The 127,573-nt window shown below is 36.6% G+C and overlaps 4 protein-coding genes across 6 annotated transcripts; 2 read left to right on the forward strand and 2 right to left on the reverse strand.

Annotated features, from left to right (window-relative positions):
• Positions 1–889: 889 nt before the first annotated feature.
• Positions 890–29,918, forward strand: ace (angiotensin I converting enzyme (peptidyl-dipeptidase A) 1). Its single transcript, XM_051914668.1, is given in 26 exon segments — positions 890–1,263; positions 10,781–10,951; positions 11,043–11,130; positions 13,183–13,326; positions 13,417–13,608; positions 14,671–14,768; positions 14,850–15,022; positions 16,265–16,488; positions 16,568–16,712; positions 18,321–18,419; positions 18,527–18,649; positions 18,759–18,970; positions 19,432–19,574; positions 19,650–19,808; positions 19,922–20,009; positions 20,809–20,952; positions 21,183–21,374; positions 23,484–23,581; positions 24,076–24,248; positions 25,213–25,436; positions 25,519–25,663; positions 27,507–27,605; positions 27,709–27,725; positions 27,728–27,830; positions 27,951–28,138; positions 29,455–29,918. Coding segments are annotated over 26 exon segments (3,852 nt in total). The 5' UTR covers positions 890–1,053; the 3' UTR covers positions 29,655–29,918.
• Positions 29,919–29,972: 54 nt separating this feature from the next.
• itga3b (integrin, alpha 3b) lies at positions 29,973–100,889 on the reverse strand. Of its 3 annotated transcripts, XM_051914670.1 has the most exons (26): positions 79,419–79,848; positions 58,151–58,287; positions 55,415–55,491; positions 54,194–54,440; positions 53,950–54,054; positions 52,192–52,396; positions 51,492–51,685; positions 50,677–50,765; positions 49,365–49,501; positions 48,082–48,162; positions 47,893–47,960; positions 47,674–47,810; positions 44,659–44,805; positions 44,459–44,556; positions 43,433–43,589; positions 43,089–43,166; positions 42,825–42,904; positions 42,578–42,655; positions 41,978–42,080; positions 38,634–38,810; positions 38,443–38,550; positions 38,241–38,354; positions 38,059–38,157; positions 36,044–36,169; positions 35,194–35,353; positions 29,973–32,869 (listed from the first exon to the last, which is right to left on the reverse strand). In XM_051914670.1, the coding sequence occupies exons 1-25, from the start codon at positions 79,589–79,591 to the stop codon at positions 35,243–35,245; spliced, it is 3,126 nt and encodes a 1,041-aa protein (XP_051770630.1). In that variant the 5' UTR covers positions 79,592–79,848; the 3' UTR covers positions 29,973–32,869; positions 35,194–35,242. The 3 variants fall into 3 exon arrangements, with proteins under 3 accessions (XP_051770630.1, XP_051770631.1, XP_051770629.1); XM_051914671.1 differs by lacking the exons at positions 35,194–35,353; positions 79,419–79,848 and adding an exon at positions 100,652–100,889; XM_051914669.1 differs by lacking the exon at positions 35,194–35,353 and having other exon boundaries at positions 79,419–79,849.
• A 3,867-nt stretch (positions 100,890–104,756) lies between these two features.
• dlx3b (distal-less homeobox 3b) lies at positions 104,757–108,139 on the forward strand. The gene is made up of 3 exons (XM_051914691.1): positions 104,757–105,239; positions 105,948–106,132; positions 107,214–108,139. Exons 1-3 carry the CDS (start codon positions 104,918–104,920, stop codon positions 107,517–107,519), a joined length of 813 nt encoding a protein of 270 aa, XP_051770651.1. The 5' UTR covers positions 104,757–104,917; the 3' UTR covers positions 107,520–108,139.
• A 5,694-nt stretch (positions 108,140–113,833) lies between these two features.
• On the reverse strand, positions 113,834–121,088 carry dlx4b (distal-less homeobox 4b). The gene is made up of 3 exons (XM_051914692.1): positions 120,406–121,088; positions 118,943–119,136; positions 113,834–114,471 (listed from the first exon to the last, which is right to left on the reverse strand). The coding sequence occupies exons 1-3, from the start codon at positions 120,725–120,727 to the stop codon at positions 114,220–114,222; spliced, it is 768 nt and encodes a 255-aa protein (XP_051770652.1). The 5' UTR covers positions 120,728–121,088; the 3' UTR covers positions 113,834–114,219.
• Positions 121,089–127,573: the final 6,485 nt, after the last annotated feature.

A 127,573-nucleotide genomic window follows, 5' to 3' on the forward strand; every position in this document is an offset into this window, starting at 1 on the left:
TTTCAATGTTGGGATTTGGGAGAAACCGAATATCCTTAGAAGGACTTTTTTTTTCACGCTAACATATAACCAGATATCATTCCAATTAATTTTTTTGTTTGTAGACCTACTGTAGCAAGTGTCAACCACAAAATCAAGTCTAATGCCATTTTTTTTTTTAAGCAAAAAAGACATTCAGCAAATGTCATTTGGGGTCAAAAAGACCCCAAAAGTGCACTTTTTAAAAGTGTTCTCTCTTTAAGTATACCTAAGTGGCCTTTTATTTCATTAATAAAATTATATTACCAACAGGTAGTTTTTTCTTTTTTTATAAAACATATTTTTAAGATTTATAGTACGCTACAAGTGCACGTTCAATACATTAAAGCACTTTTTTTGTGTGAAAATGAACTCACCCTCACATTGTTGTAGTTGTTTTTTGCCAATACAATAAAAGTAAATGTCACTCTAATAAAAAATAGACACATATGAGAATGAGATAATTGCTGACACACAGTAAGAATACAAAGCCATAAAATGAATGATCATTTGTTCTTAGACGAAATCAGTTCATATTAAGAATTTTGATTGCAGACTTTGGGATCTTGAGAAACCTCAACATACTTTGAGACACTGTTAAGAAGTATGAAAAGCATCCAAAATTACTAAGGTCTGAGAATCTCATTGCTGTCTTGGAAAAACAACTGAGATGTTAAGAAATGATTTTTCTTTCTATCAGAACTGGGTGTCCAGTAGAAGTTAGGCGAGACAGGTAGAGTGAGAGCCTGGGAGAGAGGAGGAAGGGGAAAGGAGAAAGTAGGAGGGACAGAAAGAGAGAATGCGAGGAACTGTGTGTATCCTCCAAGAGAGAGGGTGGGTTGGGTTAAACTGGCACTTAAAAGAGCCAACTGTGATTGTTCTGTGCCTGATTAACAGGGGAAGGGGGAGAGAAGGACAGAGATAGGAAACAACCACTTGACGGGAGCATCCAGCAGTCAGCGTGTGAAGACGGCTCCTCCGGGAACTTTGATTCCTGCACTTTTCCCATTCCTCACGTCGCAGCTATAGTCCATTATGCACCGGGCAGTGGTGCTGCTGACTCTCATCAGCACGAGCGCAGCTCTGAAACCCGAGTGGATCCCGGGGGATTATCAGACGACAGAGGCAGAGGCTGAGAGGTTCGTGAGCGACTACAACTCAACCGCTGAGGAGGTCTTTTACTTCAGCACAGAGGCCAGCTGGAACTACAACACCAACCTGACTGAACACAATTCCCAGCTGCAGGTAAAAGTCAACGTGTTTTACAGACATCCAGTAACATTGCTTCGAGTCTGACAGGGTACAACTGCCAAAACTGACTTCCATGTGGTACCGTTGGTGTAATGCTGCTTGAATTCCTGTTTTGCATACGGGACTGATGAATCAGCCATTTCAACGGCTCTTTGGATAGCCTGTAATAATTAAACAACTCATGAGAGAGCATTACATAATTTATGTCTTCCAGTGTTTTTTATATTATGATTTATAGTTTTACAGGACTCTTGTAAAGCTTCACTAAAGGGAAGGACCAAGACCTCTGAGATTACTGAGTAACACTCTGTGTAACAGTTGAGTTAAATGACATGACTAATCATTACAATACTCCCACCAGTCATCTTTTTTCCCACTCTTTCAGAGTTCAGGAATTAGCAACTTTCTTTCAGAAAAAAATTAGCATTAAGTAAGAGAACAGAGTTGAATTAAAATGAATGTGGTTAGCATAGCTCAAAACGTTTTTTTTTTTTTTTTTTTTTTCTTTTTTTTTTTCAAGAATTTGATGAGAAACATTTGAGTTGGTGTTGAGATCTCTGACATCTGATTGAAGAGCAAGAGACTGAGTTTCCTCTGAATATCTATAAAGAAATAGGCAATAACTGGGGCGGTTTTTCAAAAGAAGAATCTGAGAAGACTTACTTAAAGTCTCCATTTGCTCTCTGTTCAGTATCAAAGCTGTCAAGGAGAAGCAATTGAGATGCTAAAATCCCATTTGGGATTTTCTTTCCTGTGGGATGTCAAGTCCCACTCATGTTATGCAATGCTAACAGATCATATTTCTGATTTATGATATTCCGATAATCCAATAATAATTTTATGGACATTGTTATGGCCTATAACCAATAAATTGTTCATTTGAAGAAAATAAAATGAAAAGAATCAACTGTAAATGCTACACTCTAAAAAATGCTGAGTTAAAGACAACTCAAGTTGTGTTGGAAATGGACAAACCCAGTGACTGGGTTGTTTTATTTAACCCTATTGTTAAAAACTGTTAAAATCTGTTGTTAAAAATTACTATATGGCTTAAAATGAACCCCAAATAGGTGGGAAATTAAAAATCAGAGGCATCAATAATAATCAAAAGGTGCAAGCAATACAGTAATTTTTAATTACTGGTTGGGCAAACATTTAACCCAACCGCTGGGTTAAAACAACCCAATCACTGGGTTTGTCCATTTTCAACCCAACTTGGGTTGTTTATAACCCAACATTTTTTAGAGTGTACATTTAATAACCTTGGACATCATCTAAAACTTGCTAAAAGTTCATTTTTATTAGCTCTAATACTTTAAAAACACTGTCAAATATAATCGTAGGCATATCTCAAAATTAGTATCCATTTTTCATACCATATTCTAATGTTGTTAAATTCACTTCTTCACTCTAAAAAATGCTGGGTTAAAAACCAAAAGCATGGGTTGAAACTAAAGTTGGGTTGAACATGGACAAACCCAGCGGTTGGGTTAAATGTTTGCCCAACCTGCTAGGTAGTTTTATTTAACTTAGCTATTGTTTAAAAATTACTATATTGGAAATTAACATTTATTAATATGTTTAATAAATGAACATTTACTAATAAGTTTAAACAATTGCTTATTAATAAATGTTCTCCTTTTGATTATTATTGTTGCCTCTAGTAATTATATGTCTGATTTTTAATTTCCAACCTATTTTGGGTTCATTTTAAGCCAGCCATATAGTAATGTTTAAACAATAGTTGAGTTAAATAAAACTGCCGGTTGGGCAAACATTTAACCCAACTGCTGGGTTAAAACAACCCAATCGCTGGGTTTGTCCATATTTAACCCAACTTGGGTTGTTTTTAACCCAGCATTTTAGTGTAAAAATAAGTAAATATTGACAATACCAATAAAAATGGTAACACTTTACAATAAGGTTCCATTTGGTTCCATCCATCCATGAACCAACACTGAAAAACACTCCTTAAGCATTTAGTAAACTTAAATAATGCTTTATCAAAATTATCAAAAGTTGTATCGCTCAAGGTTATTTAATGGAACTGAGATAACATGAACTAACAATGAATGCCAGTGTGATCAATGCAGAGGCGAGGTGGTCAGCATTGCTCTTCCCACACATACACGCGCCTCCTTTAGACAGCTGTCTCAACACTATTTCACAGCTGTCTCAACACTCGCTCACAGTTTTTCAAATGGATGCTGGCACCGCACTCACTGCTCAACATCTGAACGAAACCTCAACAAAAAAGGCCGCAGAAAAAGTTGATAGAAAGCTGGGCAGAACCTGAGCAATGCATGGTGTGATGTCTATTATTTCAAACACATCAAACGAGGTGATCAAAGAGCCTCCGTTTCGGGTATCTCTATTGGAGGCGGCAGGCCAGGTTGTTGCTGTGAGCGAGGCTCACTCTGACTGCGTATGAAGATAAAGCAGCATTGTATGAAAGCAACACGCCCGTCGGACTCATTCCATAGAGAGCGCGGTCACAGGACACCCGATCATGGTTGCTGGAGCAAGTATTTTTGGTTTTGCAGTCATCATGACCATAGGCATCTTGGTGCTGTGTATTCAACAGATGCATGATGGAGGTTATGCTAATGCAGCATATGCTGATTCTGAGGACTGCAGTGATTTAGTATAAAGTAAGGGAAAAGCAGCTTATGTGTGCAAATGCCATTTTAGAGGAGAAAGCTGGAATTTCCAACTTCCAAGCAGCTTGTTAAAGTGCAACAGTGTGTCACTTGAACTTTGTAACTGGATACTCATACTGAAAGCCACAACTTCAAATGGACCTTGATGATATCATGCAAATATGGCGGCACCCAAGATGATAGTGATAAAAAATAGTTTTAAGCAAATAAAATGCATATGAGTCAAAACTCCTGTATTACATTATTTGGTAATTTTACAAATACTTAACACGGATGCATAAACAATGGCATGGAGAGGAATATTATATGATGGTAATTTTTTTTTGTCCCCTTATTTGTACATTTTAACTATTTCCCCGCAAGTGTTTTTTTAAAAACGTTGTCTGCATTTTCGATAATTTTCACAAATCTTTAAAAAGTTAGTTCACCCAAAACTGAAATTTCTGTCATCATACCTGCAAACTCCAAAGGGGTGAAAAAGGGGACATGTTTACAAGGTAAATAGTAGTAGGGGGATCTTGGGGCATCCTCCCCCAGGAGAAAATCTTTGTGATTTTAACATATAAACTAAGCATTCTGGTGCACTCCCACAAGAAAATAAATGGAAAACACAACATTTGCTTCAAGTAAAAGAAAAAAATAAAAAATAAAAAAAAAAACATTTATTGACACTAGGGCTGGGCATTGACACAAATTTCACAACTGGATTCGGTTTTGATTCAGAAGCTTGCGATTTGATTTCGATTTGATTACCTTCAATTCAATAATGATTAATTTGGGGCCTACCAAGTACAGTACATGGCAAATTTCCTCAAAGAAAAAATATCAAATAATGCTGTAAACTATACAGGGAACCACAGATGGTACATCATTATAATATTAAAGGTTAAAATTAATTGATTTGTAGGCTACTTACATATAAATTACACATAAAGAAGTTTTATAATAACGTTATAATAAATTTTTAATGACATAATTGTGTTTCTACTTGTTTTTAATACTGTTTCTACTCGTTTTTAATATCGGCCTAAACATTTAAATGGTAAAACGGTTTTATACATTCAGTACTGAAGCACATGTTAAGTAGCCAACATGAATATGCAATGGTCTATAGTCACAGTGGATATATATCAAAATGCTCCTCTCTAAGTTAATTTTTGTAGCTGACTAACGAGTTTTTTGACATTGAACGGTTTTTCTGAGGTAAATGTTACGGTAAATGTGACATTTTTACAAGCTATTTTATTGCCGCTTTTTCGCGGTTGAAACAATCATTGATCGATTAACGTTACATATGACATGATACGGATTTCAGTAAGTTGTACTGTATCTTTCAACATTCATCCTACATCCATTCATGTTTATTTCACGTTGTAAAGCGGAGGAGATGATCGGTTCACGTGCGCTCTGTCTTTGTTTGAACTGAAGCGCTACAAAGATGTGTCAGTCACACCACAGAGCGCCAAAAAAGATCACGACAGGACAGCTCGAGAGACGTTTATGGTCTCACTCCAGTCTATGGGAAAGTAGCCCATTTTCGATTTATTGTGCCTGCAAACTCACCCTGAAACCCCCAACCCCCGAGAAAAAAAAATCTTCAGATCTACACGATTCACATAACTGACATATTTGGATTCAAAACGGCGAATTTCGTCGAAAAGCGACCAGTTTGCAGGTATGTGTCATTAAGTACTCACCCTCATGGCTTTTCAAACACGCAAGACCTTTGGAACAAAAGTTAAGATCTTTTTAATAAAAGCCAAGAGTTTTTTTTTTATCTCCCATAAAAAAAGCAATGGAATTACCACATTCAAGGTCCAGAGAAGTAGTAAAGACATCGTTAACATAGTCAACGTGACTACAGTGGTTAAACATTAATGTTATGAAGTGACAAGAATACTTTTTGTGCGCAAAAACAAAACAAAACACTTTTTTATCAACACTTGAATGTGGGTAAAGTTTCATAAAATTTTGGACAAAAAGCTGAGAAAATCACGTTTTTGGCAAAGACTATGTCCGTTTAATATTTGATGATCATGTTATTTTACACGTGCATAAGCAATGCTTCTACTTCTTCGCCTGTGGTTTGATCAGGAGATTCTGTACTCTTTCAGAAGATGCGTAACAGCACCCCCTACTGTATAAGAGTGAAAACATGGATTACCTGAAAATTCCGTCAATGGTAGGGAAAGAGTTAATATAAAGCAATATGCAGATTATACAGTATTAATTTCTCTTAGCTTGTCCTCGACCGAACCACAGCCACAATGGTAATCCCAAAACGGCAAAATATCATTAAACACCAATATATCACCTCCTATATTAATCTTGTTCAAAAACACACAAAATAATAATAAAAGGGTTAGTTCACCCAAAAATGAAAATGAAGATTACTCACCCTCATGTCATTCTACACCCGTGAGAACACAAATTAAGATATTTTGATTAAATCCGATGGCTGGATATTTATAAAGTAACTGAATTATTTTTTAAATTGTGCAACAGTAGAACCACATTTAAAATGGCCTAAATCAGATGCCAAATATCTGATTTGTGCCAGATGTCTATGAGACATCTGGCACAAATATGTCAATATGTAAATATGTCCCTTGAGTCTGTATTTTTCATGCAGCCAATTTCCGCTTTACTGCCATGCCACTCCCATACATTAGAAGCACTCACTCTCTCCGCTCGCTTTCTGTGGCAAAGTGGCCATGTGTAGCCCATAATTTCACTTCTGTATTGAGTGAGGGCAGTCAGTGCATCAGATTAAACAGAATCTGTCTTTTAATTAGCCTCTAAAAATAAAGCTCTCAGAAAGCGCACACGCAGGCATCTTTAAAAACTGTTTGGATCCTTCAAGGACACAATGAGGTGGAAAACGAGAACAATCTGCTCTGAAAACTCACATTCCATTTCCATCAAACATCTGAGAGAGAGTGTTTTGAGAAAGTGTTTAGGGAGGTTTGCATGGATGATTCAGAGCCAAGTGTGCTTGAGCTCTAAAGCTCATCACCCTTTTGATGGTATCAGTCACAAGTTATTATTTTACTTTTTATGTCAAGCCTTGAACCTTGCGCCCTATTACGACTTATCATGACTTTCTTGCATAAACATGACAGAACAAATGGGACCTTGGAAGAAGAGGTGAAAAAACAAGAAACTAGCTGTCATTATCTCTGAGGAAAACAGAGTGTGAACAAGCAAGTGAAGGATGAGAGATAATAGAGACAAATGCACATGTCACCAGCTTGTTAATCAGTGATGGAGGAAAAAAAACTGTGGAAGGGAGCTCATCTCCACTCGGGTCAACAAAGGCATCACCCCATGAACTAATGAGTGCAGCCGCTGTGACAGGGCCAATGCGCCCTGCGGTTATCATAACAGAGAAGGGATGCTGGGGTCAAACGGACCACTGCAGGACATGGTAAAACATCAAAAAAGCATGACGCACCCAAGACCAGGAAACAATAAACCTTTAAGAAGAATGTACACTAAAAATGTTAGGAATCTGAACAGAAAAAGAATGTAAAAATGCTAGATTAAATCCTGTTCATTTGTTAACTGTAACTTAGTATATACAAATATTTTTAAAAAGTATTTATTGCTATAAAATTATTTTGCACTGAAAAATGCCTTATATTTTACAGCAAAAGAATAAATTAAATTCATTAACACAATGTATGTATAAGTACAGCAAAATATTTTTACAAATATGTTTTTTTTGCAGGTAAAGTTTCTGGTCAAATTTTTTGTGATGGATCATATCTGATTATATTCCATTCAAATAGTTGTTTATCATTTTTGTTGGCACTTATATGCATATTGTAGGATGTTGCACCGATGTTATTTAGTTAATGAATATTGCATTATTTCAGTACACAGACATCACTAAAAGAAATGAGAACTCGCAGTTCAGCAACTGAATCAGATCTTGATTCAGAAACAGGCACTGAGTTCAGTCAGTGGATTCATCAGACTTGTTCAAGAGTTTGTGAGTCATTTGAATCATTTGTATGTGAATTAGTGGTTCAATGGATCACAAAACTCATGGTTCGGATCGTATTACAGTTTTTAAGTCACGGATCGGATCATTTTTCAGATCAGCAAAAAAGATATGTATATATTTTGGGGGTGGGGGTAACTTTGCTTTCCATTTAATAGTTAAAGCCCACTTTAAGTACTCTGATACCACAGCAAAAACTACTAGCCTAACTAATAAAGTTCAAACATTATTAAAGGCAAGTGAACAATCAGTAAAAAATAAGAACAAATACACAAATTACAAGCACAGGCCTAGATATGTACAATATAGCCTAAGAAAGGTACAAATAAAGTGAGGTTTAGTATTTATTAATAATTAAATTTAAAATAACACTATGTTCACTGTATACATTTAATATAGATTAATCTTTGTTAAAACTGTGTTTTTAAGATTGATTAACATTAATGACATATAGACAACAGCAAGTTTTATAGGCTGCTGTCACTTTAAGACCGAAGGCACAGATCCAAAATAATGATATACATCCTTCTCTTGCTCTCTTTCTTTTGAGACATAACTGACTGTGTTCACAAGAACACTTGCCCGAGACTGGTATTTTGAATTAATTTTGTCTGTATGTGTCCATCCATAAACTTTCAGTCTATGGCGGTTAAACATGAAATTAATCCGTGAATCACATGCGTGCCAATTACGAAAATTAACCATGGTTTTACTACGAATAAAACCAAAAAACCATGGTTCTTCTAGTTACTTCATGGTAACCATGAACTAACCATGGTTTTGCTACAAAAACCATAGTTTAACTATGACAAAACCATGGTTAATTTTCAGAACCATGGGTCCTGTTTTGTACGGATCACAGATCAACAACAATGCATTTAATCCCTAATGTGAATTGACTAACTGGTATGCTATAGCTCATGAGAACTATTCAGTTCATTAACTTTTTTATCTCATCACATTCAATTTGGATGCCAAAATCACATTTTGCCGTCTCTGAAAAGCTATGCATGAAACATTTTTTTTTTAATAGACTGTACACTTTCAATACATGCTTATTTCTTAGTCGTGGTTCATGGAAAGTCCACTTGTAATGAACTTCAGTAAGCTGAGCTCCACTAATGCACTGAAAAATATGTCATGATTATTTGTCTTACAGGGATAGCTGATCCAAAAAATTTAATTCTGTCATCCTTTGCCCACATTCATGTTTGTTCTAAAACTTTATGAATTATTTTTTTTTAGTCTATATGGAAGTCAATGGTCACTAAAAGTGTTTGGCTGCCAACATTTTTCAAAATATCTTCTTTTGTGTTCCAAAGAAGAAAGCAGTGGATATAGGTTTGGAAGGACATGAAAAATTTTGGATGAGCTATCCCTTTTAGTAACATGTAAATCATGGGTAAAGCTTAGAAATTCTGTTGAGAAGCTCAATGCTTGGACAAACATCCAACTTTAGCTTTATATCCTACTTTAGTATCTTAAAATGCACACAGTGGTGGCGAAGCCATTGTCACCGACAAGCTAGCAGGTGCTTTATACCTCAGCCTGAATTGTTTCAGGTGCTTTCACAAAAGAAATGAGTTCCTGTCAGGATTCAAAGGATAAATTGATGGATGATGCTAACTCAGCCACCCCATTTCTATCCCTTGTTGCTGCAAAAGCAATCCAAGCTCTTATTGAAAACATTACAAGACAGAAAGAAACTCAAGACTGTTCTAGGATTGAGCAAAAGCCAGAAATGATTATTAACTGAGATTGCACCGAGAGAACAGAAAATCATGGGGAGGGAATGAGATGACACAATTCTCCCACTAGAGCATCACACATTACTATTATTTACTGAAATATACAGAATGAATCAACAAATTGCATTTGCTCTGTAATCTTTCTTGATTTGCTTGATTTTATCTATCAGGATTGATAATCATGAAAAGTGGGGGTTACATACCAGAACAGACCCAGTTGGTTAATTGGAGGAGGAAGAGGGGTTGAAAAATAAGTGGTATTGGTACCATACTCTCCTGCTACTCTTATGAAAAAAACTCTTGAGCCGGTTCTTTTGTCTTCTGATTTCCGAACAAATTAATCTTATGATTCAGTTCTTTATAGTTCTTAACACAAACTGCATTCCGATTCATGAAAAAATAACTCTATCGAACCAGAAATGTTTAGTGAATCAAAACAGTAAAACATTAACTGTGCATCACGAATAAATTTCTGTTATGAGCCGGTTCTTTTTAGTGAAGCAAAAACATTCAGTGTGCGATTAGTGTCGTCTGATTTCCGAACAAATGAATCTTATGAGTCAGTTCTTTATAGTGAATCGAGAATTTCAATTCACGAAAAAATGACTCTTATGAGCCGGTTCTGGTTAGTGAAACAAAAACATACTGTGCGACGAGGGAAGTCAGTTTCCCAAATAAATTACTTTTAAGAGCCTCTTCATTTAATGACTAATTTAATCAATAGTACAACTTACCAGTTTGAATCAGTCTGACATCCTTCACTGAACCGAATCAATTACAAAATCAGTTACTAAATCAACATCTGCTGACTTACTTACCGAGCTGCAAGTTAGTGTTGTTTTCAGAAAAGTTTTACATTAGTAATAAAGATTTTCTAATGAATACAAACACGCGTGCGTGCGTTGGGTTTTCATGTTTTATGGGGAAATTCTAGACATAATGATTTTTATACTGAACAAAAATTAACTGTTTTCAAATGAGAAATATTCATTATATTTCTGTGAATAATAATTGATTTTTAATAAGAGTCTGTCTCATTAAAAATGATTGGACCCATTTTGCATGGAATAATCAGACTCTCTTCACTGTTCCTGCAGGTGTCTGCGTCTTTGGAGGAGCAGGCATTCACAGAGGCATGGGGTCAAAAAGCAAAGGCTACATTCTCTGAAACTATCTTGGAGACCTTCACTAATCCAGACCTGAAGAAACTCATCAATAAGATCAATGTTCTGGGACCCGCCAATCTCCCAACCACAGAAAGAGAGAGGGTGAATTGACATACACCACTAAAGATGTGGAGGAAAGAGCTGGTGATGAAGCATCAGGATTGTGTTTTGATCGCTCTCTTTGTTTTCTCAGTACAATACCATTCTGAGCCAGATGGACAGCATCTACTCAACTGCAAAGGTGTGTCCCACTCCAGAGGAATGCTGGTCTTTGGAGCCCGGTGAGAAACGCTCCCAACACTTTGTTGATGTGTGTCAGTAAGGGTCAAAGTGAAGGAGAAAATTCACACACAAAAGGAAATACAAGTGCTTGCAATGCAGCAAAAGAATGATGATTTATATAAGCTTGAGGCTTGATGCGTGAGGATCAAGTTAAAGACGGTTAAAGAGATGAAACGAAAGAAAACTAACAGATTAGATTTTAAACAGAGAACATTGTTAAAATGTTAGACAAAAGGGCAATTTTGCAGCTTAATTTATAACTAAAGTTGCTGTTCAGCCTTAACCAAAGTCCCTTTAAGACAAGTCATTTCACTCGGCGGCCATCTTTGAAATGCCTCTCTGGCATGCAAGTGCAGCTCCTATCTCTTTGAATGGGGAAGCATTAAATTCTCCAAAACTGCTTGCCAAGCTTACAATTAAATTTCATATTTGAAATCACCAATGAAACCTGACAACAACTGTCTCCTAAATTTTGTTTCTAAACATTCGAATCATGACAAAAAAACTGCATTTTTCAGGCTGGACCAAGCTAATGTGCATGCGCAGTCCTAAGCGTACGTCTCAGAACACTGACTGTTTCTATAGGAACCGGAGCTTCTAACACCAGCTGGAGTGACACGATGACTTTACCAATCAGCAAATGGCTCTTTTATTTAGAAGGCAGGACTTATTCCGACGTATTGCGCGTTGCACTTTCTCCCATTCATAGTAAAACAATTGGACCTGTCTTTTTCTATATAAAGTCTTTGGCCTAAACAGCCTGATTGAAAGTGTGATATTGCTTTTTACACAACAGTTAACAATAAACAAGATGTTAATATTAAGTAACTTATTCATTTTTGTTTTGCCAACAAAATCTCTAAGCAACACACAGTGGTGAATAATTCAATGACTCAAAGACAGCCATTTGTTTTGTTTCTGAAAGAATTTTTGATTTTTGGTCAGAGCTGTAGCCGTGTGACCCGAGTCCGAGTCCCAGCTCCAATTCCACTCTCTTATCTCCCATAAATGATTTCGTTGTGAGCTGTTCTACATACATCTCTACACTGTAAAACTCAATACGTTCAGTATAATCAAAACATTTGAGTAAACTTATTACCTCAAAACATTTAAGTATACTAAAAAAAAGCCAAGAGCCATGGAAGCAAAGGTCTTAAAGTTTTGCAGCCCATCCTCAACCTAACTACAGGCTCTACTCTTCACCACAGTGGTAACCCTACAAAACTAACATAACAGAACCGCCATCCAAACATAACACAACATTAAACACTAACTTATGTCTCTCTATGTAAATCTGCAAAAACACACAAAATAACACTTAATTTCAACCTTTTTTCCCCTTATTCAGTCTGACTCAAAGCATGCTGGGAATTCAATCATATTAAGTTCAGCTTACTACAATCAAATTTTGAGTTCACACAACTTTTTTCTATTAAGTACAGTGAACTTTCATTATTATTTGAGTAAAACAAACTCAGTTCAATTAATTTCACTGTTCGGTTTTACAGTGTACACTATTGACAATAGAGTTTTTTTTCCTCGTGAAAATTTGCCAAAATGTCACAATGTGACCGAAAGTTTCACTTATAAAGACCAAAAGTCCAAAATCCAGTTTTAACAGAGTTTCATTCATGTGACCATGCTTGAGTGTAACTGCAATGAATTTGTGCTGTTTCCCATCTCAAAATGCACGTACACCAAAAAGCCACAAACAGGCAGTACTAAATCTGATCCAGTGTGAATACACAACACTAAATTCTAATGTCTATCAACTCTTGCCTGCTGCCTCTGATCCCCACTTAATGGATCCTGCTAATAGATCCAAAGCTTAAGTCAACATGTTTTGTATCCTTTGCTCCTAAAAGCTTTTTTCAAGGCTTTTTCCTGATAAACTGCACTGATATAGCTTTTGTGAGCCACAAAAATCCGGAACGCTGTTCTAAACAAACAGGGGCCTTTTCCTCTGGGGCTCATGTGCAAGACTCAGAAACTGTTTTACTGTTCAGTTAGCATTTATTATAATGCATTTGCTTTATTTATATGTCTTTCAGAGCTCACAGAAATCATGGCTACATCAAGAAGCTATAAGAGGCTTCTGTATGCCTGGGAGGGCTGGCACAACTCCTCAGGGGTCCCACTCAAATCCCTCTACCCCGAGTTTGTGGAGCTCAGCAACAAGGCATCTGAGCTGGATGGTGAGCGAGTAATTCTTTTGGATAAATTGGGGGGCGGGGGATAAAGAAAGAAAGATCTGACACCCTGTTCTTCTGCTCTGCTCTTCTCAGGCTTTAACGATACAGGAGATTACTGGCGTTCCTGGTATGAATCTCCATCCTTCGAGCAAGACCTAGAGAATCTGTTTAAACAGCTGGAACCTCTCTACCAAAACCTGCACGCCTTTGTCCGCCGAAAGCTCTACGACTTCTATGGTCCTAAATACATCAACCTCAAGGGTCCCATCCCCGCCCACCTTCTGGGTGAGTCCGACTGATTGTGAAAAAAATACATATTTTTTTATGATTATCCATTGTGAAAAAGAAGCACACTTTAGCATACTTTTTTAAAGGACTTATTACAGAAATAATATACTTTAAAAGAATATATAAGTGTGAATTGAATGTAATGTTTTTGGACACTAAATTGCATGCTATTTGCAATTAATAAAAATGTATTCTACCTTAAATGTATACATTATATATATTAAATACAATTAGTTGAACTTTACAGGTGCTTTTTTGACCCACTGAATGTTCTTTTTGAAATATATTTAAGGTGTACTGCCGAATGTACTGACAAACATTTATGGTAAACTAAAATATACTTTAATGTCATTTCTATTAAAACATGTAAGTCTTTTATTTATTTATTTAATTACAATGATAAAGTTGCAGTTTAGCATATTTAAAAATATTAAATGAAATGTAATATCAAATAACACAAGTGCACTACAAGTGCACATATAATACAATTGAGCACACTTTTTTCACAAGGGTAAAGATGGTTTATTATTACTATAATTATGCAACTAGTTTCACAAAGCCAGTCTTTTGACATAAAGCATAAAATGGTCAAAATTTTAGCTTATTCTGGCCATAAATTGCCCACTTTGACAGAAAAAAGACATTCAGACCAATATGTGAAGCATCTTTTGGTAACAGTTTATTTTGATGATCCCTTTTAAACATTCTGTTGACTATAAGTAACTTTCTAACTTGTCAACTATCTTTCATTAGATTATTAGTAGACTATCTGCTTAATATAACTCTTTATTGTGAGGGTCCCCCAACAGACATTCTACTGACTGTAAGTAACTTTGCAACTACGTCAACTTATTCTAACCCTAACCCTACCAGTCTACTAATACTCTACTAACACACTAATAAGAGTTAGTAGACATGTAGGTGCAAAGTTATTTATGATCAACAGAATGTGTTAAAGGGACCATCAAAATAAAGTGAAACACATCTTTTTCATCATATATAACAATAAGTGTTTAAGATACTCGTGGTGATGTTCTCATTGTGTTTGGTTTCTGTTAGGCAACATGTGGTCACAAACGTGGAACAACATCTACAACATGATGGTCCCTTTTCCTGACAAACCCAATGTAGATGTGACAGACACCATGATTGCTCAAGTAAGCTAACAGAACTTTATCTCAGTGACTAGATAATATCCTGAGCCCTCCAGAGAGTGATAAAGTGATTTGTACCCATAGGGTTATAACGCCACTCACATGTTCCGGGTGGCTGAGGAGTTCTTCACCTCTCTGGGTTTGATCGAAATGCCTCCTGAGTTTTGGGACAAATCCATGCTGGAGAAACCAGCTGATGGAAGGGAAGTGGTCTGCCATGCCTCTGCATGGGACTTCTACAACCGCAAAGACTTCAGGTACATGAATCATGTCAAAGGAAAGTGGTTCATATTGCAGCAAAATGGCAGATTTTTATTAAAAAGAACAGATTGAACAGATACAACTTTTTTTTTGTAATATGAAGATCACATTAAAACAGTCTTCCAAACTTTCCATTACCCCGATTCATTATTTTTGCGACTTTTCAAATGCCTTTACAGATTTTTTTTACTCCCAGACCCACTTTCAATCTTGAAAGATGAAAATCCATCATAAAAATGTGAAATGTGAACTCTTCAGAGCAGCTGATTGGTGCTCTTAAAGTTGGCTGCTTTGGCTAATTGATCTGTTTGTTCTACCTACGTAACCTATTTATTTCCGTGGAGCCCCACAACTTCCCCAGCACCACCTGCCTAAATCTGCAAGGCAGTTCTCTCTACTTTCCTTGCAGCAGCTCGTATTCTATTCACTGTATTTATGTGCATGTTTCACCAGTAGCCTTCACTCAGCAGCAGCAACGTATAAGATCTAGTCCACCAAGACAAAGCCTATACTCTAAAAAATGCTGGCTGTTTGAATTCAAAATTGGGTCAAATATGGACAAACCCAACCTTTGGCTTAAAATTTTAATTTAAAAAATTAACCCAACGTTAGGTTTGTCCATTTTTGACCCAAATTTGATGCAAAAATGCCATGACCTTCGGGTTACAAGTCCGACTCTCTAACCATTAGGTCACAACTGCCCCAAAGCTACTTCCATGAGCCATACGCCCTATGACCTACGCCACTACAGTCAAGGTTAGGGTTAAAGGGTTAGTTCACCCAAATATGAAAATTCTGACATCATTCTGCCAGCAGCCATATCACCCTATAGCCCAGGACTGGTTATATTTTTGAAAAATTAAAAAAAGGCAAAAATGCTGTTTTCCGACAAGCTTTAAACACTCCTCCCATCTTATCTATTGTTCGGAAAGAGCTCATACCCCAAACTTTCTCTCTTAATTGTTTGAGCCAATGTTGTTATGTCAAGCTCAGGAAAGCCAGTTAAACAAACATACTGTAATTCTGTTTGGTGCTGCAAAAATATTGGCTGTTTCCCAAACACTTGTCCCAAACTCATGACATTGGTTGAGTCAACGCTGCTGTTTCTGATTGGTCAGAATGATCAAATAAACAAAATGGGATTGTAGAATTATTTTAATATAAAAATGGCAAAACATCACCATGAAATGTATTATTGTGTAATAAACAGCTAAATGTTTGTTTTTGACTCTGTTTAGAATCAAACAGTGCACCACTGTGACTATGGAGCAGCTTTTCACCGTGCATCATGAGATGGGCCATGTCGAGTATTACCTCCAGTATAAAGACAAGCCGGTCAGCTTCAGGAGAGGAGCCAATCCTGGCTTCCATGAGGCCGTAGGGGACGTGCTGTCTCTTTCTGTGTCCACACCTAAACATCTCAACACCATTGGCCTTCTGGATCAAGTGACTGATGATACTGGTAGGCGAAAGATGTTCAGAATGATACTTGCAGTATAGTAAACCTCTGATAAACTGATGAAGTATTTGAAATTCCATAGAGAGTGACATAAACTACCTGTTGAAGATGGCTTTGGAAAAGATCGCCTTCCTTCCTTTTGGATACCTTATTGATCAGTGGCGCTGGGGTGTGTTTAGTGGACGAACACCGCCTGAACGTTACAATGCAGAATGGTGGTACCTCAGGTAAAAACCAGCGTCTCATAATGGATCATTGTGGTCAGAAATCGATCATTTGTGCTGTTATCTCATGAACAGTTCATGATAATATTGAAAGGTAAACGACGGAGCCACATGAAGCCCTGGGTATACTTTTTTTTTTTTTTTTTTTTTTTTTGACACGTACGCTAGTGTACGCGCACAGTCGAACGCACAGCCTTGGAAAGTATATTGCATTTGACTCGTACGCAATGCGCATACACAGGCGTTCGACGCATGCGCAGTTTTGAGCAATCTCTCGCCACGAGGTACAACCCATGTAAACATCTTTGTATTCTTTCATGCTAGAGTTGTACAAATGAGGGTACTTATAACTTCTTAGCACAATCTCTCGTCTATGTAGGCTTCCATTGTCGCTGTAACTTGCATGCATTCTGGTCTGTTTATGCAGTTTTTCTTCAAATACCTTGTGAATCGAAGGCCTCAGGGCACGGTTGCCACCTTGTGGATAAACTAATTACTGCAACAACAAAAAAAAAAAAAAAAAAAAAAAATGAAAAACGAAATTGCGACCACAGTACACGCGTACTCTTCTGATGACGAAATTCGCGTCTCGCGCACTGTACGCAGACCCGCGCGTACGCGCAAAAATTGAAGTAGGCCTATAATTTAGGCTTAAAGAAGAAAAGAAATATGAGATGGGAGGAAAAATGATATGTCAATGCTTTTGCATTCTCTTGCGCTCGAATCTTTGTGTTCCCCTAAGAAACTTTTTGGCGAGCGAAGGCAAAGTTTCTGGGGGAACACAATAGTTTCTCAGGGAAAAGCAAAAGTTTTGTGAGTAAATGCAAAAGTTTAGATTTTTTCCCTTCTCATCTCATATTTTTTCCACTTACTGTGCTAACATTTTTAAAATGATGTCTGTAGATTCTTCTTTTTCTTTTTGAGACATCAAAACTATAATGTCAACAACTTTGATTGTAATGATCAATTTACGAGTAGAAATAAATTGTGCAAAATTGTTTAAATAATTAAATTATCAAAAACATATTTTTGCTTACTTCTCTACATACAATACAATTCAAAAGTTTGGGGTCAGGTAGATTTAAAAAAAAAGAAAAAGAAATTGCTACTTTTATTCAGCAAAAACACATTAAAAGTGACAGTAAAGACATTTATAATGTTACAAAAGATTTCTAATCCAACTAAATACTGTTTTTTTTTTTAACTTTCTATTCATTAAAGAATCCTGAAAAAATGTATCATCGTTCCTACAAAAATATTAAACTGTTTTCAACATAATAAGAAATGTTTCTTGAGCAGCAAATCAGTGTATTAGAATGATTTCTGAAGGATCGTGTGACACTGAAGACTGGAGTAATGATGCTGAAAAATCAGATTTGCATTACAGGAATTAATTACATTTTAAAATATTTATATAGTTATTTTAAATTGTAATATATTTTATACAATATTTCAATATTTCAATACAATATTTCACAATATTGCTGTTTTTCTGTATTTTTTATCAAAAAATGTGATGAGACTTTTTTTTTCAAAATCATTAAATAATCTTACCAACCCCAAATCAACAGTACTTTCTTGAATTGATTGATATTTTATTTCTTTTTTTAGGACAAAATACCAAGGCATCTGTCCACCAACCAGACGTACAGAGGAACATTTTGATGCTGGAGCAAAATATCACATTCCTGGAAACACACCGTACATCAGGTTGGGTTCTTATCATGAGCTTCCCTTGATAAATAAGCAATCAATAACCGTTTTGTATGACTTGCACAGAGAAATATTGGCTAACTATTTTTTTTTTTCTCATTTAGATACTTTGTGAGCTTCATTCTTCAGTTCCAGTTCCATGAGAAACTATGTAAAGAGGCTGGACATACTGGACCTCTGCACAAATGTGATATTTACAGATCAAAAGAGGCTGGAGCTGTTTTACAGTAAGTATTGATTATACAGATCGACCGTTTTGGATGAAACCGCTGTATCATCACCATGAACGGAAAGTCTGTAGATATCGACTGAGTGTTATTTGATTGCTTTTTGAAGGAAAGTCTTAATGGCTGGCTCTTCAAGGCCTTGGACAGAGGTGCTTCAAGAGGCTCTGGGCACTAACAAAATGGACGCCAGTTCCCTGATGAACTATTTTGAGCCAGTTACTACCTGGCTACGGGAACAGAATGAGAAAACAGGAGAGACGCTGGGCTGGCCTGATTTTAATTGGGTGCCACCGGTTCCAGAAGGCTACCCTGAAGACATTGGTAAGACCATGTGCAGACTATCTTTATTAAAGTCGGCATGAAACGGAAGTTGCGATAGGCTTTTCTTCCCTATTGTGATGTATATCCAAATGAAATGGCTTCTCAAACAAGAAAAAATTTAGAATGGGATTTTGTCCCATTGGGAATTGATTAGATGGTTCTGCAAGAGGGAAATCATTTATTATAAATACTGCAATATTGCAACAGTATTGCTATTGACGACAGTCATTATCATTAAATCATGCCTCCTGACAAGTAGAAAGTGGAAGCTTTGTGTCTCTTAGCTGCAGAGTTGCCAATTCCATGGTTTCCCCACGGAATTAGGCTACTTTTTAAACCACTGCTGCGACTTTTAAGTTTAAACTTCAAAATTTTATTGTTCTGCTACCTTATATAATTAGGCCAACAAAGCCTCCTCAGAAAATGAGCAAAACTCAAATCCTCATGTTTTTTCTTGAAAGCCTCAGGTAAAATAACCGATGAGATGCAGGCCAAACAGTTCTTGAATGAATACAACCGCACAGCCGAGGAGGTCTGGAACGCTTATACTGAGGCCTCCTGGACCTACAACACTGACATCACTGAAGCCCACAAGGAGATCATGGTGAGGCCCAGACTGCTCTGTTTACTACAACAACATTCATTCTCAAGAGTCTCATGCTGCAATTTTTGGCTTTAGCTGCAAAAAAACTTGGAGATGGCCAATCACACAAAGATCTATGGTCTAGAGGCCCATAAGTTCGACACCAGCGACTTCCAGGACGAGTTGGTGACGAGAATCCTGACGAAACTGAGTGACCTTGAGAGAGCTGTACTTCCAGAAGAAGATCTCAAGGAGGTAAGGATGGATGGATTTTTTATTGGATTTTACAAATAAAAGTATTTAAAAGACTGAACTTGTGCTTTTTGAAAGAGTAAAATATGACCTCTTCATATTTTTCATGTTCATAGTACAATAATTTGCTAGCGTCCATGGAGACCCTATACAGTGTAGCAACAGTCTGCAAGGATAAATCAAATTGTCTGTCTTTGGATCCAGGTGAGTTAACTTTTACTAGATTTACTGTACTGTTTAGAAGATTGGTTTTTTTTTAGACAATATTTTTATTTAGCAAGGACACATTAAACTGATCAAAAATGACAGTAAAGACATTTATAATGTTACAAAAGATTTAAATTTCAAATAAAAGCTGTTTTTTTTAGAACATTCTATTCATCAAAGAATCCTGAAAAAGTGTATAATGGTTACCACAAAAATATTAAGCAACACATTGATAATAATAAAAAATGTTTGTTGAGCAGAAAATCAGCATATTAGAATGATTTCTGAAGGATCATGTGACACTGAAGACTGGCGTAATGATGCTGAAAATTCAGCTTTGCATCACAGGAATACATTGTTTTTAAAAATACGTTTAAATAGACAACAGGTATTTTAAATTGTAATAATATTTCATAATATTTCTGTTTTTACTGTATTTTTGATCAATTAAATGCAGCCTTGCTGAGCAGAAGAGACTTCTGAAAAATCATTGAAAAATCTTAGTTTACAACTGATCATGAATTATAGTATGCTATATAAAATAATATGTGAAAGTCAGCACATAACGACAAGCTACTTTTATACAAGATTTTATTTGATGTTTTAAAAGTTATGCACATGCTGTGCAAAAACCCACTGTGTTTTTGTTAGTTACACTAACTGCAAACTGTTCGTAGTGGAACAGTGAACAATGAAAGTGCTTATAGAGTCTGTTTTTCATATCACAGCATGCCAAATTGATTACTCCAACCCCCCTTATGCTCTGTTTTTGATGTGTTTGTGTTTTGTTTTCCAGATCTGAATAAGATCATGGCTGAGTCCAGGGATTATGATGAGCTGCTGTTCGCCTGGCAGGGTTGGCGTAATGCCTCGGGTAGAGAGCTCCGCAACAGCTACAAGAGATACGTGGAGCTTGCCAACTTAGCTGCAAAGAGCAATGGTAAATGCCTGAAAATAAAGCACTTCTTGTATGAAGATCTCTTGCAACACAGGACAGCTGGAGAAAGATATTTAATTTTTCAGGAGGACAGTGAATTTAGTTTTCAGGCTACATTTTGAAAGTTTACGAACTATAGCCAAGTGGCAACAAACACTGACTGACTCACAATAAGAATAGTTCAAGAGATCGTTGAATGACGCTCTAAATGTTGATTGTTTGTCCAATATCAGGTCACTCGGATAACGGGGCATTCTGGCGTTCCCTGTATGAGACCCCCACCTTTGAACAGGATCTGGAGGCCTTGTGGAAAGATCTAGAACCGCTCTACCTCAACGTTCATGCTTATGTGCGCAGGGCCCTGTACAAGAAATATGGACCAGAACGCATCAACCTTAAAGGACCAATTCCAGCTCATCTGCTTGGTGAGAGATGAAATATTCTCAGTAACATGATTTGTATTTTTCCAGTTTTATTTTGTAGAAACCATGGAAACACCAAAGACGGTTTCATATATTATATGTTTTATTAGACAAGGGAACAACTGTTTGGATATATTTATAAGCAGAAAACTAATCATTGTTATATAGCTCTACACGTTTAGTCTTATTGTTTGAATCTCGTTTTCTTGATTACATATTGATTATTATTCATTTCAACAAGTGTCTCATAGCAGCCGCCGAGCGAACAACACACAGATTAACGTTATAACATCATTTTCAACACAATCAAATGTATCTAATATGATAAACAGTGCTGCGTTACCCCACATACGCTTGACCAGACTGTGGCATAATAAAAGTTCTGCTGCTCTCGAGCCGTGTGTCGCGTTCGTCTCTCAAAAGCAATCGCTCCGGCGGCCTCGTTCCGCTCCCACAGCACTCGGCCCTGCTCTGCTTCATACTAAAGTAATGTTAATAATTTCAACCATGAACATGATTTCTGCCCGAGTCCTGTCAGATTATTTTCCACCGGCTGCCTCCCATGATTCTGCGCTACTATGCCTTTGTTTTGAATAAGTGACCTCTAGTGGCGAAAAATTACATATTGTGCCTTTAATTACTACCATAAAACGATGCATTGTTGAAGAAATCGGTAACAATTTTTTTTTAAAATTTTTTTTTTACAGTGTCTTTGTTACACATTAGTAGTAACTAGTTACTACTACTATAGTATAGTACTATACTATAGTAATTAATATAAATTGTGCTTAATTACATGAAACTAACCTAAATCATCCTAACCCTAAGGGTGGTGGAGTAATAACTTCTTTTTACTTAATTCGTTTGAAACTGAATTAATGCCAGATTTTTTGGCTATGGCATCTGAGGACTAATTCTCATTTTTCTCAGTTATTTTGCTTTATTTCCAGATTCAATTATTGGCTCCTTCTAATGTACTAGAGTACGTACGCACATGCACACTCTTCAAAAATGGCGCTTTAAAGCTTTTGACAAACTAAAATATGTAAATTAAAGTTGTATATATTCAAAATGAAAGATATAGATTGTACTGAATGTCAACTTGCTTATTTTGCTCAAGATTATGATTTAAAAAAAAGTTAGCATGAAAAAAGTAAGCATGAAGGTCCACCTCTAAACATAACCATCACTGGGGCATAGCAGATCGTACAAAAACATACAAATGCGACTGAACAAATTCATTCGAATTAGCCACCAATTTCAGCAAAACATAGTCACAAACTGCCACGAGACTGTGTTGGACAAAACATAAACTTGAACATAATTGATTTTGACTGATAATGCCTATTTATCCTAATTGATATACAGTAACTAACTGTTAATGTGTCAAACTACTTATATTTTTTGGCTCCATTTAGAATACTAAAGCATTCTTGGTGTATTGTTGTTTCACCATCATCCATATAAAAACAGAATAGAATATCTTGCTTGACAGTTGCAGTCAGCATTGACTTTCATTATCTGAAAAACAGCAGCTTTCTGGTAACTTTAAAACCAAATCTGAATTGTACATACTTGTTACCTTTACTACTTTAATTCAAACTCAGCAATTCAAAAGACATTTTTTAATCAATTCTAGTCCTGCAACCTTACATAATTCTTTAAACCCAAAGCTTTCTTTCACAGAAGTGGCTAAACACAGAAAACTAGATACGGATTCAGTAACTTGCTGAAATCAACACTGTTTCTGCTAAAAAGTACTTTCCAGATCTCCTTCTTTTTTCTTGATGGTTTACATTGATATTCTGTAGTTGTTTGCGGCAACTCCAAAAGAATCGACAGGATTTAATGTGCATTCAAAATCATCAAGCGTGACTGTGTGAGTTTGTGTGTCTGTGTGTGTACATATTAGCGCCTGCATTTGGGTATGCACGTGTGGGAAATTGTGTGTACTTGTGTTTGTGTGTGTATGCAATGGTTCCACATGACTGGAGATTAAATGACTTGGAATTCCAAGCCCATTGGTTTCCTCCAGTGCCAGTGGTCAGGGATACATCGCTCACATCCTGTTGTTCATTTGGCTAATGTTTTTCTCTGCTCGGTTTTTGTCAGGAAACATGTGGGCCCAAACATGGTCTGGTATCATGGACCTTGTCATTCCATACCCTGGTGCCACACAAGTGGATGCCACCCCAGCCATGATTGCCCAAGTAAGATCAAAACTGAAAACACATTCTTTAATCTATTCCCAGATCACACAGTCTGAACTCTTGGAAAAAGTTCCATGTGTGTCATTCTCTGAAAGCAGCGGCTTATTACATGTACTGTAAGAAGTTAGATGCTGTTTACACTGAGTGCAAATAGTGGTAGATACTGTTTGCACCAAGTGTAAATAGTAACAAATAGCATCTTGTTTACATGGAGTGCAAATAGGTAAGACAGATATATTTTATGCCTCTTTGTGCATACAAAATGTCATTGGATTATTGAAATTCAGACAGTGAAAATAAATATTTGGGAATTTAAACTAATATTTCCTAAAGCAAAAGACAACCTTCTTGAAACTTTTTTTGGTTAAGAATCTTTTGGTAAAGACTTTATACAGTACTGTGCAATGACAAATGAAGGACACAAATTGCACTCATTGATTTCTATCTATATAAACTATGGTTTCTATCTAGTAAACTGCTCTTTGGTTCTTCAGGGTTGGACCCCCAAGCGGATGTTTGAGGAATCGGACCGTTTCTTTACTTCTCTGGGTCTTCTGCCCATGCCTCCTGAGTTTTGGAACAAGTCCATGTTGGAAAAGCCAACTGATGGCCGTGAAGTGGTCTGCCATGCCTCTGCTTGGGACTTCTACAACCGCAAAGATTTCAGGTATGTGCTTCATATCACAGCAAGACGGTCATACTCCGGCATGGTGGCAGGAGAGGTGTGATATATTCAATAACAAATGCTGTGATACCACATGTAAAAACCAATAAGATTTTTTGAGGTGAAGTTTGGTCCAAAAACATCCAAAAATTCACTCCAAATTGCAAAACATCCAAATTGCAGCAGGCGCAATGATATTACGCAGCGCCTGAAAATAGTCCCACTAAGTTTGTGTAGTTGGAGAGTTAGCTGGGGACTATTTTCAGGCGCTGCGTAATATCATTGCGCCTGCTGCACCCATGGTACGGCAGCAAAGTTCCTTGATTATTACGCCGGAATGAGAGTATAGTTCCTAGCCATATTGGCCTAGAAAATCGCAACTTTTCATTTTCCGTCGGTCTTAGTACATGATGTAACTACAGAAGAGTCAAGTTTTAAATAGGAAAAATAACGAAACTCTTTGGTCATTTTTGAGCGAGATGCTAACGGTCCAATCAGATTCAATGATCTATGCTAAGCTATGCTAAAAGTGGTACCGCCAGACCCGGAGACGGCTGAATGGATTCGAAAACGGTAAAACTCAACTGTTTGACTCTAGGGGAGTTGGAAAATGAGCCTATTTTCAAAAATAGTGGAGTGTTCCTTTAAGTCTCTCATGCACTTCAGATGTGGAGCGTTATTTGTATGATCTATAAAGTTTCTATGTACAGTAGAGTGTTTGATTTTGTCTTGATCATTGCCAATAGGCAGTAAACAACAATGAATCTTGATAGTTTTTAGACAGAGCCTGTATTTCATGAAGTGTCCTAAGATGTCTGCTGGGCCAAACAAACCAGAATTTCACCTACTCCTCTTGTTCATTTGATAAGGGATGTTAGAGCTGAAATGACATCTGAAATAACAACTTTCTAGCCTTTCCTTCTGTTATCTTGTGAACCTCACTGTGAACCTTTTCCCCCATCTCTAGGATCAAACAGTGCACAGTGGTCACCATGGATGACCTCATCACTGTGCACCATGAGATGGGCCATGTTCAGTACTTCCTGCAGTACAAGGATCAACCCATCTCTTTCCGTGACGGTGCCAACCCTGGATTCCACGAGGCCATCGGTGACGTATTGGCCCTGTCAGTCTCCACACCTAAACATCTTCAGAGCATTGGCCTGCTGGACAAGGTGGAGGAAAATAAAGGTACATCCGCAATGAATCTTGCAACAAAACACACACGTTAAATGCCAATCCAAACTCTAAGTGGTTTTTTACTGGTATGTAGAGAGCACCATCAACTTCCTGATGAGCATTGCCTTGGATAAGATTGCCTTCCTCCCTTTCGGCTACCTGATGGACCAGTGGAGGTGGAAAGTATTTGATGGAAGGACCTCAAGCTCAGAGTACAACAAAGAGTGGTGGAACCTGAGGTGACCATTCTTCTACTAATCCACGCTGTTAAAGGGGTAGTAGAGCCCTATGGTTTCAGTGTTGCGAAATGCAGTCATAAAAATGGAATTAACTGTACAATACGGAATCTCACGGAATTTTGCAAATTTAGATGAATAAATCAAATGTATGGCTGTAATCAAAATATAGACTAGTGTCTGTGAATATTAAACTGCAAAAAGACTATTTAAATAGGAAGTCTGCATGTTCTGCGTATCTCTGTGTGAATGAGCAACGCAGTTTGGTCTACTACACGTACTCAAGCATGCATGATGCTCATGGTGTTTCAGCATCTGTCGTCTCACTATATGAGGACAAGAACAAATTAACTTTTTGATTAGATCAGAAAAGTAACCATTATGTTTAAAAGACAGAAATTACAATATTTTATGGCCCATGAGGAATAACTGGAAGCTTATAAACACAAGGATGATAATTAACGTAACAGGGGCGAAACTAATTAGAAACCATGGTAACAAACAAAAACAGTGACAAAGTAACTAAACAGAACAAGATAATGAAACTAAGTTTTTCCATTCCAATGCGCTACTTTTCCATTGTTTTTCTATGTAAACACGCGCTAGACTGACGTGCATGACCGTTACGCTCGCGTCTCGCGTCTTTTGAAGCGCCTTACACACGAGTGCCGCATTTTTAAAGAAATTTTTTTAAAAGAATTTTTTTTTTTAAAGAATTTTAATTTTTACACTCAGCGCTGCTCATCAATGTCAGTTCCAAAGTAGTTCCAGTCGTTTTTTTGACGCAAAGATGCATTCTGTGTGAACCCTAAAGGTGCGTTTACACGATAACGATGTACTAAAAATGGAAATGTTTTTCCTTTGCATTTTTCGCGTACAGATGACAATGTTGTCAAAACGATCCCCGTTCACACAGATCAGAATCGAAAACGATTAAAAACGCTGTATTATTCATGCCAAGCCAGTAGTTGGCGATGTCACTTTGTAAAGAAAAACTACTGCGTCTATAGACTGAACACATAATATGCATGTACATAACGTCACCGTTTCACAAATCGCATTTTTGTAGTTTACAAGGAGACGATAATGGTATAGCATTTTTAAAAAACTTGCACTTTGAAACCCAAAAGTTTGCATTTTCAGGCCCCCAAAACGCCACTGTCGTGTAAATGAACGCCCAAAATACATACAAAGTTTTATGTTTTTAGTTGTGTAAACGGCCCCTAAACAAGACATGATCATGACAGCATCTTTCGGAGGGCGCAGCCTTTGAAATTATACATATTGTCAGATACACACAGAAACTCAAAGGTGTTCACTACAACCTGCCAAAATAAAAGTTCAGTTTAACCAAATTTGTATTAAATCACTATTAAAAAAAATTGTTTATTGTTTATTGATTTTAATAAATTACTCCATTCAAAAAAATTTCAATTTCAATTGATTAGACATACTTGTTGATACGATCTGACATCTTAGCCAGCGATATGATATATGCCTATAACTCAAAACATGCTGCAATACGATTACAATTTCATTAGATTCACGGACATGCGATCGGTATATCCATGTTACGATATTATTTGCTTATTTTACACAACCAGTTACATTTTTATTAACTCACAAATGCAACCAAAATATAACAGGAACATTTTATTTAACTGTGTGAAAATTGCAAATCCTGTCTCAATTGGGACATCCACAACAAAAAAATACACTTTAGTTTTTTTAAACATCGTTATACCCCTAGTTGTTATTGTTCTTTGCTAGCAGTTATATTAACATGTAAATTGTGCAATGTGTAAAGTTTATACCAGAGCTGAATTTGTGTATTTTATTGTAACAGAATGAAGTACCAGGGACTGTGTCCACCTGTACCACGCACTGAGGAGGACTTCGACCCTGGTGCAAAGTTCCACATCCCAGCTAATGTGCCCTATGTCAGGTAGATAATAAAATAAATCACCAATGTGAAAAAATCTGGCATCTATCATGTTACACAACACGTAAGCCTTTGGATTGACTGTTTATTGGTTTGGCTCCAATAGGTACTTTGTGAGTTTTGTAATCAGTTCCAGTTCCACAAGGCCCTGTGTGAAGCCGCCGGTCAGCCAGCACCGCTCCACAACTGTGATATCTACCAGTCCAAAGAAGCAGGGAAACTCCTGGGGTCAGTAAATCACTGAGTGATTTTCCAGTTTTTACAAGCACTGAAAGTAATGAAGTAATGAAATTTGATAGATTTTCAACATGTTTGCCTGTGAATTAAAGCTCTCTACTCTTTTCTCAGGGATGTGATGAAGATGGGCTTCAGTAAACCATGGCCTGAAGCCATGACTCTGATTACTGGCCAGCCCAAAATGTCTGTCCAGCCTCTGATGGAGTATTTCCAACCGCTCACCGAGTGGCTGCAGGCGGAGAACGAAAAGAACGGTGATGTCCTGGGATGGCCGGAGTATGACTGGACACCGTACAAAAGTAAGCATGAATCGACATCCAAATGTTGGTTTACCACTGAAAAATAAACATGCTTTTGCTGGGAAACTGGAACGAAGTTCAGTCAAATGAATTGGAACAGAATAAAATTGTACTTATTTCTTGATCATCAGATGTTAGTTAGCCAATCCCAGCAACAACTTTCCAAGCTCCAACACAATTTTAAAGCAGTGGATTAGGTGATTGTTCTAATAGAGAAACTTTCTTTTCTGATTGTAATTATAAAAAGGTATTAAAAACTCAAATTTTCAGTAGTTATAATATTTTTGATTGTGTTTTTATTGTGCTTTTTCACTCCATTTAAATATTGTAAATATTTCTGAGTGCTAAAAAGTGAAATTTTGCCAAAATTTCTCTATTTTGGACTAGTCCCCTACCCAGATCTTTTAACTTCCTTTCTATAATACATTTATAGAATACATAAAAATCTGTCTTTCATAAGCTTTTTATAAGGATCCAATTTTCAATTAACTTTGTACTGTACAAGTACAATTTGTATTATATATAATATTATTTTGGTAACACTTTAGTATAGGGAACACACATAAACTATTAACTACGACTTTTCCCTCAATAAACTCCTAATTTACTGCTTATTAATAGTTAGTAAGGTAGTTGTTAAGTTTAGGTATTGGGTAGGATTAAGAATGTAGGATAAGGTCATGCAGAATAAGGCATTAATATGTGTTTAATAAGTAATAATAAATAGCCAATATTCTATTAATATGCATGCTAATAAGCAACTAGTTAAAAGACCCTAAAATAAAGTGTTACCATTTTTTTTTATATTTTTTATATTAAATAGTTAATGTAGTTTTTTTTAGATTCTTTTCCTTTAGGCACTGCCTGCAATGCGCTGGATCCTTGACTGGAAACCGAAAATAACTCACTCCCACTAAATGTTTACTATTTGAATTCTTGCAAACCAGAACAATAAAAGTCGACATCATTATAACTAAAAGTTTGCTAAGAAGTATTTCCTACTAAAGCAAGGCGGTATTTGATTCTGGTCAAGCCTATCCATTGCAGACACTTTTGTCTGTTTTCTCTAGTCAGGTAGCACCGATTTCAAAATCTTTGATTTTAAAATCATTTAAGGTTTATTGTAGTATTTGCGAATTTTAATCCAGAAACAATCAATTTCCTTTTATCTTTCTTAATTAGGTGTTACTCGACTACTAGCTATTTTCATGTGTTTGCAAGTCCCAAGGTTTATCCAACTTTTCTCCAAAATGTAAACAATGTCACTACCATGTCACTAACAAAATGCTCCCACACTTCTTACCTGTTTGTTTCAGTCACTTCCGTGTTGGAAGAGAAGCCGAAAGCAGTCAACTTCCTGGGATTGAGTGTGGATGAGACAGGCGCTGCAGCGGGTCAATGGATACTGCTGGTTCTGAGCATCGTCTTCCTGCTCGGCATCGTCTTCTTAGTCTACAGATACAGGAAGACTAAACGCTTACAGGACAAATCAATGTCTCAGATGGAGCTTAAGTAAAATTCTTCAAAAAGAAAATAATTCTATTCTTACCATGCAGTCATTACTTTTTGACAAGATTCACCTCTTTTTGAATGTAATGTATATTTATTATTTTTGGTCAAATTTGTTTGACTATGCAATGAAAAGTGACTTGTAATTTATTTGTAAAAAAAATGTCAATGTTTGACTGCTGTTTTCAATTATTTGTATAGTCTTAACTGTGTGCATTTTTTGATTGATTCTACTGGTAAACCTTTATAGAATATAAAGATTATACAGACATTCTGGCTTTGTTTATTGTCTGAGCGCAGGAACATTTTCATTAAAACAGCAACCTTCAGTTTTAAAAAATATTTTAATATCAGTACAGTATAAAAAAGCCTTTTTTTCTGTGAACATACAGTATATTTTCTCATCCCTCAACCCAGGTCTGAGGTATACAAGCAGTCTGTGTCATTTTATTTGCTCAGACTGTAATGAAGTCCAGTGGTTTACCCAATTTGCTCTAGTATCCAACTCTATACCTATAATAACAACTAAACAAGCCAACCAATATAGGCTTCTCTCTGACACTCTAACCCACTCTTTTTAGACTTTTTTTTTCACTCTAACCCACCATTTGATTATAGCAAATTCCACTAAAATACGAAACTTGCTCCATATCACCATAAAAGCAATCTTATACCATCTGATACAATATATACTCATATTTGAAATTGGACTTATCTGAGCTGTTTTTGAAATGAAACCTCCAATCCATGTGGCTTGGGTGTACATTGTTTTATAGAAATTATAACATTTGTTCAAGCATAAAATCTACATTCTTCACTTGTAAAATGAATCGCACCAACATGACAGTAGTTCTCTTGAAGTTGTTCCTCTGCAAAAAAGGGTCAACACAATACAAATTGACACAGCAGAGACAAAGATAATCTTAAACAAAAAGACATTAAACTAAATGAATAAACAAAAGCTGACAACAATTTTACTCATATTACACCACAAAATCAACAGAAAAATAAACATTGGCTCAACCAATAAGTGGACTTTGGGGCAGGACTGTATATTTTATTGACTAATTACATGTCAGCTTTGATTTTTGCTCATATGATGCGAATATGTTTTTCGCATTGCAGTAATGAGAATTTAATTGTGCTTACTGTAATTGTCATTAAAACTGAATCACAATGCAAAAACAAAATATCCTAAATTATATATATATATATATATATATATATATAAATATTTCAGTCATGAAACTCAAGCGCTGATTGGTTCCTCTAATGCTGTGGCATTAGCCAACCAGTTGTACATCTTCATCCACATAACCATATATTTCATACCCTAGCCTGCGATCGCCCTGCTGCGCGATTATGAAAACTTCTGTTTACCCCTCTTCCTCCCCAGCACCACTTGTAGAAATCTGCTTCAATATATTCTTACAGCAGCATGTCCTTTATGTATATTATTTTAACTAAGCCGAACATATTCTTGTATTTGTAGTCGCAGATCTCGTCTGCCAAAATCAAGCATATTTACATTCCATGTCCCATGCAAATAAATGCAAATAATTCACTCTGAGAGTTATCATGACTGAAATATATTGTTTTTTCTTTTCTTTTTTCATTTGAGATTCACCCAACTAATGATGATAGGAACATGATAATTTGGGCAAACATTTTACACACTTAGGCCCCGTTTACACTAGTGCGTTTTCGTTTTAAAACGTATAACTTTTGCTATGGTTAATCCTGTCGTTTACACTACTCCAGCGTTTTCGACCCTCAAAAATGGAGACTTTTTGAAAACCCATTTTAGTTTGAGAACACCGGGGTTGTGTTTCAGTGTAAACTGAAAACTGAGACTTTTGAAAATGATAGCGTGGCTGCCCACGTTCGCTCTGCGTATCCTTGACAACCATGTAAACAATAACATGGAGACTGAACTGCAATCTTTGCTGGCTTTGTTGTCATTTTTAGCAGCCATTGTGCAGTCAATCATTTTTTAATACTGCAGCTACCTACTTGCGCAAGAGGCAACTGTTTACACTTGTATGCACATGCCCAGTGTGCATGAACAGTCATGCGACATGCGTTTTCGGTCATGTATTGTAGACAGAGACTGTTTCTGAAACACTGTGGAAACGACAGTGTAGACGAGCATTGTTTTTACTAGTGCAAACGGGGTCTTAGACATTGTAGTCTTCACTCTTAAAAATAAAGGTTCCAAAAGGAGGTTTACATAGCGATGCCATAGAAGAACCATTTTTGGTTCCCCAAAGAACTTTTCAGTCAAAAGTTCTTAAATGAACCATTTTTTTCTTCACGTGAAGAACCTTTTAATAATCTGAAGAACCTTTTTCCACTCTAAAGAACCTTTTGTGCATTGGAGAGGTTCAGTGGATGTTAAAGGTTCTTCATGGAACCACTGATGCCAATAAAGAACCTATATTTTTAAGAGTCTTCCTCCATGGGAGTAAGTAGCTGGGGAAAAATGGAGCAGTTCTTAAACTTACACAGTGTTGCAAAATGAGCATCTAAACAAAATGCAGCAGAACTGGAAATAGTCTATTTCCACAGTGTTGTTTGATGAGAACTGATCTCAGATCAGTTATAGCATGATGGAAAATGTCAATGAGTAAAAATGACCCACTGCTTTGGCAGGTAAACTATAGCAGACACCTTCTGACCTCAACATAAGGGGGAAAGTTAGTATATCACCTTGATTACATTAAAAACCTATTATAATGCAATAAAGCACATGCTTGAAACCAAAACATATTTACATGTTCATGAAGATAATCAAAATAATCAAATAAATCAATTAATTATTACTAGGTGTCCCAGACAATCTGGCTTTGCTGAAAGTGGTTTAATGGTCTACAAAACATGATATTGCACACAGACCAACAGACATTTCAAAACATGTTCTCAATAGCTCACTGCGTATGAATGATGGCTTCAAACGCCAGTGTCCAGTGTTCGTTGAGTTATCCGGGGTTAATAAAAGACATCCTCCAATCATCACGCTCCCCTGGCTCTGGACAGAGAGAGGTGAAGAGGTCAGTAGTAATATTCATGCATTTCTGTCCAGTTGGTGACCCAGAGTTTCTTGCTCAGTTCTTGCTCGGGCTGAAAGGCCAAGTTACACTTATAGCGTTCTTCTTTGCATACTTTCACACCGTGGTACTTTGGCATTATCCTGTAGTAAACAGCCCTCTTGAAGAAACCACACTGCTCAAGACAGACAGAGAATGAAAGAAACATTTCAGGTAAGAGTGACGGATATGCTTCTTAATAAAACTTTAATAGGAATAATTTACCCCCAAATTTAAATTTGATCATTTACTCACCCTCATTCCAACCCTGCATTATTTTCTTGAGGTGTTTTCCATATGAAAGTAGACTGATTTATGCAGCAAAGCTCTGAAAAAGCTTCACAAAAGCAATAGTTCACATGACCTGTGTACTATATTTCAGATCTTCTGAAGTCATTTGATAAATTTGTGAGAAACAGACCAAAATTTAAACTGTTAATCACTGAAAAACCTATTTTCACAGCTTCGTTTCTCATTTGCATTGTCATTGCAAATTTTGCTGTGCTATATTTGTTCATGTGACACAAGAAAAGTTGTCTGGCATCAAATTTTAATTAAATGTAAGCACAAATTATATTTGTCATATTTATTATACTTTTATGAAGCTTTTTGCCATTTTTGGAGCTTTTGCAGTAAAAATCTGAATCCACTTTCCTTGATAAAAAAAAAAAAATAGCTACTTGGAAATTGTGCATCTCATTTTGTGTTTCACAGAAGAAAATAAATAATATGTGGTCCGAATGACGAGGGTGAGTAAATGATGACAAAATATTAGTTTTGGGATGAATTATTTCTTTAAGTGAACAAGTAACACATATTAAAGATCATAGAAAAAACAAAATATTTATGATTCAATAGAACGCAACAGTCGGGTTCCAGAAGTAAAAACTCCTTTAATTTTCTTCATAGAGAAACTGATTTTTAAGGATAACTTATAAACCTTTAAAGACAGACATACTGTGAGCTGCGAGGTTGTTAATTATGGTATTTGCTTCTGTTGAAGCCGTCAGCCCACATTATTAACTTATTTTTAAAATAATAGTGTTTAACAGCAGAATTTGTGGTGAAAAACTACATTACCCATCATGCTGTACAGAAAATTCCACCAATCAGAGAATGGAAAAAATACTTCTGGAACCAAAGCCACTGAAACATTGGGCAGGCACTAGAGTGCATTATTAAGTAGTTGAAATTACTAGGGCTGGGTAAACAATATCGATTTCTCGATTTTAATCGATTCTCATTTTTACGAACCGATATCGATTCTTAAATCCCAAGAATCGATTAGTCTAGTCTGTTTTCAGTTGATGAATGAACAGAACATGTAGCGCGCCTCCCATAAATCCCAATAATCTTTGTGCTTTGTTACTTTTGATATGAAGCAAAGTCTCAGATTTCAAATGACGTCCATCTTATTATGAGAATCAAAAAATAAATACCGTTTTGGTGCTGTTTAATGTGACGTGACATCGCTTTAGCGCCTCAGTTAAAGAGAAGCGGCAGCACTGAGCACATGTGAACATCCTCTCCTCCGCTTTAATACCAGTTACAGCGCGAAATAAACATGACTAAACATCTGAAGGTATGGTAAAATATACAGTACAACTTACCGAAATCCGTATCATGTCTTGTGTAATAGCTCAATAAGTGTTTCAAACTCGGAAAGACGTCAATAAAACAGTAAACAATGTCACGTACCGTCACATTTACCTCAGAAAAACATATTCAGTGACCATAAACTCATTAGTCAGGTAGAAAAGTGAACTCTTTTGAAGTGAACCGTTACACATTCATTATAATGTTCTTCAATATTTAACGCATGTTTGAATAAATCAGTTATGACAGCCACAATTTAAAAAAACAAAACAAAAAAAACAAATTAGAGTAGAATATAATTATGTAATTCTAAACTTTATTTATTATAAAAAAACATAATTGAGTGTAATTTAAGTGTTTGTATATAAATAAGTTAATTTTAACCTTCAGTATTATAGTAAAGTAGTACCAACTGACTACCATGTGTAGTTTACAGCATTAGTTGAGAGATTTTTTTCCTCTAGAAATTTGAAATGTACTGTAACTGATATAATACATCCAAAATAATCAATATCGAATCGAATCAAAATCGTAATCGAATCGAATCGCAAGCATGTGAACAGAAATCGAATCGAATTGTGAAAATTGTGTCAATACCCAGCCCTAGAAATTACAGTCGACAAAAGAATGTAATGAAATGTAAAATGTAAAAAAAATTGCATTGAGATTCCCATTTGAGCTCCATTTTACTTAATATTAAGGGTTAGGTTACTGAGCAAGATAGACAGAATAAGAAAAGAAGAGATTGTTATTTGACTCTGGCAATGAAGGGATTACGGAATTAGGAGGTGAGTAACAGGCTTGCAAAGTGAAAAGTCAGAAAAAGCGTATGTTAACTAGGGAGAGATCATGGCTCTGCTTTACCGAAGGACCCTAATGGTGCTGCCATAGCGGCCCACGGGCCCCCGCAGGCTCAGTATTCCTCCGTCAGCCTCTCTGTCTCAGAGGGCTGGATCTTTATTTCTGCTTTCTGGGATTTGGCCTCATACATCTCCCTCCTGCTGGCCCGTCGGAAGAAACCGCACTGTGGAGGAGGGGCGGAGCCCAAGGCGGGACATTCATTACTAATTTAAATAACAAGATGCGGTGACATTTCACATCAAGGGTGTGCTGTAAAATTGAATTTCATGGACTGCAAGCATGTGGTTTAAATCTGTCCTGTCATATGAGTCTATTAACTGTCCCTGGTTAAGTTATGGTTTATAAATAAATGTTTTAAATGTGCCTAAAAGCGGATGGGATGACCAAAATCTAATTTCATGGTAAGAGTAATTTTATGTAATGGTATACACTATTGTTCAAAAGTTTGGGAAATTCTCTCAACATGGAGGCAAGAGAGGTGTCCGTCAATAAATGGGAAAACAAAGTAACTTGCAATACTTAGTTGAAAAAGTAACTCAGAAAGTTTGTTGTATATTTAAAAGTAATCCATTACTTTACTCATTACCTGCGTTACCCCCATCACTGACTTCAACTCAGATGAATCAGATGAGCCATATTCAATGCCATCATAAAATAGCACACACCTGTGACTGATCATTTAAATTCTGTCTAGTCTGTATCACATTTCTACCATCTCATGAGTATATAACATAATACTTCCCAGCCCAGTTGTGACCTGGATTTCAGATAATTCTAAATGATGAGAAAAAAATAAAGTTTTGACATTCCTTGATTTTGAGGGAATGTAGACCAAATATAAGAGCACAAATACCTTCCACAGAATGAGACTGATGATGCCTAATAACAGTATCCCTGCAACCGCTGCAACAATGATGATCCAGAGAGGAACTTCATACGGCAACTCCTCTCCCAGCACCGGGTCAATGTTTACTGAAAACTACAGAGACAAAGGGACATTCAAAATAGATGAGCTTTCAGCCATGTCATTAGGACTGAATATTTTAAAGGATCAGGTCATCCAAACTTTAACAATCTGTCATCATGTATTCACCCTCATGTCATTCCAAACCAATGGAATATACACAAAAAGCACAATAAAAGTAGTCCATATGACTATATTCCAAGTTTTCCGAACTCATACAATAGTTTTGTGCGAGGAACAGACCAATTTATGTCATTATTTACTAAAAATCTTTCTTGTTGCTGCAGCTCTCTTATCAAATATGGTGGCACTTGTGCAGCTGGACATTAGTAACATTAAATGTTATTTGCTCTCAAAACTGTTTCAGAAACAGTAGTCACATTTATTTATATAGTGCTTTATACAATATGCTTTGTTTCCAGGCAGCTTCGTGGTAATAACCAGGAAGTAAAGCAGCTCTACAGAAGACAATAGCGTCATTATCCAGCTCAATTTAGTTCACTGTTGATTCAGTTCAGTCCAATAGCTGTTGAAAAGAATATGAAACTACTTCAAAGGCAGCTCTACAGAAGACAATAGTGTCATTATCCAGCTCAACTCAGTTCAAGTTATGTTCTCATCCGATAATGTCAGTGCAGTCAAATCAATAATATTCATATTATTTATTACTGAATATTAAAGGGGCAGTTCACCGCTGGCAAAATTTCCTAAAACTAGTAGGGAAAAAAATTTAAATCGATGCTACCTGACTAGAGAAAACAAAGAAAAAAGGCAGTTGTCTTCCCTTTTGCCAAATAGGTAGGAAAACTTAAACACCCATAATGCACTGGACATGTTGCCGTCCAAGGCCACTCCCATCAGTCTGCTATGGATATGCTTACCCAAGTCAAATACCACCTTGCTTTAGTAGGAAATACTTCTTAGCAAACTTTTAGTCATAATGATGTTGATTTGTGTTGTTCCTGGGTGCAAGAATTCAAAGAGTAAAACATTTAGCAGCAGGGAGTTACTTTCGGGATCTAGTCCAATCGTAAATATGGAGAAAATACTGCGATGGAAAATCTGAAAAACCTCCTAGTTAACATTTCAAACTGACCACGAACACAGTGTTTGAGGCCAAACGGAGGGGAAAAACTGAAAGAAACGGCAGTTCTCTCAGTTCCGCCCAACTTCCCGAAGCAAAACACAGTCATGTACAGGTAAGAAAGCTGTTGCCATATTGTTCCATTTTTACCATAATGTTGTTTAAAGAGTAGACATAGTACAATTTTCAGTGATAAACCTACCCTTACAATAACTTTTCTGTTAATAACCCTCTGTTGATCCGACTGTCCGTGGGCGGGGATACAAAAATGCGGAAGTATAATCTGTAGTTTTCACAAAAGCCCTTGAGCCGTCAAAAGTTTTGTGTTTTGTGTCATCTGGTGGACCTTTGCTGACAAATAAACATGAATTTCTTGGTCCAGGTAACACGGAGAACAAGTAAACATGGTTTATTTGCATATACTCCCAACATTGTAACAATATAAAGCGGTTTAAAAATCAGCGAAGCAGTCTTTTAAACTTTAGTCAATATAACTTGTACACTATATTTCAAGATGTTTCATAAGACAGCGCATGAGTCGTCCAGATAGTAGACATTTTCAATCTTTTAGATGCCCCCACTTTCCCACCTTCCCACTCACTTTCCCACTGACTTTCCCACTGACCCCTGTCACTCCCATGCGGCCCCTTAGGGGTCTCCGGATCCCAGTTTGAAAGCACCCGTTCTAGACTACTTTAATGGTGCTTTTATAGTTCTTGCTTTGGAGCTTGACAGTCTGTGGAGATTCTGAACTATGAAACGTCTTGAGGATGAGTAAATAAATCATTATTGGGTTAACTCTAATGTGAACAGCTCTGACCTCTCTGGTCTGGTTGTCCATTTTGATGGCCGGTTTGTCTGTCTGCAGTCTCAACGTGGCCTGCCCCTTTACCTCCACTCGTAAGGCATTGGCGTAATCCTGCGAGAAAACAACAGAGATGCCAACAGCCATTTAGTGAGCACCATGACAAAGAATACTTGATGAACAGCTACTGTACATACCTCTAGCAAGGTGCCGTTCCACACACGTGACCTGACTTTGATCTCCGCCTGAGTCGACATGTTGTGCAGCGGGCAGGAGAAGGTCACACAGTGGGCCGTCTGCTTTGAACATGCCTGAACAGACATAAAAGACATTCGGATGATGAAATAACTGTTGGGGCACCATGAAAATCACTCCTCAGAGAGCAAACGTCTGCCTCACCAGCAAATGGGACACTTTACGAGGAGCCAGGACAGTAACAGAAGCTTCTGCATGGGGATACCCAGATCCCGCCTCTCTTTTAGATCGTTTAGTACCTTGCTCTGACAACTGGAAGAGATGAAAACTGAATGGAGTGAATGAAATTGAAAACGAGTAACTGTGGGCTGCTGTATTTATTTCCTCAGACTCACTGTGAGGTTGAGTTGGTTGACAATCTTCCCCGGTGGGACACAGCGTGACTCCGACGCTCCTTTGATCACTATCTCTGTGAGATACAGCAGCCATTTCCCATTGGTTACCGCAAATGGCCATTCAAAGTCAATCATCAGAGTTCCCAAATCTCCCAGAGGTTCTCCCAGCACTTGCACCTAGAAAGTGGAAACAATGAACTATTTTAGTGTTTTTACATTTGAGCTGTTTAAAGGGAGCTTAAGAGGATAGTTCACACACAACTTACAATTCGGTCATCATTTACTCACCCTCGTGTCATTCTAAACATGTATGACACTAAAGTAGATATTCTGAAGAATGTCAGTAACCAAACAGTTCTGGTGACCATTGACTTCTATTGTATGTATTCCTTAAAATATCTTGTTTTGTGTTTCTCAGAAGAAAGAAAGTCATACAGGTTTGGAACGACATAAGGGTGAGGAAATGATGAAAGAATGTTCATTTTCAAGCGAACTAGTGCTTTACAAGTGGGCTCAGATCTCATTTTAGTCCATTTAGATGTGGTTTCAGTCTACTTTTGATTCCTACTGTTGTTTTTGGGAATCTGCACCAATTAAATATTGTATATTGCAAATATTGTATTTCCAGGGTTCTCAGACATGGAAGTCGTCATAGTTTAGTGAACTTCTATAGCGGTGAAGAGGAGACGACAAAAAATGTTTGTATTCCCATTTGCTCTAATAACAAAAGAAAAAAAATACATGATAGCATTTCTGTGACCTTCCAAAAGAGGTAAAAAATATTGAGAGATTGATTACAGCAGTCAGAAGAGAGAATGATGTAAAATTGGCGGTCACTCCCTCAGCCATTGTATTACAAACACCCTCACTGCAGTGTTAATTCATGTTTTATAATTAACTGCCAAGGTAATATAATACGAAGTATCATATTATAAATGTATATAAAAATTTTTAAAAATGAAAATATTAAAAACTTTACTAGATTTGTGATGTTTATAACTGTGGAAACACATCATCATCATCTGTGAAAAGTATCCATTATAATTGTAGAACATTATTATGCAATAGTAATACAACCCGAATTCCAGAAATGTTGGGACGTTTTTTTAAATTTGAATAAAATGAAAACTAAAAGACTTTCAAATCACATGTGCCAATATTTTATTCACAGTAGAACATAGATAACATAAATGTTTAAACTGAAATTTTACAATTTTATGAACAAAATGAGCTCATTTCAAATTTGATGCCTGCTACAGGTCTCAAAATAGTTGGGACGGGGGCATGTTTACCATGGTGTAGCACCTCCTCTTCTTTTCAAAACAGTGTGAAGACATCTGGGCATCAAGGTTATGAGTTTCTGGAGTTTTGGTGTTGAAATTTGGTCCCATTCTTGCCTGATATAAGTTTCCAGCTGCTGAAGAGTTTGTGGTCGTCTTTGACGTATTTTTCTCTATAGGTGAAAGATCTGGACTGCAGGCAGGCCAATTCAGCACCCGGACTCTTCTACGATGAAGCCATGCTGTTGTAATAGCTGCAGTATGTGGTTTTGCTTTGTCCTGCTGAAATACACAAGGCCTTCCCTGAAATTGACGTCATCTGGAGGGGAGCATATGTTGCTCTAAAACCTTTATATACCTTTCAGCATTCATAGTGCCTTCCAAAACATGCAAGCTGCCCATACCGTATGCACTTATGCACCCCCATACCGTCAGAGATGCTGGCTTTTGAACTGAACGCTGATAACACGCTGGAAGGTTTCCTTCCTCTTTAGCCCGGAGGACACAGCGTCCGTGATTTCCAACAAGAATGTCAAATTTGGACTCGTCTGACCATAGAACACTTTTCCACTTTGAAACAGTCCATTTTAAATGAGCCTTGGCCCACAGGACACAACTGTGCTTCTGGACCATGTTCACATATGGCTTCCTTTTTGCATGATAGAGCTTTAGTTGGCATCTGCAGATGGCACGGCAGATTGTGTTTACCGACAGTAGTTTCTGGAAGTATTCCTGGGCCCATTTAGTAATGTCATTGACACAATCATGCCGATGAGTAATGCAGTGTCGTCTGAGAGCCCGAAGACCACGGGCATCCAATAAAGGTCTTTGGCCTTGTCCCTTACGCACAGAGATTTCTCCAGTTTCTCTGAATCTTTTGATGATGTTATGCACTATAGATGATGAGATTTGCAAAGCCTTTGCAAATTTGACATTAAGGAAAATTGTTTTTAAAGTATTCCACAATCTTTTTATGCACTCTTTCACATATTGGAGAGCCTATGCCCATCTTTACCTCGGAGAGACTCTGCCTCTCTAAGACACCCCTTTTATAGCTAAATCATGTTACAGACCTGATATCAATTAACTTAATTAGTTGTTAGATGTTCTCCCAGCTGAATCTTTTCAAATTTTTTTTGCTTTTTCAGCCATTTGTTGCCCCCGTGCCAACTTTTTTGAGACCTGTAGCAGGCATCAAATTTGAAATGAGCTCATTTATTGGATAAAAGTATAAAATTTCTCCATTTAAACATTTGTTATGTTATCTATGTTCTATTGTGAATAAAATATTGGCTCATGTGATTTGAAAGTCTTTTAGTTTTCATTTTATTCAAATTTAAAAAACGTCCCAACATTTCCGGAATTCGGGTTGTACATTTCTGCCCTAATTTATTAATTTTAATGTGTCAATGAATACTGAGCTGATTATAAACTAAGCTTTTGTTCCTCATTCACCTTTTAAATGGCCAAAAACATTTACAACTACAACGAGTACGATATTTTCTTTTGAAAGAAATTCAATTGTTTTGAGATAAATTAATAGAAAATACTCTTTTGAAAAAAATTAAATCTTTAATTCAGCAAGGATCCATTAAATTGATCAAACGTGACAGTAAAGACATTTATAATATTACAAAAGATTTCTGTTTCAAATAAATGCAGTTCTTTTGAACTTTCTGTTCATCGAAGAATCCTGAAAAACTATATCACAGTTTCCACAAAATATGAAGCAGCACATTTTCAGCATTGATAATAATAAATAATAAACAAAAGAATGATTTCTGAATGATCATGTGACACTGAAGACTGGAGTAATGATACTGAAAATTCAGCTTATGTTAAAATATATTAATAAGAAACAGTTATTTTCTAAATAATAATAAAATTTATTATATATCTTGCTGAAATGTGTTTTGGATCAGGTTGGTTTTTTTTTTGTTTTGTTTTTTTGGTGTTCACAACACAAACAATCACAAACAACTAAAATTATCTGAGCCACATACATTAAAATAAAAATCATTTTTGTTGGTGTGTGTCCAAACAAACCTATAACGCCACACTCACACGGAACACAAACTCCAGCGGACTCCCCACATCACTGGTGCTGTTCATGGCAGATTCACCAATCACACTGCCACTGAAGGACGTGTCAATCAATTGCTTTTCTCTGCACATGACAGAGAATGAGAATCAGTTCAAATCAAAAGGTACAGTAAGTGATTTCTAAGAAACACTGTTGAAAGTGGATCGGACCGAGCACCACAACACACTTGTAGCCAATCAGCAGTAGGGGGCGTGTCCACTCATGATGGGGAAGGAGAGAGAGTGAGCAAGAGGGAGATTTGAAGAAAGACTGAAGAAAGAGTAATGGCTGAGAGACATTACAAAAGAGAAAAGGTCAGAGGAATATCACTGGAAAAAGAAGGGTTATGATTAGAGCTTTAGGACTTGCGTTAATATTAGAAAAGCTTTCCAGGTTGAAGAATGCAGCTGTCACTCCTATAAATTACTGAACTGTATGTGAACAGAACAGGATTAAGCACTAAAAGGTGAATCGATAACCAAATTTATCGGCAGTGTGCATGTGGCCTTTGTTTAGCACGCACATACTGTATGAATCATCATTCATTGTAAATGTACATAACAATATATCAAAGTACGTACAAGGAAAAGGTAGTGAGGACTGTGTTCTTCACGTTGAGGGTGACAGGAACAGGATACAGATCCTTCTGTTCACTTATACTGAAGACAAACACAAATACCGTTCAGTCAGTCACCTTCACAGAAAAGGACCTGCAGAAATGACTTGTGAAATGAAATGTGTTTTATGAACAATTTGTTCAACACTATGCATTGAGGGGAAACTGTATACTCTATAAACCAGAAACCATCTCAGTTACTGCATACGTACGTGGAGAGCTGAAGTTGAGATTCAATCTGTTCTGTGTAAAGAGTTATACCAGAGGTCTCAAAGATGATTATCAACGAGGCCTGTGAAGACGGAAATCAAGAGAGAGAACAAATTAGCAAAACATATCAGCTGTACGGTCTGATTAGCTGAGTTCATTCAAATGGCCCGTGGAGAATGAGTCATCAGAGAGGCTTTTTTATGTACATGCAAATCTTCAGAAAGGTCAAACAATGGACATGTTTCAGTAAGAAAACAGAATGCTACCTTCTGATTGCTTTTAAATGGGTTTCCCAGATTGCATATGACAGACTCGTTTGCGCTGCACTCAATATCAAATCCAGACTGTAACGAAGACAAACAAAGAGAGTTGAGAACAGCATTGAAAGCATTAATAAGATTAACTAGAAAGAGTCTCTAACAGGAATTTAAATTCAAATTAAGTGTTTTATTCATGACTTATTATGAAAACAATGCAAAGGGAAAATTGTACAGGAGATGCAGGAAAACTGTATTGCTCAGATGTTGCTCTTTCATAGCTCAAGAAAGAACAAGTGTTTGAGATATTACAGAGATCTTCTTTGTGATACAGCGCCCCCATGTGGACTCACCTGAGTGCGCACTCCAGAGTATTTGAGTGTGGGGGGAATGGTGATGTTGAGCATGGCCTGATGGGCGTCCTCGGCCTGCCTGCCTTCATCTGGCATGTTAGTAATCTCCACCATCAACACCAGCTTCTTAATGTTACTGTTGAACTCCATAGTTTGACTGTGAACAAACCAGCACAATCTATAATTTCCATGTGTATTTAAACATTAGTTTCTGAGGAGGACTAGTTAATTTGTAAAATAAAATAAAATGTAGATACAATGATTTCAGACTTTATTTATTTATTTAGTTCATTTCATTTTTATTCCATGTACTGGTTTTATGTCTGTCATATCTCTCCTGTGGTATGTTTCTTCTCAAATGATAAATAAATAAAAACTCAAATAAAAACTCCTTAATGCATTTTTTGGTAAGTTTATTTTGCAATAATGGCTGGCTAACTGTACATTACATCCAATATAATATAATAATATAATATAATATAATATAATAATTTTGATAAGTTTCCAAGAATTTATTTTGCAATAATGGCTGGCTAACTGTACATTACGCCCAATATAATATAATATAATATAATATAATATAATAAATATAATATAATATAATAATTTTGGTAAGTTTCCAAGAATTTATTTTGCAAAAATGACTGGCTAATTGTACAGTACACTCAATATAACATAATATAATATAATATAATATAATATATAATATGATTTCAGACTTTATTTATTAATACTTTAACCAAACATGTTTTTAATAAATAGTGGGCAGTCTGGGCACTATGTAGTAAACACTACACAGTATGCAGTACTATTCCATTCTGAAAATTTTTTACATGGCACACACACACACATGAACCTTACTTACAGTAATCACTAGATTTAATGGATAAGCCTGCCAAAATTAAACTATAATAAGTGATTTCACTCAAAAGACATCTGAACGTAGATGTGGAACCTACATCTCTGAATACATCTTTGTTCATCTCTGTGTGAACAGATTCAGTTGTTTCCATCTAAAATCCTCACCTTGGGAAGGGAATGTAACTCTCATTAGCAAATCTGGCCTTCAGCTGCAGGTTACTGCTGCACCTGTTGTCATCACCACACTCCTTGTGAAAGTTAATCTGAGGAAAAACACAGAAAAGCACTCTCAAGACTCACATCAACATAAAACTTCGAGCAGAGGTTTCTGCTCTGCTGAGATGGAAATGCAGACTGGTTTGTACCTCAGTTTTGTCTGTCAGGGTCTGCTGGCCGCTCAGCACAGGGAAAGAGTCCAGGTTCTGTAATGTTTGTTGTGCTGCTGCTTTCTGCTCATAGAGGGACACGTTCAATGTGAACACTATGGGCTGAAGTTTGTCCCACACAGGACTCTGGAGAGGGGAGAAAGAAAAACTTTTTTGCATTCACTAAACACAGATTACGGGTTCAGAATTGCATCCTACCATACTACTCAATAGTTTCTTATGGTATCCTAAGCAAATTTTCTGTATGCATTAAATACATGCATTATAGACATTTTATATATGTTGGCTGCTTTTCCTCCTTGTACAACTCATCTGTTATTATTATAAATAAATAAATTGATTAATTATCACTGTTAATAATAATAATAATAATAATCATTTATTTTTAAATAAATATAAAGTATACAAAATATATTATAAATTAATATAAATAAATAAATGCATTATTGATATTAAAAATAATAATAAATAATAATAATAATAATACATTTATTCATTAATTTATAAATTAATATTATTAATTTATAAATATATTAAATAAAATATAATATATTATCAATAAAATAAATATATACATTTATCATTCAATTTAATTTTGTTGGCTTGAGAAAGTTATGAAATGCTATTTAAACTTAATATTCTTCTTCTTCTGAGATTCTATTCTATATCTTTTCTAACTGATCCGACTTAACGATTTTCAATAAACAAAAAGTCCCATAGACTATCATTTAGGACAGTGGTCACCAACTTTTTTAAGCCCAAGATCCGTGACCTGGACCTTTATGAAAGACAAGATCTACCTATTGAAGAATTAAGAGCAAAAGACAGCCCAGATTGTATTTAGTATTTTTAGTATTTCATGGCCAATTCAGATACCATTGTATTTATTTATTTATTTATTTTTACAAGCAAATTGGCCGATTCCAATACTGGTTGCATATATATATATATATATAGTATTATTATGATTATATTATAGTATTTGCTCTATCACAAGCAAACTGCCCTAAACAATATCTATCCATTTCAAATTAGATGTAACCACGGCATTTTAATCACGATCCAAACAAAGATGCTACACACGTTGCATGAGCAGTTGTTTTTGATTTGAATTAGATTTAATTTCAAGATGTAAAGCAAAAACAGAATGGTCTGACTTTAGATTTGGGAAATTATATGCTACATACAAAAAAAAAGGCATGTAACAAAAACGGCAGACAGGCTGAATGAGACGCAAATTCACTCTCTGACAGCAGGTGGCGCTTATGGAAGAGCAGTGATACAGTGTTTCCTTGGTTACCGCTGTAAACAAAGCAGCACTGCGCTTATAAATAGCTACTTTATTCGGAGGTAAGAGGAAAACAAAATGCCATTATCATCAAAACTTTTCTGACGACAGTAAGTTCCCTTCAGAGATATATTCATATAAGCCCTCACTCCCAATTCAATATTTATATTTTCTTTCTATATTTCGAGCATCGTGAACAGTGAGATGCTCTGCTTGCTACAAAATTTTCTCCTCTTTGCGTCCATCTTCAGCGTCTCTGGCCTCTTGTTAACGGCCGTTTACAGACTCAGGCGTAATGTGGGCTATTTACCTTTATCACTGTCCCAGTAGCTCCCGAAAATAACAGAAAAATAAATACAAAAATACAGTACAGACAGTGGAGAAATGTAATGTATTTTTGTACTCATATTTCTGTTATTTTTGGGAGCTACTGGGACAGTGATAAAGATCTACCAGTCGATCGTGATCGACGGGTTGGCAACCACTGCTTTAGGAGGTCAAAACTTTTATACATTAACTCTAATAGAGTATTTAAGCTTCATCCTAGCAACTACCCTAGGACATGTTTCGTGTTCTAAAACATGCTAGCAACATGTTAATTCATGCTAACAACATGCTAATCAGGCTAGCAATGTGCTAATTAATGCTAACATCATGCAAAAACATGCTAGAAACATGCTAATTCATGCTAGCAATATGTTAAAACATGTTAGCAATGTGCTAATTCATGCTAGAAACATGTTAGGATTGCATTACATCATGTTAGCAACATGTTAACAACATGCTAATATTATTATTCTTCTGAGATTCTATACGATTTTCGTTAAACGAATGATAAAAACTATGAAAAGTCCTATGGACTTTAATTTAAGAGGTCAAACTTAATAACTCTAATAGAGTATTTAAGCTTCATCCACAATATTTATCACTGGCAATGCCTAGTAACGTGCTAAAACATGTTAGCAACATGTTAATACATGCTAATTAATACTAGCAACATGTTAAAACATGTTAACAACATGCTAATTATGCTAACAAAATGCTAATCATGCTAGAAATGTGCTAATTAATGCTAGCAACATATTAACTCACGCTAGCAATGTGCTAAAACATGCTAGCAATGTGCTAAATCATGCTAGAAACAAGTTAGCATTGTGTTAAATCATGCTAGAAACAAGTTAGCATTGTGTTAAATCATGCAAAATCATGCTAAAAAATGTTAAATCATGCTAACAACATGCTAAAACATGCTAGCAATGTGCTAAATCATGCAAAATCATGCTAAAAAATGTTAAATCATGCTAACAACATGCTAAAACATGCTGGCAATGTGTTAAATCATGCTTGCAATGTGTTATAACACATTATCTTTCTCTCTCTATCTGACAGACTGTATTGCCTTCAAAACCTTCAAACTAAGCTTTAAAGTACTTCAAAGCAAAAGTACTTCAAACTGAAAGCTTTCAAACTTCAAACCTTTTAAAACTTGTTCAAACTTTCTCAAGCCAACATCAAAGTTTGTCTTGACAAACGTTTTTATCTACTTATTATTATTATTATTATTATCAGACATTAAATACCTTACTACAGCTATATACATATATATATATATACACACACATACAAACAGAGGCAAATCCTGTGTGTGTGTGTGTGTGTGTGTGTGTATACTGTGTGCATGGTGGTCTGAACAGGTGGTCTCTCACATTAACACTAAGTTCCAGCTCTTGACATGAGGGGGCAGCGAAAGAGAGTAGGCCTGTAAATGTGCTTTGCTTGTTGTCAAGGAAACGGACTCTGGGGCCACGGCGATTCTGGTCAGCGTCCACTGTGTACTTCACAGCTGAAGCAGGGAGAAACAAACAGCGTACAGTTAATCCAATAAAACACAGATGAAACACTCCTGAATCAGGGTTTCCACTTACTGATTTCCTTCTTGAAGGATTTGTTTCCATTGCTGAGATTGTAACTGAAACACACCTTCACCTTTATGCTATAAAATAACATATTATAATTATTTTAAATGGTACTACACAACAAGTATAATATAATAATTTTAAAGCTAATGCATACTGAAAAATCAAATGCATGTGCCTGAAACATTTTCTTCTTACCAGGAATTAACACACTGGCTTGGAATCACAATCTTCGGCTGCACTGTAAAGTTTTTGGAGAGGTGGATGACTGGACGCGACCTGAAAACCACCAATCAAACATCACATATTCTGGTTATCTTGCAGAACAAGATTGATTTAGTTAAACGCTTGTGGCCAGCAGGGGGCGCTCCAAGCATGCAGGAACCACATTTCTATTTGGGATCTGGTATTCATCTGAATGCTGACTGGCTGATTGCTATCTGTTATTATTGTATGTATGTAAGTAAATAAATAAATGTTGTTTTTAATCATAATACATTTATTTATAAATTTAAATAAATAAAAATTACATACAATATAATAGGCAAATAAATGAACTATTATTAATAATAATACATGTATTTATTTAAAATAAAAATAATTATAAATTACATAAAATATAACTAGACTATCTCAACAATAACTAAATAACTAACTCAATCAATCAATCAATCAATCAATCCTTTGGTAGGCACAATTTATTTCTAAGAAAGAAAGAAAAAGTCAATGTTTGGATTTAAATAGGCAAATACTTAAAGGACTGACTTTAAAATAAAAATTAGCCCAAGCTTTACTCACTCTCAAGCCATCCTAGGTGTATATGACTTTCTTCTTTCTGATGAACACAGTCAGAGTTATATTAATAAATATCCTGACGCATCCGAGCTTTATAATGGGAGTGAACGGGACCAACGAGTATGAAGCTCAAGAAAGTGCATCTATCCATCATAAACGTACTCCACATGGCTCCGGGGGGTTAATAAAGACCTTATGAAGTGAAGCGATGCATTTGAGTAAGAAAAATATCCATATTTAACAAGTTATAAAGTAAAATATCTACCGCCTTCCGTATTTAACTTACGAAAAAAACGGAACTGATGCGATGGGATGGCTATATTCCAGGATGGCAATGTCAAGATTCATCAGGCTCAAATTGTGAAAGAACGTTTGGGAGGGAGCATGAAGAATCATTTTCACACATGAATTTGCACCTTAATTTCATTGAAAGTCTTTGGGTTGTGCTGGAGGAGACTTTACAGAGTGCTCACCTCTTGCATTGTCAATACAAGATCTTGACCAAAAATGTATGCACTTCTTGATGGAAGCATGCTAGAAACATCATAATCACAACAATAATGATCCAGTCATAGATTCTTAAGTATTTGCTTATTTAAATTTAACCAATCCGCCTTTCAAACGTTCAAAATCCCTCAGAATAATATCAACATCTATATATACAAAACACTGTTAAAAGACTGAACCTCAAGAGAGCGATGCGGTCGTCCATGGAGCCCACCAGAATGTCAGGATAATCATTTCCATCCATATCCATTCCTCCATTGAGAGAGTAGCCAAATGTCTGAAAGCCACTGGGACCTACTGATTTCCCCTCAATCACCTAGGAGACAGTACAGTAAATCATCCTGCTCTTATTCTCATGGTCCAGATATATCAGATATGATCAACTGTTGATCTATGGTCTATTACTGTGTTACAATGATAAGTATGATTACAGGGTTATGAAACAGTAGGTAGTTGTACAAAAGTCACTCCAAAATCTTAAAGGTGCCCTAGAATTGAAAATTGAATTTACCTTGGCGTAGTTGAATAATAATAGTTCTGTACATGGAAAAGACATACCATGAGCCTCAAACACCATTGTTTCCTCCTTCATATGTAAATCTCGTGCCACGGAAAAACAGGCGAATCTCAACATAACACCGACTGTGACGCAAAAGTCGGGGTCATTAATATGTACGCCCCCAACTTTTGCATATACCAGCCCATGTTCAAGGCAGTATTAACGTCTGGAGCTGCACAGCCGAATCATCAGACGTTCTGCAGGTATTGTGAAGCATACAAGCAATGACAATAGCGAAAATGGCAGATGGATCCAAAATAACTGTTCATGATCCATGATATCAAGATATATTTAGTGATATTTGTAAATTGTCTTTCTAAATGTTTTGTTAGCATGTTGCTAATGTAATGTTAAATGTGATTAAAGTTACCATTGTTTCTTACTGTATTCATGAAGACCAGAGCCATGTCGTTATTTTCATTTTTAACCCGAAAACGCTTGTAGTCTGTTAATTCATAAACGCCTCTGCATTCTTATCGAGTCTCTCCAACTATGTGTAGCTTTAGCCCCGTTAGCCGTGCAGCACTATCAAACTCATTCAGAATCAAATGTTAGCAAACATCCACAAAATACATGCCATACTTACGTGATCTGATATGCTGCATCACCAACAGTTTGTAATGATCCATTTTGAGAGTTGTATTGTGAACTTCAGTATTGTTTATGCAATGTATAATGGAGTCGCGAGCTTGGGGGCGGGGAGCACGAGCATTTAAAGCCTAGGTGTACACACCCCAAATCAGAGCTTTTTTAATTCTACCCCAAAATAGGCAGTTAAAACAAGGTACAATAACAAATCTATGGGGTATTTTGAGCTGAAACTTCACAGACACATTCTGGGGACACCTTAGACTTATATTACATCTCGTAAAATGTCAATTCTAGGGCACCTTTAAATAAAGCTGTTCCATACAAATCCCATGATGCTTTACCTGGCTGGGTTCCTTGGTTATTCCATTTTGACTTCCCATCCATATAAAGACTTTCCCAGAGTCTTGGAATGGAGCACCAACAGCAAAATCTGAATGAACAAAACAAGACACAAACCCCAGAACACGTGATTAACTCTCCATGGCCTCCAGATGGCAGCACTATAAAACAAATCACATGAAATTATATATATTTCTGCATACACACTACCATTCAGAAGTTTGTAGGTGGTAAGATTTTAAAAATGTTTTTGTAATAAATCTCATATGTTCACCAAGACTGCATTTATTTGACCAAAAATACAGTAAAAACTGTAATTTTGTGAAATATTATTGTGATGTAAAATAACCGTTTTTTATTTGAAAATATTTTGGAGTGTAATTTATTCCTGTGATCAAAGCTGAATTTTCAGCATCATTACTCCAGTCTTCAGAGTCACATGATCCTTCAGAAATCATTCGAATATGCTGATTTGCTGCTCAAGAAACATTTCTTATTATTATCAATGTTGAAAACAGTTGTGCTGCTTCATATTTTATGGAAACTGTGATTCTTTGAAGAACAGCGTTTATTTGAAATAGAAATCTTTTTTAACATTATAAATGTCATTTTGATCAATTTGATGCGCCCTTGCTAAATAAAAGTATCACATTCGTGCAAAAAAAAAAACCTGCAAACTTTTGAACGGTAGTGTACTTTTGAGCATGTTCATGCAACATACATTATGCTTATAAATATGAGCATATTTTATGATAGCATACATTTTTAAAATATTGTTTTCAAACAACTGCATATTCATAATAGCTACTTATACTACCTTGAAACCCATCCAGATTGACGTCCCCCACTGCAGCAACAGCAAATCCAAACCCTGAGCCTTTTTTACCCTTCAGAACCAAGCTGGCTTTCTGCTGGAAGAAACCGTTCTCGTTCATGAAGATGTGAACTGCCCCTCCCTCCTCCTTGTAGCGGTCAAAGTAGAACGGCGCGCCAACGATCAGGTCGTTCCAGCTACAACAGCATGCAACCACACAAATGACATGTTATGTCTAAATGACTAATGTTTATTTTCATAGAAGCTTTAGCAAAGAATGATAAAGCTGCCATATAAGTGCAGTCAGCCGTGTATCTGTTGACATGCTTAAGTATAAAGCTCAACAGGAACTTTGCAAGAGCACATGGGGAAAGTTAGACATGCTTAAGTCTACTTCCTTTCAGTTCACTTTAAAACTCAGTGAAGCGTTGGACAAATCAGTCTTTGTGATGATAACGGATTACTGGATATGCAAACAGTGATATTGCCAAGTTTCACTATTAGTACAAAACTGTGTGAACTGAATCCCATTGAATTTCATTGTATGGACAAAAAAACTAAAATAAAACACTGAGATATGTGTTTTTTTGAATATGTATACTTAATCAAATCAAATACTAAGTTATCACAATAATAAACAGTTTTAACAGATTAGCCATTTACATCACAAACAACACAGTGATTGAGTTAAACAGTGACCTACTCGTCATTGTTGAGGTCGGTAACCGCCAAACAGCTGCCAAAGTACGACCCAATTTGTTCCCCTGGGATCGTCATCAGTGGGTTTAGAACCAAATCATGTTTTTCTGCCAGGATCACTGAACCCTTGAAATTATCTCTGGGAGCCCCCGTCACCACAGTGTACTCAGAGCGATTCAGTAACTTCATGTCCTCCAGCACAGAGTAACCTGAAGTAAGAGATGAGTTCTGTGTGTGACCAGCAGTGAAGAAACTGTAGAAACTTGTCTAACCACTGTAAAGTTCAATTACAGTCATGTGACTCTTTTGAGAAAGAAGGAAAAAGTTATGCTACATTTATTATTTTGTTTTATTTGATTATTTTATTTTATCTTTTTATTTTTATTTTACTTTGGTAACACTTTACAATAAGGTTTCATTAGTTAACATTAGTTTATGTATTAACTAACATAAGCTAACAATGAACAAGACATTTGTTACAGTGTTTACTAATCTTTGTTTAAGTCCCCCTGTGGTGAAAATCAAGTTTTTAATGGTGTTTATATGTCTATGTGGTGTTTTTAATATGCTTTAAGACAAACCATGTGCAAATTCATAAGTCAATGCCATTGCTGAATATTTTCTCCTAAAAACTGCAGTGAACCAAAGACGGTCTCAAAAACACGGTTTGAAATCGTTGGTGTTTCTGACGTCACAAACTACCTTGTAACCAATCACGTCAACTCATGATCATCAACGAGTGGATCTCTGAGCTGGTGTGAGTGATGGGGGCAGGTCTAATTTGCATATTCATAGAACTGGGTATACTAAATGAGGCAAGGGTGTAGAGTTACATTCAAGCTATTTTAAGACATGATTAAAACACTATAATTTATATAAAAAGTCCTCAGAAAGATTGTTGTACAATTATTGATCAATTAACACTAGTAAACACTAACAAAATTACTAATTACTGATAAAATTATTGTAAGCTATACTCTTTGCTATATAGAAAAAATACCATGCAGAAAACTGCAAAGAGATTCATATGAATCAGTGAATTATTATTATTTTTTTTTTTAATTATCTTTTTTATTGGTTTTTAAGGACAGTACAGAATAGGGCATCATAAAAACAGTAAACAATAAAATGTTGTCCATTATTAATCCCTTACATGATCCCCCTCCCCAAAATCATCATACCATTTTTAACATTCCTAATTTTGTACTTTAATTTTCTCAAAATAAACATTGCAGCATCATCTAATTTCTCAAAGTGTCTGAAAACGGTTCGTTTGAAGATTCAGTCTCTCTAAACCCCTCCTTTCCTCGAGACTACTCTGCTCCGTTTGGTCGGCCCAGTCTGTTGTGATTGGTCTACCGCTTACAGTGCGTGTCGGAAACAAAACGACTATTACCATATCTGAATTCCAGCTCCGGAGGCTTCATCAGCACTTGATACGCAGTTATACAAACAGTAACGATGGGGTCGATTTTACTGTATCAATTCTAGCGTGAGTCCGAAAGGTAATATTCGAAAAAGCATAATGTGGCGCTTTTAACACTTTTAACTAATGGTCTGAACAAACCGATTCACGAAAATTAATCAGACAGGGTTTTGTTGTGTTACAGCTGTACTCGCTGGGTATAATGTAGTTGCTCTATTTCGAAAACCGCTGAGCTACAGGCACACTACTGAAAAATGCAGTAGTTCTGTTACTTTTAGTTAGTTATTCCCCAACATTATCACGATGTGATTCAAAACCAAAAATCACACTACATACCTATGTAGATGTTGAGCTTGTCCTCGCCTAGCATATTGAAACGTCTTTCATTGGCATCTCCGGCAAAATCTGAGTTGACGTCTCTGCTTTTCATATGCACAGTGCCTATAAACAGAAGAATCTCTTTTATTAACAATATGACCCTCTTTATATGTGATAAAGGAGAGCTGACACACACTAAAGAACCAGTACATTTTCCACATGAATCATTTGTTGATTTTCCCATACTACTTGTGTTACTCACCCTGCCACACAAAGCTGCCAGGGGTCCCAAAGAACACATCGTCCTCCGTCATGCCCCCTGAGATGCCCATGTTACACATGCCCTCCAGGTTCTGGTCATAGTTGAAGTCACACAGCTCGTAAGTGTCCGACTGCCAGTAATCAGAAGGGTCGTAGGTCAAGTCGTTGCCCCGCACGTAACATTTGCCCACCATACGCTGCTGTTCTTCAGCGCCCAGCAGTTTTTTTACATAGCGATGGCCACATGCCTGCCAACATGAATGAAGAGATGAACATGAGGAATTGTGATTAGTATCCACTTTATTACCTTCTGACCACAAATGCATATGCTATCAAAAGTTTGAAATAATTACGATTTTTTTTATAGTCTCTTATGCTCACCAAAAGGCTGAATTTACTTAATCAAAAATCCAGTAAAAACAGTAAAATTGTAAAATACCATTTCAGTTTAAAATAATTTATAAAAAGTAATTTATTCCAGTGATGCAAAGGTAAATTTTGAGCATCATCACTCCAGTCTTCAGTCACATGATCCTTCAGAAAATGTTTCAGGATTCTTTGAAGAATAGAAAGTTCAAAAGAACAGCATATATTTGAAACAGAAATCTTTTGCAACCTTATAAATGTCTTTATTGTTACTTTTGATAAATTTAAAGGGATAGTTCACCCAAAAAATGAAAAAAATGAAAATTCTGTCATCATTTACTCAGCCTCAATTTGTTCTAAACCTGTATGAGTTTCATTCTTCTGCTAAACACAAAAGAAGATATATTGAAAAATGTTGGTAACCAAACAGTTGATGGACCCCATTGACTTCCATAGTATTTTTTTCCCCCATACTATGGAAGTCAATGGGGGCCATTAACTGTTTGGTTACCAATAGTCTTTAAAATCTCATCTTTTGTGTTCAGCAGAAGAAAGAAATTCATACAGGTTTAGAACAACTTGAGGGTGAGTAAATGATGACCACTTTAACCATAGACACCTAAACCAGCTAATGAAGACCTTCAAGCTTACTTGAAAATGACAGGCAGGTGTGTAAAAGCAGGGTTTGAACTAAACTGAAGAACAGTGGCCTGAGTGCATCTGACCTACTCATTGAGTCCGGAGGAAGGGTCCGACACTTACAATTTTGTCTGTGAACTATAAGCACTGGTCTTGCCTTTGCAAGTAAACTGTTTATTGTAAAATAAAAGGGAACCAAAGACACATCTCATCTCACCAGCACACGTCCTCCGTTCCTTTGACTGGCCACGGTCACTCCCAGCCACATGCCCTCCACCATCTCCGTTGACTGCGCTAGAGGAGAAACAAACTCCATCAGATAGCAGCTATTTTATTCCCTCAGTCTGCCTGCAAAGAGTAGTTCATTATATCAAAATCTGAATGATGAGGGAGTACTTATTAGAGAAATAACATACTTTAAAAGAATATACTGAATGTAATATTTTCAGTCATGTTATTTACAATTATGTTAAAATGTATATTATTAAGAGTGCTTTTGATCTACTTAATTAGGAAATAATTTTATATTTACTTCATATTTACTATTTTCTTTGAAATATGGTTAAAGTGTACTGCTGAATGTACTTACAAGCATTTATGGTAAACTAAAATATACTTTAATGTCATTTCAATTGAAACTTGTATGTCATGTACTTAGTAATTGCACATTTGTAATGATAACCGTTCATTTAGTACATATAAAATATTCATATTAAATAACACACTATAGTTAAAATTATAAACAGGTACTTTACACATGCTTTAGTATTAAAATAAGTGTACTTTAAAAGCATGACAAAAGATTATTAAAACACAATGCTTTAAAATGTACTTTAAAGTAAAACACCTAATTTGACATTATTACAAAGTGCACTTAAAGGGTTAGTTTACCCAAAAATGAAAATTATCCCATGATTTACTCACCCTCAAGCCATCTTAGGTGTATATGACTTTCTTCTTACAGACGAACACAATCAGAGTTATATTTAAAAATATTCTGGCTCTTCCAAGCTTTATAATGGGAGTGAATGGTAACTGAGATTTTGAAGCCCAAAAAAGTGCATCCATCCATCATAAAAGTAATCCACATGGCTCCAGGGGGGTTAATAAAGGCCTTCTGAAGCGAAGAGATTTGCTTCATTTCAGAAGGCCTTTATTAACCCCCTGGAGCTATATGGATTACTTTCATGATGAATGGATGCACTTTTTTGGGCTTAAAAAAAATGGCACCATTCACTCCCATTATAAAGCTCAGAAGAGCCACATCACGGCCACATCATCTTTGTCACATCACGGCACACCACACACTATAGGAGCAAAACGGTTAAATCTAGGATTTTTTTGTTCTCATATTTGTGGTCTCTCACGTTTTGAAAATCTTATAAGTTTTCAAAACTCTTTTAGTGTGTACCCAGCATTACCCGTTAAGTCATGAGTACTTTAAATGGCCTTTTAATTTATTAGTATTATATTATCTGCAAGTACAGTTTTTAAAAAATACACTTTTAAGATTTGAAGTACACATTCAGTACAATTAAGTGCACTTCTTTTTCACAAGGGGAATTCTTCACTGTTAGCTGCAGGGCATGAACATTGAGGAACATAAGAAATTTGAAAGCTGTGACACATTTGTGATGAAAACACAATGCTAGTCTTGTAATAAGCCATAATATTACCCATGAATTCAAAAGATATCAGGTTCTGCGTGCTTTAATCAATTTTCTGAAGCAAAATTAGAAGTGGCTAGTGCTATAGTCAATGCTAGTGCTAGGTTGGTAAGGTATTTTTAATTTTTGTAACATTAATTAACATTAATTTTTGTATCCAACACAGAGAGTACTAATGCTAAAAAGCTAAGAAAGCTAAGTACTAAGCTAAGAGAAGTCCATATTTTTTAAAGTTTTACTAAAATGCTGTAAACAGAATGGAGTATGTCAGGCTAGCTCTGCTTCTGCTCAAACAGCTTAACTTTCAGGTTGCACAGACTTCCCGTGCTTCATGTGCTGAACGTATCATGTTATTTCTGAACTAAATACCTGTCTGCAACATGAACCAATCATGTTGACCTGATAGAGGAGAGAAAAGCAGGTTAGAAACGCAGGCAAAGGTCTATAACATGGAGTGAGACACCACTCAGACAGGTGAATTTTATGGTTGCTGTGTTGAGGCTTGTTTTAACATTCACTTACAGCCAAAACAGGAGCAGGAAATTTTGGGAAATAGTAAGGGCTGTCTGAGCCCTCCAGGTTATTATTTTAGATTGATATGTAGATGTGAGACGCATTATCAAATCTGTGAACAGAATCCCTTATATTTGCCATTAGCCCTTTGAGTTACAGTAAGACTGTGAATGATAACTGGCTTCTAAAGCTAAAATGACATCATAAATAAACCATCTACACTATTAGTCAAACGTTTGGGGTCAGTAAGATTTTTTTTTTTTTTTAAGAAATAATTTTATTTAGCAAGGTCATTAAATTGATCACTAAAGACTTTTATAGTTTTACAAAAGATTTATATTCCAAATAAATGCTGTTATTTATATTAATCAAAGAATCCTGAAAAAAAAAAAGAATCACAGTTTCCACAAAAATATTAAGCATCTGCAGAGATTCATATTCAACTGTTTTCAACCTTAATAATAATAAGAAATGTTTCTTGAGCATCAAATCAGCATATTAGAATGATTTCTGAAGGAAAGACTGGAGTAATGATGCTGAAAATTCAGCTTTATCACAGGAATAAATTACATTTCAAAATATATTCAAATAGAAAACAGTTATTATAATATTTCACAATGTTACTGTTTTTACTCAAGTAAAGCTGCTTTGGTGAACATAAGAGACTTAAAAAACCTTACTGACTCCAAACTTTAAAACAGTTTTATTTTCATATATCAAATTATTTTTTCATTTTTAAGCATAGTTTTATGATAAGTCATATGAATACCTACGTGCACTGATGAGGTCCATCCTCCTGCAGTCATCCTGTTCAATAGTGATGGGACAATAATACACGGCTCCAGTTTCATTAATGTTGAATTTGCTGAGTTGGGACTGGGCCTTCTCTTGAGGCGCCCCGACTAAAAGCCTACAGAAAAACAGAAAACGCTGAATGAAAGACTTACATTGATTGATACAACTAGTGAAGAATATAATGTCTTTCTCAGAATACTGGCTTAAAGTCAGCATGAAATGAAAAATCATCCTATCTGTTTTCTAAATGCATATTATAGATCTTATTATGAATAATTCATCTATGCATATTTCTTTCTTTCTTTTTTTGACCTTGCAATGCTTAATCAAAATGTCTTAACTGGACCTTCTAGTGAAAACGATAGACTTCTCTCTGGTGATGTATTTAAGTCTTCTCCAATCATTTAGTGTAGTTAAACTCTGCCACTTTTGAGTGCCACACCCACATCTCAACATCCAATCAACAACCGATGCACCAATCCAAGTCCCCGCCCTACATTTAATCTTTTTCATTAATCATTACACTCAGAGGTACTTCACAATATGGAAGAAAAGATCTAACGCTACTTTCGTTTCATCAGGAGTCTAACCAGAATTTTGTATAGTTCCTGATTTGGATCCCAATTGATAAAACCCAGAACACAAACCAAAAATATATGACCGTATAGGGAATAAATTCTGAAGTGAATGGCCTAGAAAAAGCAATGGAGAAAAAGAGGATTAGAGAAGGCAAACAAGCCCAGACCTGAAATGAAAGGTGCAGAGAAGACTGTTTATCTTTTATTTTCTCTCCTCCTCTCTTGCATTCTTTATGAGAATGAGCTGAGGATAAATCGATTCAATAAAGTGGCAGAGACATCCTGTAACCAAACTCCTGCCACCATGGCATTTGATCTAATAACATACTAATACAAAACTACATTGGTTTTGGACCTATACAGGTATCGAAAAAGCAAATGACACAAATATGTTAACAAGCTGAACGTAACATTTATTAAAGGTGTCCTTGATTATGATTTCACTTTTTTAACTTTAGTCAGTGTGTAATGTTGCTGTTTGAGCATAAACAACATCTGCAAAGTTACGATGCTCAAAGTTCAATGCAAAGGGAGATATTTTCTTTTACAGAAATTGCTTCTTAAGGACAAAGTTTACATAAACCCAGCCCCCGAGAACACACAGCAAAGGGGTTGAGGCCATTTTGAGCTGCTTTAGAGAAGAGGAAGAGTTGTTGTAGTAGAGTGTTGTTGCCATGCCATGCCATGGCGATTAACATGACGGCACATGCTAGTCGATGAGTTGAATCAACTCCACAGCAGCTACATAAATTTATCCACTAACCATTCAGAACGTCCAGTTCCACTCTATAAGTTGTAACTTCTTACTGAGCCTCTCCATCAGTGTCCGACTCCGGTTTGGAATGTAAGGCTGAACACCGTTACTGACAATCGTTATTTTAGCTGTGTGAGATTGTCCAGCTTTGTTGTTGTTGAGCAACCGAAGCGTGAGCAGTTAAAGCTCCGTCCTCTTCTGAAAAGGGGGGGTGGGAGCAGCAGCTCATTTGCATTTAAAGGGACACGTACAAAAATTGTGTGTTTTTGCTCACACCTATAGGGGCAAATTTGACAAGCTTTAATAAATGATCTGTGGGGCATTTTGAGCTGAAACTTCACAGACACATTCTTGGGGCACCAGAGACTTTTATTACATCTTGTAAAAGGGGCATAATAGTTCCCCTTTAATAGTGTTTGCTAAAGGCTCTTTCACATGACTCAGGGCTTTAGAGTCATGCGTTGCTTTAGCCTTTACAGAAGGGCGATTTTTATGATATTGCTAGGTAACAAGAAAGTGGTAAGTGTACATAGCAAACAGTGAAAACATCTGAACTAAAACAATGGAGAAAATCTTGCAGATTGCTTTGATATATCACCATGACAAATTTGTTTTTCAAAATTCAGTATTAAAAATTAGCAAGTTTTGCACATTCTTTAGAAAAACTTCAATAATAAAAGTTGCAAAACTGTAAGATGTACAAATAGTAGGACTGGGTTGACAATATCAAAGAACTAGTACTGATATGAATGGAGTCTTCATTTTGCTGAACATGATTTTAAATAAATTTTTCATTTCTTTATGTATAAAGCTTTTTAATAAGAACCAATTTGTGTTTTTAAATAGTAACAGTTTCCTTCCTTGTTTCAATGTTAACTTTCTCCTTCTGTGCTGCCAACCGCAACATATTTGCCCTTGGAGCAAAGAATTCAGCTTCTGCTCTGAGAGTGTGTGAATGATGTCATGAGAGGCAGGGGATCTGTTTCTGAGCCCTCAGGACACTCTCTATCACCAGGTGTCACTGCAGTAATCTTAGCAAGAACAGTTTGGACTTGTAGAGTTGTAAGACTCAAGCCCGTGCCTCACTGATAGTAGAGTAGAGTGTCTGGTTTTCTTAGACAAACTGAGGTGCAGTATCTGCTATCTGAGATCCTTTCTTATTTTAGGAAAGCAAGAGTGTAGGGTGACTTTCTAGTGGACGTCTGTGGAAGATATTCCATTCTGAGTATCACTGATATAGTGACTATGGCCACCAGCTAAAGCTGCGGAGTGCAGTTTGCTCATGTTCAGACAAGACCCCCACAGTAAAACGGTATTACAGGAATTTTTCACAGGTGAGAGTGCTGAACCAAACCTGCAATCAGTCATGCCTAATATTTGTCAGTGGTTTTTGCAGGAATGACTCTCCTCCCTAAACTTAGAGTACCTGTCTCACACTAGCACCGATACCCTGCTGCTTACATTATACTGAGCAAACCGCAGAGGAGAGGGAGGAGCACTTACAGAAAATAACTGAAAAACAGCAGAAAAGCTCTGCTGGTGACTCGCTTTTCCAATACGTGCCTCTACTTACATTTTTGCAAAACTCCGAAAACACACCTAAACATACAATTTACTGCAGACTCCAGCTAAAATAAACACTAGTGGCAGTAAAACACCAAAAACTTTTATTCCTTTTCATACAAATTATGATTACAGGGATTATCGGTTAATAAAGAGTAGGGGTGTAACGGTACATGTATTCGTCCCGAACTGTCACGGTACAGTTCAGTTAGATGACAAATACAGTCAGTTACAGCCGATCAACTCTCCAATCCTGAAGGGGGCATGCGCATTAATGCATTGTAGCCCAACCAATAATAATCACAATAAGCTCTGTGATTTGTTACTTTTGATAAGAAACAAAGTGTCATCTTCTTTCAAATTCTGTCCATTTTATCACTAAATTCAAGCAATAAATGCCATATTGACACTTTTTGATGTGGCGTAACAGATCGTTGTATGCACGAGTAAACGAGATCATCCCTTCCTCTTTACTATTAGTTACAGAATAAACATGAATGAACATCTGAAGGTATGTTTAAAGATACAGTGAAATGTATGTGTAATCGCTCAATTAGTTTCAACCACGGAAAGACGTCAATAAAACAGCTTGTAAACAACGTTTAACAGTTTGGTCTCTGTTGTTAATTGTAACCTTTAATATTATAGTAATGTGCAAGCAAGGGCTCCTTATATAGTTTGCAGCATTAGCAGAGATAGATTATTTCTGCTTAAGAAAATTTTAATTTTAATTGAATGAAATCACAGTTTGTTTAAAAAAAAGAAAGAAAAAAGAAATGTTTAGTTTTCTCACCCTGCTGTACCGAACCTGTAACGAACCGTGACTTCAATACAGAGGTATACATACCGAACTGTCATTTTTTGTGTACCGTTACACCCCTAATAAAGGCTTTTTTTTTGCACAGTTCTTTGCACAATAACACTTTTACCATATTGCATGATTTGTAATCTAATACATTTTGACGTTTACATCACATAACCAGCTCCATATGCATGACTTTTCTCATGTAGTAAACTTGTTTGGTAGCTCACATGATACATCATTGCACTTGTGAAACACAAGACACGATAAAGAGCTCAAAGACTTGTAGAAGCAAGCTAAAATGGCATGGCTGCTTCAACAAATGCATTTTTATATCACGTTTGCTTTTGTTAACACTACCAGTAAGGTTTAGGGTAGGGTTTTGTGTAGGTGGTACATTATTATTATCAAACGTGATAGAGCATTAGCCTTTTAGCTACACTTACCTAACATTTCATTTCTGAACTTCTGCGATACATACAACAAACAACTTATTCAAATGTGGCAAGATTCAAGTTCATTTGTTTCCAATAAAACTGAACTCACTAGACATAACAACTTTGAAAGTGTCATGAAAAGTAACATAATATATTGCAGAATTTGTCGCCATAGGCAAGTTTGCAATGAGTCTGGGTTGCATTTTTTACATAAAGCTATTGGTATGCAGTGACATTGTAAATTGTAATAATGTTTTGTTAGATAACTATGAAAAACAACAAGGGATAAAAGTCCAGAAACATTTCTGCCTGATTAAAATACCAAATCAAGGAGCCATATTGGGTTTTTTAAGTCACATGATCACAAAGTCACATGGCAAATCAAGGAGCCATTAGGTGTGTTTGACTTTAAGTGGTGCTGGTACTCTCTAATCGCTCTCACGGTACTTTGATGTCATACACCGACCAGTCTGCACAGCGCTGCTTCAAGTCGAACACACTTAAATTGACATCATACTGTATAAAACCACCTATCACAAGTCTTGGGGTATATATATTATAATAGGCTAATGATGCAATGTCGCCTTACACTTTTTTTGTAAAGTGACATGTGAAGACCAAGTATGGTAACCCATACTCGTAATTCGTTCTCTGCATTTAACCCATCCAGTTAGTTCACACACTTTAGGAGAAGTTAATAGTGATCACACACACTGCAAACCGTGGATACACACACTCAGAGCAGTGAGCAGATTGGGGGTTAGGTGCCTTGCTCAAGGGCACCTCAGTCATTTCCTGCCGTTATTGATACTCGGACCCACAACCTTTGGGTAATCAGTCTGACTATCTAACCATTAGACCACAACTGCGCCAAATTAAGTGTTTTCTCTGGTGTTCTCATGAGAATAAGACTAATGCAGCCTTCACACACTCACACACACACACATATATATACATATATAAAAATATATATATGTGTGTGTGTGTGTGTGTGTGTGTGTGTGTGTGTGTGTGAGAGAGAGAGAGAGTGTGTGAAGGCTGCATTAGTCTTATTCTCATGAGAACACCAGAGAAAACACTTAATTTGGGGCAGCTGGAAGGTTGTGGGTTCGAGTCTCAATAACGGCAGGAAATGACTGAGGTGCCCTTGAGCAAGGCACCTAACCCCCTATATATTACATATATATATATATATATATATATACACACATTTGATGTATTTTCTATGTATTTTACACAGCGAAAGCATTTATTTCACTGAAATTATGGAAATGTCAGCATCTAAATAGCGTGGTGAATGTATATTATAGCACGGGTAATGTTTATTTTGCCAACAAACAGATGCTACATTTTATTTACAAGTGGATTTTGACTAAATATCTTCTATACATTTTGGCTTTAATATGATTTCCCCATAAAATAGGGAAGAATGAACCTGGTGTCCTCCATAATTATAATTCTTTCTGACAACAAAGCCCTTGAACTCGTAATTATGACTTTAGGAGTGGGAAGTAGGACATTTTTGATAGCACATGAAGGGTTGGTTCACCTAAAATTCTGTCATCATTTACTCATAGCATATAATTTGAAGAATGCTGAAGTCCAAACAAAACGGGACCCCACTGACTTTCATTGTATGAACAAAAAATAAATAAAAATAAATCAATTCTTTTATATTCCGCAGGACAAAGAAAGTCGTACAGGTTTTAAACAACATGAGGGTGAGTAATATGACCATTCCTTTAAAGGAATAATGCAACATGTAGCAACAATGGAAACTCCTTTAACTTTTGCCATCAACCAAAGCAGTCTGTGGAAAAATGAAACATAAAACATGACCTCAGTTTGCCCCAGTAATGCTGAGAGGAATTAGGGCATGTCATGCTATGCTAATCTGAGAGCAGTGGTGTTTAGTGAACTGTGAGACTGACATTAAGAACAGGCAACACTGGCCTAATGTGATGCATTTTAGCTTAGTGTGACTTACAGGCCTGATGTAAAGCTGTTCACTCTTTTGGACGATGTTAGGTGGTTTATTTTTAGTAGCAACTAGTTAAAGTAATAGTAGGTTCATGGGTTTTCTATACATATTGAAACTGTAACATTTAAAACATTTTCACAAATCATTTTCAATACCATTTTTCAAGGTACTGCATTGAAGTTAGAAATTCCAGTAACATTAGGCTGGTATTGTAATGACTAAGCCCTGTGACAAAGTAACAGACTTACTGATCCTTACTGAACTCATCAGAGCAGATACTCTGACATATTGTTTGAAACTGCTCCAACATAGCAACTTATGACTCAACTAATGGCATGAGTTTGGAGCAGAACTCCTTGTTTATCAGGACAATGGTGGACAGGGGGCAGGATGGAAGACGCATTGAATTTTTATGCAAAGCTGGTGTCTCATCCAGTCATACCACACACATTTAATCTGCAGCGGTGTGATAAGGCAAACCCAAACAACCTGCATGGCTCAAGATCACTGATTCCACTTGCAGTTACATTAACTAAACCTGTATAGAATGAGCGTAGACGTCTGATCGAGATGGATCAGTGATCTTTACGCCTGTATGAAGATATGATCAGGTGATTCACAAGCTTGACAGAACACATAAAAAAAAAAACATTTGACTTCTTTCATTATTTTCGTGTTATCCCAGATTTACACTGTAAAGTGTAGGCTATAGTTTTTTTTTTTTTTTTTTTTTTTAAATGTTTTTGCATATACACTTTGAATTACACCTACACTTTGAATTTGCTCTTACTTTATGAATTAGCCTGAAGGGCAGACACAGTTCTGACAGAAGACAAAACTACTGGCACAACAAGAGTCAGACAAGCCTAAAATAGCCGAAAACACAGTCAGGCCAGGACTCCTTCTCTGCTCAGATGTTGATTCTCTTCTATAAATAGATTGATCAATGAATTAGATTATTGGTGATTGGATTATTCAGTGAAGTTCCTCGCTGACCAGATGATCATTTCTGCACAAATACCATAAACAGGGTAATACAACCACTCAGATGGCATATTGAATTTGACAATACAAGCCGGGAACAAAGTCCTTAATCTATTTAGCTTTTTGTAAATGGCATAATTACTACTCTGTGCAGGAGAGTCACAACCTGACTATGGAGCATCTATCAACATTACTGCCATACAACTGTTCATAAATTCATGAAAAAAAAAAAAAAAAAAAAAAAAAATACTAAGCAAGGAAATTAGGCAAAGTGCGAATGTGTTTGTCTAGAGAGCTTGAAGTACAAGAGGGCATCTGCTAAGCTTTAGGCCCCTGTTTTTATTTAAATTCGTCTGATCCTTATATGGTAACATATGGATTGGTTTGGGGTAACAAGAAACAATAAGGGGGTATATAAGACAGACCGCACTAGGCTAGGGTGTCCTTCTCTACAGACTTTTTGCAAGGAGTGTCATTACATTCTCACCACTAAAGGAATAAAGACTTTTTCCACAACACCAGATAGGCAGTAAGATAAGAAATGATGCTCCAGTTCCAATGTTGACTAGACACTAGCAACATCCTTTATCACTGCTGTTGTTGTGTCTCTCAGGTGTGTGTCTATACTATCTGTCAGAGGCTTTTCCAGCAGGCAAACATCCTGTCAGAGCGGCACCAGCCACCATTAGTAGAAGAGACACAGAGGAAAAGACATCTGTCATCAAACACGCCATCAGCAACCATAAAGAGAAGAGATGAAAACACCTCCAATAGACAATTTAACATCCTGAAGAGAATCCCCCACCACAAACAGATTTGAAAAAAATAGCTAAAAATAAATATAGTATAAACACTGTTCAGATATTATAACATTATATTAACTGATGTCTCACAATGATTATCAATGGTCCTATAGATACCCTTTTAGAATTCTGTTATAATTAACATATTTTCTCAGTTAATAATTCTCACATTAATCAAGGAGACCTGATTTCACTTGAAGTATATCAGGGCCTTTAGTCGCAGAAAACAGCACAAGCGGCCTCGTGAAGGAACACAGAAGGGCTTTTCACACTAGTTAAATAGTTAACCTTGGGTCATTCTAAGCCTTTCACACTGCTTATAATTTACCTGGGGTTAACAATTAATCCTGGGTATTCCATATGCTGAACAGTGTGCTGAATTTCAACGTCCTCTCGTGGTCAATTTCATTGACTTCGAGAAAGCATTCGACAGCATTTCACTTGCAAATCTGTCTAGTGTACGGCAATCCATAACTGTCACGGTTCCAGTCATTCCCGGACTCCATTTCCCACAATCCTCCCTGGTTATCACCTGCACTCACTACCAATCAGTAAGCACCACACCCAGCTGCCGGACTGTGTACTGATGTGTACTTTTTCTGTGAGGGTGTTAATCAGCCACTTAAATCACAATTGATTCGTGAGGGACCTCGTTCCTCCCTTAGTCATTTTTTGGAGTTTGCATTATTGACTGTGGGCTCTCCATTTACTGTGGGGGTCGCGGAGGAATGCGACACTTCATCTATTCACGTAATGGCTGCCACGCTAGAAAACACTCACAAAATGGCGGCCGCAACAACAACACCAAGTCAAGTCACCGCTGATCTTCCAGAGCCACGTTACGTCTCCGCTGATCTTCCAGAGCCACGTCATGTCTCTGGACCTGTCCGAGAGCGGAGAGGATTGTTGTCCGGTGTGGATGATCCACCGCTGACTTCAGCACGAGCAGCTGGCATTCCAAAGCCTCCGCCGGCCACTTCGCACTCAAGCCCGCCGGTCGCTTCGCACTCAAGCCTGCCGCACTCAAGCCCCCCCCCCCAAATGCAAATGGATCTTACCCTGAGTCCCGCTTCGTTACAATAACAGTTTCTGGGCAATCATGTCCTAATGGTTAGAGAGTCAGACTAGTAACCCGAAGGTTGCGGGTTCGATTCTCAATACTGACAGGAAATGACTATGGTGCCCTTGAGCAAAGGCACCTAACCCCCAATCACTCCCCGTGTGCAACAGCGAAAAATGGCTACCTACTGCTCCGAGTGTTTGTGTCCATAGTTTGCAGTGTGTGTCTTTACTACTTACTACTCCTAATGTGTGTGCACTAACTTGGATTGGTTAAACACAGAGGACAAATTCCGAGTATGGGTTACCATACTTGGCCTTCACATGTCACTTTCACTTTGTCTATGTATTCAAGAACATCTATCATAACTCTAGGTGTTGTGTGCAAACCGACATGGAAACAACTTAGTTCTTTGACGTGGTGACAGCTATCAGGCATCGGTGAAATTTGTCACCCCTGCAGTTCCTGCTTGACATAGACTATGTCATATGGAAGACAGCAAGTGGAAATGACTGTGGCATTTCATGGACAGACCAAGGTTGGCTGATCTGGACTTTGCAGATGATGTTGCACTACTAGCAGTGTCGCGGGAGAAGCTACAGCAACTTACCACCAGGTTAGAAAGATTGGCACTTAAGATCATTCTGCAGATCACCATCAAAAAGACCCAAGTGATGCACATGAGTGGGGAAGATGAAGATCTACTGATGCTAATCAGCATTAGCAACCAGCCACTCAATGATATAGACCGATTTACATACTTGTAATGTGATTGCACAGGATAGCGCACTTTCTTGATGGAACACACCCCTTCAGCCGAACTAGGTGGCAAAAGAGCCTGTTGCATGACTGGATTTAATAGGGGAAACTGCAAAAATGTGAGTAAAACAATTAAACTAAGGTTGGGCTCGATAGTGTTCCTGTTACAACTTAGCAAAGATCCAGTTATACATGGATATTGACATAGAGCCAGGAATCATGTTTCCAGACATTTACATGTGCCTAATTTCGACGCCGGGGAAATACATAAATTATTATATAGTAAATATATAAGTGATGAGTTGTCAATACAATATATAACAATACAATATATAGGGTATTATTTTACCACAAAATTCAACATATTGACAAAATAATAACTGCAAATCCAGGTTTCACTGCCTGGAGTCCAGTTGTTTCTGTGAATTGCAGCGATCTATTTGCTTCTTTTCTTTAGCTTTCGGCAATCTGTAAAAATATACCTCAGATTTCTTGTTAAATCTATTTGTACAGTCATTCGCAAAGCTCTTTCCTGTTTTGAATGTGTTTTGTGTGTTTTTCACAGCATTCACGCTAAAAAAACAATGCTGCCACTCAGTCTTTTTGCCACTCATTGGGTGTAACCGCAGTCACTTCAGCCGACGGTGACATCACGTGCATACCCTCTATTGTCAAGACATCCAGTGTATTCCAATGGATGCGCAACATCTGGATATCACCGAGCATTAGCACGTCACTCAAGATACCCCTCTATATGTCCATTGTGTCACTGATGGCAATCTATGCCTGCAAGGCCTGGAAAAACATTGCGTATTGTCCACAAGCTGGACATGTTCCACCAGCGGTGCCTCAGATGCATTCTCCGCATCACGTACCACAACCACGTTACTAACGAAGAGATTCTGCACAGGGCTAAAACCCACAGACTTTCCACCATGGTCATAGTATCAAGCTGGCAGGTCACATTCTGTGGCAATCAGAACAATGTCTAGCAAAAACTGCACTGACATTGATGCCGCTCAGTGGACGCTGAAGGCAAGAAAGGCCGAAAAAGACCTGGCGAAGCACATTCAAAGAGGAATTAAACCGAGCTGGCATTATTTGAGGAGAAGCCGAATCCCATGCAGCTGATCGCAACCAGTGGAATGCACTTGCTGCCCAATGTGCTTTGTAGCACATGTAACCGGTCCTGCTCGACCCACTCAGAACAGGTTTCGAACCGGTGTCTCTGGCATAGTATGCGGTAGCGCTAACAAGGATGATAACAACTGCAGTCTCTAGTATCAGTCGCTAGCACGCCTCCACCACTTCACTCCCCTGGCCTCAAGAGGCAAGCTAGCAACTGACGTTAGAGACTGCAGTCTTTAGCGTCCTTGTTAGCTGGCCCGCCTCCCATGCCAGAGACCCCGGTTCGAATCCCGCTTGGAGCTGGTCGAGTAGGACCGTTTTCATGCAGATGGACATAAAGAAGAGGAAGATATGCTGCTGTTTCACACTGTACATTCCTAAACCCTAGGTTAATGTCCTTATTTGTATATTTGCGGTGTCAGTGTGTTGGATGAACAAGTTTGTCATGTTACACATTACTGACTGTACTATAAGTTCTTTTCTGAATGGATTTTTTGGACTCTAAAGTTAAGAATGAAATGCTGAAATGACTGTTTATAGGCTATACAACATGCCATGAATGTCCAAAGCACATAAATATATGGCACGAGATTGGTTGTGGGTTGCGGGTAAGAATCTAGTCGTAACATTCTAACACTGCTTCATTTCACACTGCACACGTTTGGCACATTTGGTTTAACCGTAAAAGCTCCAGGGCAAGGTTTTAAAACCCCGGGTAAAAAGCAGTGCTAACCTTGCTTCTAAATTACAAGTGTGAAACGTTTCTCTACCCGAGGTTTAAAAGGGGTTTAGAACAACAATAACCCAGGGTTAAGTGCAGTGTGAAAAGCCCTAGACTGGCTGTATTACCCATTTTTCTGAGCAGAATATCGCAACGGACATCGCAACATACATTTTTGTCTTGGTTTTCAGATTATCAGTGCTTTTTTGCAGCACAGAGAGAGAGTACATGATTACCAGGTTGGGAAGATTAAGTAAAACACTCATTTATCATTCATTAAATGCACAACATTTATCAATTTAAGAGAAAAGCTCTGATTGGGGGATTTTTGACATCTGGGAACCCTAAGCATATAAGCTCATGGAGGCTTGTTACCAGTGCAAGATAATGGAAATGTCAAATGGAAAAGAAAAAAAAGGATAAATACCAGTGGGCAAATTATGCATAAGTAATCAAGAGAGGCACACTGTGATCATGATTAAAATACGATTAATTGTGCAGTGTAAATAGTCATTAGTCAGATTATTTGTGTTGTCAACTATTTTCTACTGCTTCAAAACAGTATTTAGAAAAAACAAACTTCATGTCAGTCTCAAGACTTTATTGGCCAGAATAAGCTTCAGTTGTGGACCAGACATAATGTCAATAGTCAGAAGTCTGACTGTGACTTGACCACAATGACCTGAGCAAAATACATTTCATGGTGACTTGAACATCTTCAGCTGCAGTTCTCTAATCCATACAAATCAGAAGCTCATGCTGAGTGGCCCCAGAAAAGCACATCCAGCACCTCTCACTTTCCCTGTAGGAGACCTAAATCTGACTCTCTGAAAGCTGCTCACTCTTGTTTAGCTAATTTGTGTTGAATGGACCATTGCTCGCTTATTGATAGAGGTGGGAGTGCTCGGATGAACATGCTGAATAAGCTAACTGAAGGCCCTACACACACTTAAAGACAGTGTTTTGTGTTCTGCCATGTTGGTGGGCGCTCTACACAACTAATTGCAGATTACGCGGTTGTCTTTGCTCTGATTTGCAAACAGTGGGAAAAGGAGAAAAATATTGATGAGAGACATTGGCTATGGACTTGCGCTGCAACCGACATGCTAGAAGGATCAACATACTAGATTTGCACGTCCTGAAGGAAACAGCAGTGTTTACAACACAGAAAAAGAATACACATAAAGTTTACAAGACCAATCATAATTCAGTATGCAAATGACTGTAAGAAAAAAAGACCAATCGTGATTCAGTATGCAAATGTTACTGTGTTGGTTACATTTTGTATTCTGAAAATTCAATAAATCTAACTCAATATTTAATTATTACTGTAGATTTCATGCATACTTTATCTACAAATCAAAGTTTGCACTGAGTATGTTAAATGGATCAAATAAAATGAATTTAAAAAGTTTAATACTTCAACTGCGGACACATTAACCACTGTTCAGTGAGTTTTGGCAGGCGAAATCCAGTCATTTTTTATATAGGAATCCACACAAATGGGAATTTCACATGAGGGCGAAACATTTTCCCACACAAATTTCGCAAAGTGTTCAAATTGTTCAAAGTGTTGATTTTCTTACTCAGTATTTTTGACTTGTTTTCCAGTACAAATATCTAAATATATATCCTTAAATCAAGATACATTTACTAGAGAAGCAAAATTACTTAAGATATTAAGTCCTCTTTACTGAGAAAAATTCTCAAAATTAATTAAGTTTATGCTTAAAACAAGAACAAATGTCTGAAAAATAATCTTGTTTTTTTTTTCTGACCCCACTGGCAGATATTTGTTGTAATTTTAAACATAAACTCACTCATTTTTCATAAAACAAGACGACTTAATATCTTAAGTCATTTTATCATAAATCATACATTTACTTCTCAAATAAATGTATCATGAAAAAGAGAATGTTTAGATATTTGAGAATGGACATTTGCCAGACTGTACCTTTAGGGTTAGAGATTTAGAAATGTACAAATCCAAACCAGAATGTTTGAAGAACACCAATACAGTGTTATTGAAAAGAAACATGTTTTATGGACAGTACATGGCCGCTAACATCTTAACAAACCATTATAGTCCTTAAATCATTTCATTCTAATCAAATGTAGAACAAAATAGCCTGATGGTTCATGATGCATTTGTCCTGTGAACAGTGTCTGCTCTCTGGGGTCATGTAATTTGTATTCTCCTGTACGTGCTGAAAGGTGCGGGTCCTTTGTATCACATTTCCTGAGAGCACTGAGTAATAATGAGCGAACAACCAGATGTATCCAGCTCCCTAGGTGACCAATTTCACTTATCCGTGACACACCTTCACTCCTTCTCATCTGATATAATCTGCTCAGGATGAGAAATTAAAGCCAGTTCCCTGATGAGAATGGTGAGGACTTCATGATCTTCCCAGTTGGGGTCTTTTGATGGCCAGATATTTACAGCTCAGCTTGAGATAATCTGTAAAACAGACTTGAGTCTCAACTGTCCCACAACAGTTAGAACAATTACGACTGCAAAACCCTAGCGACCATCCACAGCAAAGCAATTCTAAATGGACAAGCATTTTTAAATGAAATCTAGTTATTATTTATAATACACTCTATTAGAACAATAGATGGTTGTCTGGCCGATTTCAAAACAGAAAGAAGTTATTTTGTAACACAAAATTGTTACCATTATAACGTATCATCTCTTAGAAGACTAAAGTAATTCTTCGGGTCTGAATAAGATGAAAATAAACTGGCAGTTAACATGAAACTGCCAGTCCTGCACACCGATTATGGAAACTATAACAATAGCTGTAATGATAACTATTTACGTCCACAGGACTAAAACATTATGTTTACTCTAAGCGCAATGCTGCAGGCTTTAAACTCTGATAGATTTTGATTGGCCAACGTTTTTTAATCATTCGTCAGGTAGGAAGTAATTCCAGATCAGCAATTAATTAATCATTTCAGGTTCTATGCTAGTCCAAATTCTGACATTTAAAGGAATAGTTCACCCAAAAATGACAACTCTATGTCTTCACAGCACACATTCCCATTCACTTTCATTATACTGTACATAAAAGTGAGGACAGGATATTCATCAAAAAAATATTTTCCACAGAAGAAAAAAATACCATATTGGTTTGAAATGACCTGAGGGTGAACAAGTGTTGCTTTTTGCACAAATTGTTGCTTTAAAATTTGCTTCTGAAGACTAATAATTGCTTGTAAAAACAGAATTGGCAAAAAACGAATTCCATTCTGGTCTCTAATGTCTAAATGATAAATGTCATTGTCACTGCATGCATACAAATCCTACATATCAATGGAAACCCAGGCTTATCAGTCAACAAATCAGTGCAAAATCCTACAGGGTCTCATCATGGCACACAGCTGGGGCTTTGAAAGACCCACACCTGAATCAAACAGTGTAACGGCCGGGATGAAAAATGAGAATGCTGGAGGGTTGCCAAATCTGACATATTCATGCCAAGCACTAAAGCACCATGAACAGCTCATTCTCTGATAATTCGCTCATAAACAAAGTCTTCCATATGCATTTTTTTCATTTAAATATAGTGACACAAAAGTATAATCCTGGGAATGTGAGAGTCCATGCAAACATTTGCTCTAGAGGTCATTAATTTTACATAAACAATCAGAATGAGGGAGGTATGCCAGTGAGGATTGTGGGAGCTGAGAATGAAATACCAGGAAAAGACTATTTGAATTATTTGTACAGCAAGAGTGATGTTTGAGGGAGTCGAATGTTTAAAGTTACCAAAGAGTTTAAACTCTCAATAACAGATTTTAAGAGAAGATCATGCCTATCAAATGAAAGAACAATGCCTTGAGCCACAGTTTGCAGACAGATAAAGGCTGGCTCAGCAACACTTTTCCTTCATTTAATTAAATGTGTGACTCAGAGGAATCAGACCCATTGATCTGTTCTTACTCTACATCAAAAAACAAAAGCACAGCATTTAATAAACTCTCACTTTGAGGCCCAAATGACTGTGCATGTCTGCCTGTCTGGTTTGCAGGCCTCTAATAGCGCTGTAATCCTCTTCTGTTTGAGAGGTTCCCAAGCTCCCGGTCCTGTTCCAACCTGCAACCTGGCAGGTCCACTTGAGTGGGGTAGGATGAGGAATTCTCAGCATTCCACAGGGTCAGAAGACTGGAAGAACCAATCAAAGAGCCGAAGACAACACCACTAGCTTCTGCACAGGAAGAGAACATAAAGAACCACTGGGCACTCCGTGCTGAATGAGCTGTTTAAAGAAGTCGTAAGAGGGGTATATATTTGTTTTGTGCTCTGAAAGGCTGCCATCTCCGAAAAGGGATCAAGTGGGGATATGAACAGTTTACTCTAGCAGACCTGAAATTAAAAATGACTCCTTTTACTTTCTTACAAAAATATTCCTGGACTTACTGTACATGATTCATTGGTGCACTTTATTCCAAAGACTGTGGTATCTTTAATGAAAATATAATGAATTGCTTCTCATGATCCAATCCATACCTAACCCTCTGGGATCTGAGGGGGTTTTGAGCCCTGGAGAAGTTGTTTTTTCAGTTGCTTATAAACATATTGATGGTTAAAGTCTGATTACACTGTATTCAGCACAAACTGGGCTACAATAATATGTGAGCAACATGTACATGTTCGTAATTTTGAGAAAATAATGTTTATGTGTGGTTGTTGAAAAAAATAAAATTTTAAGTCACTGAAATAAGGCCATAAAACACATACTAAACATAGACTTTTGAGTACTGGATCTTGTAGACTAGAGTTTTTGTTACAAAATGATGTGAAAATCATCACTAATTCACTTAAAACAACATATTGATTTAAACTGTGTAAGTTTTTGTTTAGAAAGGCCATAGAATGACTGTGAATAATGATGTGATTCATACCTGAAGAGATAAAGACCGTCCCCTAATAAAACCAAGTTAAAATCAGTTTATAAAAAGCAAATGCCCATTTTATGTTCTCGTTTGGACCAATTTCCTTATATATTGTCACATTTATGATATGAAGATGGTTCTCTATAAGTGGGACTAGTGTTATTTTAGTATCATTGATATGCTATCATAGTTAATATTTTGAATTAGATTTTATTTTTCAATTTTCTGTTTTCACTTTAATTTTAGTTAAAGTTTAGTAATTTGTTGCAGGTTTTTTTTTTTTTTTTTTTTTTTTTTTTTAAATATATCTATTTAGATTTTATTCATTTTTTATTTGTTTTAGTTTATTTTAGTACTTCAAGTTAAACTAAAGTAAATGAGATATGCTGCCTTGGCAACTAGCTAGAAATAAAAAAAAGTTTTTATATATATATATATATATATATATACATAGTGAGCATTTTATATATACTGCATATAAAAGTAAATAAACGTTTATTTAATTTCAAGTAACAAAAATGTTTTTTTTTTTTTTTTAGTTAATTATAATAACCCTGAATGGGGCACACCATGCTATTCCCTAAAAAGCCCTAAAAGGCAAATCCTTCACCTCCCTTGTCTCTTCCTAGCATATATGTCTCCATTTCACACTAAAAGCTGTAAAAGCAGTGTTAATGCATGTTGTAAGTAGGTGATCTCACCCCACTCCTGCATTATTTAAATCTTCACACTCCTCATGCTCCACTAAAACCAGATCTAATTCCTGTCTCTGTGGGGAGAGAGTGCAGACATGTGGTTTTTGGTTGTAAAATTTAGAATATCAGAGAAATGTGTTTGTCTCTTTTCATTTGAAAAGCTTCAGTTTGAGCCAGCACATTCCATCTCCCAGGGATATGCTGAGAGAAGAGAGGAGTCTGGGAAGTGTCCTGCTTAGACAAACGTAGCCTACAGTAACGAGAGATTTTATTAGATCTCTTTCATAAGATGCATCAATGCCCTCATGCATTTTTTTTTAAAATTACAACAGTATTTTATATTGTATAGCATATTTTATCCAAAATTGTCAGTACCATAATCCTAAAAATAAATCTCATGCTCTTCACTATAGCACAATAATGAAAATCATCAAATCATTCATTCAATGAAAAAAAAAAAAACTAAAATAAACCAAAAAATATTAAAATAGGGATTTTTTTTTTATTTTTTTATGTATATATACACATTTAAATCTATTTTACAAGTAATTAAAAACAGATTCTACCATGGTATTTTACAAATGAGCTTAAAAAAAATCAATTAGTTAACATCAACTAACATAATAACAGTATAATTTTAATTGATGTTCGTTTCTACCTTCACTAATACATTATTAAAATAAAAAGTTGTATCTGTTAATTTTATTTAATGGACCTGAGCTAACATGAACTAACAATGAACAGATGTATTTTTGTTAACTAACATTAACAAAGATTAATAAATAATGTAACAAATGTATTGTATCAGTTAATGCATTAACCAACATAATGGAACCTTATTGTAAAGTGTTATCAATATTATAATTTCTTGATCCATTTTTTAATATAATGACATATACATAAAGTCAGAATTTAGAACTTTAATTTTAAATTCAATAATTTTAAAGAACTTCTAAAAAATGCTGGGTTAAAAACAACCCAAGTTGGGTTGAAAATGGACAAACCCAGCAATTGGGTTGTTTTAACCCAGCGGATGGGGTTAAATGTTTTATTTAAGTTTTATTTAACCCAACTATTGTTTAAAAAATATGGCTGGCTTAAAATGAACCCAAAATAGGTTGGAAATTAAAAATCAGACACATAATTATTAGAGGCAACAATAATAATCAAATGGTGAACATTTATTAATAAGCAAGTGAATAAATGTTCAATGTTTAATTATTATTCATTAAACATATTAATAAATGTTAATTTCCAACATACATTGAGTTCATTTTAAGCAAGCAATACAGTAATTTTTAAACAATAGTTGAGTTAAATAAAACTACCCAGCAAGTTGGGCAAACATTTAACCCAACCGCTGGGTTTGTCCATTTTCAACCCAACTTGGGTTGTTTTTAACCCAGCATTTTTTAGAGTGTATAATGTATATTAAAAAAAATTACATTTGGGCCATCAATTTAATGATGAGGTTCACTGCACTGACTTTATTAGCTGGCCTTTCACGAGCCGGCGTTCTTTTGGTTTAATAGCATGTAAAGCATCTTATAGGGTCTATCTAAGTGGCTGGCAGATAGTTAAAGTGAACACAGCTGGGTCTTCTTTAACCATGCATCTGCCCGTTTAGCCTTCTTAAAAGATCCAAAATGCCATTTCTGTACCAGTGTAGCACACGCCTGAGTGATGCACTCACTGTGACCATGTGGCCCACTCTCATGTTTCAGAGCCTGGACAATATCACGCTCCCCAGACTGCACAGCTCATCGATCCAGTCCTTCAACAATAACACTGCATTAAGTGGTGAATTTATAACAGCTTGATGAAACATAAAGGTCAAAAAGACAAGTGATTTAGGTGATTACTTTCAAAGCAGCGTCATTGGCAAAAGGAGATTCCACAGTTCTTTGAAGTGCTTCCTTCAGGGCTTGTATAGATGAAACTAGATGATAGGCTCTTAATTAGCAGGAAATCACAAATAAGGAAAGAGCTATTTCGGGGAACTCCCTATGATCCCACAACAGAGGCATAACTGACAGCTTCAAAAAATACATCAGCGACAATTACATACAGCACATTCAATACATTTTCTCACTAAAGCGAGGTGCTGACCCATATTTGTGTCACTAATTCTGGTACAACATGCTTTGATATATAGCAGCAAGCCATTGCTGAGAGTTTTCCTTTTGAAAGCAACCACAGAGAGGGTAATAGGTTTATCAGGAGCATAAACAGTCTCTGCAGGCAACAGGTTTTACCAGCACAGGATATGAGGGAATGACAGAGCTCTGCTGAACAAAACCTGTAGATATCTTTGAAAATAGCTACTTTGAAGCAAGAAAACACTTCTGACAGCAGACAATATCTTATTATAACAACTGTAAAAGAAAGTAGATTATGTAATGTTTATATCCGAAAGACTGTTTCCTGTCTTTGTGAAAGCACAGCCCACAGTTAGCTTTAAATTCATGTCTTGAGGTGTATTTTTCTTTGGCATAGCCAGCGGCAAAGGTAAAATTAGTCTAAAAATCTGCAGGCATTTCTCATAACAAGGAAAATAATATTGCAATGATCTCAAAGTCGCAGTACTCTACTGTCCTGCCTTCTCCAGCTACACAGTCCTATTGTTTTGACTGTTCTTGGCATCTGCTGGTGCGTTAACACCCGTCCTATTTCACCAGATTTGGATTCAAATGACCTTTAGCAGAGTAACTAGAACATTGTAGAAATTGTAAACCGATATACTCCACAAAAAGAGTTTGTCCTCCATTTATAGTATTATAAAAAAGCTGTCAATTATAGCGTTGTTAAAGTATAGAGCAATTTTTACATGAGTCTAATAAGTATAACAGGTCAGAAATGTACAGTGGTGGTACCATGGTACAGGGATGGTATGAAATATTATTTATTAATATTAGTATTGTGACATACACTGTTGCATAGTGCTGAATGATTATTTATGATAGTTGTATGCCACATGCTACTTAATGCCAATGTCATTACCCCAAAAATATATATATTTTTTTTTTTTTTTTTTTTTACCATGGTATCATTCCAGAAAAAACAACAACATACACTCTAAAAAAATGCTGGGTTGTTTCAACCCATGTTTGGGTCAAATATGGGATTCAAATGTAATTTAAAAATTTAAACCAACAGTTGGGTTTGTCCATACTTTACCCAAACATGGGTTGAAACGACCCAGCATTTTTAGAGTGTAGCCTAGTAGAATCAAGGTGTCATAGTGGTAGGCTATTTTAGTTTAAGTTAACTTCAGGCTTTCAAATTTCTGTCACAAATTTAAAGCAGGACAACTCAAAGGTAATATAACTGAAAATAAATACTGTATATGAGTAAATAGCTTGTGAAAGTTGAGGACACTCAACGGAGATTGCGTTTCGCGGTAGCGATTCATTTTATCCAGTTGGTTCGTTTCAATGATCCGATTCACTGAAGAATCAGTAGCTACTGATGCTTTGAGAGGCTGCCGTGCTGGTGTGAACAGCTGGTTGTTGGTTTCTAGTTCAAGATGGTCTACCAGCTGCACCAGCTAATGACAAGCTTGGAACAGCTAGAAATCAGCAATCAGGCAGCTACAGCATTGTTTACAATATTATTAATGATGATATTTAGTAGTATAATAGCCTACTCGAGAGATTTTTATTGTTACCATGTTAGTTTTACTCTTGAATCATCCCTTATCGTATAGCCAACAGCAGTGAATAAGCAAAATACAAAAGTAGCCTACAGAAGCTTTGCGAATCAGTTCGACCGAATCATTCAACAGAATCGGCTCGAATAAATGATTCGCGAATCAGACATCACTAGCGCTGCAGGTGCGAAAGAGAGGTTGTGTTTTTGTCTATTCAGATGCACTGCATGCGCACAACTAGATATTAATTCATATGACATGAATACATGCAAGGAGCATAAATATATAAATGGTTTGTGATGTTGAATATGTGTCGTCATTTGTATTCCTCATTATAGTCTGTGTTAGATCAGCTCAGAAAGCTCAAAACAAACAACTTTCGACATAATGTATCCTAATATCATTCCGCAAAGCAACTGAAGGTACTTACAAGTTCTTCGTTGTCTTTTCGGTCTGTTTATGCAATGCAACAGAAAATCCAAATAAACTGCCCTTGGTTTTTCCCTCTTTGATGACCGGGAACTGCACGTCAATGTTAAATCCAGTGTTCGTTTGAATCGCGTAGATTACGAATACGCACAAGTGGAGAGACTTTCCAGCCATATTTAATATTCCCTTTTCTCTCTCTCTTCCACTTGCACAACCAAAGCCAATAAGAGTGAACTGGTCAATGACACGCCATAGGTAAGCGTCTCCTTTCACTCTCTGGCACTGAGCTGTAAGGTGTTTTTTGCTGCTCTCTGTTCCCCGCCTCCACACACCCGTCCCTCACAGCGAATTCAGACCTGCCGCTGCCCGCCACACTTGACCAGTCCTGCTTCTTCCACAAATAGAGGACTAGAAATGTCCCACAAGTCTGATAAGAAAAGAGAGTCCTTAAAATTCCTCCCCCCCCCCCCCCCCCTCTCTCTCTCTCTCTCTCTCTCTCTCTCTCTCTCTCTCTCTCTCTCTCTCTCTCTCTCACACACACACACACACACACACACACACACTGTTACACACAAGCCTTCACTTGTTGCTATGCTATACATAAGATTTCATTTTTTTTCAAGGTTTTGTTATTCAAATTTTACCACAGTTGCGTGGGTGAATCTCTTGAGAACAAGTCCAAGTCACATTTCACAACAAAATCTAAGAAATTATCTCTGATTATTTTAGCACTGTGAAGTTACTTTTTTGAGTTAATGGAATTATTTTCATGACAATTAAGCACATTCCTTAATAATAACAATGATTATTTTCCCCCCTAAAATAAAATCAGTATAATATCAGTAGGCTACAGGTAACATTTTACAATAAGGTTTCATTTCTTAACATTAGTTAACTACATTAGTTAACATGAACTAGTGATAAACAATACATGTACAGGATTTGTTAATCTTAGGTAATGCATTTACTAATACATTATTAAAATCAAAAGTTTTATTTGTTAATATTAATACACTGAACAAACAAAAACTAACAAAACTGAACAACAAAGAACAATTCGATTTTTTTGTTAACTAACATCAACGAAGGTTAATATGCTGTAAAAATATATTGTTCATAGTTAGTTAATGTTAACTAATGCTTTTACTAATGCTAACAAATGAGACCTTATAAATACTTTAGAATTCAATATAGAAATTAAATCCTTTTTTAAATTAAGGTAATGAAAAATAAATATTTTTTGGCATTGATCTAATGAAAATGTGCATAATTGTAAATAACATATTACAATGGAATCGTCCTAAAATGGCTGCGTTTTCAAGCAAAACTGTATTATATAAAATAATAGTAGCATTTAGAATTTTTTCTTTTGTTTTGGGATGTTTTTAGAGGGTTTTTTGTGAGATTCACCCATTTACTTAAAATGGTACAAACTTAGCAAAAATATATCCCTCTCAAAAACATTTAAAACTGAAAAATAAATAAATAAATAAATAAATAAATAAATTCAGGAAAGAAGTAAGATTCAATGTAGATTCACATAAGATGAACTAGTTGAATACCAGCCTGCTCATAATAAGCGTTAGTTCAGCTCCTCATGCGAATCGAGACTCCCTCAGATGAGCTGATTGGAGCAGAAGTGCCGTCACACAACAGTCCTGATAAGAGCAATACTCAAAACAGACCAACGACTGACCCCAGGTCATCACAGCATGAACTGACTGAACATAGACCAGACTGAAATGAATCAACATTCAAATAACATTATTACCAGACATTTTCATCTTAGTTTTAAGATTACGTTCGCCTGCTTGTATGTTTGGGACCAGGGAGGCTTGATTCCACTTGTTTCAGAGACCTTAAAGCACCACCACCCTCTCATTCTGATCTGCCTTGTCATGCCTTGGAGTTTCTCCTCCCTTTTTCCAGGGAGGTGGGGGATGGAGGTGCGGATGTTTTGGGGGGAAGAATTCACCCTCTGAACTGAAATAATAGCTTTGTAGATAGCAGATCACAGGAAAATGACAGGCTGCCCCAGCTTCTGTAAAAGGGTGTAAGACTCCAGCTCATGGGAAAACACAGCAGCAGATATGAGTCTCCGAGCAGATCTCAATCTATTAAAAAAAAGGCTTTTTTTTATTTGCTACTAAATTTATATTCCCTGTAGATGTGCCTTTTGGACCTTTTTGGATTATCCTTAAGCCTTGAACTGCATGCCCATGAAAGTCAGTAGACTTTTAGAATTATCCTTTTAGGGAAATATGAAGACACTCAAATATTTTTGGCAAAAAAATGGAAATGGCAAAGTACAGTTGGTGCCTTGTAAATAGCCAAGTTGATCACACTACAGAGATACTCTTAAGCTCCAGAAAATATGCTTGGGTAAAGATTTTTGGTAACACTTTAGTATAGGGAACACATATAAACTATTAACTACGACTTTTTCCTCAATAAACTCCTAATTTACGGCTTATTGACAGTTAGTAAGGTAGTTGTTAAGTTTAGGTATTGGGTAGGATTAAGAATGTAGAATAAGGTCATGTAGAATAAGACATTAATATGTGCTTTATAAGTACTAATAAACAGCCAATATTCTATTAATATGCATGCTAATAAGCAACTAGTTAAAAGACCCTAAAATAATGTGTTACCAGATTTCAAACAGGTTTTAAAACCAGATTGAAATACAGTGGGTAAATTAGTGGTGCTTGTTAAAAGGGGTGACTGATGATGATTTCACTTTTTTAACTTTAGTCAGTGTGTAATGTTGCTGTTTGAGCATAAACAACATCTGCAAAGTTACGACGCTCAAAGTTCAATGCAAAGGGAGATATTTTATTTTACAGAAATCACTTTTTAAGGCTGGTAGGGACTACAACGAGCTTCTTCCTGGGTTTGTGACATCACAAACCCCAGAATTTACATAAACCCCCGGGAACAAGGGGGCGAGGCCATGTTGAGCTGCTTTAGAGAAGAGGAAGAGTTGTTGTAGTAGAGTGTTGTTGCCAAGCCGTCATTTTACACCTGGACTGCTTTAAAACGAGGGTCAATTCAACGCTGGATTTGCACAAAAGATTAACATGACGGCACATGCTAGTCGATGAGTCATTTTGGCTGCGTGAGATTCTCCAGCTTTGTTGTTGTTGAGCAACCGAAGCGTGAGCTGTTAAAGCTCCGCCCTCTTCTGGAAAGCGGGCCGGGAGCAGCAGCTCATTTGCATTTAAAGAGACACACACAAAAACTACGTGTTTTGGCTCACACTCAAATAGGGGCAAATTTGACAAGCTATAATAAATGATCTGTGGGGTATTTTGAGCTGAAACTTCACAGACACATTCTGGGGACACCAGAGACTTATATTACATCTTGTGAAAAGGGTCATAATAGGTCCCACTATTTTTGTGCATACATTTATTCTACAGACATAAAGACATAACATCTGAATTTGCATAACTTGTTAAGGAGAGGTGTTCTACTTTTCAGAGCAATAATGCTTATGATTTTTGACTGGCAGATGATAAAATAAGCAAAAAAAAATTCTTAATCTCACAGGAAAATGTTACTAGTTTACAAGGTGGTGATTTTGTATGAATTCATACATTGTGAATTGTAAAAAACGTACAAAAAAGTAAGTATGAAGGGCCGCCCCTAAACATGAACATTACTGGGGCATAAGCAGATCGTACAAAAAAATATGAATGAAATTGGACAAAATCATACAAATTAGCCATTAATTCGCCAAAACATAAAATAGTTACGAATTGGCATGAGATTGTGTTAAACCAATCAGACAGTCAAAAAAAAGCAACACACTCCAAAATTGCTCTTTAGCTCCACCCACTCCCATGAAAAGCACTGCGAATGACGTAATTGAGTTGATCTCCAAAATACCAAAATGTTTGCATCTATTTGTATATATCTAGTGACAGGAATATCCTAGAGACTTGGGACTTGTCACCACCTAGCAACACCTTAGAAACCACCCAGAACACCCTAGCAATGCCCTGGCAACCACCTTATGGCAGCAATTTTTTCATGGCAAGCACCACTCACATTAAATCTAGTTTTAGTGACTGATTGCCTCCATTTCCCCCCATGATCCCCTGGCTTTGCATTTCCAGTGTCTTTGTCAGTAAAGCATACAGGCTTGTAAAAATGGTCTCAATACACTCCCTCCAGCTCTGCACCACACCTGAGGCAACCACACATATATATCTCAGTCTATTCAGCCTGACAGATGATGTTACCTGCTCCACTGTGAGCTCTGTAAATCTAGTAGGGGTTGTTCTCTCTGTGGACACAGATATTACTGTTGTCCATGACAAGAACATTTTTACATATGCATGAAGGGAATGCTGTGCTGGATCCATGAGTGTGAATATTACACAGCTAATGAGATTCTGCGACACAAATGACTTGTGAATTCATTGTAGGTTGAGATGGAAAATTTTAAGTATAGTGTAAAGTTCTAAAATTGTCATTGTGCAGGATGTTTTGTTCAATATACAGGAACCGAAACCAGACAGGTGAGAGACAGGTGAGAAACGTGTTTTTGAGGCTCAACCTTGTGTAATCTATATGCAGCTCTGTTCGTAAGCAACACCTGCAGTTTAACTAAATACCATGTAAAGAGTTGTTTTGTTTGATTAACAAGAAGTCCTCACCCACCCACTGTGGAGGACTGGGTGGCCTATAAGACTGTGACTTCCTCTTTTGTCTCTCACACTGCAGAGCATCTCTGTATGTTTGATTTGACCTTCTTGCAAGAATAAAAACCTTTTAAAGACACCTTGTTTGTTTTTCCAAATCAGCCTCATCATAATTAAGCCCGGAACACACCAAGCCGACGCCGACGAACTAGTGGCGACGAAAGCAGACTGCGGGGTTGGCTCATGTCGGCAGCGTCTGGGTCTACAGTTGCCTTGACACACCAAACTGACACTTGACACCCGACGGCCAAGTAGAACGTCTGTTCTGCGCCTGCGTAAGAAGAAATGCCTTTCCGTACCAGCAGGTGGCAGTAGCTGAACAGCCAATCAGAATGATCAGATGGCCCGACTGACCGACGAGCTCCGACGCCAATTCAACATGTCGAATCGACCGAAAAAAAGCAGACGAGTACAAACTTCAGCCGAAGGTGCTGAGAAAACACACTGAAAAAACTTAGTTGGCCGACGAACAAAAAACTGCCCGACGGCCGACTGTCGGCTTAGTGTGTTCCGGGCTTTAGGTTTATTTTTTTCCACGAAAAGGTAGCGATAAGAAGTGGAATATTAGTAGCAATATGTTAATAGGTTTATTGTAAATATCTATAGGTGTGTCTCCTGCCTTTATGTGTTGTATTAGCAGTGCTGTAACAATAGACATGTCAGTTGAATTTGTTTCCCAGGCCTAGACCCTATAAGTAAACCAACACCGGTCTGACTGCTCTCAGGAAACAAAGCCCCCTAGTACCCTAGGGTTTACCACAGAGTCTAACCACAGTACATACTTGGATGTAATGAGTAATAAAGCCTAAAGCTCCCATATTTCACATTTTAATGTCTCTTTTTAACTCATAAACTTGTTCTTTTCAGAATGGCTAGTGCCGTTTGCCAACATATTAAAAAAAAAAAAAATCAAATTTCCCTTTAAAATAAAAATACTGTTATTATATACCTGCAAAAGGAACACAAAAGTAGTTTTTTATTTTTATTTTCATGTACTTTCATACAACACCAGGTTAAAAAGTGACAATACCGCAATATAAAGGCCTGTTCACACCAAGGCAAATGTTCAGTGTAAAAATTCAATTCAGTAAACATTTTAGTTTGAACAGCTGTTAATATATCTGTTCAGACTGATGCAAACATAAGCATGCTTTTTTTTTTCTAATCTCTTTTCCATCACACTAAGAAAAACACTGGACAACTAATAAGATTTGTCCATTTAGTCATATGTCCAGAGCTGCTGCTTTTGCATAACAGTACAACTTGGTGGAGCTTATGAACATATTATTGCTGGTATAACCAGGGTATGTTGGCTTTTTTGTAAGCGCCACCTACTGTCAGAGAATCAAACTGCATTTTCATTCGGTCCATCTACCATTATTTACGCATTGGTCAGAACTGACAAATCGCATGTGAAAATTGAATGAATGACTGAAACCGAAATTTCATGCCGAATATTTGTAAAGACTTCTTTCTTTCTGAAATTATATGATAGAATTGTATGAGGAAAACACTTTTGCCATCTCCTGGACTGGAGTGTGAAGTGCTGGATTGTGGAATGGCTATATACCATCACAATTTTACTGGACATTTGTATAAATATCAGCTTTTTTTGTCGGTTAAACTGGTCTAAGAACTTGGAAAACGCCACATGGCTTTTTTTTCTGACACTCGTGGTGTTTTAATAAGATTTAAAGTTTTTACTGCTATTCTAAATCACAGGGCCAGGGCCCAGTAGGGGGCCTCAACAAACTTCCAAGGGGGCCACAGGATGACTAAAAAGTATTTAAATGAATAAATAATGACATCTTGATCTCATGAGAAAATGTAACAATTTTACAAGGATTTCATATGAATTTTTACAATGGGATTCTTACGAAAACGTACGGTATTTAAAAAAAATAAGCATGAATGTCCATCCCACCAAATCATAAAATAGGTATGAATTGCAATGAGAGTATGTTGATTATTATTAATATATTGAAATAATCTAACTTTAATCTAAATTAAATTTCTAAAAATCACAAATCAAGATAAAATCGTATGTCCCTTTTCCCCCCTCAATAAATTGTTTTTACAGAACAACATACAGTTCTTGAAACTTCTGATATCACAGTAATGGTCAATTTAATATATCAATACTCCATGTTTCTGTGAAAAAAAAAAAAAAAAAAAAAAAGTCTGAAAACAGGCAGCAAAAGAAATCCTGGAAATATCTGACCACTGCTTTAAGCCATTGGTTTTCACAGATTTCATAACCCAACATGAAATAAAATAAAAAAATATTGGAACACCATGAGGGTGATTAAATAAAACCAGAAACTTCATTTTTGGGTGAACTGTTCCTTTAAATAGTAGATACATGATTAGAGGAATTCTCTAGCCCAAACCTCTACTAGGCTGAATAGACACTACCTTAGGGCCATTTCTCTGTGGGATCAGTTTAGCCACTTAAGATAAATGAACCTGAGAGGGAGAAATCTGATCTCTGATCACTTTAAGGCTTGTTACGTAGTTCTTAAACGGCATAGTCCTGTTGACCCTTGAACCCCATGGCCTATGTCTATTTCTTCAGGTCTTTAAGGGTTATCAGTTGTTAATCCGTTTTAGACTGTCAGTTGGTGTAAACACAGTGGGCAAACACTGTCCAAACAAAAGAGTATGAATGCTGACAAAGGTAGTCAATTCGGAGCAATTATTCATCGCCACAGTAAATATGCGAGCTAACAATAGAGTTCAACAGTGCCCGCCCACTTTTTCAGCAGCCCTGGTGCCAGAAGTATTTTTTTAATTCATTTTTCCATAGTGATTTTAAAAGTTATAAGCCATGAACCAAGCCAATCAGCTACGAAGTGAATCATAACACCAGTTTTTGAAAACCGGACAAAAAGACAAAGGTACAAGACTGTGTACTTAAAGGCAATCCCATGAAGCATTGCGAACAGCATAATTTAATTAAAAACCATGAAAAAATATAAAACTACTCATTTAAAAATGTTGATTATATGTATAAATATTTTTAGTTTATTGTAAAATATACAAACATTTCAGTATTTTGAGAGCATAGGGAGCTCGTTTGCAGTGCTTCATGGGAGTGGGCAGAGCTTTTGTAGCATGTTCAAAGCCAAATTGGAGGCAAGTCTGCAACCTTAGCCGAAAAAAGTGCAATACCTGCTAATGCTGCGGTAGGGAAGGAGACAAGAGGTTGTTTTTTTAATGGCTGTCAATGGAGGAGAGGCTTCGCTATGCTGAATGAACCACTTTTCATTTTCAGACCGCTTTTCAGCTTATCATTTAATGAATCGACAGCCCATCTGCTAACCTTCAACATGTTTGCTCTTAAACATTAGTTTTGGATTAATCTAAAAATGCTGTTTTATAAGAGAAGTCACAGACAGTTGGCGCAGTCGTGGCCTAATGGTTAGAGAGCCAGACTGGTAACTCGAAGGTTCGGGTTCGATTCTCAATACCGGCAGGAAATGAATAAGATGCCTTTGAGCAAGCAAAATGGCTGCCCACTGTTCCAGGTGTGTGTTCACTACTCACCCTAATGTGTGTGCACTAACTTGGATGGATTAAATGCAGAGGACAAATTCCGAGTATGGGTTACTAAAACAATTGCGTGACCGGTAGGATTCAGTTTACAGCACTTCTCATTGATTTCTATGGTATCCGCAAACAGTGATTGACTGTCGCACAACTCTGCATGAAATTCAATGACATTAAGGGTGTAATGTGATTGGTTATCAAGGAACACATGATCCAAATTATCTGTTACACTTTCTCTAATGGTAGATCCACGGACCGTCTCTGGCGTGTTGCTTTTTTTGACTCTCTGATTGGTGTACAGCATCATGGGTAATGTAGTTTTTTACCAGGAATTTTTGTTAGACACAATTATATTAAAACAAGTTGAAATAAGTTGAAATAATGTGGGCTGATGGCTTCAACAGAAGCAAATACTCAATTAACCCTTAAATGCTTTAGTGACCTGGGACATCATTCACTACCCTCCTCATTCATTTTTTAAAGTTAGACATCAGCCTTCTTAGTATTCCTTAATCAATTTATTATAAAAATATAACATGAAAAAACTAATAAAATTATAAAAGAATGTGTGTTTCCTCATCCATTTTTTCGTAAAAAATTTATAGGGTCGCTAATGACCCAAAGTGTGTAACAGTGTAAGTATATATTTTTTCTGTATAAAGAATAAGACTGAATAAGTGCAATTCACCTTTATTCCACAAGGTGGCAATGTCTGATAAACAATGATGAAGTGACATTTCACTCATAGTTACTGCAGGCAGAAAACAAAAGAATAGGAAGTATCATCAGCAAAACTTGAATTTGGCTCAGCGATTTACTGCAGAGCAGGTACTGAACGCAATCAAATATTAGTGTCACTGTCCCTTGATGGTGGATCTGGTGAAGAAGCTTTCAGCAATCAAAATATTGATTTTGAAGATGTTGAAAATGATAGTTTTGAGAATATGTTTGAGATCGCAAATATGAGCCAGATGCTGAATGTACTGGGAAATGAGTTCTGACAATGACAGTGATGATGGTATAACACATCTGCTCAACTGAACCCTTCCAAGCTCATAAAGGTAACAAAATATGCTTTATTTTATTCTTCTGTAATTATTACTCTAATATTAGGAGAGTTTTGTATTATTGCGACAGGTAGAGATTCATCCGTGTTCAATCTGGGTTTTCTAAAAACCCGAATATGTAATAATGATTGGCTAAACACTCATACATTTAAGGGTTAATAACCTCGTAGCTCAAAGTAGGATTGTCTTTAAAGGTTTATAAATTATTGTTTCAAATCAGTTTCCTTATGGAGAAAATGAATGGAGTTTTTACTTCTGGAACCCAACTGTAGCACTCCATATAGTAATGTCTAGTAAAAGAAAGACAGACTGCGGTTTCCTCAACAATAATAAAGCAAACATTGTCTGGATTGGTGGAAGAGCAAATAATCCTACTGATAAAACATATCTTGATCTACTTGACCTCAGATCTTTCAGAAGCAAACCAATGAAGTTCATTTAATCCATTATCGTGCAGATACACTGAGCAAGTCTGCAGTGAGTAACGCTTTCAGAATTTCGGTTAGTGGCTTCACTCCTGTCCGCACCTAGATGACAAGGCCTGCTGTTGTCATGGAGACCCTGGTTGCTATGTGCACAGCACTCTCCAAATGTGTGTCAGGGGAGGACGACACTGAGTTCTTTTAAAGCCCTGCCAAGTTTTCCAGCTCCAGTGTGACCTTTACTGCTTCACTTTGCTGTATCAGAGAAACTTTACATTATGGCAACTTCTGGATTAAAAAAAGCACAAAGCATGACAATCTAATCTAGCTTGTTTATGAGTTTTTATGCCCTAAATGAGTTGTATTAATACAACCCGAATTCTGGAAATGTTGGGACGTTTTTGAAATTTGAATAAAATGAAAACTAAAAGACTTTCAAATCACATGAGCCAATATTTTATTCACAATAGAACATAGATAACATATGTTTAAACTGAGAAATTTTATGCACAAAATGAGCTCATTTCAAATTTGATGCCTGCTACAGGTCTCAAAATAGTTGGGACGGGGGCATGTTTACCATGGTGTAGCATCTCCTCTTCTTTTCAAAACAGTGTGAAGATGTCTGGGAATCGAGGTTATGAGTTTCTGGAGTTTTGGTGTTGAAATTTGGTCCCATTCTTGCCTGATATAGGTTTCCAGCTGCTGAAGAGTTTGTGGTCGTCTTTGACGTATATTTCTCTATAGGTGAAAGATCTGGACTGCAGGCAAGCCAATTCAGCACCCGGACTCTTCTACGATGAAGCCATGCTGTTGTAATAGCTGCAGTATGTGGTTTTGCATTGTCCTGCTGAAATACATAAAGCCTTTCCTGAAACAGACTTCGTCTGGAGGGGAGCATATGTTGCTCTAAAACCTTTATATACCTTTCAGCATTCATAGTGCCTTCCAAAACATGCAAGCTGCCCATACCGTATGCATTTATGCACCCCCATACCTGTCAGAGATGCTGGCTTTTGAACTGAACGCTGATAACACACTGGAAGGTCTCCCTCCTCTTTAGCCCGGAGGACACAGCGTCCGTGATTTTGAACAAGAATGTCAAATTTGGACTCGTCTGACCATAGAACACTTTTCCACTTTGAAACAGTTCATTTTAAATGAGCCTTGGCCCACAGGACACGACGGCACTTCTGGACCATGTTCACATATGGCTTCCTTTTTGCATGATAGAGCTTTAGTTGGCATCTGCAGATGGCACGGCGGATTGTGTTTACCGACAGTGGTTTCTGGAAGTATTCCTGGGCCCATTTAGTAATGTCATTGACACAATCATGCCGATGAGTGATGCAGTGTCGTCTGAGGGCCCGAAGACCACGGGCATCCAATAAAGGTTTGGCCTTGCCCCTTACGCACAGAGATTTTTCCAGTTTCTCTGAATCTTTTGATGATGTTATGCACTGTAGATGATGAGATTTGCAAAGCCTTTGCAATTTGACGTAGAGGAACATTGTTTTTAAAGTATTCCACAATCTTTTTACGCACTCTTTCACAGCTCTGCCCATCTTTACTTCTGAGAGACTCTGCCTCTCTAAGACATCCCTTTTATAACTAATCATGTTACAGACCTGATATCAATTAACTTAATTAGTTGCTAGATGTTCTCTCGGCTGAATCTTTTCAAAATGTCTTGCTTTTTCAGCCATTTGCTGCCCCCGTGCCAACTTTTTTGAGACCTGTTCGTTATGTTATATTATGAATATTCATATTCGCTATGTTCTATTGTGAATAAAATATTGTCTCATGTAATTTGAAAGTGTTTTAGTTTTCATTTTATTCAAATTTAAAAAACATCCCAACATTTCTGGAATTCAGGTTATATTGTTGCTGAGGAATGGTCACTGTTAAAGGCTAAAAATGAAGGACAATAAATTTTATCTTCTGCAAAAAGCTTTTGCATATGCATGTAGACAAACAGTAAATGCCACAAAGGTGGTATACCAGATGAAGGAGACAAAGGTTTTTCCAGGCACTTGACTCAAATATTTGATGTCTTTTACATTACTTTCTTGACTATTTGAAGATTTTTTCATGACTCAAATTCAAAAGACAGGTTTGTCACCATATTTTGAGAATCGCCCATGAAAGCAGTACTTGTATGCGAAAGACAGCTCCACACTGACAATGTAACAGTCATTGTGGGACAAACAAAGAGCTCAGTCCTTTAAGGTCAAGGACGCCCTATATCTGCACCACCAATCACCAAACAGAACTGCAAAAATAATGACTGGTTTCCTAAATATTTATCCCGTCTGCCATTGGTCGGCAAGTCAGTCAGTCTCGCACCAAAATGATGCCATTGATTGAGTCAATGATCAAATCTAAAGCAACTTTACAGGAACTGAGAATCTGACACCTCACTATTAATAAGTGTGCAACCATCATTTATTATGAGCACTCATGGTTATGTTGGTTGTACAGCTCTTGTCCTGACATGTCTAATCCACATCTTCCGGCTTAGTTCATGCATTTATTTGAGAACAAAAAGGAAGTAAAGCAATGGCAAAGTACAGACCGCAAAAAATGTGTTTTCAGAGCTTTGAAGCTTTCACAGTGTTCTGCACGGGGAAGATAATACTCTGTTTGGAAAATAGTTTGTGGTTTGGTTCAAACCGTCTTTATCAGATTTAAGACAATCAAAGAGAAATGCTTTTGTATTCCTCTTTGACCAACTGTGAGTCTTAAAGAAAAATTCAAAAATTATGCGTGCCGTGTATATATATTGCGTATATATATTGGTTTAACAGCTGAGGCTCTAGCTTTTTCCCAGTGGCTCCCAACTCTGGGTGTGTGCTATACATGTGTTTAACATATCAGATATGGACAATAGGGGCCTGTTATGTGATACAGGTTGTGAGAACTGTGTGAGGAAATCACATCACACTGTTTCAGCCCACTTTCTGTACATTTACGACCCCCTCTCTGTGATCAATGCTGTTTGGGTCTTTGGTTTGAGAAGGATGGAAGTGTAGGCACCGTGAAGGACATGATCTCAAGCAAAATTTGATATAATATAATGATGAAATCTGCTAAAGCCTCAAAGACCAAGAGATGACCATGACACCATGAAATATATTTACGAATCTTTTGTTTGGAATCAGTGGTTCGGAGCGTGTATCAAACTGCCAAAGTCATGTGATTTCAGTAACAAGGCTTCGTTACGTGAAGTGTTTAGAAATTTCAATGGTTCACCACTGGGGGGGCGTGACTTTGGCAGTTTGATACACGCTCTGAACCACTGATTCGAAACAAAAGATTTGTAAAGCTTCGAAGCTTCAATAAGCAGTGTTTTGAAATCTCCCATCACTAGATATTATTGAATAATGTTGTTATTTTGTTTTTTTGGCACACAAAAAGTATTCTCGTCGCTTCATAACATTAAGGTTGAACCAATGTAGTCACATGAACTGTTTTAAATATGTCTTTAGTAGCTTTCTGGGCATTTAAAGTGTTAATTATCTTGCTGTCAATAGAGGCCTCACTGAGCCATTGGATTTTATCAAAAATATCTTAATTTGTGTTCCGAAGATGAGTGAAGGTCTTACAGGTGTGGAACGACATGAGGGTGAGTAATTAATCACAGAATTTTTATTTTTGGGTGAACTAACCCTTTAATATGAAGAGGGACTGAAGTTTTTAATAAATTCATAATGAATTATATTCATTATCATTTCATATAGAATGAATGAGTGCGTGGTTTAAGTCATCCTATTTATTTTAGTTATGTACAAAAGATTTCAAATTAGTTATCATTGCTTACATTATTTAATATAATGAAATATATTATTTCATTTGATAAGTTCATTTGATGGGCAATGTTTTACAGACTAGGGCATAGTAATATAAAACCTGAACTAGGTCATCGTGTTGTGCACGCTCTGTTGTTTATGATAACAAAGGCAACTGAGATTTTGTCTGACCTTCATTTAAAAAAAAAAAAAAAAACTGACGAAGTGCAAAACTTAGGTGTTGGTTTCTTTGCAAAGAACACTTTCTTGAAGCAGAGACTCCAGTTACTTCTACACAGATTGTTTGAGCTGATATCTTGTCTTTTAATTTGATTTCACATTTTTGTTAAATGTACACTGTAAAAAACAAAAAACAAATCCGTAAATAAATGGAAATGATACTAGTAATTGTCTGTCAGGATATTATCCTTTAAGTTTACAGATATTTCCTTTAACCTTAAAACACTACTCAATGAGTAATTCATAATACAGGTAAAACACTTGTAAAAAAAAAAAAAAAAAAAAATCAATACGGAAACTTCCTTCATATTAACACAATAGCACCAGTGCATTATTTATCATTTGCGCATGGGAAAGCTGCTGTAAATCTCAACTCATATTTTTACTGGTTTGTTTTAAGTAGGAAATGTCATGGGTGGGAGTTTAAAGAAAGTTCAACATCCATGGAACATAAAAGCAGATATTTGGCCTTGTTTTGAAGTGACTATTCCATATTCATTTCTGTAATGCTTGAGGTAAAGTTTTTAGCAAAAGTAGATTGAAGGTCTGAGAAATCCTGAGGATTCTGAAGTGCGTTTAACAAAGAAAGACCGAAAGAGTTGAGTGTTTGAGCAGGTCTTTGTTCTCTTTGAGAACTCCTGAAAAAGAAACCTGCATGTTTCACACTCAATTGAATCTCTCTTTCAGATCATTACATGCCCATTCATTAGCACAGCAGAATACAGGCCAAAGCCTGGCACAACCGCAAACACAACAGGGCAGTCTGGGAGGCCAGACGTTACTTACACTCTGCAAATAACACATTTCATTATCTTTACAGGAAACAGACACTTCTTTAGATTGTATTACTTCCTCATCTGCAGCCAATTGTGCTTTTTGTGTGTCTGTTTTTAAGACGGACTGTGATATAGATTGACTAAAATTGCTGCACAACATTGTGAAATAACAACAACAACAACAATTATTATTATTATTATTATTATTATCACTATTATGTAAACATTAAAATTAAACATAATAAAATATTTATTTTGATTTTTGTATTGCTTTTTAGAAACTAAATGTCCATCTCAATGCTTAAAATCATTCTCATTTCAACAATTTTTAAGGCATTTATTTATTTATTTTAATTTTATTTATTTTATTTTTCATTATTCTTTATTTCCTTCATGTTTTAAACCTAAACCTCAAAATTAATTTTTTTCATAATTTTCTAACTGCCTTCATATATCAAAACAGATATCTCACATTTTTCATATCTATTATTTTTTATACACTCTTAAAAATAAAGGTTCATTATTGGAATTAATGGATCCTTTAATGTCCATGAAATCTTTCTTGTACAAAAAGGTTCTAAAATAGTTCTTTAGATCATTAAAATGTTCTTCACACTAAAGCCCCGTTTTTGTTTTAAAATGGCATTTTAAAATGAAAACGATCCTCGTCTACAACTTGCGTTTCCACAGCAGTCTACATTACACGACCAAAAACGCATGTCACATGACCGTTCACGCACACTGGGCATGTGCGTACAAGTGTAAACAGTTGCCTCTTGCGCATGTAGGTAGCTACAGTATTAAAAAAATTACAGAGTTTAACTGCACAATGGCTGCTAAAAATGACAACAAAGCCAGCAAAGATTGTAGTTCAGACTCCATGTTATTGTTTACACGGTCGTCAAGGACACGCAGAGCAAACGCGGGCAGCCACATTATCACTTTCAAAAGTCTCAGTTTTGGTCCGGTTACACTGAAATGCAACCCCAGCGTTTTCAAACTAAAATGGGCTCTGCTGAGTTTTCGAAAGTCTCCATTTTTGAGGGTCAAAAACGCCGGAGTAGTGTAAACAACAGGCGACTCCGTAGCAAAAGTTATGCATTTTAAAGCGAAAACGCACTAGTGTAAATGGGGCCTAAGACAAACATGGTTCTTTAAAGATATGTTCAACTGAAAGGTTCTTTGGGGAACCAAAAATGGTCCTTCTATTGCATGACTGTAAAAACCCGCTTTTGGGACCTCTATTTTTAAGTGTAGACTTGCTATTGGTTCACGCACACTGGTTTTGTTAATTGGTTTATAAAATGTTTGAACACTGAGATCTTCAATATACAGTTGCTGTACAAAATGCCACCATGGTAGCTGCTGAAGGCTTGAGAGGTGCTAAAGAATGAGAAGAGATTGAATGCATTGACAGAGTTCATTAAGTAAAGAGGGACCCCCTTCTTTCCTTTGTGGCTCTCCCACCACAGCTGTTCTGTCCAACAGTTCAGAATAAGTCAGTCCTGCGAAATGAACACATTCCTGTGAAGCACGCTCCCGTTACCCAGAGGAACCAGCTGCTTCTGTGCCATCTATTCCTACAGATTCTAGTTGGAAAACCAGAGAATGGAACAGACGTACACATTGAGAAAACGCTGCTCTACAAGAGCTTCAGAGAAAACACAGCCGATCCTATTCCCGCTGAAGAGAAGCAATGTGATATTTTTTTCTAGTAAATAGACTCTAAGATTAGTTGCATATCAAATATCTTTAAATAAAATTGTGAAGGCAAGTGGAATGAGTGAGCATTTTGCCTGTGACGTTATTAAAGCCAGCTCTTTTCCAAAAGAAAAATCTCATAATATCTCTTCAACACCTCATTTGTTTTCTTAAAGCAATGGGGAGCAAATGAAGAGATTTTTCTTCTTCTTTAAAGTGCTCTTGTAATCTCACGTGTGTCTCTTCTAAAGGTCTGAACAATGTCCTAAACACTCAAAGTCATTAAAATCTGTTTATGATCTTAAAAAAAAATGGAACATACTCCGCAGAATGTATTTTTGCAGAAGAACATGTAGCAGTATATTTGTGTGGACTTGAGTTGCACCTGCTGTGAACTGGGATCCCTTTGGAGGAGAGGATGTAAGACTAAAGGTCAGAGGTCAGCTGTACTTGTGAAGGGAGTAAAGATGAAGGCACGAGATGCGGAAACATCATGAGAAATCATTAGATCACTCTTAACAGGTGGTTAGTGGTTAATTCATTTATGTGCATGTGGGTAAGAAAACCAAAGAGTTTTTGATAGCAAGTCAGTTTTTACTGCATCACGCAAAAGTTTCATTCACCACATCCAGCCACAGCTGGCAGTCATTTGCTAACTGACTCCTTCGACAGCTGTGGTCCTCTGGGAGTGTATTACTGGGGGCTTTTCCTTTCTTTTCCTTTAACACCCTATGCACTGAGCTCATAACCCCAAAATGGCCTCCCACATCAAGCATTACAACACCCTCTGAAGACTCAAACTACCTAATAGTATGAATGAAACAAAAAAATGACTTCAGATTTGGAAGCATAGCTGAGACATATAAATATATATTAGGGGTGTAATGGTACATGTATTCATCACAAAATGTCACAGTACGGATGTCACGGTTCGTTGCATACAGTTAGACAATGAATACAATCATTCACAGGCGATCCACACTCTGAACCAGAAGGGGGCACACGTGGTAATGCAACGCTGTTTGCTAACTGCCACAACAGGAAAAAGCGCAGAAGAAGAGCAGACAATCTTTGCATAGATATAATTACATGTAATCTCTCAACAAGTGTTTCAAACGCGGAACGACATCAGCTTAAGAATAATATCTCGCGTAGCATTACATTCACCTCAGGCAAGTCATTCAGTGTCCACAGCATGTTAGTTCACTAGAGAAATTAACTCTAGAGAGGAGCATATCACTGAATATATGCACTATATTAGCTTACATATTCATTATATTTACATTACCTGTTAGTAATATCTTAATTATTTAATATATGTTTAAATAAATTTGTCATGAAAACAAGTTATGACAGTAACTGTGTAAATGATTGTATTTCAAAAATGAATTGGAGTAGAAAAACAGTTTAATAATTAGATTTAGAAGTTAATGCAAAACCTGCCTTATGTGCCATTTAGATGTTTTTTTTTTTCTTTGAGTGTTGATTATTATATCTAAAAAATAATGTAAATAGCAACTGAATTTAATAGTTTGGGCTCTGTTTTTAATTGTAACCTTAAATATTATTGTAATTGCAAGAAAGGGCTCCCTGTATATAGTTTACAGAATTAGCTGAGATATGTTTTTTTATTATTATAATTGAATTTATTTAAAGAGAGAGAGATACAATTTGTTCAATAAACCACTGTTTAATAAAAAAAGAAGAAAAAAAGAAGCAATTTTATGTTTAGTTTTCTCCCCCCTGCTGTACCGAACCCGTAACGTGACTTCAATACCGAGGTATTTCCCAATTGGGAATATATGTATTTCCCAATTCCCAATTTTCTTATTTGGGAATTTACAGATGTTTCTCCTCATTAGTGTGCTTCTCAAAGACTATGTTATTCCATAATAATATTATATTATTTGATTTCTATTAAACATTAAAAATTAAACAAAAATTAAACATTCAATAATTTTCATTGTTGTTTTTATAATTTGGTTAATTTAGTTAAAAAAGTTTAATGGTAAACTATTACTTCACATATTTCATTTCACATTTTTCTTCACCATAATTGATGCTAACTGAAAGGCCTTATGAGTGCGCTCTTGAAAACATGCAGAGCTCCTGCTGTTTGGTCTGTGCTTGAAAGCATGTAGACAACCTTGAACTTCATTATCTCTGAGTGCTCTCTGATGTTTTTTTTCAAAGAAATTGAGTTGGTTTTGCAACGCACAAAAGGAGAAAGAAAAGAATCACAAGTGGGAGGGCTGTTGTTGCCCGCCTCTCCAACCTTAATTAAATTCCTCTTCCTCTCCTCTCATCCTACCTTCATTAGTTAGTGTGTGAAGAATGAACATGTGCACTTGTTCACCCACATTTTTGATGCATATTTCAAAACGAAATGTTGAAAAGGCCACACATACGTACATTAATACACATATGCATATAAATGAAGACAAATACATAAAACATTTACATTAGAGTTAACTAATACTTAGTCATAGTGATCTAATCTATTTCATGCAGTACTTTGGAGAAAGTTTTATGTTTCTAAAACTCTGTCAGACACTGCATATTTCCCTACTATATAGTGGTTGAAAAACAGTAGGTGACAACAGAAGTTTTTTCCGAATTCACAGTACTCATAAAAGAGTAGGCAAACAGTATATGATTATCTACTACTTCTGACGAGATTCTGAAGTGTGAATAGGATGGACACTTTACTATCCCATGAGGCCAAGGTAGAGGGTTTATGAATGGCAGTGAAGCAACACAACTGACGCTGGTAGGTCACATGATAATGACAACATGGCTAAAGTACGACTGGATTACATTCATAGTACACACATTCAAGGGCTGCTTCCGAAAACTTAAAAGTGCTGCCTTTGGAGGATGCATTCCAAGGCAACAAGGCACGTCTGAATCCAATGGTAGCTAAACTTGTGGTCTCCTGAGACACCTTCATCTGATGGATTTCTGAAGGCAGCATAGATAGCTGCCTTTGATATGCCACACTTCTGTGCTTTTCATTCTTTGACAGTTGAGCTAAAAAAATAAAGATGGCGTCTGGAAGTTGCGGTTGGTGGTTTTTAACGTTTTCCACTTCTGATGTCATTTCTAACGAGAAATTACTATTATATTAATTAAATATTTGCATAGTTGTCATCAAAGCTCGCTCTATTTTGCTGTAGATTATTAACCGCTGCCTCAGAAGTCTGTTAGAAATTGTGAGGTAGCTTTGTGCGCAAACGCTGCCTGCAAAGTTATTAAATAGAAAGGCATCGAGGCAACTAGTCATCTGCCTAAGTATTTCGGATGCAGCCATAATATATAGAATGTACTTTTTAGCACTCGCAAAGTACTTATTAAAAGTAAGTAGCTACCTATTCTTCAAGAGAGTATGCAATTTTGTCTGTAACAATGTTTTTATCTGAACATCACCGCTTACTTCATCAACAATTTAACACCCATTACCTGCCAAAGGCAGAGTGTTAAGCCGCAGCTGTGCACATTTTCCGGTGGATTTGGGAGCGCTTAATGGAAATTACGCACTTTGAGGAAAGACGGAACCATTTGTAATCGTCACAACAAAAGACTGAGCTCAACTTGGCTGACCAGTGGAACTGTACACTCATCCTGTAATTGCAGGCTTCCCCGAAAGACTTCAATGCTTTGGCCAGGCCACAAATGAGAGGGTTAAATACTTCGAACATCAAACAAAGAAGGTCTACAAGAGCTTCCATCAAGAATTTCAAAAGAGTCTGTGTCATTTTGAACTCATGATATATCAGTGAAATGCCCAGCGCTGATTTCCTGAGAAAGGGAAAGTGCATCACAATGCATCTTTAATCGTCTGCCAGTCTCATTCCAGGCGTGTATGTCAGATAACAGTCTTTCCACTGACCAGCCAGAATGAACCAATGTTAAGAGGGGAAATCACATGTATAGTGGAACAAATAAGAAAAGAAAAAATGTTTGTATAATATAATAAATGTGCTCATAATAATACAAAATAAAATAACATTACTTTGCAGAAAGGTTTTGATTTAAAATGCAAACATGCACACATAATTGCTAAGCAAAATTCATTATTTATTATTATTAAGGTAATGGTTATTAACCATTATTTGTTAAAGGATAATTTATAGTTCCTGCATTAAAATTTAGGCTTACAGTAACATGGAAAAAAGGTGCAGGTGAGATTACAGATAAAACCTGTGTTACTGGCGCCACCTGCTGATTATACAAGAGTATTGGATGCTGGAGAAATGGGCAGGATTTCAGATAAGTAAATGGTATGTGTATTTGGCGTGCTGTCCGAGGAGAGGGCTCCGAGCTCTGTATTTGACCCAAACCCAGAGTACTCCCCCTGTATTCTGGTTAGGAAGATAACCAGGCGAGTGTGAGGAGACGGGGTGGTGAAGGGATGCTGAAAAACTGTCTGCATAGCCACAGACCAATCAGAGTGCCTATGATTATTTAATCCACCATCCAAAGCTCCTACAATGGGAACGGAGCGTCGGAACAGGACCTTGGAGCAGAGGAAGAAAGTCGACTGGTCCGATGAGGCCCGTTTTCTTTTACATCACGTAGACGGCCGTGTACGTGTGCTTTGTTTACCTGGAGAAGTGATGGCACCAGGATGCACTGTGGGACGACGACAAGCTGGTGGTACGGTGTACATTTTAGGACATCCTCAGACCTCAGTCATACAACGAAAAGGTGTCATGTCTCAGACTAAAGGGATTCAGTCACTGGACAAAACGGCATCGCGCCTCAGACTGAAAGGCTTCAGGTCTCAGGAAAAATGACGTCAGGTGTCAGGTCTTGTACAATTAGGCATCTGACAAAACAGCCTCAGAATAAAAGGCATCAGACGAAATGGACTCGGACAAAACGGCCTCAGACAAAAAGGCATCAGACATAAAAGCATCAGACGAAATGGACGTAAAGGACTAGTCCAGTTTCAAATAAAAATTTCCTGATAATTTACTCACCCCCATGTCATCCAAGATGCCATGTCCTTCTTTCCTCGGTCGAAAAGAAATTAAGGTTTCTGATGAAAACATTCCAGGATTATTCTCCTTATAGTGGACTTCAGTTGGCCCCAAATGGTTGAAGGTCAAAATTAAAGTTTCAGTGCAGCTTCAAAGGGCTTTAAATGATACCAGACGAGGAATAAGGGTCTTATCTAGCGAAACAATCTGTCATTTTCTAAAAAATAAAAAAATTATATACATTTTACCATAGACACTCGTCTTGAACTAGCTCTCTTCTTCTTCTTCTCTATTAGAATTCCAGCAGTGTAGACGCTGCTAAGTGTATTACTGCCCTCCACAGGTCAAAGTTTGAACTAATTGTATATATACTATATACTTGCACTAGCATATTGCTATGGCATATTGTATATGACAATTTAGTTCAAACTTTGACCTGTGGAGGGCAGTAATACACTTAGCAGCGTCTACACTGCTGGAATTCTAATAGGAATTCAATTTCTTTGAAGCTGCACTGAAACTGTAATTTTGACCTTCAACTGTTTGGTGCCAATTGAAGTCCACTATAGACCTTATGTAGCCCCGCCCCTTTTCAGCGCTGCGTTCTTTGTCTTTTGACTTCCGGCTTGTATTTCCACAGCGATCTTATGTATTTATGAAAGAATTACTCATTTTAAAATCTTCCCGGTCTACTGACATTTGTTAAGACATCTGCTTTAAACATAACAATGCTCATGATAACTTTCATTAACTCTACAACAGGTAAATCCACTTCACCAGCTAATTATTCTTCAACAGCGATGCCATAGAAATATACAGGGCTACCGCAAAAACGGAAGTTCAAAGACAATATTCTAAAGATGGCGGCACGCTTGTTTCTCTGGTAAATAAGGTCTATAAGGAGAATAATCCTGGAATGTTTTCATCAAAAACCTTAATTTCTTTTCGACTGAAGAAAGAAGGACATGGACATCTTGGATGACATGGGGGTGAGTAAATTATCAGGAAATTTTTATTTTAAAGTGGAAGCGAATTGCCCTACTTCAATGTGACGTCACATGCACACAGTTTTCTAACTGTTAAATGTTACACTAAGTTGTATAAAACATATCGAATTATTTTGTAAATTTGTATTATTCACTAGCTTTATTTGTATGTATAAAAATTTAGCTAAATAACACATTGCAACTAACTTGCATTGCAAACTATCGTGAACACTAATGAAAATTAACCATGGTTTTATTATATTAAAAGTGTGGTAACTGATTTTTTTGTCAGATTGATACTATTTGTATAACAATAGTTTTACTACAAATACCATAAACTATAGTGTAGCAAAACCATGGTTAATTTGTGGTTACCATGGTTAACTACAATGACCATGTTTTTTGTTTTATTTGTAGTAAAACCATGGTTAATTTTCATAAGGGAAGTAAAAAATCTTTTGAGCTATTAGACATTGTTGTAACCACAGCTGCTTTGTGTACAGAGGTTACCAAAGAAACGGCTTTATTTCTGCTGTTCCAGCGCCACCTACTGTCAGAGAGTCGATTACATTTTAATTCAGATAATTGCTGTTTTTCTGCAGACCAATGTGAAAATCGCCATGTTCTTTTCTGTATAGAACCTAACCAGTGTAATATTTAATTAAAGCTGTAAGAATAAAATATCATGTAGCCTATAGCTTACCTTCACCCCCCATATATATATATATATATATATATATATATTGCATAACAATAATATAAAGAACATTGCTAAGGGATTACATAAATAGCCTACATGAATATCATCAATAGATAGATTCTACATAATTAACATGCAATCACACAGAATAAAAAAAACAAACAAACTGATGCCTTTTGGTCTGTTGCCTTTTATTCTGAGGTAGTTTCGTCTGATGCCTAATTGTACAAGACCTGACACCTGACGTCATTTTTCCAGAGACCTGAAGCCTTTCAGTCTGAGGCGCGATGCCAGTTTGTCCAATGACTGAAGCCTTTTAGTCTGAGGCATGACGCCTTTTCGTTGTATGACTGAGGTTTGAGGATGTCCTAAAATGTACACCGTATGGTGGAGGGAGTGTGATGGTCTGGCCAATGTTCTGCTGGGAATCCGGCCATTCATGTGGACGTAAATTTGACACGTTCCACCTACCTAAACATTGTTGCAGACCAGGTACCTCCAAGTGGCCTCTTTCAGCAAGATAATGCACCCTGCCACACTGCACACATTGTTCAGGAATGATTTGAGGAACATGATGAAGAATTCAAGGTGTTGCCCTGACCTCCAAATTCCCCAGATCTCAATCCAGTTGAGCATCTGTGGGATGTGCTGAACCAGCAAGTTCGATCTACAGCGGCTCCACCTCACATCCTACAGGACTTGAATGATCTGCTGCTAAAGTCTTGGTGCCAGGACACCTTCAGACTGTGCATTTTGATTTTAAAATCAAAACTCTCCTGCAATATACAGGCCTATAATGGAAACTCTCCTCTGCTTAAGCAGTAATGTAGTTCTTCTAAATATTTTTTTTGCACTACAACCACAAGGAGGCAGTATCAGACCAAAAACAACCTCAGCGCTCAGCACATGCCTGAACAGCAACTGCACAACTACTACAAAACAATATTAATGTCACAATATGCATCAGTTAAATGTAGCTTTTAGTATTAAATGAGAATGTATACATATTAATTTAAAATAAACATTTTTTTTTTTTTACTATTTTGAACTATTATGCAGAGACGATTTGCCTTAAATAGGCCTGACTAAATGTGTTTGGTTTTTTATTTTTAAATAAATGTATTATTATTTTAAAATTTGATTTTAATGCCTATTAAAACCAATGAATACCAGACACTGACACTGCACAAAAAGTCCCAGATCTCAAGAACGGTTTGCATGTCTTTCAAAAGACTTCTTGGAATTTGACTACATGCCACGACGGTGCACATCAGGTATGTGACAAACCGATGTCTTGCGGCTTAAGTTCACACATGGAGGAGCACGTTTACCGTAAGACAGCGCGTTCATGTGCACATCATTTGCATACTGACAAATAAATAACGCGCAGCAGTAAATAGTTCGTCCTCTATTCCACGTTTGCATTCACAGGTCAGCGGCTGATAAAGGTTATTTGGGTGCAAGAGGGTAAGACGTACTTCTGGTACCACGCCTTGCCATAATAAAGAGGGTACACAAGTGAGAGCCGCAGGGGTGATCAGTGGGGCAGATAAACTCCTCCAACTTCTTTCACCGCCACTCTGAATCAGAAAAGAAGTGAACTGATGACATCAAAATGTCTCCAACAGTATAGTGACTGACAGCCCTACATTTAAGCGAAAATAAAAATGATTTATGCATTTACGTTGCACGTCTGGCCTTCCACACAGACACTATTATAAACAAAAAATCCTGAATGATTCTTTGCAGCACCTTTGGTTCAGGAAAGATCCATTTTTTTCTGTTTTAGGTTCTCAAGTTAGCCAAATGCTTCAAAAAGGTCTTGATGTTACGTTGCAGTTTCTTTAGAGAAGTCTTTGTTCATTAAACACCAGTACATTTTTAATACAACTAGTACTTTTTGAGGAACTGTTTTCCCCCTCATTCTAATCTGGTTCTAATTTGAACATTTATTTTTAAGAGTTTAGATATCTGTGTAATTTTCCTACCGGACTCTTAAAAAACTTATACCATACTCTTAAAAAAACTTTTTTGATGTAATCTAATATTGATTCAGTCACATTAAATAATATAATGTACTTTTTATCAGAATTAAAACGATAAAGGCTATTTATATTTATAGGTGTTTACGCTATTTAGATATTTTAATGCAGTGAAGCATGGATTTTTTTAATGCAACAAGAAAACATGCATATCCTACTTTTGTTGTACTAACAACTCTACAGCTCTACTATACTTCATTATCACTATAACATCTAAAATCCCCAAATGCTGAAGTTTGGAGACATTAAGGCGCGAGGCGGAGAAGAGTCTTTGCTTCGCCCTCAGGGCTGGATAGAGAAAAAAACAGAAGCGAGGAGCCAATGGGAGTCAAGCGTCCACCCATATGCCCTATAATTCAGAGTTTCTCATGCTAGATCTCTACCATTACCTTCAGTGCTTCAACCGAGGGAGTTAGAGAAAGCAGCTCATCGAGGATTTTGTGTTACAGGCATCGTCCTGAACTTAAACGTCTGCATGATTCGCTCAAGTCTGCCCTGGAAATAAAGTGGACGATCGTTGTTTTATTTCCCCTAAAGGATGAGTGGACCGACATATGACAGGAAGATACCCGGTATTTCAACCGATCTTTCGGGCTCTATGAGTTGCCATCCGACTTCTAAGGACTCTCCGACTCTTCCAGAGTCATCGGCTACAGATATGGGTTATTACAGCAGCCATCACGAATACTACCAGAGTCCTCCATACCCTCAACAGATGAATTCATATCACCAGTTTAATCTGTCTGGGATGGGGGCATCAGCCGGACCTTACCCCACCAAGACAGAATACCCTTACAGCAATACTTACAGACAATACGGACATTACAACAGAGACCTGCAGACGCCACCGCAAAGCGCAGGTGAGATATTTAATCGAGAAAATATGCCAGAGGTAGGCTATAGGCCCATGCGTTTATAATTTGGCTGGATTTGTCTTCTTAATATCGGTATAAAATAAGCATTTTCTAAAGATTATAAAATTGTGTTTGTGAGCGGCTCGAGAAACGCAAGTTCGCGATTCTCTTGAGAAAAATAAATATAGGCTAAATAGTTGTTTGGTTGTTTTTACTCTGTATTATTATCCCATTTAGGTCATAATTTAAAGGATTGACATATAGTTCAAATAAAATATATTTTCAGAAGGGTAGAAAGTTGCCTCTACTTTATCACAACAGACTTGCGGTCGCTGTAAAACAATTAGGCTATGACATTTTTATTGCGACTGTAACACGATTAATCATTATTACTCGCTGCTCAGGCTAGATGTCACGATATTTTATTGTTGGGGTAGGCCTGAAAAATTAGGCTACATGACACAGCCATTCCTTGAAGATTTTTCTTGAAGTTTTAACTAGGCTATAGCCTGTTTATGCTCAAATTTTGCGTTTGAGCTGACATACGTTTATCGTTTTACTCATGTCGCTTTTTTAATTTTAAAGAAGCATACTTGTTCAACCATTTAACGAGAATGTTTTGGGTTTAGTCCCAAAAATGAAACGGTTTTCTTTTAGGTCCTGAAATAATCCTATACTTTGAGGTAACGCGGTCTATCATTTTCTTCTTTCCAGTCAAAGAGGAACCAGAGACTGAAGTTCGGATGGTAAACGGAAAACCCAAGAAAATCCGCAAGCCGCGCACCATTTACTCGAGTTACCAGCTCGCCGCACTGCAGCGCCGCTTCCAGAAGGCGCAGTATCTAGCGCTGCCGGAGCGAGCTGAACTCGCCGCACAGCTGGGGCTCACACAGACACAGGTAATACTGAAGCTCAAATTCATTTATAATACTGTTAACATAATTAACCTACTTGTCTGCCACTTGACATTGTGTTAACAGCTTAAAGCGATTTCTTGCACTTCTATTGCTGACACTGAGCACACTGAGATAAGGATAAGCAAGCAGCAATCTTATCAGGTCATAAAAGATGGCTCATGTGTTGAAATGTTATTGCTCGTTTCGTTTTTTAACCATCACAATTAATAAATTATTAATTATTTATTTGCAATGTTCTGTAACAAAAAAAGAAATAATTTTATTTCGTGAATTTTCCCAAAACGATATGGAAAGTTTTATAGGCTATTAAATTAACGGGTTATCTATATAAGCTAATCATATGGCCAATATTTACACTGTAAAAAATAATTTTATCTTTATATTAACAACATCTTTGTTTCTATCCGTTTAAGATATTTTTAATCGATTTTCTTCGTTGGTAATCTAACTCAAAGTCAGTGTGCAAATTATACATGACTATTTTAAATAATTTCAGCTTTATAAAGGATTTGCTAAAGTCTGCTAAATTATATAAATGTAAGATCCGCCTCGCAGTCTGTCGAGGTAAACGTCAAAGACTTTTAAACCTTTTTTCGTCAAAGACTTTTAAACGTCAAAGACTTTTGAAGTGTTTGTCATATATTATTGATTTGTAAATCTGTGGTTAACTTATACATAAAAATAGTCAAAAATAATATCAAAAGCACATGAGCAACTCTTTTTATGGTTCCTTTGACTTCCGTTCGGGCTTATAACATAAATGCCGAAAGTACTTGCTTTGACTTGTAACTCTATTTTATTACACTGAAATGAAGGCCAAAAATAGCATGGTCTTCATTTACCAATATCCCTTTGTTCCTTTGTTGGGGTTTCAACTTCAAACCTTTATTAAGGGTATCTGAACACACCTGCCCAAACCCCCACACACCATAACTATAAACTTTATCGCTTTTCTCTTGAAAAATGTAAGCAATTAAATTTAAATGATTCGTTTTAATGCGTTAATATTGTTTACAATGTCCGAAATAATCTGACGTGAACATTGTTTTCTCTTTTTGAACAGGTCAAAATCTGGTTCCAGAACCGGAGATCCAAGTTCAAGAAACTTTACAAGAACGGCGAGGTTCCGCTGGAGCACAGCCCGAACGCCAGCGACTCCATGGCCTGCAACTCCCCTCCATCGCCGGCTGTTTGGGACAATAGCGCGCACTCTAGCCAGGTCAGCCGGGGGCAGATCCCCCAGCCACCCCTCAGTTCCACACCCCCCTACATGGAAGATTACAGCAATCACTGGTACCAGCAGGGATCACATTTACAGCATCCAGTGCACCACCCAGGACCACCACAGAGCGTGGGGGCCGTGTATTAACAGACACTGATGGAAGAGTTTAATATAAGAGGGAAAAAGACTTTTGAAAGACTCCACAGAAATAAGCTGAGAGATGCTCCGCGAGTATCTGGGGTCGAACGGCACACTTGTGGTGGCATTTTGTGGACTGTTTAAACGCATATCTGTTGATATGAATGCTTTGTGTTGAAATAACAGTAGTGTAATAACGATGTTTCAATGTGTCCCGGCTACTCAGACCTATTTCATATGCACATAGGTGTAGGTTAAACGATGTAAAGGAAGTTTAGAGTGGTTTTAAATTATTATGTTTTATGACTTCCTTTGTTTTCATGTTTTGTTCATTGATAGATGAATATTAAAATACGTTTTAAAGAATGATTAAACCCCAATTGTGTAGTTATCAGCCACACCACCCACAATGTGGGCTGGTGTCGCGTGCGTCAGAGACTCAGGACATAAGTTATATAGACTTGTACAAAATGTTGAAAGCTGTACATATGTGTTTAAATAAAACAGAACCACTAAATTCGTGTCACTTCGAAAGATTTCACGGTGGTGCTCGAACCATTTTATATTCCTGTAAGTAGTTTGATTGTTAGGCCTATTCTGTCAAACTGAATAAATGCGAATTGAAAATATTTCCTCATTTACTCTCTTTGCTTAATGCCACAGCTTACCATCATAATACAAAAAGCAGCCATTGTGCACATATTTCGTCTATTCTGCTTGAAATTATTTACTAATATCAAGCTTGCAGTGATATCGCTTTGTTCCGGGTCTTAGGAAAGGGTTAAATCAGACAGATGTTATTTTGTGATGTGTTTGCATGCATAAGCCTGGTAGGTCTGCGTGCAAAGAGGCTGTAGGAGGCGACAGGCAAGCAGACATGTTGGAGTCACTGGATTTTATTAGTATTCTGTTGGCAGATAACAAGATAGACTACAGCGAAGGAGGGGGTGACTACTGAAATAAAGCCTTGAGCTTTAGGGATAGTCGGTCACAACAAGAATAGGCAGGGAAAACAAAGGCATCAGACGAGGCCTAGAAAAACCCCATGAGGTTTACAGGTATATGCAAATTACAGCTCGATGGTATTTCAAAGCGGCATTTAACCTGTTCCCTCCCAGATTCCGCCTTCCCGCGGTTTTGGTTTCTTTTTCATATAGCCTATTATCGGTCGGTATGACTTTCTGCAATAATGTAGGCCTATTAACGTGGAATAAATATGTAGCCTGACAGATATAAATAAAAAAAACTTTAACAGATTCACAGTTAATGTACATTCAAACCTAGTATTAACTGACAATATCTGATGAATTTAATCTGCTTAAAGATTCAAGTGCCAAGCGAAGCTATAGCAAGCGTCCATTTTGTTTATTTTAAAAAACTGTGAAAAGTTTCGTTCAGTCTCAGGTATCTGCTATAGGTTGGTGTGTTTATGGTGGTTTGGAGTTTACCAGCATCAGATGTTTTCTGGAAGAATTTAATTCCTGTAAGCCCTACTGAAAACATGTGTTGTTGATGTTTATTCAAGAAAATTGGACAGAAATCGTCCAGTTGATGCCAAAACGCAATGCAGAAATTAGGTGTGAAAAAATTATATTATCCGTCATAAGGCTCTAATACAAAGACTTTTTAAGTGTCAAATGTAGCCTAATAATACAATTAAAATGTAAAAATAGACAATGATCGTTTTGTGCGCTTTATAATTAACTCATAACTGACCATAAACGTTTTGTGTAACACTTTATAGTAGGCTAACTAAACTAAATATTATCATTATCAAATCATATCAGTTCATGCAGGGCTACATTCATTTATGAATGTAAATGAAAATGCAAGAAGCAAGGTTTAAGACAATTCTATTACTGATAATGTTTGTTAATTTTTTAAACATATTATAAAGTGTTACGATTTGACTAAAATGTCAAAGATCGAAACGACAAAGACATCTTTCCTGTATTTCTTATGCGCATAATTGCATTCACAATCACTGATAGCACGTAGTGTTGCGTAAAGATGATTCATTCGTCATTCATTGTGCTTTTAACGTCGCAGACAATCCGTTTACTTTCGGTCTGTGTTTTAATTACTAATGTCAATTAAACATAATCAAAAACAGACACTACGCATCTCAGACCTTCAGAAAATTGTAATTGTTAGGTGTTGTCTGAAGACCTGGAACACCATGTGCTTTATCTAGTTAAATTTTATAGTTTGGTAAAAGGGACGGTCTACTAATAGGCTATATGATGAAAGAGTTATTAAAAATCTCGGCGTATTATTTGTGCAAAACAGAAAACAGACTTGACTCACGTTTGTAGGTCGTTCAACACGCCCTCTGGTTTTAGGTGGAATGGGTGCAAAACCATAATTTGAACCTCAGAAACCATAAATAATCTGGTTTCATGCAGAAATCATACGACTAACCGCTAAAGTTCATCATCCATTCAACGATTGGAGTCCTAAACAGACCAACATTCAGTATTGAAATAGGCCTATTCCCTGTATGATATTTATTTATTCATTAGAACAGATTGTCTTTTCTTCTTTTTTTTATCGGTTTTTATGGTATCGTTTTTTTTTATGGTTGGTTATTAAACATATTGGGCCTATGTAAATATATCCACCATTCTCTAGGGAATTTGAATATGGGTAATTTGTGGCCACTCACATGGGACCTCGTGGTAAATGGTGTTGCTTTAGGACAAGACATTAGGACAAGCCAAATAGTTCTCCAGTAGGCTACTCCAGTATGAAATCTTCATTTAGTTTAACAGCAACCGTTGTAGCTTTAGTAACAAGAAGCAGAAACACTCCATCTGCGTGACCAGTGCTGCAGATCTTTCATCCAAAAATACTGCTATGAGATTCAAAGCATAGGTGGATGTGGATGCTGATGCTGACAGAAGAAAAAAAAGTGAGCTGCCACAGTAGTTAAATTAATGTCATGATAGATAGAGATGGTTAAGATGGTTGGTTGGTCAACTGTGAGTCATTTCTGGGCATTTCATAGCTGTGGAATTAGTCATGTAGATCTTATAATACCCGCCTCAATGTAGCATGCGATTGGGTTACTCCTCTACCTCCAATAGAGAAGAAAGAGTCATATTCACACCTAAAACCTGTCAGGCCACTTAGTTCTCTTTAAAACATGATAATCCCGTCATCTGTGTACAATGGCCATAGCTCAAACCCTAAGACATTTTATCCCCTCTAATGTGTTTACCACTTTCATCTGAGTCTAGTTATGCCATAGGGTCCATCAAGAAACGGCTGCTATCTGTTTGATACAATATTTGCAGTTGAAGTTGGGCCATATGTAACATATCTGTTTTCCGTTGGGCTTGTTCGTGGTGTGTGGCCTTCAATTACAGGCTATGATCTAGATGGCGTCGTCTTGGGACACATTGCTCACTCAGAGAAACCCAAAAGCTGGGTGTGTGGGCTGACATGGTCACCTCGATGAGAAGCCCTCGGCCCTGTGTGCTCCGTCCGTGCCTGAACTGTTGAACTTGAACATGATACTAAGATTCAATGCACCGCAACACCTAAATAAAGATAGGCAGGGCCAATCTTTACGTGTTTGACGAGAAACCGTATCCAAAAAATGGCACCGGAGGCCTCTGGGGTGGTTGAACGGGAGGTCAGCCGCGGTTGGGACACGCATATGTTGCCATGTAAAGACAGAGGGCAGCTGCCTGACACCCGCTCAAAGCCTGAGTCCGTAGGCTTCACTCAGCAGCATCGTTCTGCTCCAAATGTAAATACCATCAAATGAGAGAGGTTTTCTTGACAGCTGTGAACCACTGAACTCTCTTTCACCTCAGAAACCGGGGACGATTTCGGGAACCGCTTTCCTCCTTGTCCTTCGAATCTCCTCCAGGCCTCTAAATCCATTCCGAATTGCACCGAAGATGCGTTTCGATGCGCCACAATTAAAACTCATCAGGCACCTCCAGTGCTGGAAATCTCTTAAACTACTATCAGTCCATCTCATCCCCTTGTACTCCCATCACCCTTTAGTGCTCTCCCAAATCAGCTTCCCACGTAATTGCCCTGTTTGAAAGCCCCTTTTCTCTGCTTGTCCGACTTGAGCACCCATTATTCTAATCTCGAGATGTAAAATTGCCCATAATTTCCCTTGTGAGAGCTTGCTACTTCATTCAAAAACACTTGTCTTCTCTTCCCATGACTGTCATCTGAACGGAGCAACATAAACTCCACAAATCAAACTCAGGGATGGGAGTATATAAAGAGGAGCTGGCTAAAATCATTCCATACTTTTGGAATATTAAGTGCAGAGAGATGGCTTCCATTTACAGAAGTGTGGTGGATTTTTCAGCGTGGTTTGTTACCTGTCGAGAGAAGGTAAGTGAATTTGCGCTGTGTTGCTGAGATGAGCATGGTTTAGTATGTAAATAAGTAAGAAAATAACTGATTGTGGGACTCGTCGCATGTAAATCTCCCCCAGATGTTGCAGAAGCTCATAAATGCCTATTATTGTACTTGATATTAGAGTTTCATGCAGGAAGAATTTTGTCTTTATTGTTTACTTGCATGAGGGGTGCATGTGGCAGGCATTGTTTTAATACTGACTATAATAAAATATCCACTCAGAAATTTAAGCTTGTGATTGATTAAAATATATTTATTTCATGCTGAAAGAGCCCCACACCATGCTGAATTGTGTCTAAAGAGCTTGAAATGACAGAGATGCTTTGTAATATGCCTGTTTAAACAAGGCTGTTTAGACAAGACCCTGTTGAGTGAGCTGGGTCAAAGTCAGGTCAAGTGGACCCCGCATTCCTCCAGGTGGCATCTTATTACAGTGGATCAGGGCATAACAGAACCCTTTATTTTGTGACGGTTCAATAATTGGTAGCCTACGCTAACAAATGACCTTAGATTGCTTTTAATATTGACGCGTTTTTGTCGCTGTGCTTCGTAAAAGACCTAAAAACCTGCGTTTAGACTTATCATGATATGTATCCTGAAACAAAAACGTTTTTCAATGTCTTTAGACGCAAAATACATTGATACGAAAGGTGTCTCCTGGTAGTAGATTGCTTCTAATATTGATGCGTTTTTTTGTCGCTTTATACAAGGCCTAAAACAGGCTAGTTAGACTTAGCATATCCTGTAACAAAAAGTCGCGTCGTGTTTTTCAATGTCTTTAAACGCATTTATACGAAAGGTGTAGGAATAAGCACACAATAAATCATTGTGAACGACATTAAATGAACATCAGCGTAATGCGGGACGCTTTAAATGAATCTTCTTGTTCACTGTGTTTAGTTTAAGCGCTGAAATGTACATATAAGTACATCTAATTTCCATCCTGCACGTGATTGAATGTTGTGGTGATTTATCATGGTGACATCACGACATCCACTCAATCAGTACATTGAATTATTTTACCATTACTTTAGAAAGAAACGAGGTAAACACAAGATGTGGAAAAGCAGATGTTTGCTGACTTGTTGCACAACATCTTGCACATGAAATTCGATAACTAGCCTAAATATAGCGTATTTATCATCACATGGACCACATTTTATTTCTGTGATTCTGAGTAAATAATATAGGCTATTTGAATAGAAACACGGACGTCTTATATTTATGGATATTATTCGCTATTTAGCTTCATGTTGTTAGCTCATATATTCAGCATGCATGCTCGCGCAATTTATTTCTGCAAAAAATTGCGGAGCAGTTACATTTGAAATAAAACCCTGGAGCAATATTAATAAGCTAAATTAATTTAAATTGGACCTGAAAGATTTTTTTGTGGATTTTCTCTTATGGATGCAACGTTTAACAAACAGGCAATGTAGTGATTTTGATATCAGAAATGTCCAACAAATAGGCCTTAATACACAATTCCATTCATCCATTAAAGTAAAATAATAGGTGAAGACAACCGAACCAAGAAAATAACATGCGCTTCAGGTGACAACATGATATTAAAAAAAAAAAAAAAAAAATCCTGGTCAGAGAAGAATAAAACAGCTCATTTTACAGCCATTGCCTTGATCATAATTCATAAATCTCAACCTCCTGTCTGCTCACAGCTGGACAAAGAGAAAAAAGCTAAATCTCTAGAACATGAACACATAAATCTGGGAATTTATAAGTGATGTCGTGATGTAATTGGTGCAGTTACAACGGTTTCGTTAAATCTCAATAATCTCTCCTTCATTTCGATCATAATTTTGTGCTATTTTTTGCGCAATTTATTCCATAACGCTACTGATGATGTACTAAATCTATTTTACTATTATTTATTATTATTGTTACTTGTATAATAATAATAATAATAATATTCAAATGGCCGTTTATGTTTTGAATAAGCTATCGCATACCAGACCTGTTTTAAATATAAGAACATATTACCTGAAATGGTTATGGTGACATCGAAATTTAAGTAGCCTATCAATATTCTGAATATTTCTGTAAATCATTCATAACATACTGTAGCAGCACATTCATTCTTTCATAAATCCTTTATTTCAAGCACATTGTAAAAGATCTGAAAAAGTCAAAAAGCTACTGAAGTGTAATAAGTGTAATCTGCTTGCATAGATAGTAAAACAGTCCTTTCAAACACACCAAGCAATTAAACACATGATGGACATTGTAAAGGAAAGCACCATCACAGGTTAGGCAGGTGTCAATACGGAATAGAGTCTCTCTGGCTCTGTTTTTCCGCTTTCAATCACATCATCTGAGGTCTGGCCAGAGGATCCTGGTGGTGTGGGGGATACCAGTGCCCGTAATTGTTCATATAGCTGCTTGGGTGCATGGGTGGCACTTTGTTGGCCATTGAGACCTCCCAGAGCTGAGACAGACCCGGAGAACAAGGAGAGGACGAGGAGGTGGTGTGGAGCATGTCTCCTTCAGGTCCACTGGACCCATGCTTCATTATCTTCTTATATTTGGAGCGCTTGTTTTGAAACCATATTTTCACCTTGAGTAAACAGAATAGAAACAAAAAGAACATTAAAATACATCTTAAATGGTGCAACAATTGAGGCCACATTTTTCTAGCAATCAAGGCATCAGTGGTCTTTTCTAACACCATTTTTTCATTATGATATTGAGGCAGCTTGAACAGTCTTTGCAGATATGGACTCTGTGACACTGCTGTGTTTCATTACTCACATGCTCAGCAATTGTTCCGCCCTGCCATTTTTATGAAGGCAGTGAAGCATGTGTCTGACAACAACAATCACAGCGTAAAAATACATTTAAATTTAGTTGAACTGAAATGACTTCCAGAGAGCTTGTTTGGCAGATTTTGATAAAAGAACCATTGGAATACATTTACCACGGAGGTGGAACATATTGATGATTTAGGCAATATTTAACAAAATATTAGCAAAACCATATTTTTTTCATGCACTGCTCAAATTTAAGCTTCCATCTTTTAGACACACTGTAAACGTGAACAGTACTACTAACTTATAAAGATTGAGTACACTGCACTTAAAGTCTGTTAAATCATTGATACAACTTTAAACAATTACATTTTCTAAAATGAGGAGTTTAGGTTTATTTTTGTATAGCTCAACATTTTTGAGTAAACACTTATACTTAAATTATTATTTTTAAGTTGACTTAGCGACATAAAGTGGCATCATCCACGTCACGTCATTGCTCTAACCGACGTTATCGGAAGAATCCATTCAACATTAAACTGAGTTGCAGCAGATTTCAATTTCCCAGCATGCTTTGTGTCACACTGTGTAAGGAGAATAAATGTTGAAATTGAGTTGCCCAAGATTAATACAGGGGAAGATGTGTTATTATTTAATGTTCTGTTATTTTGGTATTTAAAGGTGTTTCTGTGATGTTGAAGTTTTGTAGGGTAACCATCGTAGTGAAGATAGTGACTGTGGATAGGTCGAGAAGAGGCTGTGAAACTTCAAGGCTGTACATACTGCATGTTGATTAACAGTTCATGCAGCAAGAAAATAGTGATAGTCTCATTGATGGTTACATTAGCACATGCTAGTGTGCTGTTGCTAACTAACACTTAACCATAAAGATTAGGTGTTAGTTTATTCAATATTTCAATTAAATAGTAATTAGCGAGTTTGTGCAGTACAAAATCAATTTTTTTAAGTTCTACTAAAATAATCATTGAATTGTTTACTTAAATGTTTTGAGTATTCTGAACTTATCGGGTTTTACAAGCACTGCATCAAAACAATTGAAAAATGAGAAACAATAGTTTTAAGTACAGCGGACAAAATATTTTAAAATTAAAATTAAAATGTTACAGTTTGACCTAATTGTTATTTATAATTATTGTTTACTTTAAAAATTTGAGTTGCTTTACTTAATTTTTTTTGAGGTAATCGGTGTCTTCAAAAATTGAGTATTTTGAACTTATTGGGTTTTACAGTGAGAAAACATCCAAAATACACATTTAAGTGTTTAATTTATTACACTATCTATTTGCGTCTAAAGATTTCAATTCCAATACATACACTCTAAAAAAATGCTGGGTTGTTTCAACAAAAATTTGGGTCAAATATGGACAAACCCCACCATTGGGGTAAAAATTTAATTTAAAAATATTTTTTTTTTCTCATTCACTGAGCCAGAAATCTCCACTTCAGCAGTACTTACATACACCAAACTTTACAGTTTTATTCCTATCTATAATCGGAAGGTCTTTACAGAGCGTTTGTTCATATATGTTAATTCGCCTGATTTATATAACATTTTATTCCTAAAAACATGGTGAGTTTTTTTCTTGCTGTTGACAGTAAAACAAAGTGTGGGCTCAAAGCCAGGTTCAGAATTTGTTTCCTGGTTTATTTTGTTAAATAAACCAGGAAACAAACTCTGAACCTGGCTTTATATAATGTTCAGGCTTCTGTACTGGAAATGTATGCAAGTGCCTCGTTTGCATATTTAAACATATAAAAAAAAAACCTTTTAATATAATTGTCTTAATGTACAGTGATTGATCAACAGGGGAAGGATGGTGATATCTATTATTTACCTGTGATGTCCTGCCTTAAGCTTTAAAAAATCTTCATTTATGATTTAATTTTATGGCCAGAAGGCTACAGCGGTGTAGGTGTCCTGGCATTATAATATAACTTATAGCTTTAACTGTATTTATTTGACTGCAAATACATTCATGCACAAATGTTAGAGATGTGTCCTTAATGATGTGGGAGTTTATGGTTCCCTTGTCAGAATGTGTACTCAATTTAGAAACACCTTATTGAGACCCAAAACTGCGCCTTCGGAAGAACTCAGCCGAACGCCTGCATGAAAAACACCAGCCACGCTGAAAGGCTGACTCAGAGAGCCCACCTAACGGAGTTTCCATAACCTCAGACAATCGAAATCTATGCAATGGGTTTTACACAATGTTATTAGTTTGGCTGTCAACAGATTTAATAAACACATGTAAAAGGGATTTTCTTTTTTATTTCCAAAGATCGGTTTGCCAAACAGCTTTTATGGTGAGGTGATGGATTCCAGACCTATGTTATATGTGTAAGGAGGGACTTGGAAAAGCCAAAAGCATACGCTTGTGTGGCACTTGTTAATGTGCCTTCAATCACGTTTATGGATCAAATGGAAACTGGCAGCCATGCTCTGGATTTCAGATGGTTGCCACCAATACTGCAGGTACATTTTGTATCAGTTACATCGTATTCACAAACAGTAGGTTTGATTTGCAACCACCGTCTGAGGTTAATGTGAGAGGCATTCTTCACTTTGATGCGCTTTGATGAAAACCGAGGCGTAATCAGACAGGAAACCCCTTATAGCTGTGAGACAGACTGAACTCATTCTCCATGGCCAAAAATGAGGAGCAACCTGTCACACTCAGGGCAGCAAGTGTGTAATGTAGATGAAGAGGGAGGGAAGAAACGAAGAAGGAAAGCTGTGAATGAAAAACAGAGCAAGCATAATGGGAAGGCTTATGCTGTGTATGCCATCGGCAATATGGCTGCACCCAGGCTTATGTTAGGTTTCCATTTTTCTCCACACACAAACACTGATGCATGCATTAATATTTTACTGTTCATTCTGGTACATGCGTGTCAACAGGAGGGATTTATAAAAATAAATCTATGTCCATAACACCACCCTACAGGAACTCATTAATGGGTGTGACATCAACATAACAAGTATAGACATATAGATGACTTATTAATCAATCCCAAAAGGAATGTATACAAAAAGACACTAAAGAGTATTTAAAATGGGATAGCATATGTGTTTTGCTAAAATACACTAGTGAAAAGTCCAGTCCTAAAACTCATCAGCACAATCTTTAAGCTCATTTATCTCATTCACTGGCCCAGAAATGACCGTATTTTGTTAAATCCATCATGAGCGAGCAGTTGGATATGTATTATTAAGCATGAGGCTTAAGAAATCAAGAATAAATAATACTTGGGATAACTGCTTAAGCACTAGGAAAAAAATATTCTCTCATACTGTAAAGACTAAGAACACAAAAGCTAGTGCGCTAACTAAAAAATGAAAGTATAGGTTGGATTAAACGAAATCCTCACTTAGCTTTAACAATAGAGAAACAAATCAGCCTACTTGCGTATACATGACACAAAGTACATAAATGCTCAGAAACCAGTCATGACTGACTCATAATGGTCTTATTTGACTGTTCATCCAGTATGATACTGAGTTAAAGCCTCACCTCTGCATAATTACTTTTAAAGTGGCCTTAAAAAAAAAAAAAGTTCTTGAGCCACACTTGAAAAAAAAGATTATTATTGCATTCGATAAAAATATCAAACTAACAGGCATTTGCAGTTAAATTGCACTAGACCTATATCAAAGAAGTAACTTCACTTTTGAAATGACTTAACTGGCGTTTTTAGTGGATGTATGAAGTCAGTTTCCCTCAAGTTCATGCAGGTGAACAAGCCTAGTTCATCACATTAACATGGATTATGGACTAAGTACTTTTTAATGACCAAATAATTTCAAACCTAACAAAAGTTTCAGTTTTCTTTTGTAAGGGTGTTAGTGCTAGGCCTATATTACTTTGAAATAAATGCACTTGTCTCGACATTTTGCTTCTAACGCAATGATATCCCTGAGGCTTAAATAGCCTATTTTTGGAGCAACTCTATGTAAAACAAATAACATCTAAAATTCACATTTCTTTGTTCGAAATTAATTGTTTTTCTGTGGCACACGAGCAGCGCCCATATGACAAATTCCATAAAACCGACGCCATCTTAATGAGATGCGTCAACAGATCATACTGTATAGACTAATCCACTTCTCATATAATATATGTTTCACATCTGCTCTCCTCAACAGAAAATTTGCAATTCGTCCTGTCAAATTAACTAAGGAGTCAGGACTAGGCCTCATACCGAATCAAGAAGACCATGTTGCAGTCATAAACTGAAGTGAGAATGCTAGACATTTACCTGTGTTTGCGTGAGTCCCAGTTTCGCGGCTAAATCGGCGCGTTCGGGCAGCGCGAGGTACTGGGTCTGCTGGAAGCGCTGGTGCAGCGCCTGCAGCTGAACACTGGAGTAAATGGTTCGCGGTTTGCGGATCTTCTTCCCCTTGCCATTAAGGCGAATTTCACCATTCTCAATGACCGCTGGCTTTTCATGGTCTTCAGGCATGCAGATGAAATAAAACGACAGCATTATGACATAGTAAATGCTCAGGATAAGTCTTCAAACAAGCAGGTTATTAACCCTGCTTAACCGTGAGAAAAGTCGTAAATTATGTCACACTAAAGAGCTGTAACTGTCTTTTGATTTACAATAGCCAAATAAGAGATTTATCAGGTGTTTTAGAGGGAACATTAATGGGTCATCATTTTTAAGATCGGCAAACCATAATTAACCTCGTTTTAAAGTCATGTTTACAGGCCTACCGAGCCTAAACTTGAACCTAAGAGCAAACAGTGACATTCTACACAAGCCACAACATCGTTATCTTTGGAAGAATTACAATTATATCATTGTTGAAAAAATATATAGCCTATATCTGAAAGACTTCTTCGCTTAATGGCTATTGCAAAATTGACATCGATTTCCACAGCGCTGGACCTTCGGTGCACGTACAAAATATTATTTATAATTTATATGCATGTATAACAACATATTTTAACAGTGGATTTACTTCAGCTTTCTACACATGTTGTGTGTATTGCTCTAGTGTTGATGAATTACTGAAATGTGAACTATGTGCAATATTTAGGCTATATCGTCGAAATTAATGGCATTGTTGAAGACATGATGACTGCATTAATTTTCATTTCTCCTAGAGTAGTCTAAATTGTTTTTAAGAATTATCACAATGCAGACTGATACCTAAATTACGACACGGTGTGTTAATTGTTTTTAATGTTTTTAAATCAAGTTCGAGGCCTACCAGGAAAACGAGATTTACCAAGCTTAAAAACACGAATCCCCCAATAAGTTTAAGAAAGAAAAACAGTTTTTGAATGAAAGTCGTTAAAACAAAAGGTCAGAACCTTGTGTGCAATACTCAGACTTTTGTGTTTAGCATTTGAAACTGATTTACCCTTGGTCTTTAAAATTAATTACACCATGTGTGCCTTTTTTTTTTTTTAAACTAAATCTGGTATTTATTTAAAATACAATGTGCATTAAATTAGCTACTGGTACAAATGCTGAAAAAATGTATTAGGCGTAATCCATATCAGATATTAATCTAATAATGATGCATGCATAAAGTTAAAGTATGCATTGCATTTTGCTTATATAAACAAAAAAAAATGCATTAGCAAATGCTGTTGTGAACTTGATTATAAATGGCAAAGAAGCAGGAGAACGTAGGCTATCTTTCAGGAAACATTGGCGAAGACTTGGCGTCAAAACCTCACATTTGGACGTTTTATGAGAATACTCACTCGTCTCTTCAGCCCTCGTGTGCGCCAAAGTACTGCTGTGGTTGTTTGGCTGGTAAGGCACGTAAGCACCCGGAGCAGGAGCGCTCACCGGCCCGGGGTAGGCGTATCCCAGCGGCCGGCTGTAATGGGAAGCGGTGGAAGGGTAGGGACCATCGTGCTGAAGGTGTCCGCCTGAGTGCAATCCATGTACTGGGTAAATATTGTGTGCGAATCCGGATAAATGCTGCTGGTTGCTTGTAAGTCCGTGGCCGAACTCTAAAAATGCTGATTTTGAAGGATCTGGACTATTCAGCGTATCAGACATGAAACTCATAGACATCATTAACAGTCAAGTCCATAAAGCCCGATGATGGTCTGAGTGCTGCATTGAACGCTCACTGCGCACGAAAAAGACCTTGAACCGGATCCATCCCAAAATGATCGGGAGCAAGAAAAATGACGACGAACTTTTAAGTGAAAACGTATTTCCCAAAGACACTGCAGTGAATCTCATAGGTGAATACGATTTTATCTTTCTTAAATCATGACAAAACCGCGCAATATCTAAAGTCACCTCGGGCTCGCGGTCCTGTGTGTTTCTGACTGACTCGAGCTCCGCGAGAGCGCGCGCTGATTGGTGCGTCACGCGACACCAGGGAGAGCTAAATGAAGTTGATGAGCATTTGCTATCGAATTGTGCTGAGCCCTGATATCGAACATGTCAAACCATAATGATCTTCAAATTAAGCACGACCTTTATATAAATTATTTTGCACAAACCACAATAGAAGGAGAGCTGTAAAATATTTACAAAAAATTATTTAGGGGACAAAAACTCTTTATATGCAACTTCGCAGTCATTGAGACGCGGGCTTGTAGTCACTCTTTATAATATTAAGAATCAAAATGTTATTTTTTTTTTTTTTACAATATTATAATTCCTAATATTAATAATAAATAATATTTATTTTTAAAAAGATAGGCTATTGGAAATTTCCACTGTTATTGGAAATTATAGGGAAAAGGCGCAATTCATAGTACACACATAGACTATTTGTGACAACACGACCCAATTGCAGAGCAAGATCTCACACTATATGGGTAAATTATTACAATGAAATCCTGCCATATTATTATGTTATATTATATTATATTATATTATATTATATTATATTATATTATATTATATTAAATCATATCTTCAATTTTACAATTACACGTGACAACGTGCCAGGATCTAACAAATATAATATAATAATATTATAATAATAAAAACGAAAAAAAAAGTATAATAAAAAACAAACAAACAAACAAAAAAAAAACTATGAAGCTGAAACTTCCCTTAAAGCATGTCAGTGTGTTTTTAGGGGTCTTCAGCCACCTTAAAATGTGATTATATGATCTCTCTTAATGCTTACTGAAAACATTTGGGTACAGTGAGTGAAGTTGTATACAGTGATTACTTCCAAAATGTTTCATTAATCGAGTGGATTTCGCCCGGTGTGACATTGGGCCGGAACGGAGTTCCACCGCCTTCCACTCAGAAAACTAATATGTTTGGAAGTTTGTTTGTTAATCCATTCCATCCCTCCAGTCCAGTTTTTGTTTGTTCCAGTACACACATTCCATCGCTCAAAAAGAAGAAATTCTGAATTGTTCTCTAAAATATTTGGTGTGATTGTGATAACAATAGTGGGTACAGCGATTATTTCCATAGAAAATACGAATTGAATACAGGCCAACACATAGATATAAAATGAGCTGAAAATGTGTGTGCTTTTAGGAAAGAAAAGTGTAAAGTATATAATTTAGCCTACCTGATTTTAAGTTTAAAGGTCTGAGAAACAAGCCGAAAATAGAACAACTCCGGTAAATTTCACCTTTCAAACACTCATTACACAAACTAGGAAAAAGTTATTAAAGAAACACAACAAAATGTTTTAAAAGTATTATAATACATTATTTAATAATAGACAGATTTTTTTTAAATAATCAACGAGGCAGAAAAGATCCCTTAATTGAAGAACCACCTAATCCAGAGCAGCAGTTTCGCTCATCTGACCGTGAAAATCACAAAACTCCGATACTTTGCAGAAATCACTGACAAAGAACTGTAAATATGACTATTTTAATTTTTTAAAGAGTAACCAAGCAAGATATAAACCCGTGACCTCTAGCTCGCACTCAGCAATCTAAAGGTGAAACCCTATATAGGCCTATATATATATATAACCAGAATGAAGTAAATAGTGATATATAAGAAACGGAGTGCAAATCTACCTTTAGGATCAAACTCTGAAAGACTCTAAAAAATGACAAGAATTGCGAGCAGTATAAAATCTAAAGTTAAAATTCAATTAGGATATGTCAATTTGTGAAGAGGATAACAATATACTTTAATATGAATATAATGAACAATAAAATAATTCTAAAAAATGCTGTCTAGCATTTTGTGACCTGGCGTTTTTTTGGAACAACGTGTAAAAGTGCAGTTGATGTTTTACGCGGGAGGATCATCAAAGCGCTTTCTGATCCCGCTCATACAGCCTTTGAGCACGTGACAGCAGACACACTGACAACAATAATGAATTCCTATTTAAAATCTGACATTTTCTGTTATATTATTAGTAGTGACTTCTGGAAGTAATATTGTTTCATTTTTTAAGGCCTGGTTATTTAGCGGAGAGCGAGCAGTGTAGACGGGCGAATACTAACACAGTCATTTTAACCAATTACAAATAAACCACGGGGGTAAAATGATTATCATATAAGACCACATGAGGTGTCAGTAGATGCTTTAGGTCTCAAAATCAAAAATGAAAAAGAAATGAAAATCTCTTGTTTGGTTTAAAATTTGACTTGTGATCATGTTAATGGGTGTTAAATGACATAATATCCTAATATTACCAGCCTAACATCCACACAAGAAAAAATAGAAATATCAAATATCATCAGTATTGTTGTGACACTTTCTAGTAGTTACTACTGGACCCATGGACACCGACCAGTATCTTTTTTTTTTTTAGAGTTAGAGCATGTTTGGTTTCCTATTTTGTTTACCATTTTGAATTCAAATGAAAATAGGGAAGCTGGTTATTGGAGAGATGGCACAATTATTTTAAAAAGAACATGTGATTACGACAACAAATTTATGCACAAAATGTACACATTTTAGGGATAAGTGGTAGATTTCTGTAGTACTTTAATCTGTAGCATCCAAATATGGGATTTCAAAGAGATATATTTGAGAAATTACAGAGAGTTACAGACTTATTTGCAGTGAATTGTGCATTTCTCTAGATATTTAAAAAAAATGCCTGAAAAAACATGCACACCCAAAATCAGTAACAAGTAAGACTTTTAAATAAACTTACAGTAAATGCATGCATGCAATACAAGCACCAGGCAAAGTAAGCAAAAAAGAGAGATGAATCATTTCTCTTTGCTGTTGTTCTGAGCAGCCTGTAAAGACAGTGGCCAGTTTTGACGTCGATTATTGCCCAGGATCTCACATCCTTCTAAAAGGACCAGCAATGCATGTGAATGTTAATCACACCCTGAAAATCGCAGGCATCATAACTAACTCACTGTGCAGTAATACCTCCCTCTTCATCTGTCTCAGAGTATGATCATTAAAGCAAAGCAACTTCCATATGTTGCTGAAGTGCTGGTGTGCCACTTGTTCATTTTGGTCATGTTTCACTTAGCAACGGAGTTTCCCGAGGCCGTAGGGGACCACAGTGGGCTGAGAACCAAGCCATGGCAGCTCATGGTCTTCAAGCCCAATGGACCAAAACATACCCACAAATTGTCAAGGCTAAACCACATTCTCAGAAATTACAGTGAGGATGCAGCATGACAGTTTCATTTGGAGAAGACGTTTATCGGTTCTGTTGCAATTCTTTGGGATGCAAACTAAGTTTGGAATAATTAGGATGTTTAAATGTTGTTGAAAAAAGGCTGCATTTATTTGATCACAAATACAGTAAAAACAGTAATATTGTGAAATATTATTAGAATTTAAAATAACTCTTTTCTATTTGAATGTACTTTAAAATGTAATTTATTTCTGTGATGCAAAGCTGAATTTTCAGCATCATTACTCCAGTCTTAGGGGCCGTTCACATATCGCGTCTAAAAACGCGTGGAAAGCGCGGCCGCACCGCTTTCTCCTGCTTTCCAAAGCGCTTGCGCTCCCGTGGCGTTTGTCGTTGCTATGCAACCATGAACTGCGCTCTCCACAAGGATTAAGAAGTTTCAGCAAAGGATAAATTGATTTCTAGCCCTTGCATTAGATACATTTATGGAGATGAGATATAAAAACCACCCTGTACAGCTGTTTGGCTGAGATTTCGATGTTTTGTTACGGAAAGGCCGATCGGTTGGTTCTTGTCACATGACCTGCTTGCGGCATTCTGAATAGTTGAGAATTTTTCATCTCGATGCGACTGGAAAACGCACCGCATGCGCGTCGCTTCCATTATGAGCGCGCCTGCCGCGCGGCTACATTTGAAATAACTGACTTGAGCGCGGAAAAGACGCGATATGTGAACGGCCCCATAAGTGTCACATGATCCTTCAGAAATCATTCTAATATGATGATTTGCTGCTTAAGAAACATTTCTGATTATTATCAACCTTAAAAACAGTTATGCTGCTTCATATTTTTGTGAAAACCGTGATACATTAGCATGCAAAAGTTTGGAGTAAGTTTTCTTTTTTTAAAAAAAAAAAAAACTAATACTTTTACTGAGAAAAGAAAGACACATTAAATTCATCAAAAGTGACATTAAATACATTTTAAATAAATGCTATAAATCTATTAATCCTGGAAAAATGAATGATTTCCATAAAAATGTTAAGCAGCAGTCAACATTGATAATGGAGAACCATTATTAATAACTGAGTGGCAAATCAGCATATTAGAATGATTTCTGAAGGATCATGTGACACTGAAGACTGGTAATGATGCTGAAAATTCAGCTTTGATCACAGGAATAAATTACGTTTTAAAATACATTAATATAGAAAACTGTTACTTTAAATTGTAATAATATTTCAAAATATTGCTGTTATTTTACTGCATTTTTGATCAAATAAATGCAGCCTTGGTGAGCAGAAGAGACTTCTTTCAAAAAACATAAAAAACCAAAACGTGCAAACGATTAATCGCATCCAAAATGGTTATAAATATAATATATTTGTGTTAAATATATACATGCATGTGTGTGTATTTATATACACATAATAAATATACACAGTACACACATATATATTATGTAAAAACAAACTTTTATTTTGGATGCGATTAATCGCGATTAATCGTTTGTCAGCACTAATATATACACATTAACATAAGTTAAAAATAAATGAAACTGGCATCCTTTATACAACAAAACATCAAACCAATCTGCATAAATGGTGACCTTGATGATTTTGCAAACTGTAATGATTTTACAAATAACATACATGAGTACAATGTAACAAAGTGAACTTGAGAGCAAAGTTGTAGTCAGAGCAGATCCCTGTGAATACCTGTTGTTATGGTGTGGGGTGTGGGATAGAGTGGAGAGGGTGAGAAGGAAAGGTAGACGCTCTTTAAGGCTGTAATTATGCCTGTGCTACGGAGAAGAACAAAGCGGAGCCCTGGAGTCATAGTGCAGGGATGTGTCCTCACCGTGCCTTAATACACACGAGACTGAACGTTAATAACAATACAGCAGAACGTGGCCCAGACTGGCTGGCGTCTGCTGCCCTGCACACGCACGTCTTTGTGAATGTGCGTGTGTGAGACACGAGAAAAGATCGAAAGCGTTCCTAGGTACATGTGTGAGTGTGTGAGTGCATCTTGGACTGTGCTAAAGTCATGTTAAGTCCATCATTGTCCAGTGATGCGGAGTGACAGCATTCCTTTTTATTCGTACAATTGTGCGTTATCCCTCTGGCTCCATCTTTCTGCCAGTTCTAATGTCACCTTTTCACAACTGTGTTTGCACAATAGTGTTCTATCACTGCTGGAAATATTGCTCTGTGGTTTTTCAATATTAGTAAATTTGTCACTATTTATTAGCATTTTTACTACATTTTTCAAATTTTTATAAAATCTGAACTTGCTTCAAAATTTCCAGTGGTTCTACACTAAATGTTTGGAATAATTAAGATTTCTTTAATGTTTTTAAAAAAGTCTCCTCTGCTCATCAAGGCTACATTTATTTGATCAAAAATAAACAGCAATATTTTGAAATATTATTATAATTTAAAGTAACTGTTTTCTATATTAATATATTTTAAAATGTAATTTATTACTGTTATGCAAATCTGAATTTTCAGCATCATTACTCCAGTCTTCAGTGTCACATGATCCTTCAGAAATCATTCTAATATGCTGATTTGCTGCTCAAGAAATATTTCTTATTATTATCGATGTTGAAAAGAGTGTTTGCTGCATTTTTTTTCATGATTCTTTGATGAATGGAAAGTGCAAACGAACAGCATTTATTTGAAATAAATTATTTTGTATCATTATAAATGCCATTTGTGTCATTTTTGAACAGTTTAATGTGTCTTTGATAAATAAAAGCATTTTTTTTTTAATATTACCCCAAACTTATGAATGTTAGTGTATGGTTTCCTCTAAAATATTAAGCAACAAAAACTGTTTTTAACATTGATAATAATAAGAAATGTTTCACCAAATCAGCATATTAGAATGATTTCTGAAGGATCATGTGACACTGAAGACTGGAGTAATGATGCTGAAAATTCAGCTTTGATCACAGGAATAAATTACATCTTAAAATATATTCAAACAGAAAAAGTTTTTTTTTAACTGTAATAATATTTCACAATATTACTGTTTTTACTGTAGAATGCAGTCTTGATAATAGAACTTGTATGAGTTTGAAATGTAAGCGACGAATCAAATGTTACACCTACATTTTTAACAGTATGAGATGGAATTAATGTAGCACCATCAATAGATAGACTCAGTTCAGACTTTTCTAAAAGGGACGGTGGACCAAAAACAATAGTCTCAGTTTTATCATTATTAAATTTAATGAAGTTACTATGTAACCAAATTTTAATGTCAGTAATACAGGTATTCAGTGAGTTATATATCAGCGGGCTGATATATAAATTTGCAAGTCATCGGCATAACAATGATAGCTGAGACCATGACTATAATGTG

This window comes from Ctenopharyngodon idella, chromosome 12 (assembly GCF_019924925.1).
Source record: "Ctenopharyngodon idella isolate HZGC_01 chromosome 12, HZGC01, whole genome shotgun sequence".
Classification (NCBI taxonomy): domain Eukaryota; kingdom Metazoa; phylum Chordata; class Actinopteri; order Cypriniformes; family Xenocyprididae; genus Ctenopharyngodon; species Ctenopharyngodon idella.

Bases quoted from the DNA above. Each gene is read 5' to 3' on its own strand.
- itga3b (XM_051914669.1), bottom strand. From the start codon at position 79,591: ATGGCTGGAAAGTCTCTCCACTTGTGCGTATTCGTAATCTACGCGATT. The intron at 50,766-51,491 runs GTAGTATAAGTA...TTGTTCATTCAG, and splicing joins CAATCTGGATGGGTTTCAAG to ATTTTGCTGTTGGTGCTCCA. The intron at 43,590-44,458 runs GTGAGGATTTTA...GTTTGTTCACAG, and splicing joins AGTTACATTCCCTTCCCAAG to TCAAACTATGGAGTTCAACA.
- dlx3b (XM_051914691.1), top strand. From the start codon at position 104,918: ATGAGTGGACCGACATATGACAGGAAGATACCCGGTATTTCAACCGAT. The intron at 105,240-105,947 runs GTGAGATATTTA...TCTTCTTTCCAG, and splicing joins GACGCCACCGCAAAGCGCAG to TCAAAGAGGAACCAGAGACT. The intron at 106,133-107,213 runs GTAATACTGAAG...CTTTTTGAACAG, and splicing joins TGGGGCTCACACAGACACAG to GTCAAAATCTGGTTCCAGAA.
- dlx4b (XM_051914692.1), bottom strand. From the start codon at position 120,727: ATGATGTCTATGAGTTTCATGTCTGATACGCTGAATAGTCCAGATCCT. The intron at 119,137-120,405 runs GTGAGTATTCTC...GCATGCCTGAAG, and splicing joins CACGAGGGCTGAAGAGACGA to ACCATGAAAAGCCAGCGGTC. The intron at 114,472-118,942 runs GTAAATGTCTAG...TGTTTACTCAAG, and splicing joins TGGGACTCACGCAAACACAG to GTGAAAATATGGTTTCAAAA.